The sequence below is a fragment of the Pomacea canaliculata genome, linkage group LG2 (genome assembly GCF_003073045.1).
Source record: "Pomacea canaliculata isolate SZHN2017 linkage group LG2, ASM307304v1, whole genome shotgun sequence".
NCBI classification, from domain to species: domain Eukaryota; kingdom Metazoa; phylum Mollusca; class Gastropoda; order Architaenioglossa; family Ampullariidae; genus Pomacea; species Pomacea canaliculata.
In genome coordinates this window covers 72,691-216,869 of record NC_037591.1, presented here as the reverse complement: position 1 = coordinate 216,869, position 144,179 = coordinate 72,691, and the positions used below count along the sequence as shown (strand labels likewise).

Below are 144,179 nucleotides of genomic sequence, written 5' to 3'. Positions count from 1 at the left end.
AACTATAGACTGATAAGTACTTTGTGCACGTGGCGCTGCCTGATGACGTGCCTCGTATGTGTACGAAGGTGAGTAAAGCCCTCGTCATCTGCCACGGTAGGTAATAAGCTGGTCACCATTGGTTACACACGAGTGTGGGCTGAAGGTTAGACACCAATGGTCGCAATGAGAGTCATTGCCATGGGCAACATTAAAACCTAAAGGACAAAGGTCTTGTTTCCAAGATTATAAAGGTGTGTGCACACCCCGAAGACGTCTTTGTACTCCTGGAGCCGCAGTTATACCGCAGTGGTGAGGTCGTCCTGGCATCAAGACACCAAGTAGCGGCCTCGTCAGCAGGGGGCGGGATTCTGTGACAATGTTACAACTTTGGAAACAAACTGCCTTTCTGCGAGTTCCCGCTTTGTCCCTGTAAAACGTCTTACTCTTGCTTCATAACTATGGCCCCAGCTGCTGGACTAAATGTTGGGGAGAGCGAGTCTCGAACCAGCAACCTTTGGTTCAACAGACACATGGACTAACCGCTAGGCCATGGTCCATGCTACTGTCTTTCCTCACACGGACATGCCATAGATGTCACCGAGAATGAGTTTCGGCACAAGACAAGTGGTGTGTGTGATATTTGATCATATCTCACATTGGTGTCCATCTGTCACCAGCTCCAGTCCTGCTGGCGCCGTGGTCAACGCCTATGACATGACACCAACAGACACAGGCCGCGACACTCACCATTATCAGACACCATACCTCACCATTATCAGACACCATACCTCATCATTATCAGACACCATATCACCATTATCAGACACCCATAACCTCATCATTATCAACACCCCATACCTCACCATTATCAGACACCATACCTCACTCAATTATCAGAACACCATACCTCCTCTCATTATCAGACACCATACCTCACCATTATCAGACACCATACCTCACCATTATCAGACACCATACCTCACCATTATCAGACACCATACCTCACCATTATCAGACACCATACCTCACCATTATCAGACACCATACCTCACCATTATCAGACACCATACCTCACCATTATCAGACACCATACCTCATCATTATCAGACACCATACCTCACCATACCCCACCACGACAGTGAGACCATCAGACACCGGACGTCGCCGCCCTGCTCACCCACGTGTCGCCAGCAGCCGGTGTGTGTTTCTCACAATCTTCTGCAGACTGAGAGGATTTGCTGCGACAATGTAATAGCGAAAACCTTGTCTAAATACTTGCTCTGACTCTCACCCTCACCACCCTCACCACCACAATCAAGATGTCCCCTCCTTCGCCTTTCTCAGGATGCGTGGATCACGTGACTGACTCAGCTCGCCAGCATCCACTCAGATTTTCTTGTAAAGCATGCTCCTCTACCCCCCCCCCCTCACCTCATATATACCCTCCTTCACCTCGGCATCTACGATCATTTGGTGACATCGGGTGGGTGTGTTTGCGAGTAGGTCCTCAGGTGTGTGTGTGCGCGCGCGCGTGCGCTAGTGTAACACCAGGCCACTTGAGGGGAGATGAGCAAAGTGAGCCTCCGCCCAGTCACGTGTCGCACCCCACCGACAGGCTGATGGACAAGCAGCCGGCACTAGGCCCCGCCCCTGTCACGTGTCTGCTGTCGACGCTGCACGGAGGGGATGCGGAGGCTGGAGGAGGGTCATTAGGGTCGCCTCGCGCCCGTGAAATAAAACCGTCAGCTTCATTGCCTTCCGTTTGTTAAGGCCGAAATCGCGGAAGATTTTTTTTTCTGATCAGTCCTGAGTCGGGTGGGGGGTTGGGGTGGGGTGGGGCTGGAGTCGTCTGCTGCGCCTTGCACACTCCACTCAGCGTCTCCAGTTCTGGCAACAATGGCGCGCTGGGCATCTTGTTTTGTCACCGGAAGTAGCCCTTGCCCTTCTCTTGTGTCAGGCTTGCTCCCGGCCTGGCGAGGGGCTGTTTGCGGGTCGGTGTTCACCAAATCAGTTTGCCGGAGGTTTTGGTCATGCGTAGAGCATCTGCGCTTTGGATGGAGCAATTTTGGCCATTCATCGGTACCGGAACTGACGTCGGCCCTACATGTGTTCTCCTGTGCCAATGGCGTCCAAGATGCGCCTCTTCGCTGCAATCAAACCTCATTAAAGCAGAGAAAGAGCAGCTTGGAGGCCGCCACGACGTCTGTGTGCCTGTGTGTCTGTGTGTCTGTGTCGGTGTGTCTGTGTGTCTGTGTGTGTTCCCTGCTTTCTGTCTCCGAGGCGTGGGTGTGGACGGTTGGTGGACGACAACGGTTGTTTCGCTTGCTTGCGTTCACCCACCTGTCAGTGACAGACTCGTGTGGCAGCTGACATCTGTGCTGCTGCACTTGGTGACCCTAAGGACATCTGCAAGACATCTTTGCTGAGATGCTGTTGACACTAAGACACAAAGCAGACCCTCTTGTACGCACCTTTCATCGGCGATACTGCCTTTGTTGTCCTCATCAAATCATCGAAGGTTTATCAAAGCTGTCTTGCCACAATGAAGATCACTCGACACAAAGTCCTCGACCTGGCAGCAACACAACCTTCTTACCACAAACTAACCCTCAGCATACCCCGTGTTCACCTGTGTTAACCCCGTGTTAGCACACCTGCAAGTGCTCACCAGCTTCGTGGTCAGTCAGCAAGCGTTTCGTCTCGTCCACTGCTAGATATTTGACATTTATATATACACATGTATAGCAAAATACATGTCAAAGGGCATTCATACAACAGAGTGAACACTAGAATATGTAAACAGTGAGACAGATATGTAGACAGACATACAGTTGCTGATGTACACGTGTACTACAGGCTACAAAGTCTGTTCTCTAGGTCTCCATCCCTTTCTTCTTGTCCAGCTCCTTGAACACAGCACAAGATGATTGTCAACACAATGGTTGTTAGTTTTGAGGAGAGAGACGGTTGTGTTTGAAGAAATGCTATTAAAGGAGGCGTAGTCAAGTGGACAGTCACAAGTAAACAAGTCAACAAGTTAATGGACAGTCACAAGTAAACAAGTCAACAAGTTAATGGACAGTCACAAGTAAACAAGTCAACAAGTTAATGGACACAAGTATAATTATCGCTCATTAGCTCTTGTGCAAAGCTCGTGTATGTAACATAGACATGAAAGGGTAACCCCATGTATGTGACAAACATTAAAGGGTAACCCCAGCACTCATCTAACATCGCTGAAAGTATAGCATGGAGTGTCACAAAAATATATCATGGTGTATTTTAAGACAAGAGAAACATTATATTAGTAGGTTATTTTAATGACACCTGGAATTTTCAAGAGGACAGTAAGTGACAAAATGGCGGTATTTCTAAAAATAGCACGCTGACTTTGAAGAGGGAAGACGGACCTCAGTAAACTTGGTCCCCACACCGTCGTCAAGAATTTGTACAAAACATTTCAAAATGGATTGTCGTCCTGTCCGTTACACAGAGCAAGCAAGTCTTGCACTTTCAGTAAAACCAAGAAGAGATTTTCTGCCAACAGCAGCGCCTACTGTCCAACACCAGGAGCTGTTACAACCAACCACGACTGTTGCTACAACTCTTAAAGAACAAACCGAGTTCAACAGTTTTCTTTATGATCGGGGTAAGTTCATTTTAAAATAATAATTCTCCACATCCAGGTTTCCAGGGCAACAGTCAGGGTCATTTCAGTCTACCTTGTAAATAATAATAATAATAATAATAATAATTATTATTACTGTTATTATTAATAGTATTAGTATTAGTATTATTTGCTGAGTGCAAACATTACAGCTAACCCTTCCACATGTATTATTGTTGATGAAATATAAAGACATCGAAATGTAAGTATGCGCTTGTCTAGGATAAGCTCCGGTAATGTTTGATGCTAGATGGTTAATTTTTAGTATTTGGTTTTTATATTTACAACTGACTGCTCATAATAACTGTTGTACAATCAAAACATAATAATAGAACATCATACAAATTTTATAATACTGATCTTTGTAAAAACTTATTACTTATTGATATTTTCCTTTTCCGGTTTTGAGGAAGCAAGAGGAAGGTTAAGGTAGGTGTTGTGCAGGGAATCAAGACTGAATCGTGTGTCAGACCCTGCATGGCTGGGTGCTGGCTGGCTGCATGGCTGGCTGTTTGGAGGTGTGATGGAAATGATGGAGGTTTGCCTATCAGGGGCTGCTACTCTGCCGGAAAGTCAGCCAATCTGCAGTTGCTATTCTGCTGGAAAAGTTGAATCTGCTGCAGCGAAATCAGGTTTAAAAATCCATTACCTCGTCGGTAAAATGCCGAGAAATCCACTTGCAATGCGGATGGCCTGGCCACCTAGCGTCCAGCCAGCAGGCCCGCCACTCAGCCAGTCGATGATTACAAACATGTCCTCCCCGAGCTGGTGCACGTCACGAGCGTGAGAAGTGATCAGGGGACAACTACAAGGAAAACAGGGTCAGGGGGCAGGTAAAGTGGGGTTAGGAGGTCAGCCGTGAAGCCACTCTCTCCCAGCGGCCACGAACTTAAAGCATCGAAGCTGAAACACAAACAAACAACCGGCGCCACCGCCATGACCTCTGGTCGTCACGTGATCTCGTACACGCTGGCGTACACAAAGTCGCTGGCATCATCACTACCTTCACGTCATCGTGACGCTGCCTTCGTTAAAAAGTCACAGACTGCCGTCCAGCCTGACATCACACACCGACGTCACAGACCATCCGCTTGACGTCACAAAACGAAAGACCAGTCTGACGTCATGACCGACGACAACGTCCGGAATGTGTCACTGCCCTCGGAGACACACTGGACTGCCATGTCACTGCCTCCAAGCAGAAAAGGCCGTGATGTTGCCCTCTGACACACTGGACGGCATTGATGTCACTGCCCTTGACACACTAAAGCTTAGTCATGTCGTCACTGCCCAGACACGATAAGACTTGGTCATGACGTCACTGCTCCAGACACGATAAGACGTGCTCATGACGTCACTGCCCAGACACGATAAGACTTGGTGATGACGTCACTGCTCCAGACACGATAAGACGTGGTCGTGGCCATGACGTCACTGCCCTAGACACGATAAGACGTGGTCGTGGCCATGACGTCACTGCCCTAGACACGATAAGACGGGCTCGTGGCCATGACGTCACCTCGCCGTGCTTGTTGTCGCTGAGGACGATGGGCTGTCGGAGCCAGAGTCAAACACGAGCGGCTTTAGGGGCCTTAGGGGATTAATCACGTGACAAATCGCCCCCGCACCGCCTGACCCACGCTGACGACATTGTTGCTGACACACACGAGGACTGACGAGGGGCCACCACAGCCACAGGACGACTGATGCACGTGCAGATGGCAGCAGCAGCATCAGGAGCAGGAGCGCAGGTGAAGGCGACACAGTGATACAGCACGTGCCAAGGGTGGGTGGGGAGGAGAGTAAAGGTTGCAAGTCCTGGAGCTCCTGTCCTCTTCAGTTACATAGGTCTCAGGATACAGCTGACGTGCGTCTCCTCCCTGTCGTAACGTCAACAACCACCTGTCATTCACCTGTGTAGGAGCCACAGCACGAGACAAGCAGTAGACGCCTTTAGCTCTCCTACCTTCCTGTCTTCACCTTCAAGTTGAGCAACAACTTGTCCTCCCTTCATCGCCTTCCTGTCAAAGTCTCGTCAGACAACACTTTCATCGAGATTTGTCACAATAATCTTTCCCTCCTTACTGCAGGGTGACGACACATCGATGTGAGTAGACGTGCGCACGTGGTGCTCTGTTGGAATGTTACTATCGTGTGCGGACGTTTCACCGACGGCGTTTCGGAGTCGGACGTTTCGCCGCATTATGTCAGAGAGAGAGAGAGAGCTTATTTACTTCTCAAAGAATGAAAGTAACTACTAGATTACACAATAATTCTTTATTTCAAACAAATTTTACACACAGACTTCACAGACAGTTCACTTTGATTGTCACAGATTATGCGCAATAGCTTTGAGAAAAAACATTGATACAATGGCGAGAAATGTGTGAGCTAACGGTTCACATGAGGAGGAGGATAGTGAGAGAGAGTTCACTGATACATGATACAATGGCGAGAGAAATGTGTGAGCTAAACGGTTCACATGAGGAGGGATAGTGAGAGAGAGTTCACTGATACATTGATTACAATGGCGAGAGAAATGTGTGAGCTAACGGTTCACATGAGGAGGGATAGTGAGAGAGAGTTCACTGATACATTGATACAATGGCGAGAGAAATGTGTGAACTAAGGGGCGTCACACACTTGACTTCGGCTAAAGGTCCCGCGTGAAATGCCGAAATGAAACGTCCGTGTACCGTTACTATAACATCTGCGATACAACATGCTACTATGATATCTCCGATACATGTTACTGTAGCATCGATACAACTACATGCTACTATGATATCACCGATACATGTTACTGTAGCATCGATACAACAAGAAGTTACTATGATATCTCCGATACAACAAGTTACTATATCTCCGATACAACATGCCGCCATAACATCGATGCAATAACACGTCACAAGAACGTCTCTGAGACTGACAGCTGTAGACAGCTGTAGAGACTGAGAAATGTAGCCAGTGTAGTGAGCTGTTGACCGAACACCACTCTACGTCATGACACGTGCACACACGTGTTTCTAGTCACGTTGAGCCACACCAGGTCAGAGAAGCTAAGTGTGAGGTCCGCGCAGCTGAAGGCAAATGTTTTGTGGACAACGCGCAGGTGTCGACACGTGTTGTCACAGCTGTACGTCTGTCTATTGTGTGATAAAGGTGTGTGCACACACTTTCTGACAAGTGTCAGACATGTTCATCCTCTCTCTCACTCTCTCTCTCACTGTCTCTCTCTCCTCTCACACACAGAGCGACAATGTGAACTCGTGGACTGTAGTGCGAGACTGACTGTGGGAGGGGCACTCACTGGTTACAAGAGTTTCTCATACTGTCGGACTGTTGGACTGTCGAACTGTCAGACTGCCGGACGGTCGAACTGTTGTAGTCGGACTATCGGTCTATAGTAGTGTCGGACTGTCCTGCTGTCGATCACTTGGATGACAAAGTTGTTTGTCGGTGTCAGGTGGGGAAGGGATGTAAGCTGGGGTAGGGATGGGGTGGGTGGGATAAAGTGCTCGGCGTCGTGTGTTGAAGTCACGTGCTCGGGGATCGGAGGCTGTACTCAGGGATGGTGGCAGCTTCGCTACAGGCTCTCGCACAATCCCGTGACCTCTCACTCTTCGCCTGCCCACTAGATCCTGGGCTGGCCACTGATGTTTTTCTCCCGCGTCTTGAGGCGCACGACTCGGCGGCACGTCACGCCCTATGGCCTCCCTAAAGTCCGCCTCGAGCGGCCCGCCCCCTGGCTGATGGACTGCAGAGCTCGGGATTATGAGATGTTGGTCGTCATCGCCGCCACCACCGACACCAGTGGCGCCCAACCTTTAGTCGCCTCAGGGCCGCACTGGACTTGATTGAACATCTCGCGGGCCACAACATGGCGGGCTTGTAAGGTCGTGACGTTAACAGTGTTGTGTCTGTTAAAATGAGCGCGCCGCATGTGGCCCGCGGGCCGTAGATTGGGCACCCCTCACTTAGAATAACCTCACTTCTCGCACGTCATCATTTCCAGACCTGTCACTGCTGGCACGTCACCATCAATACTTCTAGACACGTCACTCCTCATACGTCACCATCAATAATTCTAGACCCCTCACTGCTTGCACGTCACCATCAATACTTTTAGACCCCTCACTGCTTGCACGTCACCATCAATACTTTTAGACCCCTCACTGCTTGCACGTCACCATCAATACTTTTAGACCCCTCACTGCTTGCACGTCACCATCAATACTTTTAGACCCCTCACTGCTTGCACGTCACCATCAATACTTTTAGACCCCTCACTGCTCGCACTCACCACTTTTCTCTCCGCCATGTTTGCCAGATGTCACCGCCCTTCGCACATCGTCACCTGCTCCAGTGTGAGTAGTGCGTGAGTGACGAATGCTGTGAGTAGTGCGTGAGTGAGGAATTCTTGTCATCTCGACAGTGCGGCATAACAGAACGTCACCACCAGCGTGCGTACGTCGGTCCCTTGATGAGGAGGTCAGTACACAGTATTGTCTCTATGAACTCATTTGTCATGTAGCTTCGCCGTCTCTACACAATAATGTGCTAAACATTATTACAAAGTAATAATACATATTATTATTATTATTAGTATTATTATTATTAGTAGTATTAATTATTATTAGTTTTTATTATTCAGCACAAATGTATCACCATTGCACAGCACCAGCCGCAAACAAAGCACGTGACGTACATACACAGGCTGTGAGTTCACATCGTACCACCCAAGGTACGTATTGCACGCGCGCACGCACGGCGGAAATGACTAGCCTGCCCCAAACCGCAGTATCCGACATTCACTGTCGTCATGGTGATGGTCTTTGTTTCCTGCACACCAACCTATCTGTGTCACATTTAGTACAAACAAGGTCACCACAGAAAGGTCTCTCCACGTGAAGAGGTCACTACATGAACTCAGTGACTGGCTGCCACACCACACAGCGACCGACAACCACGTGTGACAGATGACTGCAGTCCACAGCGTGCAGGTAGAGGATAAAGGGAAGGAACCCTCCATGCTTGCCTGATCCACGAAGAGTGAAGTGATAGACATGACACTGGCAGATGTGACATGTGACACCGCACGTGTTATGGTGGGTGAGACAATAGAGATCAGGGTGACAGAGGAGAGTGAGATCATGTCTGCCAGACCAAACTGTGACATGTGACACCACACGTGTCTTGAAGAGTGAGGTTGCCCTGATGGATGTTTTCTGGGGGGCTAGGTTTTGCTACCCGTCTTCTCTTCTTTTCCTTGGTCGGGTACCTGTTCCACACCTGAGTAACCTGCATGAGCTGCCATGCGCTGAGTAGTACAGGTAAAGGTCATTGCACAGCACATGGCAGACGCCGACACTTGCTGATGAAAGAGGTCGCCACCATACTGTGTACAAAGATATGTGTACAAAGCCCTGTGTGCGAATCCCTGTGTACCTAACCCTAACCCTAACCCTAACCCTAACACTAACCCTAACCCTAACCCTAACCCTAACCCTAACCCTAACCCCAACCCTGTACAAAGCCCTGTGTGCGAAGCCCTGTGTACCTAACCCTAACCCTAACCCTAACCCTAACCCCTAACCTGACGCCGACACTTGCTGATGAAAGAGGTCGCCACCATACTGTGTACAAAGATATGTGTACAAAGCCCTGTGTGCGAATCCCTGTGTACCTAACCTAACCTAACCTAACCTAAACCCTAACCTAACTAACCTAACCTAACCTAACCTGTACAAAGCCTGTGTGCGAAGCCCTGTGACCTAACCCTAACCTAACCCTAACCTGCACAAAGATATGTGTACAAAGCCCTGTGTGCGAAGCCCTGTGTACCTAACCCTAACCCTAACCTAACGTCCTAACCCTGAACTAACCTAACCCTGACGCGGCACTTGCTGATGAAGATGATGTCGCCACCATACTGTGTAACAAGATATGTGTACAAAGCCCTGTGTGCGAATCCCTGTGTACTAACCCTAACCTCAACCTAACCCTAACCTGTACAAAGATATGTGTACAAAGCCCTGTGTGCGAAGCCCTGTGTACTTAACCCTAACCCTAACCCTAACCTAACCTAACCCTGTACAAAGATATGTGTAACAAAGCCTGTGTGCGAAGCCCTGTGCCTAACCCTAACCTAAACCCTAACTAAACCTAACTAACCCTGACGCGGACACTTGCTGATGAAAGATGTGCCACCATACTGTGTACCAAGATATGTGTACAAAGCCTGTGTGCGACTCCCTGTGTACTAACCTAACCCTAACCGCTAACCCTGTACAAGATATGGTGTACAAAGCTGTGTGCGAAGCCTGTGTACCTACCCTAACCTAACCTACACCTAACCTAACCTACCCTAACCCTAACCTAACCCCTAACCCTAAACCTGACGCGGCCTTGCTGATGAAAGAATGGTGCACCCATACTGTGTACAAAGATATGTGTATAAAGCCCTGTGTGCGTATTGTGTACTAACCTCTAACCTAACCCTAACCCTAACCCCTACCCTAACCTAAGTATAACCCTACTTACCCTAACCCTACCTAACCCTGAACCTAACCCTAAACTCTACCCTAACCCTAAACCCTAACCTAGGAACCTGCACATACGGGTGTAAAAGATATGTGTACAAAAGCCGCTAATGGCGGCCCTGTGTAGTAACCCTAACCCTAACCTAAGCCCTGTGTAACCTAAACTAACCCTAACCCTAACCTAACGCTAACGCCTAACCTAACCCTAACCTAACAATAACGCCTAACCTAACTAACCTAACCTACTAGGAACTAACCCTAACCAAACCTAACCTAACCTAACAACCTAACTACAAACCATACTGTGTAACAAGATATGTGTACAAAGCCTGTGTGCGAGGCCCTGTGTACCTAAAACCCCTAAGAACCTTAAACGCTGTAACCTACCCTAACCTAACCCTACTGACGCGGACACTTGCTGATGAGATGTCGCCACCATACTGTGTAAAAGATATGTGTTACAAACCCCCTGTTGCGAATCCCTGTGTACCTAACCTAACTAACCTAACCCTAACCCTCCCTGTGTACCTAACCTACCTAACCCTAACCCTACCCTAACCTAACCCCTAACTACCTCAACCCTAACCCTAACCTAACTGCCACCATACTGTGTACAAAGATATGTGTAAAACACAAGCTATGTGGCGAAGCCTGTGTACATAACCCTAACCTAACCCTAACCCTAAGCCCGTGTACCTAACCCTACTAACCCTAACCTAAACCTAACCCTAACCTAACCCTAACGCTAACCCTAACCTAACATAACCCTAACCTAACCCTACCTAACTGCCTAACCCTAACCTAACGCTGTACCCCTTGTGCGAATCCTGTGTCTAACCTACCTAAGCCTCCCTACCCTAAACTGACCTACGGAACCAAACCGATATGTGTAAAGAGTGATTGTAGCAAAGCCACTGCCTGTGCTGTGTGGTGTGCACCGTGTAGCCTGAAACCTAACACCCTAAACCCTAACCACTAACACTACCCTAACACTAGCTACCCTAACCTATACCCCAACCCTACCCTAAGCCTTGAGTTAAGCGTAAGCTACTGTAGCTAACCTACCACCACTAACCCTAACCCATAAACCCTAAACCTATAACCTGACAGCCGACACTCTGCTGATGAGCAGAGGAATACTGTGTACAAGATATGTGTACAAGCCTGTGGTTGCGAAGACCTGTCCTAAAAACCCACCCTAACAAACTAACCGTAACCTAGCCTAACTAACCTAATCTACCTAACCAAAACTTGTGTGGGCGAATCCCTGTAAATACTAACCCTACCTAACCCTAACCCACCACATGTACAAAATATGTGTTAAAGCCCTGCTTGTGCGAAGCCTTGTTGAACTCTACCCTACCCTCCATAACCTGGCCTAGCCCTAAGCCTAACCGCTAACTACCCTAAATGAACAGACTTGTGATGAAGACGCACCGATACACTGTGTACAAAGATATGGTAAAGCTCGTGATTCCCTTGTATCCCGAATCCTAACCTGTGTACACCCTAAACCTAATACTAACCTGAACCCTAACCCTACCCTAACCCTCCCTAACGCTGAACATATCGTGTACAAGAGCCCTGTGTAGCCTTTGGAATGGGCTGTGTATAACCCTACCCCACATATACCCTAACTGTGTGTAATAACACTTACCGGCTAACTAACCTAACCCTAACACCTAACCCTACCCTAACCCTGTAACCTAAACCCTGTAAGCTGCTACCCTAACCCTAACCTGTTAACCTAACTAACCTAACCCTGCGCAACCCTAACCCTAACCTAATCCTAACCCTAACCCTAACCTAACCACTACCTAACCTAAATAACCCTAACCCTAACCCCTAACCCTAACACCATACTGTGTACGGCCATAACCAAAGCCCCGCTAAACCCAACCATAATACACTAACTAAAAATTAACCCTAACCCTAACCCAACCCTAACCCTAACCCTAACCCCTAACCCTAAAACTAACCCTAAACCCTAACCCTGACGCGGACACTTGCTGTGAAAGATGTCGCCACCATACTGTGTACAAAGATATGTGTACAAAGCCCTGTGTGCGAATCCCTGTGTACCTAACCCTAACCCTAACCCTAACCCTAACCCTAACCCTAACCCTAACCCTAACCCTAACCTAACCCTGTGTAACCTAACCCTAACCCTAACCCTAACCTAACCCTAACCCTAACCCTAACCCTAACCCTAACCCAACCTAAACCCTAACCCTAACCCTAACCCTAACCCTAACCCTAACCCTAACCCTGCCACCATACTGTGTACAAAGATATGTGTACAAAGCCCTATGTGCGAAGCCCTGTGTACCTAACCCTAACCCTAACCCTAACCCTAAGCCCTGTGTACCTAACCCTAACCCTAACCCTAACCTAACGCTAACCCTAACCCTAACCCTAACCTAAACCTAACGCTAACCCTAACCCTAACCATAACCCTAACCCTAACCTAACCCTAACCCTAACCCTAACCCTAACCCTAACCCTAACCCTGCCACCATACTGTGTACAAAGATATGTGTACAAAGCCCTGTGTGCGAAGCCCTGTGTACCTAACCCTAACCCTAACCCTAACCCAACCCTAACCCTAACCCTAACCCTAACCCTAACCCTAACCCTATGTCGAAGCCCTGTGACCCTAACCCTAACCCAACCCTAACCCTAACCCTAACCCTAACCCTAACCCTAACCGCTAACCCTAACCCTAACCCTAACCCTATGTGCGATCCCTGTGTAACCTAACCCTAACCCTAACCCTAACCCTAACCCTAACGCTAACCCTAACCCTAACCCTAACCCTAACCCTAACCCTAACCTAACCTAACCCTAACCCTAACCCTAACCTAAACCCTAACGCTAACCCTAACCCTAACCCTAACCCCCTAACCCTAACCCTAACCCTAACCCTAACCCTGCCACCATACTGTGTACAAAGATATGTGTACAAAGCCCTGTCTGCGAAGCCCTGTGTACCTAACCCTAACCCTAACCCTAACCCTAACCCTGACTGTGTACAAAGATATGTGTACAAAGCCCTGTGTGCGAAGCCCTGTGTACCTAACATTGACCTTAACCCTAACCTAACCCTAACCCTAACCTAACCCGACCCTAACCCTAACCCAACCCTAACCTAACCTAACCCTAACCCTAACCTAACCCTAACCCTAACCCTAACCTAACCCTAACCCTAACCTAACCCTGCCACCATACTGTGTACAAAGAATATGTGTACAAAGCCCTGTGTGCGAAGCCCTGTGTACCTAACCCTAACCCTAACCCTAACCCTAACCTGACCCTAACCCTAACCCTAACCAAACCCTAACCCTAACCCTAACCATAATCCTGACCCTAACCCTAACCCTAACCTAACCCTAACCCTAACCCCTAACCCTAACCCTAACCTGACCCTAACCCTAACCAAACCCTAACCCTAACCCTAACCATAATCCTGACCCTAACCCTAACCCTAACCTAACCCTAACCCTAACCCTCTGTGGGGTCTGTGGAGGGCAGGTCCAGGGAGGATCTTTACCTGACCTATGTATTGTCTTGACCTTCTCAGTTGGCTTTAGCGGGTCTGGACTCTGCGCGAGCAATTGGCTTGGCAGTAAAAATTCCAGAGTATGAATGTAAATGAACTTTTTGAAAGTTCTGTAATGAAGAGAAAAGCTTCACAAATACTTGACTTGTCGCACAGCGCCGCACCACAGCCGGCGGTTGATGTCGCCAGCTCCTCCGTCTGTTGATTGTCGCGGGCGCAGATGACGGAGTCTGATTGCAGGGACACCGTCGTTGTCATCGTCTGTCTTTTTCCTTTTCCTCGCCTTCACGACGAGTGGCTGCTTGTTATCAGTTTTCTCTCCAGTCTCCCTGCTCGCTCGCCTTTCTCCATTTCCTTTTTGCCCTTGTGTACGTTCATTCATTCCTTCTCCCTCTCACAAAAGGTCTTCAGCCCACTGTGTGGGGGCCAGTGACGCACCTCGGTGTGGCCCCGAGATAATTCTAGAAGATGGTTTCAATAAACTTTGTGAGTTCGTCTTTCTTGAGCAGCTTAATGAACTGCCGTCTGTAGACATGAGTTTATCAGTGAGTTCCTCCTCCATGAGCTGGGTGCTCACTAAACTGTCTTCACTGACGTGTCTACAGGCCCGCAGTCAGCAGCAGTCTGTCTGCCCCTGCACCGCTAGTTGTCCTCCACTGCAGCCTCTACAGCCTCTACACCAGTGGTGTCTGGTGGTGTTGTCATGTGTATGTGTGTATGTGTGTGTGTATATGTATGTATGTGTGTATATATGTGTATGTGTGTGTATGTGTGTGTATATGTGAATGTGTGTATGTGTGTATGTATCTATGTGTGAGTATGTGTATATGTGTGTATGTGTGTGTATGTGTGAATGTGTGTATGTATGTGTGTATGTATGTGTGAATGTGTGTATGTGTGTATGTGTCTATGTGTCTATGTGTGAATGTGTGTATGTGTGTGTGTGTGTGTGTATGTGTGTATGTGTGTTGTGTATGTGTATGTGTGTATGTGTGTATGTATGTGTGTGTGAATGTATGTGTATGTGTGTATGTGTGTATGTATGTGTGTATGTGTAATTGTATGTGTGTATGTGTGTATGTGTATGTGTGGTGTGTATGGTGATGTGTGTAGTGTATGTGTGTGTATGTGTGTATGTGTGTGTATATGTGTGTATGTGTGTGTGAATGTGAATGTGTGAATGTGTGTATGTGTGTATTGTGTGTATATGTGTATGTATGTGTGTGTGTTGTATATGTATGTGAATGTGAATGTTGTATGTGTGTATGTGTGTATGTGTGTGTACTGTGAATGTGTGTATGTGTGTGTGTATGTGTGTATGTGTGTGTATATATATGTGTGTATATGTGTGTATGTGTGTATATGTATGTGTGTGTATGTGTGTTATATATGTGAATGTGTGTATGTATATGTATGTGTGTGTGTTGTATTGTGTATGTATATATATGTGTGTATTTGTGTATATGTGTATGTGTGTGTACGTGTGTATGCTTTTGTATGTATGTGTGAATGTGTGAATGTGTGAATGTGTGTATGTGTGTATGTGTGTATGTGTGTATGTGTATATATATATGTGTACTTGTGTATGTGTGAATGTGTGTATATGCATTTGTGTATGTGTGTATATGTATGTGTAAATGTGAGTATGTGACTATGTGTGTATGTGTGTGTACGTGTGTATGCTTTTGTGTGTATGTGTGAATGTGTGTATGTGTGTATGTGTGTATGTATGTGTGAATGTGTGTGTATATATGTGTGTATGTGTGTATGTGTGTATGTGTGTATGTGAGTATGTGTATATGTGTGTATGTGTGTGTATATCCCAGATAGCATGAAAACATTTTAAAAACGTTTTAAAAACGTTTACATGGTTGTAATAAGGTTTACGTTTTAGATAAAACGTTTTAAAAACATTTTAAAAACATTTACCAAAAAAACATTTTTAAGTAAAACATTTTTAAAACATTTTTAAAATGTTTGAAAATAAACATTTAAAACAAAAATGTTAAATAAATGTTTATAAACGTTTACAATGTTAACCTTTATGGCTGCGCCGTCATGACGTAATTTTTAAAAGACGTCACTATTTGATTCGAGGGCATTCGCTTCTCCTATGGAATTTTAGAGCCAGTCCACGGTGTAGATACTGAAAATCCTCACCAAAAAGCTTTTTTAAAGACTTTGTTATATTGTCTTATGATTAGGTTTGATAGTTTAAAGTCATTGCAGTTTTTAAAACATCAATGCTACGTAACTAAATATTTGCTATTCTTCTTGTGGATGCACGTACTCCCATGATTCCACGCGGCGCGACATTTTCTCTGTGATGTACTGTATGTTGAAAACCAAGGTTGTAATCTTTTCTCTTTGTTTACCATACACGTACTGCAGTTCTTAATTATAAAACGCTATATACCGTGTTCTAGTACAACACACATTTAATGTCTGCTTATTGGGTGTGATGTGTCAAAGTTTACTTTCTGAATTGAGCGCTCGTACATAATCTAATATTCTAATACGTTAAGGCAACTGATAGTTCACATCATGTCGTCCTACTGGACGAAGCGGAGAAAAGTTAATAAAACTTGTAGAAGCAGAGTTGGCAGAACTGAAAGAAGAAAGTCAGATGTATTCAATACACACTGATACAAACATTCACGATCCACTGTCGTAGAGAAGGTGCTCACAGTTTTAGATCTACAGAGTCAAATTAATAACAGTTCGAACCAGCAGACACCAGAACTCTCATCGATAACATCACGCCAGCAATATTTACCGACTAAATACAATTTGGATGAAAATAATGATATGATGATTTGTGAAATCTAATTTTAGTGAATTTGAAGATTATATTGATGATCAGTTTGATTCAGCGATATCTTCAGACAGCGACAGTGAAACAGATACAGATTTGGCCACACAGTTGCATATTGGGTCGCAACATTTAACATTTCCAACATTTCACTTTCAGTACTTCTTGCCTTGTTGCGACAAAAGCACCTGTAATAACTGCTTGCTTGAATTCATTGCTAAACCGTTATCTATGCTGAAATGTACCACTGGTATTGTGTAATCATTTCTCATTATGGTGTAAATTTGTGTTACATGTTCTTAAAATTTACTTAAGGATGATAGAGTTTTTAATAACATTAAATAACGTTACATTATAACATTGCATGCCCACAGAAGCAAACTGCAGTCAATACAATAATATCTCAGCTGAACAAATTCATGCTATCCTCCCTGTATTTACCATAGTTCCTTGAGTATAACAGTGTATAAAAATTTATGCAGTCATAATCTCTGACGGAAATATGACAGATGAAGTCAAACGTCCAACACTCCCATAAAGACACACAGTTAGCCTCCCTGGTAAGAGTTCATAGAGGATTGATTTATTTTTCAGCACGCGAAACGGTTAGCATACTGGCCACCAAGTGAGCTGACAAAACACCTTAAGGAGGGAGCTCTGCCAGATAGACATACCTGGACTCTTCAAGCTGTTTGCATTTGGGTTCAAAGGTACTTTTATACTTTTTTACTCATTGTCATATATATGTATATTATAGAGATTAGATGTTTGATGACTTCGTCAGCCTGGTTAATATTTTTGTGGTCAGTCTCTTGATAAAGTTTACAAGTATTGTTCATATTTATTTTGTAAAAGGTTTTAAGGTAGTGTTAGGGTCTTTAGTCCACGCAGACCTTGCTTAGGTTTATTGTGGTTACAGACTGGAACATACAGCCACATGACCATTAACATCTCAGCGAACAGACAGTTAACTGATTTTGTCATGTGAAATTCATATTGTGTGGTAAAGCATTGCATGCCATTATTCTCGATGTTTATTATAACTTCACAAATTAATAACCCTTTCAGATGAGTATTTGGTTGCCAGACGAAAAGTGGATAACAGCCAGTATACATCAAACTTGGATACAACAGATGCTGACAGCACTAAAGGTTTGAAAAGATCGGAAGAGGAAGAGAAACAAGTAGTCACATTGTGTCTTGTTTGAGTATAGAATGACAAGGATTAGGGAATCCTTAGGTTTGGAGAACAACTTACAAGATCAGTACAGATTTCAGTATTGCAGTTCATTTCAATTTTTCATGAGGTAATATTGATATTATGATAGGTATAGCCTAGGAATTATTTATTATTTTATTTCTTAAATCTTTTACTCCAGAAATTCTTAAATTTCATAATTGTCATTTCACTGCACACTTATTAATAGGTATGCTTGTTAATTAGGTTAGGGCTAGAGAGCCCAGACGAGGAGGAAGAAGACGACTTTAGATGGAAATCAGTGCATCCAGCAGTGCCAGCAGGACCATTGCCAGACTCATTGCAAACCACAAGTGGGAAAACAAGCGTTTATGCCCACAGGTAAATGCACTAACCACCAGAATATTGCACCACGACGTGAGCACCCCAGTGACCAACGTAGTGACTCTCAGCAAGGAGTACAAGAGGGACAGACCTCACAACTGCAGCAGTAAAAGGCAGGTACCCAGAGAGTGTCTAATGAAGGTAATTCAGGACAATTTTATATTATGGGTTACTTTCTTGCTTTTTGTTTTGCCTATTTAATTTTGTTGTGAATTCCTTCACAATCTCAAGTTGAACATAGTGTTGGTTATACAAGTTTCTTACTGCCTCCCAAATCACCGTTGATTGGCTTCATTCACCTATAAAAGTTAATTGTCCACTTTTGCTCACAGTGCTATGTTCATACTGTTGCAGCATTTGCCTGGCTCATTCTGAAACAAGACAGAGAATTGAAATTGATGCTACAGGAAGTCAAAGATATGGTGATTCATTCACTGATAAGCAAAGACCAGCCTGCTCCAGCAAAGGATGCCTGAATGTTGCCAGAAGATTTGATCCTTCTGATTAGAACACAGCAAGAGCTGTTGGAACTGGATGGACGCCTTGATGATGATTCCTTTCATGAATTACTCGTACGTAAAGCAGATGTCATTGTTAAAGCCATGATTGAAATGATAATCTGTAATAATTTAGGGGAATTTTAAAGCATAGCTTGACATTTTTGAAAAACTTATGTTTTTATAGGGAATTCATTTGAGAATGATCAGATCTTGTCAATCTATCATACATATATAGTGTGGAACACAAATAAGTCAAATTTTAAATCCAGTTTCAAAGGGTTTCAGCCTCATAAACTTTATGGTTATTGGGGAAGGAAACATTAAATGTCAGCTTTTTGTGAAAGTTTCAGTTTATAATTTTTGTATGGCCCTTGAATTGTAAATAATTAAAGCCATGTATATTTTCACTACACCCTTTCTTGTTTATGATGTGTGGCATACTTTTTGACAGATATGTTTCTTGTCTTCTAATTGATTTGCAAGTCAAAAGCCTCTCCTGTGTGGGTAGAACGAATGCAAAGGATTGTGCGAAAAGAATCATGCGGCGACTCCTGACCGACAAGGTTGCTCGGAACTATAACTGGAAAGGACAAAAGGAAGAGATGTGTGCTTTCAAGGGACTGAATGATCTACATGATCTACAGTAAGTGATGATGTATAAATGTTAGTGTATATTATTATTAAAGGTATAGATATATGATATATTGTCTACACATACTTTGACAAAAAAGAGAAGTGCAGATCTAAGTGCTTATTTTTGTATAACATGAATTGACATTTTTCATTGCTAGCTCTACAGTTGAAAATTATCTGTAGCTCTTGTCAGTATTAATTGTGCTTCTATGGGTGAAACTAGCGTAAAAACGGAAAGACATGGGGGAACAAGCATAAGCACCATAAAACTGAAACAATATGTATAGTGTGAGACTTCTTTAGTCCATCTTTAATCTATAAACCTGTAGCGCTTCTTTAATCTACAAATCCCATTTTTGCTATCTGCAGAAGCTATACGGAAGAACCGTGGGTGTATGGAGGCTTCCGATAAAGTTAGTGCAGGAGCCATCACAGAGTGGAGACCAATGCTTCAGCAGACAGTGCTGTTCTACCTGTCCGTCGTCCTTCCCGCCCGAGCTGCCATCCGTATCAGAGAGCGACGACTCCTCTCCCAGCGACAGAGAAGTCTAGAGATATACACGTAATGTCTACGATGACTGCAATGCCACCTACAGCCGCCGAATGCCAGTACTGGTCACATAGCCATTCGCTTCCAACGGCAACAGCAGGCAGTCCTGACAGTCCTTTGTCCCTGGCTCTCCTCCACGCTCAAGAGCTGTCTCCCACATATAACACTTCTGTGCTTTTGCCTCCTTTTACTCCTCTACACTGGCATGTATGCCTAACTTTGCTGCATAAGGAACATCAGGCTTATCACCAAGCCACTCTTGACCCTAATTGGGACGCTTGCTGATATTTAGCAACAATGTCTCATATTTGAGATATCTAATAATTACATATAAGAAGGTTTTAGTATGTTAAAATGAAGGCATAAGGATCTGATAGTGTTCTAAGTGCATTTTTCGTAAAGCCGCTTTACCAGACATACATGAACTTTTAATTGTTCAGCCTTATTTTACGGTATGGAAATTCTCATATTATTAATTAATTGGAATGATATGTCCCTTGTAGAAGGGTAGAGATGATAATGTGCATGTTGTTATCTACAACAGGGTAACTGTACTTTTTGGTGTATTTTGTACATCATCCAATTGTATTTACAATTCACTGTTTTTTGTAAATCTAAAGGTCTATAAGTTTAGTTTTAGTTTAATTATTCCTTGGCACTCTGCACAGAGCACAGTGCCGCACCATCTCACCTTTAAGTATTTGAAATTGAAATATTTAAAAGTATTAATTTAAGAAAAAAATCCTATGCATTGATTTGTCGGTGTTTAATTAATTTATAGTCTTTTTTCTCTTTTTTGAGTATCATTTATTCATTTTTATCACAAATGGTCACCATTTTGTACTTGCTATTGTATAATGTAAATGTCTCCTGGGTTTATTGCCAACGACACGAAATATGTTTTAATTACAACAAATGTAAATCTTCTCTGTACGTCATTTATGCCATGTTTGAAGTGAAACTGTGAAAAGTATGTGTGAACTGTGAAACATTTACATTAGGTTTCAAAAACATTTTTAAAACGTTTAAAACATGTGTCCTTCGAAACATTTAAATTAGGTTTAAAAAACATTTTAAAAACGTTTTTAAAACATTTACATACGAATATTTATTAAATGTTTTTAAAATGTTTTACAGAAAAATGTTTATAAAACGTTTTAAAAATATTTTTAAAATGTTTTACAAATGTTTGCAGAAAACGTTTTTAAAACATTACTTTGATGTGCATGATAAACATTTTTAAAACGTTTTCTGCAAACCTTTTTAAAATGTTTTATGTAAACATTTTAAAACGTTTTTAAAACGTTTTTAAAACGTTTGCATGCTATCTGGGATATATATGTATATGTGTGAATGTGTGAATTGGTGTATGTTTTTGTATGTATGTGTGAATGTGTGTATGTGTGTATGTGTGTATATGTGTGAATGTGTATATCTGTGTATGTGTATATGTGTGTATGTGTGTATAAGTGTATATGTGTGTATGTATATGTATATGTATGTGTATATGTGTGTGTATGTGTGTATGTGTACAGCTACTGTAGGAAAGGACTGGCGATGGCGAAGCTGATGTGATTGTAGAGAAGCCGCTCATCTAGAGACAAACAGCCCACAAGATGGCCGCCCTTGTCTGTCAAGAGGGTGCTGTCGAGTGACGTCCCTTGCCGGCGGACAGGTGATTACCGCAGGGCCAGCGGACACCTTCAGTGGCGGCGACAACCGCAGCGGCTTCTGTAAAAACCTCGGCACACAGTCCTAATGGCCGGCCCTTGACAACAGCAAAACTCACCCAGCAACTACTCAAACCACTTTTGTGGATTTCCCGCGCTTCTAGGCATCGGCGCAAAGACGGAGTGGAGGGCCAGGGCTGTAGAGTGCTTTCCCTTGGCAGCTTCACCTGACTCCTCCCTCTAACCTCCCTGTAACCCTCCCTCTAACCCTTGTCTGGCAGTCTGTCAGCTGTCAGCACGGACAGGAGAATGATGCTGGCTACTGGAGAGACTTGTCCACCCACTCGCCACTTCCTGCACCTCCACTAAGCCTCTCCCTCCCACACACACACAACCTCTATTCCTCCTCCTCCAGCCTCGCTCTCAACTTGCCAACCGCCACAAGCTCTCTCCTCCCTCCTCTTGCCCTATCAACTGTTTGAAGGCGAGATCAATAACATCATGTAAGCCTGTAACTGTCACACCAGGCACTCCCGGCATCAACCAATCGCAACGCTGGATCCTGAGGTTGGCGCCGGACCTGCGCGAGATAAATAGTGTCCGTTGCAGCATCTTCATCTCTCCGCCACACTCCGGCCACCCGTCAACCTCAAGGCTGACTTTGTAAAACTCGACATCTTGAATGTTGAGACTTTGTCCTCTCGCCTTCTTCTCACTAAACGTCACATTGTTCAACACGTCACATTAACCACCTTTGTCTCACTTGTGATCGCAGATTCTTCCAGAAGAAGTGGGAGCGGACACCTTGTTTGTGACCGGAACCTTGTCCCTCGTGCGCCAGTACCTCTCTGACGTCACCATGGTCTGCACGTGCCCCCGCCGCCTGCTGCTCACCCTGCTGCTCCTGGCCACCTGTGCGGCCTCCAGCATCAAAGGCACCGACAGTCAGCTGACACACTCGCTGATGCAGCGCTCCGCACCTGAAGAGGTGAGCCACTCACTTATCATCGCGTAGATAAAAACAAGAGGCTCGGTGTTAGTGCGAGGGTGTGCAGCCTGACACCTGGCGCTGCTCACCTGGGGTCTAGACGATGTGTAACAGAGGAACCTGGGGTCTAGACGATATGTAACAGAGGAACCTGGGGTCTAGACGATATGTAACAGAGGAACCTGGGGTCTAGACGATATGTAACAGGGAGGTAGTCAGGGGAACCTGGTGTCAACGGTTTGCTAGAGCCGACAGCCTGGTGACGTAGAGAAAGTCACGTGCTATCATGTCACATAATTAGCACAGTATGGGGAGACAATCCAGTATTTAACCACCAAGCCAGTTACATTGTAGTGTTTGCGGCAAACTCACCAGGTATAGCCACCAGTCTACAGTGTCGGCATAGCAGCGACTAGTAGTCTAGTCTACAGTGTCGGTATAGCAATGTCTAGTCTAGTCTACAGTGTCGGCATAACAACGACTAATAGTCTACAGTGTCAGTATAGCAGCGACTAGTAGTCTAGTCTACAGTGTCGGCATAGCAGCGACTAATAGTCTAGTCTACAGTGTCAGTACAGCAATGTCTAGTCTAGTCTAGTCTACAGTGTCGGCATAGCAGCGACTAATAGTCTAGTCTACAGTGTCAGTACAGCAATGTCTAGTCTAGTCTAGTCTACAGTGTCAGTATAGCAGCGACTAGTAGTCTAGTCTACAGTGTCAGTACAGCAATGTCTAGTCTAGTCTAGTCTACAGTGTCAGTATAGCAGCGACTAGTAGTCTAGTCTACAGTGTCGGCATAGCAGCGACTAATAGTCTAGTCTACAGTGTCAGTACAGCAATGTCTAACAGTGTCAGTATAGCAGCGACTAGTAGTCTAGTCTACAGTGTCAGTACAGCAATGTCTAGTCTAGTCTAGTCTACAGTGTCAGTATAGCAGCGACTAGTAGTCTAGTCTACAGTGTCGGCATAGCAGCGACTAATAGTCTAGTCTACAGTGTCAGTACAGCAATGTCTAGTCTAGTCTAGTCTACAGTGTCAGTATAGCAGCGACTAGTAGTCTAGTCTACAGTGTCAGTACAGCAATGTCTAGTCTAGTCTAGTCTACAGTGTCAGTATAGCAGCGACTAGTAGTCTAGTCTACAGTGTCGGCATAGCAGCGACTAGTAGTCTAGTCTACAGTGTCAGTACAGCAATGTCTAGTCTAGTCTAGTCTAGTCTACAGTGTCAGTATAGCAGCGACTAGTAGTCTAGTCTACAGTGTCGGCATAGCAGCGACTAGTAGTCTAGTCTACAGTGTCAGTACAGCAATGTCTAGTCTAGTCTAGTCTACAGTGTCAGTATAGCAGCGACTAGTAGTCTAGTCTACAGTGTCGGCATAGCAGCGACTAGTAGTCTAGTCTACAGTGTCGGTATAGCAGCGACTAGTAGTCTAGTCTACAGTGTCAGTACAGCAATGTCTAGTCTAGTCTACAGTGTCGGTATAACAACGACTAATAGTCTACAGTGCCGGCATAGCAGCGACTAGTAGTCATGTCTACAATGTCAGGGTCAGGGTTAGGATTAGTCTACAGTGTCAGCGGATGACAGTCACATGTCAGTCACACACTCAGGTGCAGCAGCCGTTGTTGCTGATGTTCAAGTAATATACCCCCCCCCCCCCGCCCTCTACCGTTCAAAAAGTTTTCTTGTCAGTTGTCAGTCGGTACCAATGGTGTTACACACAGCGTGACACCTGTGAGGACCTCGGGCATGTTTGTGTCACAACTATCCACTAGCCTCACTTTGGACTGGATGAAGTTAGAGATACAGTTAGTGTGACATGTCAATATGTTGTGACATGCGTACATGAGCCACTTGTCAGATTCATGGCAAAGTTCAGTCTGAGACACAATTTAATATTTTTTTATAAAACAGACGATTGGACAACAAGAAAAAATGTCGCTGGTCCTGCTCGTGGACGTCGCCGATGTAATCTACTAATATATTTCTTGGACGGTTTTCCAAAATATTTGATTTCTGCCATAGGGACATACTTGTCTCAGGCTATTTGTGGACAGCAGCGATTTGAGGTGAAGATTGTTGCCATCGTTACTCATCCGTACACTGAGTGTGTCACACAGACTAAAATGACTGGCGTAGGAATCTGACCTCCATGACAGGATGAAACAGTTTGTGACCCTCCGCACGCTAGAGAGTCTGCTAGTCTGTATCGGCCCTGATGGTAATGAAGGTAAGTGGTCCACCATTCCCATGTCTTCAACATTGCTGTCAATGCTCCACCTTCTGTCTTCAGGCGATGTCCAGAGAGCGGATCATAGCCAATCGCGTGCTGGCACGCGTCCTCGACATGACCTTTGACATGTTTCGCGACCTGGGTGCCAGCGAGGACGAGCTGAAGGAGCTCCACCACAAGCGCAACAGGATTCAGACCTGTTATTTTCAGGCCATCTCCTGCTACTAACAGCATCCCGACTGCTAGGTTAGGAGCCTGTTCCTGCTGCTCACCACAGAGATACACAGACATATATAGACACACATATATAGACATACATAGACACGCAGAGACAGACAGGGGAGGGCTTTGGTCACCTGTAAACATTCAGCTGGAAAGGCCATCTGCTGTGCGACTGACAGAAATTTCAATGGTTCATGGGAAGCCACACTTCCAAGAAGTCGGACTCCCTGAAATTATTTGCATTTCTTCACAATAAAAATGTTTTGTTCCACCAGAGTTTTATTCAATTAAAACAATCTTGACGCGCGTGTCCTGCAGCAAGAGGGAAGAAAGTGAATGAGGGGAGAGATGCGAGTATGATGAGGATAATGAGGCAGTTACCACGTGACGCACACTGCATGCTAACCACAACCCCCGGGGCCCAACTCAATTCTCCTCGAGGGCCCTTCACACGGCCTCCGGCAGGCTGGCGGCGGCCACGCGGAATTGCGCGGCACGACGTCAACAACTGCGGACAGCCAGGGCCGACAACTCCCGACAAATAGCGACGACAACTCCCGACAGCCAAGAGCAAGGAAATGTAGTGCCAGGAGTTTGGGGGGGGGGGAGAGAAATAATTTGATTTTGTGACCATGTTAGTGAAGTGCACGTGTGCATAAGTCAACATGCGACCTGCTGGCTGACGGTGGCTGACAGGTCGCCTGCTCAAATTATCTCCCTCTTCTGGCCTCTTCATTTGCACACTACGACAGTACAACAATACAGTCTACATAAATGTCTTCACACTACTGGACAACAACACAGTACAAAGCTGTACACGTTACAGCAATGACTTAGTACAGCGGCACAACAGTACAGCACATGCCCACACACACATCAGACATGCACACACACATCACACACACATACCACTCACACATCACACACACATGCCCACACACACATCACACACACATCACACACACATCACACACACACATCACACACACATCACACATGCCCACACACATCAGACATGCACACACACATCACACACATCACACACACATCACACACACATCACACATGCCCACACACACATGCCCACACACACATACCACACACACATGCCCACTCACACATGCTCACACACACTTGGCCACACACATATCACACATGCCTACACACACATCACACACACATCACACACACACACACATATCACACATGCCCACACACACTCACACACACATCACACATGCCCACACACACATGCCCACACACACATCACACACACACATATCACACACACATGCCCACACACACTTGGCCACACAGATATCACACATGCCCATACACATGCCCACACACACATGCCCACACACACATGCCCACACACACATGCCCACACACACATGCCCACACATGCCCACACATACACGCACAATCAAACACGTAGACACACACATATATCTACACACAGACAATCCAACACATGTACAGCGTGTCCTCACTTGACCAGCAGAATAAGGTCTGTGGGCCAGTGTGTGGACAGTGAGTTGTGACCACAGAATGTGGCGTAGACATGAGTTTGTTGTCATGTTGAGGGCTCAGTGGAGACAGCACACCCGAGACTCACTGGTGTTGCCGTGCACACAGGACACGAGGCTTTACACTTCAGTGAACATCGCGTGCAGCGACCACAGCTAAAGGATCCACAGACCATGGCAGTGTTCTTACCTGGACATGTTGCTGACCCCAGTCAGAGGTCAAGGAACAACACACAGCCACTGACATTTGAACTTGTACCAGCGTCCTGACACTTGCCCTCTAACGATTATCTTGACACAGTTTGAGACAAAGTGATCAGTGAAGAGCAAACGCAATACATTATATAGATATACAAACTGACACAACCATACACACAATTTCTCTTGACAGTGTGTACAAGAATGAAAACACCAAACTAAGTGAGACAAAGACCTGTCACCAGGTGCTCAGTCATGTCACTATGTGGCTTGACCTCAGCCAGGTCACATGATGTTGTCATGATCAACTGACTGCTGAGTGACGTCTTGTTACTGGCAACACACAGCCCTTGACTGACAACAGCCAATAGCACAGACTGACACTTGCACACTGACACTCACAGCCAGTAGCACAGACTGACACACACACTGACACACACACTGACACACACACACTGATACTCACATAGCCAGTAGTGCAGACTGACACTCACACACTGACACTCACACACTGACACTCACTGACACTCATACAGACACTCACACACTGACACACACTGACACTCACACAGCCAGTAGCACAGACTGACACTCACACACTGACATGCTCTGCTGAGTCAATCTTTTTACACTCATCCGCACTGGTATCAAATGAAACGTGTGTATGTACATGTCGGTGTAGAGAGATGTGTGTATGTGATGTACATGTATGTGTAGAGAGATGTGTGTATGTGATGTACATGTAGAGAGATGTGTGTATGTGATGTACATGTATGTGTAGAGAGATGTGTGTATGTGATGTACATGTACATGTAGAGAGATGTGTGTATGTGATGTACATGTATGTGTAGAGAGATGTGTGTATGTGATGTACATGTACATGTAGAGAGATGTGTGTATGTGATGTACATGTAGAGAGATGTGTGTATGTGATGTACATGTATGTGTAGAGAGATGTGTGTATGTGATGTACATGTACATGTAGAGAGATGTGTGTATGTGATGTACATGTAGAGAGATGTGTGTATGTGATGTACATGTATGTGTAGAGAGATGTGTGTATGTGATGTACATGTAGAGAGATGTGCTCATTGATGAACATATGTGTGAACACCTTTGTAACGGGGCTTCTCTACATTCACACAAACCGTTTTTAAATACCTGCAGGCATCAACAGGGCGAGAACTCTCATTACAGTTTGTGTACAACTCGCTCTTTATACCTGTGTGTGTGTTGCTGTTGTTGTTGTTGTTGTACTCAGCCCGTCATTATCAATATTTGTGAAGTCTGTCTGTATGTATGTGTGTGTATATGTGTTGTTGTTGTTGTACTCAGCCCGTCATAATCAATATTTGTGAAGTCTGTAAGTGTATATGTGTGTTGTTGTTGTACTCAGCCCGTCATTATCAATATCTGTGAAGTCTGTATGTGTGTGTGTGTATGTGTGTGTGTTGTTGTCGTACTCAGCCCGTCATTATCAATATTTGTGAAGTCTTTATGTATATATATATATGTGTTGTTGTCGTACTCAGCCCCTCATAATCAATATTTGTGAAGTCTGTATATATATATATGTGTTGTTGTCGTACTCAGCCCCTCATAATCAATATTTGTGAAGTCCGTATATATATATATGTGTTGTTGTTGTACTTAGCCCGTCATAATCAATATTTGTGAAGTCTGTATGTGTATATATGTGTTGTTGTTGTACTCAGCCCGTCATTATCAATATCTGTGAAGTCAATATCTGTAAGCAAGCCGCCAGTGACACGTACACACGCCATGTGTGACCACCGATGTATGGATTAAACTTTCTCCAGAGCTGGAGGTGTGGGCAACAGCTGGGGTGGGTCCGGCCTGAGAGGTGAGTGGTTGGCTAGTGACAGCTTCACTCGGCCGCCTGCACTCGCACCAACAAGATGGCAACTTGCTGCCTCCTGCTCTTGTGCTTCCTTCTCTGCAATGTCGCTCCTGTTATTCTCGATGACAGCGTCAACGCCGGTGATGAGTCACTGGACCTCACCTTGGACAGCAGCAGCTTCCACCGGCGCCGCCCCCAGACCAGGCGTGGAGGGCAGATGAGGATTCAGGCCAAGCTTCCGACGAGGATGCAGGTGAGGAGGATACAGGTGCAGCGACAGAGGACGTCACAGGAGTGAGAGAAGTGGTCAGACAGGACGAGAAGCAGCTGCACATCGTACAGCTCCGCACTGACGTCAACAGGAGCCGCGTGTACGAGGGCGACTTCCATCATCCATTCCACATCCCAGACATCGCCGACGACGGTAAGCCGGTTGTCAGCTGGTCACTACACCCTTCATGTCGGCAACACGAGTTGCTTCCCTTAAATACATGTCGAGAGAGAGAAAGAGAGAGAGGATGTTGGAGTGATGACGAGTGATGACAGCTTAACTGTCGAGAGTAAGTTGACGAATGGATTGTGTCAGCGAGGTCCAACAGCGCATGTCATCATACACATGGCACAGTCGTGACAGCAGCACGTGACCTCTATGACGATGTGTCATGAAAACTGCAAGTTACACGCTGGTCACAGGGCCACGTCATCGTGTTACCTTTGTCGTGGCCCCGCCCTCAGTCTGCTCGCCCTGCATGTGTAATAGCAGCCAGTGACTAGCGCCACCTTGTGTCAATGACACTCGTGGTGTCAGTACGTGGCATGACAAGCTCCACCATGTGTCACGTGCACGTGTCACCTGTATTGACCATCTCTGACGGGTACATGAAGGCTTGCTCGGCCTCTAGTGCTGTAGGTCGTTGTTGTTTTGTTGTTGTTGTTGTTGTTGTGTTTGGAATTCTAACGTTATTTATTTTGATTCCAATCGTCCCCAATATTGAGATTTCTGCGTTACGAGTCGATCATCGATAGTATTTGTTTTATAATCTTTGTGTTCACAGTCTCTATGAGCGTGTTTACAGTCACAGTCTGTGTTCACAGTCTCTATGAGCTTGTTTATATAGTCTGTGTGTTCACAGTCTCTATGTGCGTGTTTACATAGTCAGTGTTCACAGTCTCTATGTGCTTGTTTACATAGTCAGTGTTCACAGTCTCTATGTGCTTGTTTACATAGTCTGTGTTCACAGTCTCTATGTGCTTGTTTACATAGTCAGTGTTCACAGTCTCTATGTGCTTGTTTACAGTCACAGTCTGTGTTCACAGTCTCTATGTGCTTGTTTATATAGTCTGTGTGTTCACAGTCTCTATGAGCTTGTTTACAGTCATAGTCTGTGTTCACAGTCCCTATGAGCTTGTTTACAGTCATAGTCAGTGTTCACAGTCCCTATGAGCTTGTTTACAGTCACAGTCTGTGTTTACAGTCTCTATGTGCTTGTTTACAGTCATAGTCAGTGTTCACAGTCTCTATGTGTTTACAGTCATAGTCTGTGTTTACAGTCTCTATGTGTTTACAGTCATAGTCTGTGTTTACAGTCTCTATGTGCTTACAGTCACAGTCTGTGTTTACAGTCTCTATGTGCTTGTTTACAGTCATAGTCAGTGTTCACAGTCTCTATGTGTTTACAGTCATAGTCTGTGTTTACAGTCTCTATGTGTTTACAGTCATAGTCTGTGTTTACAGTCTCTATGTGTTTACAGTCATAGTCTGTGTTTACAGTCTCTATGTGTTTATAGTCATAGTCAGTGTTCACAGTCTCTATGTGCTTGTTTATATAGTCTGTGTGTTCACAGTCTCTATGTGTTTACAGTCATAGTCAGTGTTCACAGTCTCTATGTGTTTACAGTCATAGTCTGTGTTTACAGTCTCTATGTGTTTACAGTCATAGTCAGTGTTCACAGTCTCTATGTGTTTACAGTCATAGTCTGTGTTTACAGTCTCTATGTGTTTACAGTCATAGTCTGTGTTTACAGTCTCTATGTGTTTACAGTCATAGTCTGTGTTTACAGTCTCTATGTGTTTACAGTCACAGTCTGTGTTTACAGTCTCTATGTGCGTGTTTACAGTCATAGTCTGTGTTCACAGTCTCTATGTGCTTGTTTATATAGTCTGTGTTCACAGTCTCTATGTGTTTACAGTCACAGTCTGTGTTTACAGTCTCTATGTGTTTACAGTCATAGTCTGTGTTCACAGTCTCTATGTGTTTACAGTCATAGTCAGTGTTCACAGTCTCTATGAGCGTGTTTACAGTCACAGTCTGTGTTTACAGCTTCTGTGCGTTCAGTTAGGTTACAGTCTCGGTCTGTGTGTATAGTTTGGATGTGTGAGCAGTCCTAGCATGTGTGTGTGTGTAAAGTTTGTCCGTGTGTCTGTGTGTTTACTAGTTCACTACACCTACCGACGTTTCCGCAAGATGAAGCTGGTGGAGCAAGGTCGGTACTGGATGGGAACCAACGACCCGCGCTCACAGACCGGCGAGTTTCCGGTGCGCGAGGTGCACGTGCGCAGCTTTTACCTGGATGTCTTCCCCGTCATCAATGCTTTCTACTGGTGAGACCGCAGCGCCCCCCACAGTGGCGGCAGCCCTCACACGCTATCACTAGTCGCATTCCAGTCGCTAGTAGCATGCTAGTCACATGCTAGTCACAGGCTAGTCACTAGTCACATGCTAGTCACATGCTAGTCACAGGCTAGTCACTAGTCACATGCTAGTCACAGGCTAGTCACTAGTCACATGCTAGTCACATGCTAGTCACAGGCTAGTCACAGGCTAGTCACAAGTCACATGCTGGTACCTAGTCGTATTCCAGTCTCTAGTGACTGTAGTCACATGCTAGTCACAGGCTAGTCACTAGTCACATGCTAGTCACATTCTAGTCATATTCTAGTCACTAGTCACATGCTGGTTACTAGTCGCATTTCAGTCGCTAGTAGCATGCTAGTCACATTCTAGTCACTAGTCACATGCTGGTTACTAGTCGCATTTCAGTCGCTAGTAGCATGCTAGTCACATTCTAGTCACTAGTCACATGCTGGTTACTAGTCGCATTCAAGTCTCTAGTGACTGTAGTCACATGCTAGTCACATGCTAGTCGCTAGTCACATGCTAGTCACATGCTAGTGGCAGTGAAGCTCAATTCACACCGCGCTTTTCCCTAAAAGTCAATAAGTCACAAAGGCAGTGAAAGTCTCGCATTTCCGCTGAGACACTTGTGAGTAGCTTTGTATAAAACCTTCTCTCTGACACAGAGGTCACAAGCTGTTCTAACAAACAAAAGTCTGCACCCGATATTTTTGCTTCTTGTAAACATGTCTGTCACATTGCAGTGTTGTTGTGCTCGTGACACCCGTACTTCACACCTTGAACACGGGCCTTAGCGCATGCGTGCACATGATCTTGTGTATGCGTGTGCGTATATATATATATATCCTTGTAGCATGTGTGCATGTAGAAAGAAATATATCGGTGCACTTTCAGGGCATTCCGCGCTAAGAAGAAGTTCGTCCGGAGTGAGGCGGAGGTGAAGGGGTGGAGCTGGGTGCAGGAATCCTTTGTGTCTAACGCCACCCGCGCCGCCTACAGCACAGAGGGACCCACGGGCTGGCTGGCCGTCAAGAAGGCTCGCTGGGACAGGGTGAGTGGCTGACTGGGACAGGGTGAGTGGCTGACTGGGACAGGGTGCGTGACTGGGATAGGGTGGGACAGGATGAGTGACTGACTGGGACAGGGTGAGTGGCTGAGACAGGGTGCGTGACTGGGATAGGGTGGGACATGATGAGTGGCTGACTGGGACAGGGTGAGTGACTGGGACAGGGTGGGACAGGGTGAGTGGCCGAGTGACTGGGATAGAGTGGGACAGGGTGAGTTGCTCAGACAGGGTGAGTGGCTGAGACAGAATGACTGGGACAGGGTGGGACAGTGGCTAGCTGGGACTGGGTGAGTGGAGAAGTATCATAGTGTGTGTCCGTGATGGCGGCACGGTGTCAGACCAAGAGCGAGGTGACAAGAGGTGACGTCACGACTCAACTGTGACTAGCACTTGACGGCAAATATCAGGATACAGTCAGTATGACATTAATGTTTTCAGTAAACAATAGGACACAATATGACAGCAACAGGTTTACAGCAAATAATTTGCTCACGGACTGGTGACAGGGCCTGCAAGTGGAGTGAATGTTGTGAAGATGTGACCAGGGCCGGCGTTAGGCTGTGTTGCGCCCTAGGCGAAAGAAAAAATTCTGCGCCCCCCCCCCCCCCACCTCACAAAAAGTGAACCATGTTATATCATTTGTTTTGCAATTTATTTAGTCCTGGTCATGAAATTGATGCTTAAAACCTCACTTTTCTTGTTTTTTGTTGTGCAAAACGAGTTATCAGTTCCTTCAGATTGAGTGCATTTGCCAAGTCATGCTCAATAGACATGGTGGTCAGCCCAGTCAGTCTCTCTTGCAACATTGTTGATCTCGTATAGTTTTTAATTAATTTTAATTTTGGGAAACTTCGTTCTGCACTGGCAACAGAAATTGGAAGGGTCAATAAAATTCTGAGAGACACTACAACATTCGGCACAATATCAAATAGCTTATGTTGGATTATGAATGTTAAGACTTCTTTGGGGTTCATGTTAGGCTTGGGAAGTCTTCTAGCCACAACCTGAAATTCAGAACAGAGTTCCTCCACGTCAGTGTCTTTGCTGTCTGTGTGCATTAGTGCCTTTTCCAAGACGTCGCAAGATAGTAGAATGTCCTTCCTTGGTTTTTCAGAAATGCTTTGGATATCATAAAGAAATCCAAATAATGCACTGTGCTCCTGATTCTGTTTAAATCTGTCTTCAATGGACGCAGTTCAAACAAGAAAGCTAGGCTGAAAATATCACCAGTAATTGATTGCGGCGGTCTGTCTCAGAACTCAACACGATTGTGATGTGCTAAAGACCTCAAGACTGTCACGGACCCGTTTGTGCAATGAACAGCTTTTGCAAAAAGTGACACCACGCTATCGCAACCACGTATGCATCCACACAATCAAAATAAGCACTATAAGAAATAAGGAAATGAAATTAATGTAAAGAAAGACATAAAATCGTGTTAATAAAATATATACAGCTATGTCACAGTGTATAAAATTCATGCGCGAACTTATCTGTACAAACTCTCATGAGTGGCTGTAGGACAGTAGCACTGTTCAGTCTTGCACGGCTAAATGCAGTTCACAACCTTTACTGACTCAGCTGTGGAGGATGATAGCTCCAAGCACCGCCGAACAGACGATTACAAAGTCAATTCAAACAGCAGCACGAGATGTCTGCAGCGCTCAGAAAAGGTTTTCACATCGTCCTGTGGGTTTTAAGTTCAAAGTTACAACCTCTTCCCCAGTCTCTGGGCTGTCCAGCCCTGGTTAATGTGATCTGACTTTCTTTTACAGTGGTAGAGATTTATCTCTACCCTTCTCCACCACCCACTTAGGTCCTTTCAATCTCACGACTGCTCTCATCTCTCTTCTTGAACACTCTCACGGACAACCTATAAAACAAGCACAAGTAACATGCGCACATAGAGACACCTTTGTCCAGTCTTCTAGTCTGATCCGACTGGTCATGTAACTGTGACAGATTTATCGCTACCTGTGGGCCTGTCCACTATAGCACACTCCATCGGCAAGTGCTTTACAATGGTTCTCTTCTTTCTCTCATTACAGAGATGAACTAAACAAGTAAAACCGAACTGTCATACATGTTATGCTGGCTTAAAAATAGTAAAAGTGGTTTTCTACAAGATATTAACCAGAAAAAATTACGCCCAACGATGAGGCATTAGACCCCACAGGAAGTGTCAAAGAATGGCTTACTAAAATTAAATCTTTTTCGAGAATTTGCTGCAGATTTGAAATTAATAACTTATAAGTAAGAACTACTTTTTTTCAGAAAGGTACGTCTGTTTTTTCAATTGCAGGCGTGCATCAAAACACACATGGATGCTTGCAGCCTCCCAAATCAGACGTACACTTATGAGTAGGGATTTCAAACACTAAAAAAAATCGTGTAAAAGGTTTATGGAGTCGTGGTACTACAACTGATGGAGACAAGAAATGTGTAGCACCTTGCTCTGGTCTTATTTTGCTGTGTGGTCTAAAACTCAAGCTATCACAGCTTCCAGCATCAGACCACCCTGATAGCAGCTACTTTGTTCCCCATCCAAGTCACACCACAGTCACACCTCAACAGGTGGGCGGGGGAGCAAGGTCTGTCAAGAGAGAGTCTTCTGGACGCTAACAATGCAAAGTTGTAAATCATTGGTGTCAGCTCCCCAAACACAGCCCAGTGATCAACACTGCTGGTGTCCAGCATAGGGTTAGGTGAAAACAAGAGAAGTATATAGACTGTAGGTCTTAGTACGCATTATCTCTTAAATAACCAATTTCAAATATTCTGTCATATGGAGCATAACAACAAGCTAGCCATTCAAACTGTAGAAAACGAATGCACTCTTAGATAATAAAAATAAACATTACAATTTGACAACTAAATTAAACGTAATACCAAACGAAAAGAAATTAAATAATTAATAAGAAAGATTAAATATTCACGACCATGAGTCACACAGTAAGTACAAGACTATAGGTCATCAGTGTCAGTAAATAGATATGATATAAACTTCAAATGGCTCTACCTTGATGTTTGTCTGCGAAAGACTTTAATACTCTTATTAACTAAGAACGCGTTCGTGACATTAGGTAAGTTCCTTCGGGTTAAAAGTTCGTAAGTGTAAACAATATTGAGCATAAAACAGTTGTCATAACCACAGAGAAACTCGCGTAGCAAACACAAGTCCGTGTTGTTGTCACTGAATGTAGCTGCAGTGTTTTCCAATGCATAAGTGTGGAACCTCTTCAATAGTAAGATAGAGAAAGAAAGGTGGAGCTTGGTAATAGTGGAATGCGGTCCACTTCCACCGTAGGGTCTGCACTGACCAGGCCCCATCCACCAACCCGCCCCTCGTGCTGTCTATTCTCCGCCCTCTTCTTCCCCGCTGGTTAGCTGGTCACTTCAAGTGCGCCCTGTAATAATGGGTTTTCCTATACTACATCACTACATGAACTGAGAAACTCGGTGGTGAAGTCAACCTACAAGCCGAGGAAAAGGTGCCTTCCACCAACGCCGCCCCTCTCAACTCCCTTCCCCGCCCCTCTGCCGCCCTCTACTTGCCTGCCGGTTAGCTGTGGTCACTGCAGGTGCGCCCTGGGATAATGCGATAGTGGGGTTTTCCTGTCATACATGTACTGAGAAACTAGCGTGGTGGTCAGTCTACAAGCAGAGGAAAAGTGTCCTCCTAATATCATTTTGTGAAAATGACATTTTCACCTAAAATTATTCATTAAAAAAAAAACAGCAGGCCATTTTTTCCGCCCCCCTCGGTCGCTGCGCCCTAGGCGATTGCCTAGTTCGCCTAATAGGTAGAACCGGGCCTGGATGTGACAGCACCACGTGGACAGCCGAGCCGCACGTGCTGAGGGAGTTTCGGTGAAAGTATGAGTGTCAGCCTTTCTCACAGCTTACTGTCTTGTTTAGTTTACTGTTTACACCATGCTTGTTTGACTGTCTACTAATGGACGTGGTCTTGTAGCCGGAAGGTCCTGACAGTGACCTGGAGGACAGGTGGACTCACCCTGTGGTTCACCTGAGCTGGCACGACGCCAAGCGCTACTGTGAGTTTCACGGCAAACGCCTGCCCTCCGAGCAAGAGTGGGAGTTCGCTGCCAGGTCTGGCCTCGTAGGTGAGTAGATAGATGCTTCATTACTGTAACTAACCTGCTAGGTCACTCACAGGTATGGACAGGTATTGACATTGTCACTATACCTGTATAGTATACCTGGTCACTCACAGGTATGGACAGGTATTGACATTGTCACTATACCTGTATAGTATACCTGGTCACTCACAGGTATGGACAGGTATTGACATTATCACTATACCTGTATAGTATACCTGGTCACTCACAGGTACAGGCCTATCGCCATAGCTGGGTGCTTGATGTTGACAGTTACCCACTAGGTCCGATCTGGTGCAAGTATATTGTTGAAGACCAGAAGTACATTGGTGTAGACAGGAAGTACATTGATGTATGCATGAAGCAGTACATTGATTACATTGACAGTACATATACACCGGAAGTATACTGATGAAGACCGGAAGTACATTGGTGTAGACAAGAACAAGCTTGTAGCTCGCCGCCATACCTGGATGATGAGCTGGATGGAGAGACCGCTGCACGCTGTGCACATCCGGCAAAGGTAGGCAGGGAAACAAACTGGTTAGATGTTGGCACGTGCTGGTCACAGCCAGGTCACGCAGGTCAACTACAGGTGAGATCGCGTGTGACAAAGGATTGCTACTCACAGTCGTGTCTAAGTCGATACAAGCGGTTGGCACAGGACATCCACACAAAGATGGCTGCTGGTCAACCAGCCAGAGGAAAGGTAGATTTTGTGCCTCCTGTGGTCACGACTGTGACAAGATGTGACGGTCACTGTCGTGCTTCACACCACTTCACATGAGCCCCGCTAAGCATTGTGTGTCCTCTCACTGCGCCCTCTCTCGTCTTGTCTGGCGGGCCACTCACATCCAGCCAGGCCTGAGTTCGGTGTCGGCGGACTCTGGTGTCTGCTTCCGGCGCGTGGTCATGATGTTCGTCTGTGTGTAGACTGCTAGCAGTCGTGATGTCAACTTGTTCACACAACTTTCTTTGCCTTTTTCGTTGTAGCCGAAGAGTATCCATGGGGAGATAACTGGGAGCGTATGCGGGCCAACACCTGGCAGGTGATTCTACTCACTGTCTAAAGTAACGGAAAGTAATTTAGAACAACAATCCATAAACAAACATGAAACGTGTCTGACATGAGAGACGAAAGTATGCAATGGTTCATAAATTAAACTGACAAAGGACGTAATGACGTAGTGACGTAGTGAAGTCATATTTCATGTGTGAGAGAAGGTGTCTGTGGGCACTCACCTCCCCTGACTGTACGCGTGCAGGGTAAGTGGCCCACTGGCAACAATGAAGCAGACGGCTACAAAGGGACATCACCAGCAGACGCCTACCGGCCACAGAACATGTACGGTGAGTGGTGAGTATAAGGTGAGGGTAACGTAGTGTAATGACTTGCTGTACTAACATGTACGGTGAGTGGTGAGTATAAGGTAAGGGTAACGTAGTGTAATGACTTGCTGTACTAACATGTACGGTGAGTGGTGAGTAGAGGGTGAGGGTAATGTAGTGTAGTGACTTGCTGTACTAACATGTACAGTGAGAAGTTAGTAGAGAGTGAGGGAAATGTAGTGTAATCCTTCTATACTAACATGTACGGTGAGTGTGTGAGTAGAGAGTGAGGGTAATGTAGTGTAATGACTTGCTGTACTAACATTACAATGAGAAGAGAGTAGAGAGAGTGAGGTAATGTAGTGTAATCCTTCTGTACTAACATGTACGGTGAGTGGTGAGTAGAGAGTGAGGGTAATGTAGTGTAATGACTTGCTGTACTAACATTACAATGAGAAGAGAGTAGAGAGAGTGAGGGTAATGTAATGTAATCCTTTCTGTACTAACATGTACGGTAGTAGAGAGGGAAGGTAATGTAATGACTTGCAGTACTAACATACACGGTGAGTAGAGAGTAGAGAGCGAGGGTAATGTAGTGTAATGACTTGCTGTACTAACATGTACGGTGAGTGGTGAGTATAAGGTGAAGGTAACGTAGTGTAATGACTTGCTGTACTAACATGTACGGTGAGTGGTGAGTATAAGGTAAGGGTAACGTAGTGTAATGACTTGCTGTACTAACATGTACGGTGAGTGGTGAGTAGAGGGTGAGGGTAACGTAGTGTAATGACTTGCTGTACTAACATGTACGGTGAGTGGTGAGTATAAGGTAAGGGTAACGTAGTGTAATGACTTGCTGTACTAACATGTACGGTGAGTGGTGAGTAGAGGGTGAGGGTAATGTAGTGTAGTGACTTGCTGTACTAACATGTACAGTGAGAAGTTAGTAGAGAGTGAGGGAAATGTAGTGTAATCCTTCTATACTAACATGTACGGTGAGTGGTGAGTAGAGAGTGAGGGTAATGTAGTGTAATGACTTGCTGTACTAACATTACAATGAGAAGAGAGTAGAGAGAGTGAGGGTAATGTAGTGTAATCCTTCTGTACTAACATGTACGGTGAGTGGTGAGTAGAGAGTGAGGGTAATGTAGTGTAATGACTTGCTGTACTAACATTACAATGAGAAGAGAGTAGAGAGAGTGAGGGTAATGTAGTGTAATCCTTCTGTACTAACATGTACGGTGAGTGGTGAGTAGAGAGTGAGGGTAATGTAGTGTAATGACTTGCTGTACTAACATTACAATGAGAAGAGAGTAGAGAGAGTGAGGGTAATGTAGTGTAATCCTTCTGTACTAACATGTACGGTGAGTGGTGAGTAGAGAGTGAGGGTAATGTAGTGTAATGACTTGCTGTACTAACATTACAATGAGAAGAGAGTAGAGAGAGTGAGGGTAATGTAATGTAATCCTTTCTGTACTAACATGTACGGTAGTAGAGAGGGAAGGTAATGTAATGACTTGCAGTACTAACATACACGGTGAGTAGAGAGTAGAGAGCGAGGGTAATGTAGTGTAATGACTTGCTGTACTAACATTTACGATGAGTGGTGAGTAGAGAGCGAGGGTAATGTAGTGTAATGACTTGCTGTACTAACATGTACGATGAGTAGAGAGCGAGGGTAATGTAGTGTAATGACTTGCTGTACTAACATGTACGATGAGTGGTGAGTAGAGAGCGAGGGTAATGTAGTGTAATGACTTGCTGTACTAACATGTACGATGAGTGGTGAGTAGAGAGAGAGGGTAATGTAGTGTAATGACTTGCTGTCAGGACGTAGCAAAAGTGATTGACACTTGTGATGAGAACGTTTTACGTCCTGGGAGATGATTTTTACATTATATTGTGATGACAGGTGCTTACCTGCTGCTACGTTATGTCATGTTACAATGTCATGACACGGTTTATGACCTTTTTATTATCATGTGGATATGTCAGTAGGTGATGACAGGGCTTATGGCATGTAGGGATGTCATGACAGGATCTATTATCACAATGCTTTCCACGTCTCGTCAAGTTATATTGAGTTATCATTGATATTATCATAAGTATCATAAGGCGGTATGACATGATGTGCTTGGCTGTTTGATGACATGTCACGGTGATGTCATGGCAGGCTTTTACGACATGGTGGGTAACGTGTGGGAGTGGTGTCAGTCTCGCTACTACGAGCGCCTGGTCAGTCGAGACCTTCAGGTGCACATGCACGTGCTGAGGGGCGGCTCCTACGTCGACAGCGTCGACGGTGACGTCAACCTTCCTGTCCGCAACGGTCAAAGGTCAGCACTGAGGTCAGCTGTCTGATTGATGTCAGCTGCTGTAGGGAGTCTGTTTCTTATAGCTGGTCTTTAATACAAATCTAACACTAGACTCCAACTGATTGTTGTCCCCCCTTTCCACACCAGGTGGCCGGACATTTGGCAGTGTGAGTGGCTCTGCTAGCACATAGGTGTTTAGACAGACTTGCTAACGTTCTTGCAGCTGACTTCAGGACAGACTGATGCCTAGAATAGGTGGAGGGGAGGACAGCTGCATGTTTCCCAGACTTCTGGACAGACACCACGCTACTGTCGACAATGGGTTGTGGCAGAGACAAAGACTGAACATAAACACGAGTAACAGCAATTGAAACACGAAAGCCGCTAGACACAAAGTACATGTTGTGGTCATGCTTGTGTGTGCAGGATGGGGCAGACTCCGGACTACACGGCGGGCAATGTTGGCTTCCGGTGTGCGCGCAGTGCGCCGGATATAGAGGTGGTGCGCAGAAACAAGCCACCGGCAGCCAACGTGGAAAAGAGTAAGATCCCCAAAATCTACCGCAAACCCAAGGCCACCCACACACAGAGCAAACAACAGAAGGACGAGTTGTGAGGCTGGCTGACCCCGGTGACATCAGCTGTCACTCGCTCTGTGCCATTCATCAGTTGTCAGTTGTCTTCTTTTAGTTTTACTTTGTGTGTGCGCGGCGTCTACTCGGAGTTTAGGGAAGAGCCAAGTAGTGTATGAAAGCCTTTACTGTCACTGGTGTGTGAAAGCCTTTACTGTCACTGGTGTATGAAAGCCTTTACTGTCACTGGTGTGTGAAAGCCTTTACTGTCACTGGTGTGTGAAAGCCTTTACTGTCACTAGTCATTGAAAGCCTTTACTGTCACTGGCGTGTGAAAGCCTTTACTGTCACTAGTCATTGAAAGCCTTTACTGTCACTGGCGTGTGAAAGCCTTTACTGTCACTGGTCATTGAAAGCCTTTACTGTCACTGGTGTATGAAAGCCTGTACTGTCACTGGTGTGTGAAAGCCTTTACTGTCACTGGTGTGTGAAAGCCTTTACTGTCACTGGTGTGTGAAAGCCTTTACTGTCACTGGTGTGTGAAAGCCTTTACTGTCACTGGCGTGTGAAAGCCTTTACTGTCACTAGTCATTGAAAGCCTTTACTGTCACTGGCGTGTGAAAGCCTTTACTGTCACTGGTCATTGAAAGCCTTTACTGTCACTGGTGTATGAAAGCCTGTACTGTCACTGGTGTATAAAAGCCTTTACTGTCACTGGTGTATGAAAGCCTTTACTGCAGGGGTCTCAAACTCATATTAACATGTGGGCCGCAGTGGAAAGTAACAGCCAGTCAGCGGGCCGCACCACGAAAAGAAAATGTTTTTTTCATTAAATTTTACGAACACTACTGTCACTGCAGTTAAATGCTAAAATAAAGTTTTTATAATTATTAATTACATTTAGTGTAGTTTATTACATGCACAGGCAGTTTAGTTTATTAAAATAAGTTGACGTTGTCTCTGTCACTAATAACGGGGGTAATTTTCACTGCGGGAGTTAATCACCAAGCACAACATACATATACACCGCGGACGTGGCCGAGGGCCGCACAAAAATGTTTCGCGGGCCGATTCGGCCCGCGGGCCGCGTGTTTGAGACCCCTGCTTTACTGTCACTGGTGTGTGAAAGCCTTTACTGTCACTGGTGTGTGAAAGCCTGTACTGTCACTGGTGTATGAAAGCCTTTACTGTCACTGGTGTGTGAAAGCCTTTACTGTCACTGGCGTGTGAAAGCCTTTACTGTCACTGGTGTGTGAAAGCCTGTACTGTCACTGGTGTATGAAAGCCTTTACTGTCACTGGTGTGTGAAAGCCTTTACTGTCACTGGCGTGTGAAAGCCTTTACTGTCACTGGTGTGTGAAAGCCTGTACTGTCACTGGTGTATGAAAGCCTTTACTGTCACTGGCGTGTGAAAGCCTTTACTGTCACTGGCGTGTGAAAGCCTTTACTGTCACTGGTGTATGAAAGCCTTTACTGTCACTGGCGTGTGAAAGCCTTTACTGTCACTGGTGTGTGAAAGCTTTTACTGTCACTGGTGTATGAAAGCCTTTACTGTCACTGGTGTATGAAAGCCTTTACTGTCACTGGCGTGTGAAAGCCTTTACTGTCACTGGCGTGTGAAAGCCTTTACTGTCACTGGTGTATGAAAGCCTTTACTGTCACTGGCGTGTGAAAGCCTTTACTGTCACTGGTGTGTGAAAGCCTGTACTGTCACTGGTGTGTGAAAGCTTTTACTGTCACTGGTGTATGAAAGCCTTTACTGTCACTGGTGTATGAAAGCCTTTACTGTCACTGGCATGTGAAAGCCTTTACTGTCACTGGCGTGTGAAAGCCTTTACTGTCACTGGCGTATGAAAGCCTTTACTGTCACTTGTGTATGAAAGCCGTTACTGTCGCTGTTGTATGAAAGCCGTTTTTAACCAAAACACATGACTTGATTACTTTACCTCTCATGGGCAGCAGAGAGTGTTGTCAGCATGAGCCTCAACCATGGTACTTATTAGCCAAATTAGGTCTAGATATATTTTGATATAATCTGATGAATTTTTACTTATCAGCATTGTTCCATATATATTTTGATATGATCTGATGATCTCTTACTGAGTAGGGTATGCCAGACATATTCTAATCTCACAGAATCAATTCACGATTTTTCAAATATGCTGTTAATATGAGGGCTATTATTATCTGTTGCCTTTGTCTGTTAACATGATGACTGTTAGTATCTGTTGCTTTTTTTATTGACATCAGCTGTTTATGTAGAGGTAACCTACTTTGAATGTTAAATTAATGTCAAAGTTAATGTACAAAACAAGTATCAAATTTTATGTACTAGACAAATGTTAAAGCTCATGTACAAAACAAGTGTCAAAGCTCATGTAGTAAACAATTACTTATAAAATCAAGGTTGGCAACTTGTGAGTGTACTAGTGTGGTCTTATGGAACATATCAGCATTACAACAGACCTTCGAGTGGCTTCAACAAGAAGCTGTCAGGGCAATGTTTTTTCAGCATGTCATATCATATCATGTCAGGTTTCTCTAAACCTTACAGGTAGTTTGACTGAACAAAGTCAGTGGATCTTCATGTTAGGTCAGTATAATTTCGCTGCCACTGGACTTGTAGGACTCAACATAATCAGTTGGCCTGCATATGGTCAGAGGAAAGACTAAACACAGCTGGTGTGTCTAGGATGACATGGACAAACCTGACAGCATAGCCTCAAAAGCTTTTACACACTCATCTCATTCCACGCAAATACCGGCTGCCCTACAACTTCCAGGCCGATACCCGACTTCCAAAAGATTTAAACGTCCTCAGAAATAGCGGCACAAGTGAGATGGTAACAAATCAGGAGGGGCGGTTTTTCAAAGGGTAGACTATATACCCGAATTAGCAATATACAGCAAATCACTGTTTACACTTTGTAATAGGGGTGGAAACAACTTCCTAAACATTTGTTGTAATTTTGTTAAACAGGATATCACCAGAAGCAGAAGGCGATGGCGTCATCACACCACTTACCTGCCCATTCCTTGATAAGGCTAGGTAGGTGTCACATGGGAGAGCACTCTTGACAGACGTCTCTGTGTGCCAGGCACAGTTCTATCCCTTTGTTCGTAAACTACGCAGTTTCGCACCGCTGAATAGTTGTACAACAGGACTGGGGAACCTTTCTTCATTCGAGGACCATTTTAATATTTATAACATCATTGGTAGAGCATACAAAATTATCTGCATAAAGATGAGGTGGTAGTATTTGGTGAAGCTGTAGTTTCTCTACAATGTTTCTCTACAATGTGCACAACCCAGCCTGCCTGGCTGTCCTCTGTCACCACAATCCGCCCTTTCATGATTAGGTGAGCAAAAAATGTGCTCTGATCTTATGAAAAGCACAGAGAAAAAATTGTTCGGAGAATGTTAGAAATATGTTTATAATTAGAAAGGTCCTAGAGGAGACAGGGTATAATTATAGTAACCTAACATTTTGTTTTAATGCACAATTTTCTATTTGTGGTTGAGCAGTGAAAGTACAGCAACAACACCACCAACACAAAATGACTATATAGTACACGTACACACATCCTGATGGAGGAGTTCATGGCATTTACAAAATGTCTATATACACGTGCTACACACGCAGACATGCATGTGCATGCACAAATAAATTCATGTCCAAACATCCAATTCATGTCATGTGTATTGTATTCGTGTTCAAATATGTAATAACGGTTTCTGTGTTTTGCATCATCATTGCTGTCGTCGTTGACGACGTCGTCATTATCATTATTTGATTTAAAGGAGGACAGCTATGGTGGTTCTGTTCATTACTTTGTGATAATTTGTCTTCTTCTCACCCTGAATGTTTCTGTCGGTAACCCTCTGAGTTTAATGGGCGTAAGAGGGGTGAGACGAAAGAACTGACCTACTTGTTGACTGGGTACTTGACCCCGATCTATTATTGATGAGTGCACGTTATACCGACAGGTCGGGTGTTAGTCACGGGTGGTTGAGCTAGGATGTAGTTGACTGAGTTGAGGTCAACTGTGATGGTGGCACCAGATGGCGCGTGACGGTGTGTGTGTGGAGGGGCGAGGGGGGCTGGGCACAGATAATGTAGAGGACCATGAAGAGAGTGAGATGTCTGAAAGTTAGATCGAGGTTTCTTCACAAAAATATTTATCGCTTAGTTTTGAGCCGAACTGCCGAAGAATGGGGGTAGGGTATGACATCATAAAAATCAGACGTTATTCGCTAAGAATACAAGAAAAGAAAACATTCACGCCAACATTTATACATATATGTGTATAAAGATATTTGATAGAATGTGAAGAAGACAGTCGTCGTCTACTGACGATACCTATCTGTCATTTGGCTGTGAAGGTAACGAGATTTTGCACGTGTTGAGAGCATATGTGCCTAACATGGCGGCTCCTGTGCATGCACCCAGTTGATTAGCAGACAAGGTACTGGATGCACATTGGTTCTTGAAGAAAGAGAAACAAACTGACGGAAATTTTGCTTATTCGTCTGATCATTATCCTGAGGGTTAAAATTCCTGTGGCTTTTCCATGGACTATGGAAAGGGAGGGAAATAGTCTTGTGTACAGGGTTACAGGAGTAGTCATGGACAACACTGGCACAATGTGAGGGACTGCAGTCTGCTATGGAATATGTCAACTCAGTGAAATGTTTTTGAGCACTATGATGTTAAAAGGGTCAAGTCAGTGTTTCTAAAACCCAAATTTTTCTCCTCTTGTCAAAAGCCACAATATTCCTCCAACTTTATTCCCCTTCCCCCCCCCCCCCAACATTAAAAACTGAACACTTCTGGATCCTTCCTTCTAACGGCGCCTTTAAAACCCTCGCCATAAAGATGGTGGACATGCGAGTCAACTATGACCCCGAGTGTCCACATAAAGAATGTCAATAGTCACGTGACCACGTGATGTGTACGTCGCCATAGAGTATGGACGTTGTCACCTTAAACACTCAATTCACGGACTCACTTGTTTTATTTCTCTCTTCTACAATTTCGTTTTTCTCAGCAAAACAAAGCAGACATTTTTTTTTACTATTGTCTATATTTTATTTTCATCACTCGATCCTTATTTCACTTTAATTGTCACTAAAGAGTAGTAACAGAAACATGTCCGCTGATTGAAAAGCCGCTTACGTCACAACGGACACATAACGTCAACATAACGTCCCTTAATTACGTCTTAGAGAAGGACAATATGGTGCCACACGCTTCTAGTGCTCACGTGAGGAAGACGTGGTCTGGCCAGACTAGTCGGCAGTGCCTGTGATGTCCACCCCGCCTATTGTCCGGGTAGTCATTGCAGACCACTGGCGGCTAGCAGTCCGCACCGCGTGTACTCCTACCTTCCCGCGGGTACTCCTACCTTCCATCGTGTACTCCCACCTTCCCTCGTGTACTCCTACCTTTCATCGTGTACTCCTACCTTCCCGCGGGTACTCCTACCTTCCATCGTGTACTCCCACCTTCCCTCGTGTACTCCTACCTTCCCGCGGATACTCCTACCTTCCATCGTGTACTCCTACCTTCCCGCGGATACTCCTACCTTCCATCGTGTACTTCCACCTTCCCGCGGGTACTCCTACCTTCCCTCACACGGACGATACCACTCGCTTCACGCAGGGAAGCTATCGGCGAGAGTGGCTTCCCTTGGCAACTCTTCTCCTCGTCAAACTACATTTAGCACGTCGAAGCATGGCCCTCCAGAAAGAAGACCCAAACAACCCTATTGTTTTCTTCGATATCGCCATTGGAAACACAGTAAGTAACAGCTAATATTTTCAAGTGGGTAAGCATCTTTTGTAAGTTCTTGAAGTTGTTTGATGATATTAATTTTGTTTGCTTTTCTTTGACTAGGCCTTCAGCAACTAAGTAGAGGTTTATAAACCGTAAAATTACCATTAGAATTAATGAACTACTGAATTTATCTGAAGTATTTGTATTATACTACAGTATTAAGTCTTCGGAGTAAAGAATTGTGAAATCTTGAGTTACCTGCCACTAAGTGATACATTTTCATGCTATTCCTATGATGTCTTTTCCTAGGAGGTTGGGAGGATTAAGTTTGAACTATTTGCAAATGATGTACCCAAAACAGCAGAAAATTTCAGGTGAGTAACTACATTGTAATTATGACTGGATTAAGTGGCCATGAATAAATTCAACCATTAACTGGTTTGACCAACTATTTGAGTTGTAGAAAAAAGCTCAGATTTCTTTGTCTATAGTTTTGTAGCCGGACTAAAGGCTAAAACCACGCGGTCCCTACCTTAGCGCCAAATCAGCCCGTTCCTCTTTGGTGTTCCAAGGAAGAGGACGGAAGTTCCCAAGTAGAATTTTTCACTAAAAATTCCAGCTCTCGTTTGTCGGGTGCGTTGTCTATAATCTTTACCTCGTGTTGTGTGTGTGTTCCTATCCACTATACACCTGCACTCACCGACCTCGGAGTCCACAAAAGACCCTGCTTTACTTGCTCAGACTAAAGTCTCTTTTCTTCGTGCATCAATTCCACGGACTTTCCCATGTGTTCTCTCTGCTGCTGTGTCACGACTACACGGATGACACAAATCTCTCTCACGCATGTGACACACTCGCGTTCATTCACACTGACTTGTTCACACAGGTAAATTGGTTCAAAGACATATTTATTTACATAATGTACACATACAACTACTGGATCTATTCTAACCTACCTACCAATTAAAACCTAGCATCTAACTCCCTTGGGTGGGGAAAGAGGCTGAGTGATGCGAGCTGCTCTACCAGCGGACCAAAATGCCTTGCGGCAAAATGGTACTTCTTGCTTGCTCAGTCCCAAAGTTCCTGCTTCCCATAAACTGATGCAAGCTCGCATCACGCGCTGACGAAGCATGAGGTGGAAGGAACAAGCACTGTCAGCAGTACATGCTGCCCTGAACAAAGGCTCCCACTACACTTTTTTTTTTTAATCACGAGTGAGTTTTGGAGTAACTGCTAATGCATTACAGAAAGAATCTCATTGAGTGCAATTCTTGTTCAGCACTGGAGAAGTGATTAGTGCATCAGCATGAGCAACTCAGCTGGGACATAGTTGACACCAGGTGGTATTCCTACCTTCAGATTGCATACTGCTCTTTCAGCTTCTTCCCATAGGACTGTTAGTTCTGCAGGTTCACAGATTCTAGTTTGGTCTCTTTGAAGGATGTTAAAGGCCAAACTATCACTGTCTAGCAGGAAAGAATGATTTGATCCAGCAGGAGGACATGAGGGTACTTGTCTGATCAGGTAGAAGCAAGTTAAGAATACTTAATAAGGTTGCCAGCAATGAGTGTGCTCCTCACTTTCCACACTTGGGTTGGACTATTCTTTCCCTCCACAAGCTAAACGGTTTTGATCTTTAATGTCTTGTCTTCAGCTTATTGCAGCCTTCATGAGTACAACAGTACTTTCTGTTAGAAGCTGACCATAGCTGTCTTTGAATGCTAAGGTCTTGTGATGATCAGTTTTGATAGGGGTCCTTAGTAGATGGTCAGCCTACTGTATCCCCATGCCATTCCCTCCTCTATCATCTAGCAGTCCGGTGGCGCAACGGTTAGCGCCTGTCACCAATACAGTGAAGGTTGGCTACCCGGAGTTCATTTCTTGTCTCGGGCATGCTGTTCTTTCTGCACGTGGCATCTATTTACAGGTCTGGCTGCCTTGCCGTAATATAGCCTCAGTTGCTGGCACGGCGTAAAACACCAATCCCCCCCTCCCTCTATCATCTGGCACAGCCACTCAATCCAGTTCTCCCTAGCTGCCTTCATCCCTTTCCTGGTGTCATAATTCACTGTTTTGTGTTAGGAAACTGCTTTTGGGTTTGCTTTTCCTCTTTTTCTTCGTTTTACTGTCACATCTTTTTCACATCAGCTTATTCTCACTTGCAGATGACGAGTTTGCTTCTTATAGCTGGACTAATCAGTTTTACATGGTTAAACACTGTGACTGGACCATGCAGCACTAAGAGATTCTATAACTAGTCAGCCCTTTGTCTTTTTCCAGGAGAGAGGATGGAAGTTCCTATGGAAAATTTCCACAAAAATTCTGGCTCTCACTTTTTAATATGCCATTTAATTCTGGCTCTCACTCATTGAATATACCATTCAATCAAAAAGTCAAATGCCTCACACTGCTCTCTTCCTCATTGAATACCACCCACACTTAGTCAACCTTGGAGTCCAGACTTAGTAGTATTCTAAAAGTGTGCTTTCTGTGGTGTGTCATTCAGTCCTGAATCAGTTAACTAATCCATCTCATCTACATAATTCACAACTGTCTTGTTCTAGATTTGAATGTACACTGAGCATCACAAAATTTATTTGCTAAAAAATGTAGTGTGTATTTCATTCAGGTAAACTGGGTCAAATGTATGATATCATGCATCATGAACACAGAGATATGTAAATTTTAAAGTCTGTTTATAGAAAAAGAGTCACTTAATAAACCTAAAACAATACTTTTATGCTAGACTTTATCATACCTTACCTAGCATTAGTCTAAATCTCCTATCTTCAACATAAAACTTAAATACAAACATCATAAACCTTTCAGTCAACTTTGCAACTTCGTATATCGAACAGTTTTAAGAGGGATAGGGGACTATTATTGAGTGTGACAATAGAGCTTCTATCCTACAGAACCACAAGTCTTCACATCAACACTCTTTTTAAATCCTTTTCTCTCACCCATGGGAATTAAATGCAAATGTGGAGTAGTATCTGACTATGGGTATGATGCTATGTGCCAAAACACGCTTGGGTGGCGAAGTTCCAAGTATCTTTGATCTATTTACTTTGCATCTATCATAAAACAAATCACAAAAAGAAGAGTAATTTAGTTGTTGTTGTTGTTGGATGTTCAGAACGCAATAACAAAGATATGTAATGTGTTGGAAAGTGAGGGAAATACTCTCAATCACAGCAGCCGAGTCAGTTTGGAGTATCTAGTATTATGCTGATGACTTATTACTCGCTGTGAGTTCTGTTTCTAATTTACACATTTTGACAAATTTGTTTTTAGACAGTTTTGCACAGGAGAATGTCGGAGGGATGGTTTACCAGTTGGTTTTAAAGGATCAACATTTCACAGGTGAGACAAGCTTTAAAAGACTAGTGGCATGCATCATTATTTTTTAAACCATTGCAAAGTGCTACTTCCTTGAACCTGGGTGATCGCCTGCACTTGTGGTCTGGAGGCCTGCAAACATCACCATGCTCTGAGATCAAAATTGGAGGGATTGGGGGAGCGGGGAGTCAATATTGTCTTTTGATTTGCATATCCAAAATATGGTATGCAAGGCAAATCAAATGATTGGACTAATTATTTGTTAAGATTGTACAAGGTACTTGTGAATCCTTAGATTTGATGTTCATTTTATAAAGGAATGCATACAAAGAGGTGCTACTAAATTGCTAGTAGAATGTAGGAAATGTCTTAGTCTGATAAAATGAAATATTTAAAGCTTCATTCTATATGGAAGGAAAATCAGGGGAGACCAATATTTAAGATATTTCATGGATGCAACAACATTGATGTGTGCATTTTTCTCATCAACACATCATTACTAGAAGAAAAAGTTTTTATCAAACATTCTACTACTAAATCTAAATTTTATTAGCCATAAAGAGTTGCTGCTGATTGGAACTTGCTTCCAGCTAACATTAAATGTGCACCAAATTTGAATAGCTTCAAGAACTCTTTAGGCTTCATTCTGAAATATTTACTAATCCATCTCATCTACATAATTCACAACTGTCGTTTTAAATGCAAAATTTATATAGTGCGTACTCATACACTCGTAAGGAGCATGTTTTTGGCACTTAAGAACAAGAATTAGGCATGGGCAATATATTAGGGACAGAAGATCAATCAGCACATTAACGACAGAAAGATAAACAGCAAAATTGATGACAAATTCAAAAAACATAAAGAGAATCCAATTAACAAGGACTGAGAGCATCATTATTTTGCAAAAGGAAGACAAGCAGGGAAATAGCAGTAAGTGGGAAAGGGAGTTGGGGGAAGGGTATGAAAAAGGGCTAGCATTGTGTGGACTGTAATGCTTACAGAGGAGGTGCATTTTCAGTACAGGTTTAAAGGATTCAATAGTGGGTCTATCTATCTATTCCTCTTTGTGCATCAGGTTGCACATAAGGCCTCAACCAGAGTCCGCCACTGATGTTGATCGGCTGAAACCCGCTCTAAGTGACCCCATGTCCAGCCCTTTCCTTTCATCTCCCTTTCCACGGTTCATCTCCAAGTTTCCTTTGGGCGGCCTCGTTTTCTTCGGCCGTCTGGAGTCCATCGTAGGGTGACTCTGGAGAGGTCTGCTGTCTGCTGGCGGAGCACATGTCCAATCCATCGACAACGCTGAACCTGCATGGTGATGGACTCGGTTTCAGTTCTCAAAAGCCTGGGTCCATAAGGCTTCCTTCCATTCCAGCATTTCCTTTTCAGTTTTCTTGTTGAGGAGTTGTGCCACTCCTTCAGAGTGCTGACCATTTGATCTTCCTGAGAACAAGATGGTATATCCTGACGCTAGTCTCCTCTTTCCTGTGCCGGTCCATCTGACCTCACTAACTCCCAGGATGTCCAAGTTGTAGTTGTCAAACTCCTTGACATCCTGCCAGTCTGGTACAAGTTTTGAAATTTCAGCACACCGATCTGTGCTGAATTCACTGGTTTTAGTTTCGGTAATGGTCTTTTTTTGACATGGTGGGGTTGTTAGCCCCACCACAACCTATTTTACCTCTAGGTGAGGTGTCCACCTTAGTCGCCTCTTACGACATGCCTGACTGGATGGCAGGGACCCTATTCTTACAATGCTTGCTATGCAAGCATACCCTGGGGTCCCAAAGGTGTCAATAGTGGGTAGGTGATGGATATGGAAAGGGAGAGATTTCCATTGTTTTGCTGCACAATAACAAAAATTCCTGTGGCCATATGTTGTTCTGGTGACAGGAATAGATAGGAGATGGCGGTCAGACGAGGAGCAGAGATGCCTCGCCTGGACATAAGAAAAGTTCTGAGAAATAGTCAGGGCAGGAGCCAGCAAAGAAATTAAAAAACACAGTTTGTACTGAATGCAAGAATGGATGGGTAGCCGGTGTGGAAAACTAAGGAGAGGGGTGGTTGTCCCGTTCTTTAGCTCTAAGCATAAGACGTGCATCAGAGTTCTGTACTTTCCGGAGTTTGTAAAGAAGGTATAGAGAGCAGTCAGCAAGCAAGGAGGTGCAGTAATCAAGTCTGGATAGAACAAACCCACAGAGAAGAGTGTTGGTAGCACACATAGACAGAATGTGGTGGATGGCGCTGATCTTACAGAACTAATGGGCAGACTGACAGACAGGCTGTGAGGTCTAGGCGAATGATAGCCAGTCCTCTTACTACTACCGCAAAAATTGTGACATCATGCCTGATTAACTGTGTTTCCATCTCTCCCATTGGCTGAACCTTTGGCAACATAAACATATCGATGAACTATCTTGAGATCTGAGTTGTTGACTGCTTTCTGTGCACGGTCATGGTTAATATTTGCATTAAGACAAGACACTGCAACTTTCAAATAAATCCTTTAGGGTCAGTGGAAGCATTAAAGTGCAACATAAATCTTGTCATAGTTGGTACTCCTGGGTAGAATTTTTGCTAATGTATTGTGATTATTTACGTACTGAATTATTGATAGTTGTTGAATGTGCCTATATTGCTGTATGTTTCCAGGGTCATTAAAGACTTCATGGTGCAGGGCGGTGACTTTGTAAACGTAAGTATTAAAATATTCATCTGTCTTGCTGTGGACATGTTTGTCTGTACCCAGACCTACTCACAGACTTTGAACGAGAGCATATCTTGCATTCTTTATAGCACAGGTGTTGGAACATGTTGTAGAGGTCATGTCTATACATTATTCTAAGTCTGTGGTGAAGATTGGGTGATGTAAGCTTTGTCAACAAGAGCCTTTTCTATGATTATTAATAGACCAACTGCAGCAATGTTTGTGATTTGCTTTGATAAGACCATTTGTGCAGTGGTTGTGATTTCTTAAGCTAGTAGAATATCAGGACTGCTGTTGTTTTACTTGTTTAGCTTCTAGGATTATGGAACTGCTGCAGTCTTTTTAACTTGCTTTTCAGGGGGATGGCACTGGCCTGACAAGTATCTATGGTGGCAGAGCATTTGCTGATGAAAACTTCAAGCGGAAACATACAGGACCTGGAATCTTAAGCATGGTAGATGGTTCTGCTTTCTGATCCTCCTTACTTTTGAAATGTCCCCTCTCACCTGTCACCAGTAGACTGGCTATGAAGCTGCTGTCGCTAGTTTTTCCCCATCCATCCTTAAGGCTGCTGAGAAAGGGGCTCCTTTCCACTGTTCGCTAAGTATAATTATGTACAAAGACTAGGCTTTTGGAGGGGTGATCATTTTGCTTACTTCACAATAGTTTCTGCTGCTTTAGTGCCTTTGACTTGCCAACTTGGGAGTGATCTATTTTCAGTACCTGTGACAGAATTAAAACTTGATGTCACTGTTATAAAGTGAAGGAAGTAGACTGTTTGGTGAAAACTGTTGTAAAAGTCAGTGTTGCCATTTTTTTCAGGCCAATAGTGGTAAAGATACCAATGGCTGCCAATTTTTTATCACCTGTGCCAAGTGTGACTTTTTGGATGGCAAGCATGTGGTCTTTGGTAAGCTGCTTTTGCTGTACTGAGCCTAGGAGTAGGCGGCACAAGTTTTTAGAGTTCGATTAAATGATTTGTATGTCAAGTGGTTCATAAGGTCAGTTAAGAGACAACAAGTGCCTAAAAGCACCAGACATGAAACTTTTACTCACTTTATCAACCTGATGCAGTGCTGTGCAGAATAGTGCATGTTTAAGGTTTATTTAAAAACTAGGAGCAGCTGATAATTGGGTAGTGTAAATCTTTTGGAAATATTGACAGGTCTTGGTTTTCCATTTTGTTATAAATTGTTTACATTAGAATTATTTCTGTGGTTAGGTCGTGTCATTGATGGGCTTCTGGTGCTTCGAAAAATTGAAAATGTGCCAACAGGACCTAACAACAAACCGAAGATTGCCATTGTTATTGCACAATGTGGAGAGATGTGACGGAGGGCCTTTTAAACTGTTGTCTTCCATCGTCTTTTCACTACACTCGCAGATCTTTGCAGCATTTTTGACAAAATTGTGTATAATTTTAGGTAGTGACCATCTCTTGTGCCACAATCAGGCTGCTAGAGCTGACATGGCAATCTGCACATCGTGTCTGCTGCCATCTGAAGTCTGCTTCTGTTTATTAGGATGACTGTTTCCTGAAGGGAGGCCAAAGTACAGAGGACCAATTGAGGAAACTGTGACAAATTTCAAAGCTCTTAGCAAGAGGTGTATATCAATGCATACACGTGTGTGAGTTGATAAAATGAACAGTTGACATCTTTCTCGTGCTTTTATCATATTATCATTTTTACATGTACCTCATTGTGTATGTGGCCAAACCTTACTGAAAGGCAGGCAATGCTGTGGGGCAATAGCATAAGCATCAAACCATGCGTTTGATTAAAGTGTTGAAAAACAAGAGCTACCTGTTTGCCTCTGGGTTGACAACTGGTCATAGTGAAGATTGCCTAATAAGAGCCTTTGAGAATGAAAATTGCGTTCAAATTGTCATGTTTACTCACATCTGGCGACATCAATTATTTACATGTATTCAAGGAATGCCCATCACCATTTTATATTTTCAATCATTTATTCCAACAAAAAATAACAACAGGTGTGAAAATGAGGAGAGAACAAAGCAATGAAGTTTATAAGGTGAAATAAATATAACAGTACAAACCCCCTGATCAGTCCAACACCACGCAAAATAATCACATCCAACCAAATTACAGCCTCCTCTTTTGCACCATTCCTGTCTGGTGACATGGTTATTACAGAGATTTGCATTAAAAGTGCGAGGACTTGCAATCTGAATGATGCACTGCACATAATCCACCACCCATTCCCAGTACTTTTCAGTCAAGCAACATACTTTATTCCATAGAAATCTATTTAGTAAAATGACATAAAGCTACAGACATCTTCGACGAGTGCTGAGAAATTATTGGCTCAAAGACAGGACCGCCTAGGGGTGAAAGACTGTTGCCTCTCTCCCTTCATTGGCGATGGGTTCAAGCTCTCAGACCACTAAAATGCATACAAGGAGATTTCTATGAGAAACAAAAGTAAACAAGATATTCATAAGCTTCTCATATTTCCTGATCAAAGGTTTTGTGAACTGAGGAAAGAGATTTAAGATGTCACCCCACAATCTGTGAAACACCCCAAAAATGCCCCCTATGATCCTTTAGTACTGCCAAACCAAAACTAATGCAGTGACAACACTTCAGAATTGATTGATGTTTGGGTATAACAAGCATTCCACAGATACTAGGATGACTTTCCAGGTAGACATGAACTTCCTTTCACCTGTCCAACATGTCCAACACCTCACTTTTCCTTACTCATTACTTGTCCACTGACCATTTTCTCAGCTCCACAGAAAACTCCAGTGCCGAAATCACACTTTTCTTCTGCTGTCTTCTTGATTTCTGCCATGCTTCTTTGTGCCAGCTTTGTCAGATATCTGTCAAAGGTCAGGCCACAGCTGATTTGTTTGCAGAATGCCTTGGGAAGAAGTCACACCTTCAGCCATCAGACGCCACCTCCCGGTAGGCAAACAAGCCTTTAAGCAGTAGACTGGCATGCAGATTCTGAGGGTCAGGGGGCACGTTGTAGGCTCCATTCTCACCCATGTACACATGACTTTTAGGCTAAAGAAATATATTTGATATCCTTGCTGCATAAATTTAGAAAGGAAGAGAAAAATCAATATTTTTTGGCCTAGGCAAAAATACATGGTTAGCATTGGTTAACATAGAAATAGTCAGCATTCTGCTAAGTAGCTGCAAAAAGGTCAAAAGTTAGACATCTATGCTGAATGACACCCTCTACCTAACATACTAGAATATGAAACTCCCATCGGTATTATCAATACCTGGGCAAGGGAGGACAAACCTGGCTGCTGTAAGGGCTGGAAATCTGACATGGACCCAACTCATAAGACAAAAATTCTGTCATGACAGACCACAAGTGCAGACTCCATGCGTGCATCAAGAGGTACCACAAGTCAGCTGAGACAGGTGTTCATGACCCACCAAATTGCCAGCCTTGTGGAGTTCATTACTAGAATAAAAGGCTCACAGAGTCGTAAAGGTCTGCATAGCACATACACAGACGAGCAAAAAGTTTATTTTTCTTTTCTTAGAAGCAACAAGTCTTCCAAAGGATGAATAAATGTCAAAAGTAGGTGGCCACAAAATCACACCATAGAGAGTCAAGAGGGAAGCAAAGGTATCTACATAGGACTGCAGCCAAAACTAACAACTATAAACTGTTGGCATGGCATTACATAAGAAAACATGCCAAAGATAAAAAAGAATCATCCACTTTTATCTTTCTCAGCAAGCAGAAAGTGTAAATCTTAACAAAGCCACACAAATGAAGAGTTTTGTAAACAAGTCCTAAATTGTTGGTTATGAAAGCAACAGGTGAAGTGACATAGATGCCATCCTGCTCAAAGAGGTGACTGGTGCTGCACATGGCAGACAACAGTAGAAGAAATGCACAGTGGACATCAACACATTACCATAAAAAAACTGGTAAAATAGCTTAGATGTTACCTTTGTAACTGAGAGCTCTTGCTTACCTGACCTATATAACACCTTTTGCTGCTAGGCACAGTAAGCGAGTCAGCTTTGGATCTTTTAAGAGAAACTGCAGCATAATATCTCCTATGATCACGTCATGTAATGTCCACGAAGAACAGTACTGTATCGATTCGCAATTCAGGCGAATCTAATTAGATTCCTATTGTTTTTAATTCCCTTTGATGTCAGGGGAGGGCAGTCGCACGCGCGGTCTTTTACGTCATGTATGAAGTTGACGTTAGTGAGCTTGACACAGCGTAACTAGGGCGACGGTAGTCAATGGAGGGAGAAGCCATGCCGACCCTGCAACATTGTACTTACGATTGGTCGGCACAGTCTCCAAGAAAGGCTGTGAAGAGGTCGTCCTAGTTACCTGGTCGCGAAGGACCTGATTGGTCAGGAGTAGGAAAAGAACCAGTTAAGTTAGGGGATTGAACGTTTCTCGGGACAGACGAGACCGAGCAGTGAGTGAGACAAGAGCTCTGAAGAAAATTAACATTACGTTAACGGCCTTCAACGTTATCTACAACGTTCATCTGTGAGAGATCATCGCTTGTATTCTGAGGTGTATGGATTCAATGCGAGTGTATCGACTTCACCCATACAAGTGATATGGCATTGGCCACCGTGGATTACTTCTGAAGGATTACAGATTCGTTAACGATCATCGGCGTTGATCTGCAACGTATAACCGTATAAGGTGTAGCCCAGACATCACTTCGTATTCTATGGTGTGGTGTAGGTATTGATTCCATTGAAATATATCAGCTTCGCCGATACAAGTGATGTGGCTTACAAACTTACAAGACTTACAAACTTCGTGATATAACTCGTTGGATTTAATCTGCTGGTCCAGTCGGTCATCTCGCCAGCCCGTCATAGGAGAGGGTTGGGCGGTGAGGGAGTAGTGCTATTTTACTTTGTTTCATTCACATTTTGTCACTATTTAATTTCCTAAACATTAAATGTGTTAATTGTTGGCCGGACCTTTTTGCTGAAAAAGGTGGAAGAGTGCGGCAAGCGTGGTTTACATGCAGATGTTTACACGCGCTCACAGACACATTTAAACACTCCTTCTCAAAAATGTTACAAGTACACATAGTTAGGATACAGGTTAAAGAGAACTTGACATGGTCACAAATAAAACTGCATCCTTATCTTTGTTTCTTTAGTACAGTACCTTCAGGATTTTATTTCCTTTGGTCACTCATTGAAAAAGGATACGGAAATCGTAAAACCCAGATCCCAGCAGGGGGCAGCTCAAAGGGCTCAGAAGAACCTGTATGGAATGTGGGGCATGGTGGAGGTGCAGGTCGAACAAATGGCTGAAGCAGAATTCGAACTGGTGCATCAGGGGTCACAGCATAGGCACGCATGAGTTGGGCCAGGTATCCCTTGCCTGCCCGACAGTGACAAGGTGTATACAGTGGCATGTCCACATTCAACAGTCGATGAGCTGTGTCCTGCAAGCCAAGAGAAACATAAGCCGTCATTGGAGAAATAGAAAAAGTTGATCAGAATTTGCACATAACCCAACCAACTTTACAGTGACTGGAGCTACAGCTATGCAGCTAAATGAACAAAGTTAATTACATAACATCATCTAAAATCTGATACACAAGATTTTACATGTGTCATGCCATTTATTATGTATAAATTTAAAAAGCAAATTTTCCACGGCATAGGCTTCGCCAAATGAAGTTCTTCGTATGTCCTGAAACAGCGGGAGAAAGTTTCACATAAAAAAAACACAAAGCATTCACATGCTGAGCGTGCTGCATTTCACAAATATGTCAGACATCTTTCACACACCATGGCAGTGCCATATATTCCACACACCCTGACAGTGCAGGATTTCACAATCATATTTTACAGACCTTGACAGTGCAGCTGCCCAGCACTTTGATCACCTTGTCTGGAGCACTGCAGAAGAAGCGGTGACCACGTGGGCATTCATACTCCAGGCCAATGTAGGCACGAACAGTGTTTTCACCAGCCTCTGATGGCCCTGACAACAGTGTCAACAAATGCAAAAGGGGGAGCATATGCTAATCTCTGTATTAAAGGAGCAGCTAATGGCGACTGCACGTGGTAGTGCAGAGCCCTCACTACTGACTGTATATGGTACTGGGTAGTCTCACTGCTAACTATACATGACATTAGGAAATCTCACTACTGACTATGCTTTTGCCTCAATACTGATAGCATACGGTATTACAAGGTACAGCTAAGCACCGCTAACTGTACATGCTAGCAGACTACTGCAGTCTGCAGACTGTACAAAGGTAATAAGATCCTACTGCTGATTGTAGAAGGGTAGTGTGGGGCCTCGGTGGCAACAAAGATACTGTAGACCTATTGTACATGAAAGAATCCACCACTATTGACTGTACAAAGGCACTACAGAGCACCCACTAACTGTACAAAGATACCACAGAACATCCACTAAGTATACAAAGGTACTATAGCATATACACTAACTGTAAAGGTACCTCAGAGCACCCACTGTGTACAAAGGTACTACTGAGCACCTACTAATTGCACATACACAACAAAGCGCCAAATGTACAAAAGTACTTCATAATACCCACTAAGTGTACAAAAGTACTATGGAGCATCCATGTATTACAGAGCATCGACTAACTGCAAAAAGGTACTGCAGAGCCCCCATTAACTGTACAAGGGTACCATTCAGGTACTAATTGTACAAAGATACCAAAATGGACAACACTTTTACAAGTTTCCATTCAGTCTAAGAAGTTTTCACAAACTAGTTGTTTGCTGCCTTCACTTTTTCATGGTGACATCAAGCACTACACACAAAACACCCACCAAAGGCACAAAGGTACTACAGAACACACACTAACCGCACAAATGTATTATGGAACATTCACTAAGTGTACAAAGGTACTACAAACCCTCCACTTACTGTACAAAGGTATTCAGAGTCTCCCACAAAGGTACTATGGAGCACCCACTAACTCTACTAATGTACTGCCAAGCCTCCACTAACTGTACAAAGGTGCTGAAGAATTCCTACTAACTGCTCAAAGATACTGTGGAGCCTAGACTATTGGGATGTACCTTTCTGGATGCGACGGATGTTTCTGCCACGCTTGCTGGTTGTTTCCCCTAGTGCTGGCCAGCGATCTCGCTGGGTGCAAAGAGGAATGTCCCATGGAAGAAGGAAGTGACTGCCTGGTAAAAAGCCTGGGAGGTCCAGACCTATGGACACAATCGGCACAAGCAAGTAGCCTGCTGGCACAAATACAAATCATAAGGTAAACATGATGAGCATGCAGATTCTACAGTGTTTGATGGATTGTCAGAGGCTGGAGACAGTATAAACATAAGACTCTATATACCGTGTTTGATGAAGTGTCAGAGGGTGGAGATGGTTGTACACACAATTTCTAATTTTAATATTGCACATTGTTTTTTATCTTGGTTTTTTTAATTTGCACACATAATAAAATGGTTGTTATGATATTGTTACTACAAACACTGGATCTTCACAGGGCTGTTGTTTATCACCCCTTTAGTGTATCATACACACAGACAGCTGCAGAAGTACTGAAGAAAACAGCTTGTTTTAGGTAAATGGTGTCAGGCAGGGATTTAGCTTTTTTTGTGATCAGCAAATTGTCAGAAAGGCATCCTGCATTTTTCCATGCCAGAACATGCACTAGCAGGAGAATTTGTTTTAGTGAGCTCAGGAGAATGCCTGTATGCAAAAGTAACAGGCACTTTAAATTATTTGTTTCCTCACCAGTCCAGCTGCTAAACCAGAGATGAATTGTCAATTGTGCGTGCGTGTTTGATAGTGTAGGTGTTAGTCTTAAGAATGGTCTAGATGTAAGATTCCATGAGTTCTTAAATTCTCTATGATGCAAAAACTTATCTTTTCCTCATCTCTATCTTGTAGCTAGCACTTGTTTTGTTTTTGTTCTTGTTTTTTGTCTATTTTTGTAACTGAGCACATGAGTACAACTGCCCACAGGGATTATTAATTTTGACATTGTCATTAGAATATTTGACTCTGAGACTAGAGATGAGCCCACTAGTCAGTTGGATATGGCAGCATACTTTCCCCACTTGACCTTACTGTTGAAATAGTACCTGTCCTCCTCCCTAGAGGGAGAAGGAAGGAATAACAGCAAAAAGAGGTTGCCACTGCCTTCACAAAAAAGTCTGGCCTCAAGACATCATGGTCTCAAACACCAATGAAACAAAACATTACAGGCCTGTTGTTTTATGTACTGTTAACAGAAAAATATAAAATAAATTACTTATTCCCTCACAATTTTGAATCACACGTAATCTTCAATAATGCCACGTCTTGAGTTGATCTAATTGGTAGATGTGGAGAAGGTGATAGAGCACATCTTCCAATGATCTGCTTTGCAGAGGATGATGATGACAATAAAACATGTCCTAAGATGATCTGCATGTTGAAGTGTTACTATTTACTTACTTTTGAAAGGTTTGCTTATTAAGCCTTCATATAACCAAGCATACTGATCTGAGCACTAACCCTGCATGGAGTTGTAGCAGTCAGCAGTGTCCAGACAACACAGTGCCCATGAGGGGAACTTTGGAAGAAGGCCTGGTGGCGAAGCAGTATGAATCATGCTGGCCAGGTATTCTGTTGTGGAGTGCTGGCATACGCTCACGTTAGTGACAGTAGGTACTGGATACATTACACAATAATAATGAATTAATGCTACATTTCTATGCTAAATGCTGGACAAGTTAACTCATTTATTACTGAAGGAAAACAAAGGCATTAAACCCTAGAGTGCCAGTGGTGGCACAACAATATGTTGTATTAAAATACATAAACCTACAAATGTACAATAAAGACAATCATAATCAACACACTACTTTAAAGAGCATTTCTTAAACATATAAATGATTTAATTTGCAAGCAATATATTTTTTGTTTTCCTTAATAAATGCAAATGAAAGACAAAAACTGAATGGAGCAGAGAGCTTCTATCATAAAAATAGGTCACAAGGCAGAAAATTAACAAACAAATTATTTACAATATACACAAACATGAGGATGATAATGATGACAACAAAGCATGTCCTAAAATGATCTGCATGAAGATGCTGAAGTGTTACTATTTACTCCCTTTTGAAAGGTTGGCTTATTAAGCAAGTACCAAAGTACCAAACAGTAAATACTTTATTAGAAGATTTGTTAGAATTCAAATATTACTATTACAGTGTTATTTTTATTGTACTACAAATCTTTGTCAAATCTGTAACAGGTAGCAATCTCAAAAAGGCTCCAACTAATTCATGTCTATTTTCTTGCTTAAACAATAACAAAATACTTGAGTTGGTGCCTAGTTTAGGTCTTCAAAGAAAGTAATTTTTAGAAAAATAATCCTTGAAGAAGTCAAAAGTTTCTTCCCTTATTTAATAATCTGTACACAGTGTGATGTATTTAGTGAACTACCCAGTTTGAATTACAATGTGCAAAACAGAAGCTGTGCATATCAAAATATTCACAAGTGAAAAGATGCAAAAACATGAAACATTAATATAGAGTTAATACTGCATTCATACATGCCCACACACTTTGTATATGGCACAGAGTTGCTGTTGGCTTAGGCTGTTATTTAGTATAATGTAACCATTGATCACAAAATAATAATGAACTCTGTAATAGCAAGATGGATGTTGGAAACATGGATCCTGCATATAAAAATTTTTAAAAAGCCCCTCTCTCTTAAATAATGTCTGCAGTCAACATCACCACTGTTTTCACTATATTTTGCCTCAAAATGGTGGCTAAGATTTCTAAAAGTTTGCCAACCTTCCTCTAACTCTCCATCACTATCATGAACAGCATCTTCATGCATCTGGTCACCATCCACAGTTTTCTCCCCTCCTTGTACATGCTCTGCTCCCAGATTTGTTTCCCTTCCATGAGCATTTTCATCATCTTCATTTGCCTCCCTCGCAAGCAGCTGATCTGCATTCCCGCTTGCTTCTCCTCCCTTGTCTGTAACAAAGAGTGGGTACTCTCACCATGTCAAGCAAGTGTTGTCTGTCGCAAATAGGAGTGGTTACTTTCAGTATATTCAAGCAAGTGCTGTTTGTAAAGGCATTTAGTTCCCATTTAATTTTTTCCACTAATAACCACACCTGAGTTAAACACAAGATCCAATCTCAGAACTGACAGCTCTCTGGCACTGCCAGAAAGTGACAGCCCTGAGAGGCTTTTATTTTCAGCTGTGTGTCAGAAATATTTTTGACAATCTTCTTTGAAAACAAATGCACACAGATATTAAATACATGTACTGCAATAGTCTTATATAGAGCAGTATCACTCATAATGAAATGTGCTGAGATTTATACCTTAGACTACCATATGTAAGTTGAGGCTATAACTGTATAACACTATCAGACTACTGTTAACATACAGGTAAGATGTCTAAATTAATCAACAGCAAAAGCAAATCAAACTCAAAACAAGCACCAGACAACAACAAAGAGCTCTACGAACAGATACTGAAAGTTGCCGGCTCCTCTAGTAGATAAGAAAAGTTACATATACATCTCCATTAGATAATAACAATTTTACAAACTCCTGTAGTAGATAACAAGCACCTACACTAGACAATGACAACAGGCTCCTCTAGTAATTAACACATACACCTGTACTAGACAATGACAACAGATTTCTCTAGTAATTAACATATACCTTGCACTAGATAATGACAACAGAAACTCACTCTGCTTACCCACTTGTTCCTCCTGATGTCCTGCCGTCTCAGTCCCCACATCAGCTGCTACCTGTGAATGGCCTTGTGAGAGCTCAGGATCATGGCAGCTACCTTGAGCATAGAGATCACTTCCTGCAGACTGACCTGCAATTCATGGAGGGAGGAAAAACAAAGTTTCAGTAACAAGCTGCATACAGTGTGCATGCAGTCTATCAATTTCCACTCCAAAAAATTTTCAGTTACAAATAAGCTTTTATCAAGAAACAATTCTTGACAGAAAAATTCAAGATAAAATTCTGCCCAAAGCAAATGTTTGTATGCATTCATGAATGTGCCCAATTACTTGTTCAAGCTACTCATTTTCACCATCATCACAAGGCCACACACCCAGACCTGCTACACAGGGTTCACTAGGGTGATATCAAACAGAATTCTAGACGTTCTAAATCCCTTCACATTCTCCATAAGTACTTTCATCTTGACCTCAACCAGCAACACGACCCTGACACATTTCTGATATGTGTGCGATGATGATCTGCACAAAAGCTCTTAAGCAAATATGCACTCCAGAGTTCAGCATTTGATTTATTGCTCCATGTTGATCAAATGGACTCTCCCTACATGCCAATATTCTAACCAACAATCCATTTACTCAAAATGTTGACATCAACCAAGTCACTCAAACTTTGGGCTAGACTAGCAGCCGACCTTCCAGCCACCAAGCCACTCACCTAGACTAAGTGCCAGACTAAGAGCTGACATCCCAGCCACCAAGTCGGTTTTCATCCCTCCTGTACTGGCTGCTGCCTCAGCAACATCCTCTGTGTGACAACTTGTCTTGTTGTCTGTCGCAGTCCTGAAGGCAGTTGCAGCTGCAGTGGCCTCACAGGTGCTTGGACGGAAGACTGGCATGTCAATGTGTTTTAATGTGCCACAACATCCTGCCTCCAGCGTCATGTAGAAGTCATAATTTGCACTCTGCAACAAACATCATTTTCTACTTTATAACTTTTAATTCTAAATTAAAGGATTACTGTGAAACAAAAGTCTGAAAACTTCTATTCATCTGGTCATTCCTTCTCTGTGAACGCAAACGCTTGTGGTCCTTGTGGTCGTTACATCTTTCTGTTGATCCCTGATGACCTTGACTAAATTCTTCACCCCCACTTCTGTACTGTTGTCCATTTCTATCTTCATCAAGAAAGATTCAACTGATATCAGTCTGATTTCCTGCTTTGCTAGTAGCAAACAGCAACTGGGTGATTGAAGTGGAAGTCTAGTTCATAAAAACTATTGCTGCCACTGAACTGATATGCAAAGTGCAGAAACCTGTCATTAAGGGCACATAATCTAACTGTATAGTCATAATAGTGTAAGAGGGGGACCTACCACATAGCTCACACTCGTGTTCACTCTGTAATTAACACTCAAACACCTAGCTTTAGGTTGTTGAAACCTCTTTATTACAATGATCACTTGCTGGCCACCTGAAGGATTTAGCTTAACACAGAACATAGGTCTGAGCACAGACTTTGTCCTTAGTCAAATGGGCTGCTGGTTGGTGATGACTCATCGCCTTCTTCTCTCAGACTGCTCTTTCTTTCCTCCCTCAACCTCTCATCCTCCCTTTTTATATCCTCCAGTAGGGGTAATGTGCCATGGGTACCCGGCCGTACAGGGGCAGCGCTGGATGTGCTACTGTGTCCACCTGGGGTGCGGGTGGGTGTCAGGGCTGGGTGCCACCCCTTCCTTCTCTCATGGCCACCCTCTGTCCCCCTCCGGACCCAAAACAAAACAGCGCTACTTGTCCGCGCTACCAACCAATTGGCCTTCAGCTGGCATCTCAGCCAGCCTCTACCACAATAGTAAGAATAATAACTGAATTTGTAAAGCACCGTTGTTCCACGTAAAGGCCATGTTCTGTGAAAAACAAATGAAACATAAACACCGGCATACAGATGACAAAAGCAAACAAAAACAAAGTGCATGAAGAAAGGGATATTGAGCTACTGAGGAGTGGGCAGAAGAGTTCAGTAGACTATGCAACGTTTTTTTGAGAAGAGTGTTTAATGTGTCTGTGAGCGCGTGTAAACATCTGCATGTAAACCACGCTCGCCGCACTCTTCTCACCTTTTTCAGCGAAAAGGTCCGGCCAACGATTAACACATTTAATGTTTAAGAAATTAATTAGTGAAGAAATGTGGATGAAACAAAATAAAAGAACACTACTCCCTCACCACCAACCCTCTCTTACGGTTAACAGACGGGCTGGCGAGATGACTGACTGGACCAGCAGGTTAATCCAATGAATTATTTCACGAAGTTCGTGAGGCTAAGGTGATTAAAGCCACATCACTCGTATCGGCGAAGATGTTATATTCCGATGGAATTAATTGCTACACTACAACTCGGAATACAAATGATAACATCCCGCTGAAGAACGTTGGATATACGTTGAAGGCAGTAATCACAATGTTTACTCTCTACAGAGCTCTTTCCTCTCTCGCTGCTCGGTCTCGACTGTCCCGAGAAACGTAAGACCTACTAAGTTAACTGGTCATTTTCTTCCTCCTGACCAATCAGGCACCCTTAGCCACCAGGTAACTAGGACGACCTCTTAACAGTCTTTCTTGGAGACTGTGCCAACCAATCATAAGTACTACATGGCTTCTCCCTCCATTGACTACCGTCGCCCTAGTTACGCTGTGCTAAGCTCGCTTACGTCACTTCATACATGACTTAAAGAATGAGAGCTGACGCGGCTCCGCGGGACTGCCCTCCCCTGACATCAAGGAGAATTAAAACAAACAAAATCTAAATAGATTCGCCTGAATCACGAATCGTTACATACTACATCAGGTGTTTGTGACAGAAGAGATCAATGGACTACATTCAGTGTTTCTGAAATAGGTGAGGCCAGACTTCAAAGCTTCAAATGCAGACATGTTATGAGCACAAGCTACATAGAACCTCCATGTGGCCACAAAGCTCTATACAGTATCTTCCAGTGGTCACAAAGACATACACAGTATCTGCATCTGGTCACAAAGATATGCATAGCTTCAAATCAAGTATTCCAACAAATCTGTCCTTTTACTGGTCTACATGAAATTCAAGACATTGCTTACACCGATCCTTGCTTTGCAAAGATCATCTTCAAAGCAATGCTGAAAGGAAGAGAGTGAGCATAAATAATGACAAGAACACTGAGACATTGTTTTTGAAACCAGCATCCATGATTCTTATATTTGTGGGTTTTTCCTTTTAGTAATAGCACTTTGAGCCTGCCTTTAATGGTGGTGAGAAGCGCTATACAAATCAACTATATTATTACTATATATTACTTTCGGCACTGCACTCAGTGGCAAAAGGATCTGCTGCAATATGGCAGATAAGTGGCAATTTCCCCGAGAGGAATTAATAAAAACTATTTGTATTTGTAATTTTAAGCACAGTATCTGCATGTGATCACAAAGATATAAACAGTGTTTTTTTATATGGTCACAAAGCGTTGTTGCCTTTAATGTTGTCTTGACTGAAGAATCATCTTTGTCTTACCCTGTGATCAAAGGGATCATCTTTGTCAGCCTGTTGTCGTCCACAGTTGCATGCTGCACGTGTCTTGAGCTGACTGGAATGACCCATGACTGGAAGGTCTGCTGTCTCCACAGTGACTGGGTCACTAAGTGCACGATGCCGCTGCAAAATGTTTGATATCTGACTTCTTCAAACTGTGAGCAAGTATCCTGACATTTGACTTCAAACTGTGTGCAAGTATCCTGTTTTGCCATGTGTTCACAGGAAGTGAGATAACTGTTTGCCACATTCATGTGTTATCTATACTGTACACATCAGTAAACAAACCAACTGGATGCTTAATTTATCTGATGGGAAATAATTCATCGCAAAATAATTCCTGAAAAGGCCCAGGATTCTTGCACTGCGTGATGTATAAGGCAGTGTGGCAGTTCATTAAAAAACATGCATGAATCACTCCATCTACAGAAGACAATCTTTGACAATCTAAGACAATCTAACCTTAATCCTAACCCTAACAGTGCGCATCGGAAAGACTGAGTTAACAAAACAGCTTCAAAAAAAAATTTTTAACATTTTCACCTAGCTACCTTCCAGGTAGCCTCTTTAGACATCCATGATATATAAATGTGCCAGAAGCTGCCACTCCACAACAAGACAAACCATCAAAGCAGCTCAAGTCAGTCCACAGGATAAAGTTCCAAAATAGTTCACTCAGTCTACAAGATAAACTAAAATTATGTCACCTGGTTTGTGCACAGGTTGCCAGAGAGGCTGTAGGCTTCACACTGTTGATGTCCAGCCCGCCAAAATGCACTGCACACTTCTTCTAGCTGTGCTAAATATTTATTGTAGGCAGGGCCACGTGCAAACTGGGAAAAGACCCGCTTGGCTTGGGCAAGCTGCAAGAACCATCAATATAATCAGAACAGTACGTGGAACCAAACAAATGTAAGCAGTGTGAAGTTACAGTGAATGTAAGTAACAGAATGTGTGGCACCATAGGGAATACAAATAACAGTAGGTGGAACTGTGGTGATTGAAAGCAACAGTGTGAGGCACAGAAAGAAATACAAATGTGTGGAACTATAGTGAGTATAAGCGACAGTGCATGGAACTATAGTAAATACGAGAAACAGTGTGTCGAACTGTAGTGATTACAAGCAAACACTCTGAGTAGGAATACAATGAAAGCAAACAAGACTGTGAATGAAAATACTCATCTAAAAGTAGAAAGACAACAGCAGCAATAAAACCATTAAATATGAACAAGTGACTTCCCATTTGTAAACAGTAAATATAAATGTGACTTCCTGTCTATAAAGAACAAATATAAACATGTAGCTTCCTGTCTGTATAAATAGTAAATATGAATACATGACTTTCTGTCAACAGTAAATATGAACATGTGGCTTTCTGCCTATAAACAGTAAATTTTAGCATGTGATTTTTTGTCTGTAGACAGAAGATATAAACAAGATGTAACTTCCTGACAATAACTCCTACCACTGCCACTCACCCGTGATAGGTGGAGGGAAGTGGTGTAAAACGGAGGCAAGTCTTGTTGGTATGTAGTCTCTGCCATTGGCATAACCTTACTACATCGACTGGAAAAGAGACAAGACTTCAGTCACAGCATGGGCCTCCTTTCATTCATATAACATTGCACTGGCTGATTATGAATTATAGTCTGAGTTTTGTAAGATATTCAACATCCACTTGATTTGATAAATGCTAAAGTTTTATGCACAAACGCTAAAATTTAAGGGTAGAAGCCAATGTTTGCATTCAGCCAAATGCCAAAATACAAAGCTATCAACTGCATTATCCATGCTATAAATAAACTATAACAAGCTATACAAGTAAAACTGTCTCTGCCATGAAGATTATGAAAAAGTTTCACTGCCTTGTCCTTTAAATCATCAGCATGTATGTTACACACATCTGGCCTGAGGATACAGCCCAGTGTGATGATGTGCAGTTATGTTCTGTTTCTCATGTTATCAGGGCCAGTGCGGTGATGTATATTTATGTTCTCTCAAGTTCAATGAGCTCATGAGTACTGGTGTCATGAGTTCCATATGTCATCGAGATTTACTGAGCAATCATAATCAATATGCATGTCACAGGGGGAGGGAGACAGTTTTATGACAAACAAGGAACTAGAACTAAACCACAGCAAAGCAGCCAGCTCTGCAAATGGGGACAGGAAAAAACTGTGTGCCCAAGGTGAGATCTGAACATAGATGACCAATTTTCATTGGACTGGTGACAAAGTATTTCACTGCTGACACAGGTCAGAAACTTCTAGGATGAATCTAACATGAACCTCTCTTACACCCCATCCTTCAAAGTTGTCATGTCTAAACTGAAATATTTAAGGTAAGCAAAGGTGTATATATATATAGAGAGAGAGTATATATAGCAACTAACACTTTTAAGTTACCTTTCAGAAAATCTTAGATCTGTGTCAAGTAGAGACTGGAGAGTATTGAGAGCTGTCTGGGCTCTGCCTTCTGGTGTTGCTTCAAAGAGAAATCTGTAGATGTGCTGTGAAACTTCAAACCACACTGCCGCAGACGGTAGCTGTCATTTATAAACATGCACACACACACATATTTTATCAGTCCTAGGTCATAGGCACAAATGTCTCTTTCAAAGGTAATCAGTGATTGGTGGCACAGTGGCTAAAGCGCCTTTCACCACAACAGCAAAAATCAGGTGTTGCAGGTTCATATCTTGACTTTGACATACCTTTCTCTGGATGTGACACCTGTTTACTGGGCTGACCATCAGTAGTTTTCTCTGTATGCTACAGTTTCCCTACCTTGTGCACGTGTTTGCCTACATGTTTATATGCGAAGGTGAATTTGATGCCTACTCAATAATGGTCTGTGTTCATATGCAACACCTTTACATAAAAGGCTTTGAGCCCAGCTTTGGTACTGATGAAAGGCGTTTGTCAGGGACAATGTGCTTCCATGTTTTTCAGAATATTTTAACCATTTTGTGACTTACAGAGCGCAAGTGTATGTTGAATGTATGGGAGAATGGATGAAAACATTATATGGGAAAGGTTTAACTGTGACAGAGAGTTTATGGTGAACCTGGTTCAACAGTAGGTTTTGGCGGGAAGGAAATAGGAAATTTACTCAGGCCCGGAATACCAAGGGAAGAATGCATGCCTGAGTCACGACATGTAAATCTCCCTAGAGATTTGTACAGAGTAGACCAAGGTAGTGTCCATCGATGCTGGATGCGGCGCAGTACTAACCTGTTTTTGAAGATTGGACTATGGTGTGATTCAGTGGTTCTCAAAGTGTGGTCCGCGGACCACTAGTGGTCCGTGGGCATAAGTCAGGTGGTCCGCGGCTGACAGTCGTCATATGTCAGCAAAGTGATGTTTAAAGTGATGCATTCCTTGCATTAACATTTTAATTACAAAGAACGAGGTACACGTAGTTTTATGTCAACTGATTACTAGACTACTGTCACAAACAGACATTTAGTTTTGAATTGTAATGAAACAAATGCGGTAATTTAAATTTGAAATTCATAGTACAGAGTGATTTTTAGGCCTTGGTGTCCGCCATATTTTTTAACTTAAGTAAAGTGGTCCGCAGTCTGAAATACTTTGAGAACCACTGGTGTGATTGATCGGAAACAGAAGAGAAAATACTGGGCTTCCAATGGAAGAAGAAAGAACAGTGGATCAGAGAAGAGACAGGAAGAAGACAGACAAGAGAAAGTCAGCCAAACAAAAATCAACAGCACTAGATCCGAACGCCTGAAGGAACAACACAGACAAAGATATACAAAAATAAACAAAGAGGTAAAGAAGATGACAAAAGCCGACAAAAGAGACTGCACCGAGAAACTGGCAGATGAAACTGAAATAGCAGCAAGGAAAAATGACGTGAAGACACTGTACAAGATAAACAAACAGCTAAACAATGGGTTTAAGAACAGTGATGTGCCAGTGAAAGACATGAACAGTAATGTTGTTGAGGGAGAGGCAGGAAAACTACAGCTGGAGGGACCATGCTGAGTCAGTTCTGAACAGACCAGATCCCCCTCATCTTGCAGACATCCAGCCAGCAGTTATAGACCTTGACATCTGCACAGACCCGCCAAGCCTGGAAGAAGTGACAGCAGCAGTCAAGACAATGAAGAGCGGCAAAGCACCAGGGGCAGATGGAATAACAGCAGAGATGTTGAAAACAGATGTGAACGTGACAGCTCCCAAGCTGACTGAAATCTTCAGGCAAATTTGGGAATCAGGGCAGGTCCCGGATGCGTGGAAGACAGGGCTCATCTTCAAGTTACCAAAGAAAGGAGATCTTGGAGACTGCAATAATTGGAGGGGCATAACACTTCTTTTCCTCACCAGCATGGTCTTCAGCAAGAATGTTTTGTCAAGACTGACGGCAACTCTTGAGAAAGACCTCCGACCACAGCAAGCAGGTAATTCAGGGATAGTACTTTGTGAACAGATATGTTTTCAGAGAGCGTGTGAATGTAGCCTCAGAGTCCCACTGCTTAGCAGCACAGAGGGAGACGTCCATTGTCCGTATGTGACTTTGTGGGAGGGAGGGATAAAATGCTGATGAGGAACGACAATTTCGGGCTGGGGTGTGGACAGAAAAGATTTGTAGGGCAGCGTATTGGCTAAGGTCAGTCAATGGCTCTACACGAACTCTGAGTCTTAGGCCCCTGTTGGTTTTGCCCTGTGAGTGGTAATTGACCTTGGTACCCTAGTCAGATGGGTGCAGAACTGCAACAGCATGGCCAATGTATTACTACACTTGTCCTCTCTCATACCAGCATCTTACCATCACACACCTCAAATCTGGCTGCCACAGGATTGCGTCCCACATTGTCATCAAATCCCTTTGTGAATGCCATTTCTATGTGTTGCCAGAGAAATTCTTTGAAGCTGTTCTCTTGTCGTGATGTTTGAAGAGGGGAGCGAAGTCTGTCAGAAGAGGAATTACCTGGCCTTGTTATCAGGTAACTCTTGCTGCGAGGTAGCTCTGTTTAGCAGCAGAAACATTGTATGAACCTCTCTTCCCACACCTACCATTGATATGACAATGATACATATATAGCAATATAAATAACTTTCAATGTTTGTTCTTTATTGTCTCTACCACTTTTAGTACCTCATCTGCAGCAAAAAACATTAAACTATCACAAATATTGCAGAAAGATGTACCATGTGTATATCAGAATATCAAATCTATAATATCTTCCTCATTCAACATATTAAGTATGTATCCATTAATTTAAGTACAATTTTAACATGTACGTATTGCCATTGGACTTTCCCACTAGAAAGAAAATTTCATCAAACCTTACATCCTGACAGAAAAAAAACCTGGACAAATGTACACAAATCTCATAAAAATGATGGCATCCAACACTTCTTCAATGATCTGCAGCTGTAAAGTACACAACACACCCAACATTTCTTCAATGATATCATATAGTTGTAAAGTAAATAACACACCCTGAACCTACCAAAGCCACTGCTGCTTCTCATTTGGGTGAGGATGAAGGACACGGGATCTGTTGGGTCATTTTTACGGCAATGGATGTAGACAAACTCTTGGTTGGCGGGTATTGCAAAAAGAGAGTTGTTGCTGGACATAAAAGAAGGGCCATGTTGAGTAAAGAAAGCTTTCAAATCGTTACCATGTGCACAAAATCTTTTTCCCCATACAGCTTGCCGGTAGTTGTGGTCTTATTTATAGACAATCAGTTGTAGCACAAGCACCTCAATGGTTTTAAATTTTGGTTTTTTGCATACCTTTCTACTCATCTGTCGGCAAATCACTGTAATGCGAATGCGCATGATGAAGCATGAGCTAATTCTCTCTTCTTTTCAGCATAATGAGGATGAGCTCATTCTCTCATCTCTTCCGCATGATGACCTAATTCCCTCATCTCTTTAGCATAATGAAATGACAATGTGACTGACAGCTGGTGCTGATGATACCTCATGCTGATGACAGCTCACCTTGACAACAAAATTTTGTTGATGACCTCTACGTTCATAGATTCCTACCATGAGCTAGAGACAACTTCAACATGACTACCGTATTCTGAAGATGACCTCTACCTTATGTTGGTGATGACTCTAGATTTTCGAAGGATGCGGTAGATCTGATCTTCCAAGTTGTGCTGCAGCCGCTTGATAGGTGACAGTTTCTATAGCAGAACAAACATGGCTATTTTACATAACTATTTGTTTTCCTGAAAAAAAATGTCAATACTTTAAAAGCTTTTAAAATTTCAATCCCTATAAAAAGTTTTCCGACCAAAATTAACATCCATTACAACATTCAAACATCTAAGACCTCCTAAGACCATGAAAAAAATTAAAATGCATACTAATAACTTAAAAATCCTGACAGCAAAACTAGGAGGATTCTGCATGGTAAACAAAACCTTTGTCTTTATTGTGTAATGAGAGATAATACAGTTTTCCTGCTTCTGAAGAATTCCAACAATCATATTATTAAGAATGAGCATCAAAAAATGTTGCCCCTTGAGCTCAGAAAGGTCAGGGGTCCTCAAGGGTCCTTGTGTAGACACTCACCTGAGACCGAACTTTGCTGCCTGCTGCTGGAAGGTCTTCATCAGTGTTCATTGCAAAAGTGGATGTTTGAAAGACAAAGAGAACTCTTGGGGAGCACAGACGCCCTGTTGATGTCCAATCCTTAGATACTGGCAGAACTTGCATCATCTCACACAGTGGTGTTTGCAGTTTCAGCCTGTAATAATTCTGCTTTCTATCAGTTCCACTCATGTCTTCCTTCAACTTAGTACAAGCAGTATATCAGTTATACAGTAGCACATTGGAAATCTTTGTTCTACACGTCAATATCTGCCTTCACCACTAAGAAGTTGTAAATAATGATGGTTGGATTTTACTTTCTCAGCCTGTTTTGCCCCCTCCTTTTTTGCCAGCCACTTAGCAATACATGTCTCATAATACCACTGATACAAAGAGCTCCAGATTTTTATATAGAATACCTATCCTCTGCTTCCAGTCTAGAACCAATGGTCATGGCTCTGCATGTCTCATACAGTGTGTAGTTCAAGAGGAAAATATGCTAAATAAAGAACAGCAAAAATAATGCCCAATAAAGGATAACAAAAAACACAAATTCAAGCACTTAAAGATTTTCAAGTACTTTTAATGCTTATAAGTTAGCAGGCAAATGAATTTACAGAAAACGTTTGAGAACCACCCTATCTAGCGCAATGTGACAACAAAAAGGTCTACTAACTGCTTAAAACCCTCACCAAGATAGGTCAATACAAGACTTCAGTTATCAAAAACAGCAGTAGCTACCTTCTCACACAAAAAACAGCTGTACTAAATCCACGAATTGAATGCTGCACAGATCTGTACAACTTCCAGCTGAAGATGGACCCTAGTATTTTCGAAAGCAACCTGACACTAGAACCATTGAGTTTGCAAGTCTACAAGTCCTATGAGAAGAGGTGCAGAGAGTGATATGCAGCCTGAAAAGTCAGCTGGCATTAGCAGCATCCCTGCTCAACTGTTCAAGCAGGGAGGGGATGAAACAATAAAGGCCTTCTCTGCTCTGTGCCAAAGAGTCAGGGAATGCAAAAACTATCCAACTAATGGATGCAATCATGAGTCCTATTCTATTCCACAGAGAGAAAAGAGTAAACTACTGAAAATACTGACAAACTGCTAGCAGAAGACGAGGCTGGCTTCAGGCCAGGCAGGAGCACAGCTGAGCAGATCTTCAACTGTCACATTCTGATAGAAAAACATCTACAGCACCAGATGAATGTCTCCTGTAACTTCATCAACTTTAAAAAGGTATTTGACACAGTCTGGGGTAAGGGACTGTGACGTGGTGTGAACATTCAGAACTAAAAAGGGCCTTATTCAAGTCCTTGATGTTTGTTTGTTTCTTTTTAATGCCGTCCCAACAACTAAGGCTATATCACGGCAAACAAAAGTAATCTTAACTTTAAAAGTTTAGGGAAAAAACCTTCCAAGTAATACAACCATAACATTCTTTAAAAAAGTCAACACAAGAAGTAATCAATATGTAAAAGATTGGGTAAAGCGTAAAAGACCTTGAAGCGCTATACATGAGCTCAGTAAGTAAAGCACTACTTGATAACCAAATGGGAGATTTCTTTCATACAGCAGTAGGCATTCATCAATATGGTTGTCTATTACCCTGCGAGAAACCCCTCATGACATCTGCACCATAATTTCTATCAGTGGGAGGCACATAACCAGCCTATCTTTTACGGACAATTTTGATCTTATGGCAGACACCAACAGCAAACAGCAAGACGTTACCAATAGACCAACAGACAGTTAAAACGGACAGAACAGAATGTCAACCAGCACTGACAAGAGGAGTCAGCAGATACCTGCATCATGATCGCAACAGCAACAACAATGGAATGGCAAAGGCCAGGCTAGAGAGGATATGGTGCAGCAACACCACCAGGTTTGCTACCAAGTACACTGTCAGTGTCTCTCAACATTTCCATCCTTCTGTATAGATGTGAAACATGGACTCTGATACAGAGAGAATCCAAGTATTCAAGAACAAGCATGTGAGGATGCTGCTCCAGATCTCATGTAGGGAACACAAAACCAATGACTTTGTATGGATCTTGGTCAGCACCCTCATAGGACATCAGGAACCTCTTCTCACAACAGTTAACACAAGCTGGTCACATTCAAGCATATGACCCAGCATGACATTCTGTTTAAAATCATTCTTCAGGGTACCTTGGAGAGAGGTCATGACTGAGGTGGACAGAGAAAAAGTGCTTTGAACAAGTTGTTCAGGACCTCATCACCACCACCCAAAACAAGTCAAGAATGGATTATGTTAAACTTCAAAGAGATGAAAACTATGCACTTCTCACCTGATAGCATCCAGGATGCGAAAGAGTTTGATATTGGACACATCAAAAGTGCTGCCTGGATGAACCAACTGCAAAACAAAAGGCTGAAGATAACAGAAATATAAAGAAAAAATACTTTGATAACAGTTGATATGCTTTATACAACATTGTCACAACCATACCCTCTAACATGCATGCTCTTTTACAATACAAAACATAAAGAACAGGGCTTTCCACCTGGCACAACACACAAATATATCTAAATTCTTAGAGTCACTCTGGCACATACATAAATATAGTCACAAATATTTATCCCAATACTCAGCACAATCTTAGTAACTTGTTAAATGTTCATGAATAAAGAGTCAAGCCTCAGGGCAATTTCAGTCTGTTATCTCAGATTACCTCCCCATTCTTGCATTCTATGCTTCTCCTCTTGAAAGACCAATTTTGTGAAAAAAATTCCATTCCTTGGGACTGGACGTTAAAAAAAAAAAAATTTAAATACTCTTATATAAAACTCATAGCTTTCTCTTCTGTAAGTCCCTAATAGACCAGAAGCTGTGGTCTCTGGATGAGGCTACAAGTGCTCTTTTGTTGTGTCTGCCTACCCACACTACAAGTATGCGGCTACCCCAGGGTAGCAGTCTTGTGTCTCTCTTCTAACATGTCAAGCACGTCTCTATCTCTTTAGTCGCGGCCTGATATCTATCACTAGCTCCTTGCAGCACAGCTCTGGTATGTCTACTCAGTTCTGGGCTCAGACACGCTCTGTTGGCTCTTGTGCTTCAGTCTATGTCTTGACAGATGGCTGGGTGTTGTCACAGTATGATGAATACTCATCTAGCGATCTGGCTCTCTGACTGACTGCATGCTGCATTCTATTTACACATGCTTCTGCCTTCTTGACACCTAAGTAAGTATTGTGTGGAAAGCATGGGATGCTCAGAAACTTTAAGAGAAATCATACACCTGTTTATTTTTTACGCTGACCAGCACTCTGACAGTGCGAGACACATGGGGATTTGAACAGAAATTGTGCGCAATTCTGCATGTCTGGGTTACTTTAGTAGAGTGACAAATATATCATATTTTCTGAGTGCCAGCTATACACCATGCAACGTGATACATACCATGACAGACATCAAATACTTTGATAATAGATATGTGTATACAACATCAAAACACTTTGATATTAGACAGCTAATGTGTTTTATGACATCCGCACAGCTCTTTGCTAGTTTTCAGTACAGGTGTCCAAGTCTCCTGACTAACATCATCACGTCTAATTCTAGCCACTTTTTTGTTCACCTCATTCTGTCATCCTAATAATTTCTAATACTGCACATTAGACTGCTGTCCTAATAATATCTAATAGATATGCTTCAAAAACAAATTCTTGTATGATACAATAACACATTCTTTCAAGTAACATAACCTCATTAGCCTTTCTAGTACCTACTCCAAGGTTCAAATGTACCGAAGGCAGTGAGTGAGCTTTGTGCTAAATAAATTTATCACCCAAGTCTGAATATCTTCCTTTTATACTCTAGTACAAGCCTTTATTTTTCTCTCCAATGAGTTCTGCTTCACTCACAAGAGACTTGCTAACCCTAATCCTTTTTGATGATCTACTGTTTGTTTACCCAGTCTTTTTAATTACTTCTTTCACTTTTCTAGAAGATTATTAGTTTGATGATAACATTCTCTTGCTGTCATAGTCTTATCAGTAAAGTCACTTAACAACATCCAAAATACCAGAAACTATGAAATGCCATTCCTAGAATCTTCCCTGTGGTGCAGGAAAGTTAAAAATAACTCACCAGTAGAATGTGAGAGACTGAAAACAGCAGCAGAAGCATTTTGGTGAAGCGAAAGTCACTGTGTTGCCAGTAGGTGTAAAATTCCTGTCATCACATTATCATGTTAATAAGACATTCCTATTCTGAACTCCAGATTTACAGAGCATTAATGTCAAAATTCTGTATTCAGGTTACAGCTCCAGTGCTTGATATCAGACTACTACGTCAAACTTCAACATTCATGTCACACTTTTTGCACTTGAATATCAATTAGTGCCAATCACATGAAAATGTAACTAGCACTCTAGTATCACAACCTATTACCTATTGTTAGTAAAATTTTCCATCTTTACATCGTAAAAAAATATTTAAATGAGGTTGTTCTAGTTAATGAGGACTTGTAAATAGTAATAAACATGTTTTAAAGCATTCAACTTTCTTTCATGGCAAGAGAATGAAAGAGGAGGCTCACCTGCTTTGAGATAGCTTTAGCCATTTGATGGCAGCGACGCAGTAACTGAGGTGTGTCCATGTGAGACAGAAGGTGAAGGTACAGCACCTGTGTGTCACTATCATAGTAACACTCCAGCTCCTTCTGAAAATAAATACCAGGATGACAAGCATGAGAATAAAAACGCGGGGAGTTAGCAGCAAAATGTTCGTATGGTCACTAGGGAAAAAGTATGAGGGTAAAGAAAGAGGCAGTAAATAAAGGTTATACCTTGTAACTTATGGTTTTGTATTTAATTTTAATTTAATACAACAGCAATTATTGCAAGTTAAAAAAATTTCTTCAAATGTCCACGTGAACACAAAATAATTTTTTGCTGTTAATATTGTAGACTATACCACTGTCTCAGTTCACTGATCATGTCAGTATAAATAGACACATGGTTTGCGACAACATGCAAATCAGTTTATTTTGTAGAAATATTTAAGAAAGGTCCAAATTCCAGTGTCAGTCAGCAGTCTTTTCAAATGGATAAGATAGCTGTCCATTACCCGTCATCTCATTTGTCACTGTTATCTGGATAGGGCAATTCTTGCCAAAGGGAAAAAAAGTGTGTCATATATGTCAGTGGTCACTAGAAAGCTTACCTCATCAACATCTCCAAGCACACTCTCAAATCCCTGGTGAAAACAATTTTTTTTAAAAATAATTCACATCATTAATCTTCATACAAAGGAATATCTGCAACATATCCATTGCAACACAGTTCACTCTGATCAAAATATTTTTTGAATAATTCTCATTAATAATACTACTACTAATAATAATAGGATTTATATAGTTCATTTCCCCACAAGGAGGTGAGCTTGATGTGCTTCACATGTACCAGTTAGCAATATAAGAACATAAAGGAAAGGAAACAGAAGCATGGGAGAAAAAGGACAACAGGATGGACGAGTTATAGTAGGCGTTTCTTAAAGAGATATGTCCTAAGTCCAGGTCGGAAGCCATGTTACGACTCTTATGTGGGGAGACACAGAGGCAGGTCATTCTAAATACAGAGGCTAGAGAAGGAGAAAGTGCAACAGCCGGATGTCTCAAGTCTTGATATTTGGAATAGAGAGAAAACTGACTGATCTGCGAGGCTGGTATAGCAACACCAGCTCAGACAGACAGATTGGGGCAAGACCATGAACAACACGATAGCAAAGCATTGTGATCTTGAATTTGATGGAAGCCTAAACTGGGTTGGTGGAGATTGCGCCTACGCCTAAGTGGTATTGCATGTTCGGTCTTCTGCTTACAGAATACAATGAGGGCAGCATTGGTCTGAGCTCTCTGGAGCTTGCCAAGTAGGTGGCCAGGAAAATCTATAAACAGAGTTACAGTAGTCGAGCCTGGACAACACAAATGCTGACATAAACTGCTTGGCAACAGAGATATGTCTGATGCAGCTGATCCTGTGAAGTTTGAGACAGATTTGAAAACTGAGTTTACATGATTCTCAAATGAGAAAATAACTCCAAGATTTCTGAGCCAGATGTCAGGAGCTAAGTATCGTTGGTGTACATGTGATACTGAAAGCCAAAGTGGCTGGTCACAGCGCAAAGTGGATGGACGTAGGCAGTAAACAGGAGAGGCCTGACTACTGAAATCTGAGGCACTCCATGAAGCACAGCAGATTCTGATGTAGAGCAGTGGACACTAACAGACTGGGCTCATAGTCATATGCACAGTATGAAATTGTGCTGTTCTCTCCACATTACAGATTTTTTCCAGACTCAAAGTGTCAAAATTGTCAAAACTTTTCCAAATCTGAAAAACCGTCTCCCACTTTATCCAAAACTTGTTCAGGCTTTTGAAAACTGTAGAATCCTGCATCTTAGTTATCAGGGCTTCTGCAAAGGCTAAATTTTTGGGGTCCCAGGGACCCCTTCTTCAGATTTTTAAGGGGTCCCAGGCTAACTCTAAGGGGTCCCTTTACAATGTGAAGAAAAAAATCAACAAATCAACATACTTTGTTCAACTGCCTATCAGGCACACAAAGCACTGTAATGTCTAGTCAGAAACGGCGAGATTTCTGTGCCATGACGTCTGTGCAAGCATCTGTGATGAGCTTATGCTCACTGTACTTGGGGTGCTCACTTTCTTTCCATTTCTGAGACGCTGTCAACATCTTGGAAACAGGTTAATGGAACTCTTCCCGGTAAGGGAAAAAACTCAGTGCAAGCTAAGTAACTCTCACCTTGTAGCAGACGACAACAATAGATTGGGCTACGATGTCAGACACTACACTTACCCAACTTTGTATCTGTTCTTCGTCCAAATTTGAAGGGGTCCCCTGGGACCCCATTGACGAAAATTGAAGGGGTCCTCCCAACTTTTAATGCGTATTGTACACAATTTTTTGAGTAAACAGAAGCCCTGGTTATTAAAATGTGAATACCTATGAATACTTCTTCAGTCTTCATCTTCAGTCATGGTTTCTGTCATCACTGACATGGTCATCCTTAATTTTACTGAGAGCGGTCCGGTGGCGCAACGGTTAGCGCCTGTCACCAATACAGTGAAGGCTGGCTGCCCTGAGTTCATTTCTCATCTCGTGCATGCTGTTCTTTCTCTGCACGTGGCATATGTTTACAGGGCTGGCTGCCTTGCCATAATATAGCCTTAGTTGCTGGCACGGCGTAAAACACCAATTCCCCATCCCCCCTTAATTTTACTGTCAAGAGGACAGACAGTTCAATTGCCATATTTTTCCCTGGCCATTGTGTGCACAGTGGGTGACAGACGGCAAATGTGTGTGACAGAGGACTCAGGCTGAGTGTCCCCCTTTAGTATTATCTCTGTATTTTGTATCTAATCTCCCAATTAGAGTTACTCATCTGTGCTTAGCCCTTATCAGGACTCTCTAGGTCGTTTAGCTACGTGTTCTTGCCACAGCCTGTTGTCCCAGGCAGTTGTCAGGGAGTAGGTCGTTTTCTTTTGTACCTGCTCAGCGTATAGTTGTGCCAGTGTGGTGCTGGGCTGTGCGGGTGCCCATTAGTTTGCTTAGTTCAATCTGCTGGGTTGTTCAGTTGTTTATGTTGTTTTTTAGGGCGGGTCCTCTCTTCTATTTTTTTTACTTTTGGCTTGGTCGGCCACATCTAGTCACCATCAATAAACATATATTTTGAACTGTCCATATGTGTGTGTGTGTTTATTTGATCACAGAGGCTTCATTTCTCATGTCAGGAGTGTGAGTGCCTGTCGAACGTGTGTGACTGAGAGTGATGTGACAGCGAATCCCGCAGCGCCGGACTGCATAATGCAACACCCCTCTTACAACATTCAAGTGGTATAAGCTGGTGTGTTTAGCCATATGATCCAGCACAACAATCTATCAAAGGCTATCCTTCAAGGTACTTTGGAGGGTGGTGAAAGCTATGGTGGAAAGAGAAAGAACTGGATTATAAACATGAAGGTGTGGATTGGTTGTCCAATCAGGACCAGCCCACTATTGCCCAAGACATTGCAAGATGTGACGTTTATCCATGTATTCCCCCTAACGATCAGTACCAGTCATAGGATGAACGAATGAACGATAAATGAATGGGTTTGATGTGCACAAAATTAAATTCTCTGAGTCCACTGATAATAGTTGTCAGACTCCTGTTAAATTTCTTATAATCTTAATATACTTTTCTTACACTGTTATTGTCTATGGAAGCATATCTTTAGCCTATGGCAAAGAAAGAGCAAAATGGCAATAATGTTTACAAAGAAAGAATATGCTTAATATTGCCAAAAAATTCTTCTTTCTCATTTAAATCTGTACCTGAAAAATATCACGATCAACAACATGGTTTAACATAGATGCTTTGGATGAAAATAGAGTCAGGCGTGTTTGTCCAACGACTGCTACAACACAAACTTTGGCTCCACTTGCTGTAAAGGATCTGAAATAACAGACACATTTCAAAACATTGAACTCAGTCAAATTTTAATAGCTTCAAAGAATCTCTGGATAACATTCTTTAAGTTATACATCTATTTTCCAGGTTTGATGGATAGTAAAATATTTATTTGAAAGATGCAGATAATGCTAAAGTGACTTTTAAGAGAACATTAAATAATTCATGAAATCTAGGCAATAACAGCCAGTCCCTACTACTACTATGTAAACTGCAAGGGAGATTTTGTGTATGCTAAAACAAAATACTGATGCTTAAGTCATCAATCTAAACATTTCTATTTCACCAACAGAGATAATAGCTATAAAGCCAGCAATAAAAATAAGGTGGTAAGAGGAACATTGCATTTGATGCCTATTGTGCTCATGCAACTTCACACATATAAGCACCTTGAGTTTGCCTTTGTTGGTGGGATATGGCATCATAAATAAACATTTATTAGTATTATTTGCACATGTGGAAACAGCGTTTTACATGCCATTAGAATACAGTGAAAACATACAAGCTAAAGGAGAAATAAGACACCTCTTAGTAAAATATAAACTGGCATTGAATATAAATAGCTGTCTTGACCCACAATGCAAGGCATACTATACAGTGGAACCTCAGTTAACAACCACAATCCATTCTGGAAAGTTGGTCGGTGTCCGAAATGTTCGGTATCCAAAACAATTTTCCCCATAAGAAATAAGGGAAGTAGATTTAATTGGTTCCCAGCCCCTGTTGACTCGCTAATATTTGAAAGTTACAGGCTATATTAGTATATAGGTATTTTTTAATAAGAACAGTTATAATACAATAAAAATGGAGTTAAATAAACATAAAAACATTAACGAAAGCATTTAAGCATAAGAAAACTTGCCGTTTTCACGGCATGGATGGATGGAAGTATGGGGAGGAAAGGGTGGAATTACTGCTTGGATTCCTCCTCCATGAGCACATGTGACATTGTAAAATCGAGAGAGACTTCCCTTTTCTTTGAGGTTGAAGGAAAAAACTTGTCCAGTGTCTGTTGCTTCTGCCTTTTTTGTAACACTTTTGGGTAATATGACATCACATTATCATCGAACATGTTTAGGCTCCTATTGCCTATCGCACTGTTAGGGAAAGACTTTTCTACACACAATTGCAATTCCCCCCACTTCGCACACATTTCTTTAATCACAAAAATCACAACATAAGAAGGATGCGCACAGATAAAGATAACAAATGATCGATCGTAACTGTGTCTTGAGCGTGAATGATGCTTGGATCAATGGATGATATGCTGGTCGGTCACGTGGCTGTTCGGTATTCGAGTTTTGTTTGGCATTCAGTGCAAATTTTAAATGAAATTTTTGATCGTTATCCAAAATGTTTACTATTGGAGGCATTCGCTAGCTGAGGTTCCACTGTACTGTCATTAGTAGCATTGACGGTGACAGGCCATTGTAATTCGATATACTCCTTCTTCTTCTTGTTCCTAATCATCCCTAGTGGAGCATAGGGCCATAAATTCTATATACATATAAAGAAAAAGGGATAAACTAGAGGATAACATTAACATATCTCTCCAAAATAGTAAAGAATTAACACAATAACATAAACATTGCCATAAATGAAATGATAATACTGCTAGCTTAACTAGAAAACTTAATTTAAAATATTTTTTAAAAGGACAAAACCATAGTACATGTCAGCTTTCTTCATTTATCTAAAACTAGAACAAAACATAAGATAGAATTACTTAATATATAAGCAAGTAAAATTTAAGAACTAAAAAAGTATGCAATGACTACAAAGAGGGTGATATAGCATTCAAATTCTAAATTTATAAAAACAGACAATATTAAAGGGTAAACGCTATAACTATAGGTCTATTTAAGTAATGAACAGTGTAGATAAATATAGTACCAAAACCTAAATAGAAGTCTAGAATACAGGAATTGAGCAACCAGTAAACTTGACAGGACTCAAGGACCATGTGATCAAAGAATTGAAAGAGAGCACCAACAACAGTAACCAAAACCTGCGGCGTCACTACCCTAACCCTCTTCCCTCATCTCCCCTTCCATTTCCCCATCCCCACAGTAAGAAATCGCCTTTAGGCGAAGCAATTTTCCTTTCCAAACACAATTACAACAACTTGATCAACACGCACCCAGCAATGACTTCTTTCACATTAAAACTCTATTATCCGAGAAAGTTTGCAAGGTATGATTATGTACACCCTAGCTTAGTGCGTCAGAATAATTAGCACGAGATTAAATAGCACAAGAAAACAAACTTTACTGACTGAACATCGAAGTTTTCTACGAAGTGGAAGAGACTGTTGGCGGTGACGGACGACATGGCGGCCATGTTTGCAGGGGACGTCACTCTCGACACTTGGCTGTCAGGCCGACGTCCACACAAACAACTACTTCACCAACGGCCACAGATTTCTCGCAGATATCACTTGATGACAAATAACATTCTTTTTCCTATGTTCTAGAAAGTAAGTGGACTGTAGGAGAAACGGTGCTCCTAAAGACTAGCTGGTACTCGCACTGTCGAAAGTGCTTGTGACTGTGGTTGACGACTGTCCTCACCGCTCGCTGCTTTGTCCTCAGTAATTTAGTCCTTAGACAAGGTTTTTATTTCGTCCAATTTTGGGAGTTAGCAGAATACATGAGAGAAACTATTATCACGAGGAATCCAATTTAAGAACTGTAGCACTAGTCAGGAATACAGTAGAATGTCCTATTACGTCGACTGCACCTGCAGCGTCCTATAAGTAATTGACCCACTCACGTGAAACGAAATTTACAGCGTCCACTAATACTTTGAAATTATGAAAATCATCATTATTTATTATTAATATTTCTGTAATATTTCTAGTTTTCTTTTCATATTGCAAGGGCAGAATTTATCACATAACAATAGCTGCATACTAAAGAGACATCTTTCGGTGGAGCAAGGAATACATGTAGATACACTTTTCGTTTACACTAGTGAAGTGCATGTACACATTCATTTTTGTTGATTCTGCTGTGTATTTTAAATAGCATCATATTGATTGGGTATGTATTTAAGGACACCTAGGTATAGTAATGTGCTAATTGTCTGGATCGTTTTGAGTTCATATACTATTATATTTGTTATATTGTGTCTTTCTAATTTGTGTGTGTGTGTGTCAGCATTTACAGGCATCCATATATTCAATTAACATCGACAGCAGTCTCAGGGGGTAGCGGAATTAGGACAGGCATGATAATTTGTGGACCCACCTCAGCAGTTTGCATGTCTTGTTTTTTCATCTAGCGCAAGAGCTAACCTGGAATCATAATGGCTGAACGCTCAACTGTCAGTATTGAGAAGAAATCATTGCAGCGACTGGCCTTTGTTGTTCCGTTAGTCTCAGCGTTTCTGTACCTATCATATCAGATGTTGTTTGGACCTTGCACCATCAGTTTACAAGGACTGAAGGTAAATAAAGGTAACTGACTGAGATCTGCATGGTAATCCTAACTGGCTCAAGGATAACTGCTTTCTCTCATTTGTTGTACTTGCCCGTTGATTTTTGTGAAGTTTTGTGTCTAATGCTCATCAGCACATCTGTTACAATATTTAGTTGATGTGTCTGAGCCACTTTTCATCTTTTTCTGTGCCATTTTATTTCAACTGTCACATCTGCAGCATCTTGCCATTACTTAAATTTTAGATCTCAGCATCGGCTGTGTCGACTACCTTCTGATTACCTTCCTGCAGCTGCTTTACAAAGATTTAATGTCGAGCTGTCACAGCAAGCTTTGCACACAGTACAGGCCAGTCTACAACGGCTGACATCATGCATCTTCAGGAAGTTCAGCTTACAGTGACCGTTAGCATGTTGCTCTCACAAGAGTTGTATTGATGGAATGATATTTCTATCTGCTGATGTTAGGCCACTGCACTGAAGAGCTTCCATACAAATGTTATAATATTTTTCAGATATTTCAGATGCAGAACTTTATTGACTTATCGAAGATTCCATGTAATGGCAAGGCTGCTCACCACATTTGTTCAGCGTGCCTATTTGTATTTAGCCTTCCATATCTTCCTTTTATTATTACTGGTCAGTGCAGAGAGTGTGACCTATCTTGGTCGTGATGCTGTGCATTACAAGGGCACAAATTAAATTAATCACATGATGGCAGGTTTCCTTATATTCATGTTGTGTAAATAATATATAATAATAATATATATGCTGTCTTTAGTATTAAGGAACACTTTATGTGCTTTCTCTTAATGATACTGTACTCATGCTGTCTTAGTCATAATAAAGCCATAATCTGAAACATTGTTGCTTAAATGACTTATCTCATTATAAACATAATGTCCAGGGCAGCTGATGGTTTATTGGAAACTCTGCAGCTTCTTGTCATATAGTTTATATGTCCAATACAATGACATAAAACTGCAAGTCAAGGAAGCTACAGACTAAATAAGTACATGAAGATCTAAGGAGCATATAAATGCAAAACTTGCAGGGAATAAAAGATATTTTAATAATAAGGGAGCGATATCGAGGTATATAGAGATATTGTTAGTAGTGATGTAGGATCATAAGAAGTATTTTGTGTGCAGCAATGCCATAAAGCACATTGTACAATGCTGTTTTTATTGTATAATGCTGATTTCTGCTGTTAATTTTCTAGAAATAAAGTTTCTGTTTTTGGTACAGGGTTGCTGGTGACTTGTGTTAGTAGGTAAATGTGACATAAATGTTTCCATTTATCTGCAGGTAACAGGTGACCTTGATTTCCGTTTCACTTCACCAGATGGTAAACCACTGCTGTCTGGTCACTTTGATTTTGGCCACCCACGTCCAGACAGCATGGACTACGGGCAGACAATTATTGATCGTATGGACTATTGTTCATCAGAATATGAGTACAATACAGGTGAGTGGTCTGAAAATATTGTCTAGCCAGTGATGGCAAAGATCACAGTATTGAGTCCTAGAGTTATTAAATACAGTTGCAAAGATAATGGTGTGAATTCCTGTGTTGTCAGTGGTTGTGCTAAAAAAAATGTCAAAGAGTATTTAAGAGATTTAGTAGGCAGAATTATTTGCATTATATATATAAATTCAAATGAACACATAAAATATTACACACATATATCATGCACAAATAGACACATAAGCATGGAAGCACAAATGCTGATTGATGCTAAATTCCTTTTTTTGTCTTCTATTATTTGTCTGCAGAATTGTTTCTCCTCTCTGCTTGTCTTAAGCTCTGAGAGCATGCTCTTTCATGAGCATTATTATGCACAAGGATCTGGTGAAATTTTGTTTTTAAAAATTCTATTTTTTTTTTTTTTTTTTTGCACCCTCATGTTTTGATGGCTTATATAGAAAATATTTGATGAACTATGTTTTATCAAACAGAACTACTGGGCATAAAAGTTATATATATATACCATTCATATTATTATTTAAGATTTCATTGATTCATTTATCCCTTGACTGGTACCAGCAGATAATCAGTTCATTTCGTTGGGGGAACGAGGGATAGATAACAGAACTGAATAGATGCAGTGGCTGACAAAGCTTGCCGCTAAAGCCAGTGGCTGTTGCGGTTCTAAACTAAAGCCAGTGGCTGACAAGGCTTAACACAGCTAGCTTTGCATAGTAGTAAGTTCTTTCTGCACATTATGGCCAGTCTATTCTTTTATGTTGGCCAGTCTATTCTTTTATGTTAGCCAGTCAATTTTTTTTTCTTTGTCTGCCTTGACATCAGCTACCTTCCAAGGTAACCAGAAGGATGGTCTCAGAGTTTCATGCCAGGTAACATGGCTAAACAAGACTAGTTTGCATCGTTCATTGTTGCCAGGAGGGGTTCTCTGTAGCCTACGCTTTGGGAGCGGCAACCGACAGGGCCTGCCACTCTTGCCTATTTTGAGAAAAGTGAGCAGGTCCTGTATAGGATGATAAGTCCAGTCTTTAAAGTTTGTAAGCCAGTTCTTCCTTTGGCCACTGCAGCATCATCTACCTTCCAAGGTGTCTTGAAGGATAGTCTTTGACAAGGTGTCTTGCTGAGTCACATGGCCAAAGAAGACCTACTTATGTGACCTGACTGTTGCAAGAATAGGTTCCTGATGTCCTACGAGTGCAGTCATTTTGTTTCATACAAAGTCATTGATTCCATTCTCTCTGTATGATATCTGGAGCTGCCTTCTCAGGCACTTGTTCTTAAAAGCCTGAATTCTCCTTTCCGTTTCAGGGAGCAAAGTCCACGCGTCACATCCGTAGAGCAGGATCGGCTCTACCAGGGATTAGTACAGCTTGTACTTGGTAGTAAACCTGATCTTATGGCTATGCCAGATCCTATCTAGTCTAGCCATTGCTGCTGTTGTTGTCACGATCCTGATGCAGATATCTGGCATGGAGCTTCCGTCCTCAGAGAGGGTGGCTCCCAAGTCTTTGAAGCTGCTGAACTCTCTGAGCTGTACTCCATTCATTTCATATATTCTCTGCTTTGCTGCTGCCATAGATCATAACTTTGCTCTTTTCAGTGTTGGTCTCCATTCCATTATGTGTTTGAACTGTTCTGATTACATTATAAAATCATTTGTAGCTAATGTCACATTTTGCATTTGTTTCTATTCAGGTTGTATTGAAGAGACTCACAACCAGAGAATTCGCATCACCTATGAGAGAACAAGTGAGGGAGAGTGCTACAGTGTTGTTCGCGAAGGTCTGCGCTGTCCAACACAGGAGGTGAAAGACTGCTTTGACATGAGGGGAGCTCACTGGTATGGAGGCTTTCAATCCCACACACAGGTGAGCTTTCTAATTGTGATATCTATGAAAGAAAGAAAAGGATTAGAAACCTTCTGTACATAAAGTTTGGCCATTTCAGATAAAAGTAACCTTACTATTTCACTCATTTTAGACAAACTGTACATGTCCTCATAGTTTTAATAATAGTTAAAAAAAATGAAAAACAAAAAACAGCATTTGAGACCAGTGCTCAGAAAAGAAGCCTCCCAATTTCTCACCTGAAAAACAAGACCAATGGTTGTGCACACTGTCACCTCCTAAAGCCCCTTTTGACTACAGTAAAAAGCTTGGCTGGTTTGACAAAACACTCTATCTAGTCCCAATTAAACAACTATGTTTTTTATTTAATTCATTATGCAACTGTGTTTTTTATATTTAATTCATTGTAAAATTGTGTTTTTGAAAGGCACATTGCAAGCTATATTTTACTGTCATATTATATATCATTATTTAGGCTGTTCTTAATCCTATACACCCTATTGCATTCACTGCTGTGTTGACCAATCATTGAGCAGCATTCTCCTTCCCTCTTGTCTGATGTCTCTGTTGCCAGCCATGGCCACTTGACAAGTCTCAGCTAGCATCAGCTCCATACATTTCCACTGACCTAGGATCTCATGGCCTGGGCATCGGTGGTGTGTTGGAGCGCTTTTTCTTTAACTCTAATGGAGTTGGTATCTTTGTGGCGCACGAGGTGCCTCTCTTTGTGAGTTTGAATCCTCTGGGAGATCACCGTCTGTGCTTTTCTGCCAGGTGAGTTGATGGGTGTTTCTTTCAAGGCCAAGTGGTAGCCATATGTGCCGTCAGTAGCACTTGCTTTGTTGTCACTACATTGTCTGAACATGTGGGGAACATTTAATTTTCCCTGTGACAAGTGTGAGTTATGATCTGTAGTCCTTCAACAATATAATAACCTGTTTTCTTTTAAGAAAAAAAATCATGCATTGAAATTTCAGATTTTACTGCTTGGCAAACATTGTGAACTGTATCAGCCAGCCATTAAAGTATGTTTGTCGAGATGATGAAAATTTGGATTTTTTTCACTTTCATTATGAGTCTTCATGCTGTTCTCCTCATTTTGGTCCGCAGGTATGATGAAGGCTACTATAGAAATGGTGGAGTCTCTCTACCAGTGCTGAATTATACAATATGTCATGCTGCTAATGTTCGCAAAATCTACAACTACATGTCTCGTAGATTTATTTCCCATCCCCAAGACATCCCAGATTCGCATTTGTTTAGGCATCCTGTATGGTCTACTTGGGCCATGTTCAGCAAGAACATTACGCAGGAAAAAGTTCTCAGCTTTGCAGCCAACATTACCAGATTTAATTTTCCAGCATCACAGCTAGAAATTGATGATGAGTGGACTCATCAGTATGGTGATCTGGAGTTTGACGAGAACAAATTTCCAGATGCTGCAGCTATGGTTAGACAGCTGAACAAACTAAGCCTACGTGTTACACTATGGACACATCCTTTCCTGAATCTAGATTCAAAGGCATTTTTGGAGGCATCTCATGCACATTTTGTGATTGGGACCAGGGGAAGCCTTAATCCTGCATTAGTCAGGTGGTGGAATGGAAATATGGCAGGTCTTCTAGATGTGACTAACCCAGCAGCTGTTCAGTGGTACTTGAAACGTCTGGAGATACTAAGAAATAAGTGAGTACATTTTTATTTAATGTGAAATATAAATAAAAATGTAATTTATCATATGAGCTAAAATTGTAAAAATGTTAAACTGCAAAAGTCAACAATAATATTATATTATTCAATATTAGTTAAGTTAGTAATAATATGTGATTAAAACAGATTCGCAGATATCAGAATGCTGTTGCACACAAATGGCATGCCTCGTCTGTCATTAGATCATTTTATTTTCTGTACTTCCAACTCAGTGTTGTCAGAATGCTGTTAACACAGACGTCATTCCTCATCTGTCAATAGATCATATCAAAGCATTCTTCTCACTGACCTTTATGAATTGCTTTTCATTTGAGTACATTTGAGGGAATGCTTTTACCAGTCTATGATTTTCACCTAACATTATTTTTCATTACATTTTTCCCCTGGGTTCAGGTACAACATAAGTTCCTTCAAATTTGATGCAGGAGAGGCCTTTTTTGTACCTGAGGCCTACCAGACATTTCAACCAATGTTAAGTCCAAACACATACAGTCAAAGGTGGGCAGAGCTTGCATACCAAGCTGATCCCCATGTCCGACACCAGGTAAGATTTTTCCTTCATTAGTTGTCAGATGATGGTCCTCATTTTTTCTTGTTACTGTCACAGACTGCTTGCTGTCACTCTAAATAAATGGTAATCCTATTTTTATTTAACTCTTTGGAAGATTTGTTTATGAAAGTACATATTTCCTTTTCCTAATTTTTCGCTACAGTTTACCTTCAATTTAAGTTGAGAACATCTAGTTTGGAATACAAATTTTGAGAAAATGTGCTGTTTTTAATATCTGTAAATTGCCACATGTTCGTCTTGGTTTTAGCTCACTAAATTTATGACTGTGCAAAGTAGGGTTGGTTTCAGATACAAAGACAATGATTGACAGACAGATGGCAGCATCAGTATTTGCAAAAAGTTATTACTTTTAAGGGAAAAATCATCTTGACAACCTGAATAATTGTGCACTGAATTTAAAAAAAAGGACCTTGGTCCTGTTTTGCTGGGGTTTTTTTGTAAGACAAGGAAAGGATGGGGGCTTCTGTACTGCACTATTGTAGCATGAGAAATATAGCTGCTTGAATGCTTGCTTTTCCATTGAATTTCAAAAATAAGTGTCCTCACTGCGCTGGCAATAAAGCCAAATCTTCACACTGGGTGATAGAAAAACAAATGAAAATATTTTCTTTATTACTCATCCTAACCAAGGGTAAATGTTCCTACTGTCTTGTGGATGATTTTGGGAAAGATAAAGGCTAAGGGTTAACCCTACAGCAAATCAGGATGCTAACATCTCTGTGAAAGCGTTCCTTGATGAAAGTACTGACCAGGACCTCGTCTCCATATATTCACGACCAAGGCAACCCTTCAGTTGAGGGGCTATCACCTGTGGTCTTGCTTGGAGAAAAGTGTGCCATCAGGTGTGCAAGCCCAGAGACAGGACTATGCAGGAAGACTATCATGCAGGCAATGCAGGAAGACTATCATGCTGGATCAGTTGAGGCCTCGATCAACAGTGGCTGCACTCCTTTGCAGCTAACTCCAAAAAGCAAAAAATGCACTACTGGAGCAAGATTATCAGCAATTGCACTTAGAAAAGGAATCTCCATTGATGCTTGAGTCATCTGCATAGTACACCAATACAGCAAGATGAAAGAACTCACCCATGAGTTGAAACAATACAGATGGGACATCATGGGACCTGCAGAGGTCAGATGGACAGTCAATATCCTCCACAAAAGAGTCAAGGAAGATAACTTGGCACTCCCCAGACTGTGTTGTTTGATTCTTAACCAGACTAACTCATCCTATTGCCAAGTGGTTTTAAATCCAGCATCAACAAGGCGAAAACAAGAGCATAATCAGGTACAGGCATAGGCAGTGACTACAACCTTGTTTTTAACAACCCTGAAGTTGAAGGCTAAGTGCCACACATCCAACCGCTAAATTTGCCTTTGACTTGGAAAAGCTATGAAAATCTGAAAAGCTGGAAAATTTTACAGGCCCAAGTTGCAAGTGTATTCACCACCCTCCACATGATCGGCTGTGATGTAAACACCCTTGATACAAACATCAAGGAGGTGCTACTAGCAACAGCTGAAGAGGTGCTGGGGTGACAGAAGAAGAAGCAACCCAGACATTTCAGATTCCTGCGACCTAAGGATGGCCTTGAGAAAAGAGGGGGAAAGTAACCTCAAAGCAGCTGTCAACTTCAAGAATGTAAACATCAACATCAGGAAAAGAGATGAAGGCAGCAAAAGGAAACTAGAATAAGGAGCAATGCCATAAAGTAGATGAAGGGATGGCATGGAGTGACAACAAAATGGTCTGTCAGCTACTGAAGGCCCTCACCAAGTTGGGTCAGCAGAAAACTTTAGTCATTGAAATCAGTAATAGTAATATATACAAATTCCAACTGGAAACAGACCCCAACACCTTGCTAGCAACAGACTGCAAGCAACCCTGACAATCTCCTAGTTCTGAGGGAAGAGGTTGAGATAACCATATGCAGTCTAAAGTGAGGGAAAGCACCTGGAGTCAACAATGAGCTGCTCGAGCATGGCAGGGAAGAAGCTGTGAAGGCCTTCACCACTCTGTGTCAAAGAGGATTTGGAGAGCAAAGAGTGGCCCAGCAAATGGACACAATCACTTGTCATACCCTTTTCAAAGAAAGGCAACAGTAAACAGAGCCAAAACTATAAGTTTGATCAGCCACCCAAGCAAAGTCATGTTTAAGGTAATCAAAAATTGCCCTATTTCCTCTGCCTAGGATCTTCTAGTGGAAGTGCAAGTTAGCTTGAGAGCAGACATGATCACAGTTGAACAGATCTCCAACAGTCCCATCCCGATAGAGAAACGCCTACAACAACAGAGAGAGATTTACCACAACTTTATCAACTCTAAAAAGGTATTTGACTATATTTGGCATGACTGGTTGTGGCTACCGATGTGGAAATTCATTGAAAAGGGCCTTGTTCAAGCCATCAGAGCGTAGTAGAAAAGCTCAAGGAGTGCAGTACTACTCATCATTGACATGGGAGACTTCTTTCAGACAACAGTGGGTGTTGGTAGGGATACTCCATGTAGCCTGTGCAATGCAATATCTTCCAGGATAATATCATGCTAGAGACTCTTCATAACCACTGCAACTCTGTGTCCTGTGCACTTGTGTGGTAGATGTTGACCTCTGTGTCCATCAGCGGGAGGCTCCTGTGCAACCTAATGGCAGGCAGCCAGCTGCAGCTCCTCAGAAACATGATGACAGTGCAGCTGCATAGGGAATGGAGAGCAGCACTAACAAGGGCAGAGTCATAGTCAACACCACCACACCCAGTAAAGCAGAGATCTTTATGTATGGAATATAGCTCCAGGTCATTGCTTTAAGTACCTGGGTACCATGCTTTTCAAAGTTAACATTTGCACGGCAGACATTCACAGAAGGATCACAGCAGCAATGACCATACATGACAGAATGGGACAAAGCAACAACATGAGATTCGCCACCAAGTACAGGGTGTACAGAATATGACAACATGAGCAGCACTGCCTGGCCAGCTATCTGGGGATCAGCCAGTACCAGTCATGGGATAGATAATGATGATTTGTGACCATTCACATCATGGACTACAGAGTTGTGGGAGAGAACCAACAAAAAACCTACCAGCCAAGACATCAAGAAGCAGAAGTGGGGCTGGATCGGTCACACCTTGCGAAAGCCGGCCGACAATTTAATGAGACAAGCTCTGGGCTGAAACCTACTGGGGAGGCACAGGGTTGGGAGACCCAGACAGACATGGTGGAGATTGGTCCACAGCGAGGTAGGGAAGGTGGCATGACATGGTCCCACCTGGAAAGGGACGCCCAGAACCAGGTCCTATGGCGCGGTGTAGTTGCGGCCCTATGCTCCACTGGGGCCAATTAGGAACAAGAAGACTACAGACTTATTGTACAGATTCTTTATGTAACAAATTTAGTTATCACGCAGATGCTTTATGATGGCTTTAACACATTTTAGGTAATTAATTTTATGATTACATGACTGGAATTATTTCCCTTTATATTAATTCTTATATCACCTTATTAGTGAGAGACACAGATCTCTCTGCATTGTCACTTGGTTAATCTTCAGGAATGATTCTTTGTTTAGGAGGTGCGTGTAGGATGGGCATCTCAGTCATTGCCTATAATTGTGCGCATCTTTGATCGCCGATCAGCCTGGGAAGCACATGAAGGTGGACTGCAGACGGTGATTCCCGCAGTGTTAACAGCAGGTTTGGTTGGCTACCCCTTTATTCTTCCAGATATGATTGGAGGAAGCGGTGCCTACATGGATCAGACATTTGGTTTAGGAAAGCTTCCTGATCGAGAGCTATTTGTGCGCTGGTTGGAGCTAAATGCTCTGATGCCTACCATGCAGTTTTCTGTCCCACCTTGGTATTATGATGATGAAGTTGTCAATATTAGCAGACACTACATAGAACTGCACCAGGCCTATTCACAGACAATCCTGGAGTTAGCACAGGAGTCTGTCTTAACTGGCTACCCCATCATAAGGCCACTTTGGTGGGTGGCCCCTGAAGATGACGTGGCTCTCACCATTAGCTCACAATTTCTCTTAGGCAACAGTGTCTTAGTAGCTCCTGTCTTAGTTCGAGGAGCAAGGCGGCGAGATATTTATCTGCCAGAAGGCACATGGGAGGATAAGTTGAGAGGTGACATGATACAAGGACCTGTGTGGCTGCATGATTATGAAGTTCTTCTTGAAGAGCTACCACTTTTTGAGAAACACTGACAGTTTTAGTGACAATAATAAGATTAAGATGTTGGTAAAAAGGATATGGTAGTCTATCTCTCCCATCTTTACCCCATTCACCCAAAGATAAATACTAGTAACCAAGGCAAATAGCAGAAACTACTTTTGATGAAACATTCAGATTGACCTCCTTATGTTATTGTATTTATGGCAGTGTGATGATTTTTGCATTATTGTTATTTTTGTGGCAGTGTGATGGTGTTAAATACAAATTACCTGATGTTGCCGTACTCTTACCTGTGATAAAAATTAAAACTTTGCAATTGTGCCACATAGCATAATCTTAGCAGCCCAGCCCGTCCACTTGCCTTGCTGCATGGAATTGCCTATCTTGTTACAAGGCATTGCAGTGAACAGACCAGTACAAGGAATAAGGTTACTCGCTCTGTTCAAAATCTCTCTCTAAAAATAGTTTGCATCCAACTTATGCTTTCTCCACGCTTATTTCGACATTACTTGACCTATCAAAGAGCAAAAAAGACAACATGCAAGTAAGTAAAAATATAACTTTATAACTGTTTGTGAAATGTTGATAAATTTTGTGCATGTTATTTGTAGTGCGCACTACAAACTCCATGCACTTTAGTACTTACTACTTGGCTTGTTGCTGCTCTAGCGCATGCACTTATTAAACCAAGACCACAACTTTAACAATTTCACTCACAGATTATTAGCAACAGAAATAAAATTTGGCTTGGGTCAAGTGATTCACTTCAGCTATCAAAGTCTAGGGAAATCACGGCAAGGTAACAAAACTGGTTCTCTGAATGTCGGCAAATATGAATATGATATGAATGTACGTAATATGTACAGGTTGAATTATTATGGTGAGTTTTGTGGCATTCTTATGCATTCCGTTGTTACAGGTTCATGGGAGCTGATGGCTCCTTTGTCCCATTTTTGCCAAATAGTTACCCCTCGTCTTTGGAGAGATGGTGGGATAACTAAGTTTTTTTCTATACTGTACCATCAATTTCACATTTTGAACTGTTATTTTTAATGTTTCTTGGAGGTATGAATGTATGAAATGGACTTATGTGATATGTAATAACATACCATAGGACCATCATTCTACTTCTGTCATCTTTACCTCCCATGATAAATCAGGTAGCCAGCTGCTGTGTGGACAAGAAGCGTTTTCCACCCACAAGTGAACCAGTGACTTTCTACTCTGCAATTAAGTGTTGCCTTCCCAAAAGTTGTGTCACCAAATTTGAACAATATTTTGTGACAAGTTTGTTATCCGTTTCTGAAACAAGTTTTCCTTAACAAAGACAAATTAAAAGACTAAGATTAATGGTTGAGATACATGATCTCACATCCTGACTGCACTTGTGATTTTTAGTGCTAGATTTGTTTTTTACCTTTGACATACTGCACCAGAGGTATTTAGTACATAATGGTGCCCACTACACTTTAAGAGTGCTCTCAAAATAATTTGTTGATAAAAATACTTCAGCATCAGTGAAACCATATTTCAATGTTTATTTAAAAATTCCATGGAGTCAAAATGCCTGTTTATATCCTAGAGTATGACATGTATCTGTGTGTGCATTTATTGAGTTTTTCAGGTTTCAGGAAAGTTATGTACTTGTGTTAAAAGCACTTGTACCTCCTCTCCCCCCTAAAAAAAATCCCTCTTCCTTTGACAAAATCTGTTGTATGACTTTGTTATTGTAGGATGGAAACATTAACTGCTCATTATTTTGTGTAATCACCTTAAATTGTGAATTGTCAGTTCTAGTTGAAAGACAGAAAAGCCATTAATTGGTGGTCACCAATTTTACATTTGTGTTAAGTAACAGTTTGCAGTTATTGTTTGCATTTATCAGAAATTAGTTTATGACATTGAATTTGACAGGTATTTATGTATGATTCTGGATGAAATAAAAGCTATTGCCCAGTTTGTTGCTGTTTTACACTATGTCCACACGTTTTTTTTACAAACAACAAAACACCATCTGTGCCTGTGGGCTTCCAGGATCTTATGCTTCCTCCCTAAAGGGGATGTTTTTCTTTGTTCCTGTACTTTCTTGAATGGCGTTAGCAGAAACATATGAAATGTTCATAAACTAAATTCGGTTGTAATATGTCATTATGAAAAGACCGGTCTTAACTGCTCATTACACAAGCAATCTCCGTTGAAATTCTATTGATTTTTTCACATAACGCAAACTCATATACTTCTTCAGTTCCTGTCCTGGTGCTCAAACTGATCAATCTTCTAAGTGGTGCTTTACCAAACCAAGTTCACCAACAAAGATTAACTTTCTTCAGCCAGTCACATAGCCATCCAGAGAACCACATTCTCCTGACGTCTGATGAATCTATATGAAAGCCAGTTGGAGGTATGCATACAATTACTGAGAAGCAGATAGCCGAGTAGTTGGAAACAGGTGTCCAAACTGAGTGGCACAACAATCTTCCTCCAGTTGACCCAGCTGTTGGGAATGGCTATCTGACTCCATAAAGTGTTAGGACTGGACACCACCCTCACATAAAGCTGTCCCTGAAAACAATGAGGTCTCTAACACCTTATTTCCAACAACTTAAAAAGGTTCAGGGATGAACTTTACCTTTGACCTATACTGTTACTGCTTAGGCCTCAATATTACTCTGACAGATTGAGGTATGCCTTAAGGTTATTGCAAAAAATTGGCCAAGTCTTACTTTATGATGAAGCATTCTAATGCAGATCTGTGTAGGAATAGTGATAACTCTGATAGGAAACTAGTAATTATTCCCTCTTTTTCTTGGAAAGGAATTCTAGAACAAAATATGTATCTGCTCTCACATAAATCTGTAGATATACACATATATATTTGCTCACACAGAAAACTGTCTACATCTATATATATGTGTGTATCTCTGCTCACGCACAAATCTTTCTATATATTCTCAGAAAATCTGTCTGGGTCCATATCTCTTTATATACACATTTTCTCAACTCTATAGATCTATATTTCTTTGCATATCTCTGCTCACACAGAAGCCTCTTACACGTTACATCAGTGGGGCAAAGTTCAGCAACTCACCCATGAGTTAACGGTACCAGTGCGACATTGTGGGACTGGTGGAGGTCAGATGGACAGGATTTGTTGAAACAGCAGACGACGCCCACACTGGCTTTCAGGAAGCATGTTCCTCTAAAGATAATGAAGGAAGCCGTGCCTTGATTTTGCCAGCTATGGACAGCAATGAGATAACCCTGTGGTTATTGCAGGACTGGTGGTTTCCCTTTCTTTTGTAGATGTGGACTGTGTTGGAATCCTTAAGATGCTGGGGGACCATGCACTCATTCCACATGGACTGGAAGCGCTGGGTCATCCGCTGCAACAAGGCCACACTGCCCATTCTGTACACCTCAACAGGAATACCATCTGATCCTGGGTCCAGAAAGAGTTGAGGCAGAAACATTACCACTGTCTGGAGTAGATAATACAGTGTGTCCCACTCGGGGCTGACCCTTTAAAAATACGAGTTACTCTGCAACACATGTGCATGTAAGATCATACAACAAGGCTCAAAATATTCCTTATTTAATGCAGAATTAATTGAGTGTCGTGAAGAGGCGGTACAGTAGTGGTCGCGGCGTGGCGCAGACGAATGTCTAGCTCCGAGACTCTGTCCCTGCAGAATGGGGAAAGCAAGCATGAAGTATACCGCACCACAGAGTGTTGTTCATTGTGAAATGGGTCACCAGGTCAGTAACACAGTGTCAGAGAGAATATCGGAGGAAATTTGGAGTGAGAAGTCCACCTAGCTAGAACACCATCAAAAACTTGTCCAACGCGTTGGACATGACAGAAAGCCTGGTGGATTTCCATTCTGGAGGACAACCTCGGATGTCGGATGAGACTGTGCAAGATATTAAGGACTGTTAGGAAAATTCCCCCCAAAATCAATACGTCGCTTAATTAGCTCAAGAAAGCAGGTACTCAAAGTCTTCCTGTCAACAAGCCACCAAGAAAGGGAAAATCAAGCCATACCGCATGTGCGACATGTTTCAGAGGACTTTCGCAAATATGTACGATTATATTGCCTTGTGTGCAGACTTTGAAGGAGGACATTTTCAACACTTTTTTTTAAAGTGGACTTGTTTTGCATTAAATAACGTATGTTCGGTTTTTTACAGCTTGCCTTAACGTTAACACTTTCCCGAGTTATTCGAAATGTTCAAAGGTCAGCCCCGAGTGGGACACCCTGTATGTCTGTGGTCACTTTAATTAAAGTGAAAAGGTCTATATGCTGACTGAGTATGAGGTGGTGTTCTTGTAACAGGCCCAGAGCTGTGTCAAAACTACATTCTTCCGCTGCCAGTACATTAGGTGCTTACTTTGAAGACAAGATAAAGACCATAATAGACAGTTTCAGTGACTCGGTTGATACTGTGGAGCAAACCAGTGACTTGTTTTGTGGCACGCCCCTCTCTAACTTTCAGCCAGTGACAGAAGATGAACTTTTGAAATTAGTTCGGCGTTGTAGCCCAACCACGTCTGTGGATGATCCTATCCCCACTAGTGTTGTTCTCCAGCACCTTGACATTCTACTTCCTGTACTAGTTCGCATAGTCAATGCTAGCCTTTTCTCTGCCTCTGTACCCAGACAATTTAAAACAGCTGTGATCAAGCCTGTCTTAAAGAAGCACAACTTGGACCCGAGCTCGTGTAAAAACTATAGACCTGTGTCGAATCTGCCTTTTGTTTCGAAACTTGTGGAGCGTGTCGTTGCTCAGCAGTTGACATTCCACCTGGACCGCTACAGCTTATTGGATAAATTCCAGTCGGCGTACAGACCCAAGCACAGCTGTGAGACAGCCCTTCTGTCTATGAACGATCTTCTGTGCAGTGCGGATGCAGGAAAGTGACTCTTGTGTCCTCCTTGACCTGAGTGCGGCCTTCGATGTCATTGATCACACCACTCTACTAACTCGTCTCCAGATGGATGGGCATTGGTGGTCCGCTTGCAGTGGTTCCATTCCTACCTCATGATCGCACACAAAGGGTGATGGTCAATCAAGCTTCTTCAGTGACAGTTCACTGCTGTGCGGTGTCCCGCAGGGCTCTGTTTTGGGCCCGGTTCTATTTTCTATTTACACATCTCAGCTTGGTCCTCTCTTTGAGAAGCATAGTGTGAACCGTAAGATGTTTGCAGATGACACTGAACTCTATTTTTCATTTAGTACTGACAGTGAGTCGGTGCGTGAGGCAGTTTGTGCTGTAGAAGATGTGTTGCTTAGAGGTCAAGTCATGGATGCTGAGGAATAAACTCAGCTTAATGATGAGAAGACAGAGGCGATGCTATGTGGTTCCAAGCTAGCCTTAGTAAAGTCTCTCTAGACTGCATCCAAGTGGGTCAAGCTAGAATCCCCCTCTCAGCTCCGTACGGAACCTTGGCCTCTATGTCGACAATCTTCTAACTATGTCTGATCATGTCAGTTCTGTAGTCAAGGCATGTTATTTCCATATCCGCACACTTGGACGACTCCGACCCAGTCTTAATAAGAAGACTGCAAATGCAGTTGCTGTGTCCCTCATCGGTTCTACATTAGACTATGCCAACAGCTGCCTCTGGGGGATTTCAAAGAGCGAGTTGTCGAGGCTTCAGCGAGTACAAAATACGGCTGCGAGGATAGTTGCACGACAGAAACAAACTGACCATATTACTCCTGTACTACGTGACCTACATTGGCTTCCTGTGGAGAAGCGAATTGAGCATAAATTGTTAACCTTAACCTATGGCTGTCTTCGCGACCTTGCGCCTGTCTATCTCCAAGAACTCATTCGCCGTTACCAACCTCAGCGGAACCTTCGTTCAGCAGCACACTTCAGACTTGAACGACCGAGTGTTCAGTCAGGGAATGCTAATAAGAAGACTGCGGGTTTCAGATCCTTCTCCAATGTAGCCCCGCTTTTGTGGAACTCGCTTCCCCTCTCGACCAAGGAGTCTGCTAGTCATGCATCTTTCAAGAAAAATCTTAAGACTAACTTGTTTAAACTTATTTGAAGTTATCATTTTACCTACAGTTTGGTGGCTGCTGGGATCACCGCGCATTGAGCGCATCTTTGTGATGTGGATACTATTGCGTTATAAAACTACTTCTTCTTCATCATCATCATCATCATCATCAATCCTCCAATCAATCAATCAATCAATCAATCATCATCAATCATCATCAATCATCAATCAATCATTCATCAATCAATCCATCATCCATCAATCCATCATCATCATCATCATCATCATCATCATCATCATCACCACCATCCATCCATCCATCATCATCAATCATCATCCTCATCATCCTCATCATCCTCATCCTCCTCATCCTCCTCCTCCTCCTCATCCTCCTCATCCTCCTCCTCATCCATCCATCCAATCATCCATCATCCATCCATCCATCCATCATCAATCATCAATCATCATCATCATCATCATCATTCTTTATGATCTTAGAGAGAAAAGACAAGTTGCAAACTGGGCGGTAGTTGTTCAACACATTGACAATAAGCGTGGATTTCTTAAGTGGCCTCATCAGGGTATTTTTAAACAAAGATTGGAAAACACCTGATGAGAAGCTGACATTTACAATGTTTGTGATGGCAGGAAGTAAAATAGCTCACCACTCAAGAAGAAGGCTTGTGGGCATCGGGTTTAAGTTATTGGCTTGGCTTTCAGAAAAATCACCTTTATATCTGCCAGGTCGAAAGTTGGTCAGAGACCATCCGGAGAGAACATCACAAGGGATGCTTTCAGGCGCCGACATCGAGTCCACGGAAGATCAAATGACGGAAATCTTGTTAACAAAATAATCACAAAACACTTGCAGCAGCTGTGAAGCAGGATAGGCAGTAGCGGCACTGACTTGCTAATTCCAGTTATTCCATTACAGATGTAAAAAATCTTCTTGGGGGAGGTGCAAATAATTTACGATTACAAGTACAAGGGGCCCGGAGAGGTCGTCTGTCCCGTGGCCCGGGCTGTCTCTCGGCGGCCCTGGACTCGGATGATAGTGAGGGGAGGTGCGCGACGTTAGCGTCCCCAGGGCCGCCGAGAGCCAGCCCGGGCCACGGGACAGACGACCTCTCCGGGCCCCTTGTACTTGTAATCGTAAATTATTTTCCCAGTATATAATGTATGTTTACAATTCTACAGACTTGAAACTCAACTTCTGCATGTGTAATGCTTGGGTGTTCTGTCCTTAGACCTTTCTTTAAAAGAAAAAGAAAAGAAGAAGAAAAGAAAATCCACTGACCAAGGCCGGGCCCCCTTGACAGCCGCGGGCCCGGTACACCAGACCCCCCCTCTCGTCAGGCCTGAGCGTCCCTCTCGTACCGGTAGCCAGGTGTCCTATATATATATATGGTAGTATATGGAACAGTGTATATAAGGATGATGGAAGATGGCACGCATACACACGCACACAGGGCAGGTACAGGCTGGCGATGGGGGCAATTACTTGCCGGGTGACACCCCCGTGACCGAAGGAGAGAGGGGCGGGTCGACTAGCGACAGGACGTAGGTGCGCGGGTGTGTTTGGAGGGGGTAGAGCGTGAAGGTCGGGTGAAGAAGCGAGTGGTCAGAACGTGAGGAGACAGCGCAGAGGTGCGCGAGTGTGTTGTGTAGAGTTTCGCCATAGCCAGCACTATCGACTGGCATTGGAGTAAAACGGTTCAGAACCCACGAAAGTGTTTTGTTCTTGTGGAAAGACTGTGGGTGGTGGTGGGGGGGGGGGAGATCACCCGCATCTTACCCTGATACATATAAATATGTCTCACCTTGCCCTTGGTACATTCTACAGTGCACTGCTGGGCACCTACAGTGCACCTTTGCTGTATGTTGGGCCTGTAGCTCTTGCACTGTCTGCCGGCTCGAGTCTTTTGCATGCTAGGGCAGACCTAGATACTAGTGAGAGTTTGGTGGGAGATAGAGCAAATAGGTGTGAACTGCCCTAAGAAGGACAGGGAAGACTTCCCATACCAAAGGTTCTAACCTCTCCTGCCCGCCCCATACACATCAACTGGCATAGTACACCAGATCTACATTCTACCTGTCAACTGTTCTCTTTGTTACAAAATACAGTTTAAGCGTTAATTCCTGCAACTCCGTTGTTCCTTTCCCCTACCAATAATCTTGAGAAAATGCTCCTTCGTGACACTGTGACTGAGAGGGCACATCTACTTGTAATGACTTGTAATCTACTTGTAATGACCGTGCAGAAACATGCTTTCGATAAGGTCTCCATTGCTCGAAGAGTACTTCCAGCTCTTTCTGTGATCCCAATGGCCCCAGGATCTTGAAACCCCAAACCAGAATGCACGCTGTGTGCTTTCTATGCTCCACGACGCATTGTCAGCTGTCCCGAGACAGAAAGAGGTAAGTTATCACTCTTGTCAAGAGCGGGTGCATCAACTTGAGTACACGTCCGTGAGGGCATGGACGTGTATAGGTGGACTGATGGCTGTATGCCGAGACTCACTGTCGGCCTCTTGCGAGGGGATCTACATTCATGGTGAGGGTGTGTGCATGTGCTCAAACTGTCTGTGTTCTCAAACGGCCGCAATACTGAAAGTTCAGACTCTCTAAAACACACGAAACTGGAAGTGACGTAGTTGGCATGCAACCATGTAAACAGCTTCGATTCAGGAGTCCTCTACTATAGCAAGGTAAAACAGAAATTTGCTTACGTCTCTTGTTTTAAAGTTAATTTTTGAACGCATGTAACTTATAGATCATTACAAACCCAAGAATGGGATCGAATAATATAATATGACAACGATACACTTTGTATGATAACGATACTTGAAAAGTCTTGATTAACGGACGAACTTAATTGATGGACGTGTTTAGACTGTTCGGGTGTAGCAAGATAGGACCTCTCCTCAAGAATCGAACTCCCGCGAGGTATGCAGACGCTGGGTTTTCTAGTGTTGCTGAATGGATTAGCAGACATTTTCGTGGTATTTTTTTATCAAAACCAAAAATAAAGCGTGAGTTGTATGTGTTTAGCTTTTTTCATGTTATTTTTATTTAAATTTGACTTGTAGTTACTCCTTAGCAGACGATCAAACACCCACTCGCGCAGTGATATCAATGTAAAATAGTCTCACTATACATATCTCTTTGCAAGCTGTAATTATTTGAAACTAAAAGTTTTACGTGTTTCTCTACTGTTAACTTTAATTTTGTAGTATGCACAGACCATTGGTTCTCGCTGAGAGCTCGGTTCTGTCCTTACAACACCTTGATGGGAGTTTGATTCTTGAGGAGAGGTCCTATCAGTTCTTCTTTCAAATTTTACACGAAAGGAAACTTATGAATGATACAACACAATGATATATTATGACTCTAGATATTTACCGGCTGGGATATATCTGTTAGCTTCTTCAGGGAGGCTTCGATTATAAACTTTTTTAAAGTAGTGTTTAATGGAACGGTTTAACAAATAAACATTAAGGGAGAGCCTTTAATAATTTAGACATCTTGCAGGTCTTGTTCTCCGTGGAGACCGCAGTTCTTCATGTAAAGTGGGCAGAACATGTCTGGAAACCTTTCAGTCGTGGCTTTTGAAGGAGAACTCAATACAATAGTTAAAGAAGTAAGATACAGTTTATGATGTATTGAAGAGAGTTAAGAAATACAGATGTGCTTTATTTACATTACTAGAGTTCATCAAAACTTTCATAGTGTAGTTACAAAAGTTTGAAAAAGTTCAGAAGCAGAAAGGTTGAAATCTATGATCTCACCATCTGTTACCTTCACATCTTGCTGCACTTTGTGGCAGAGCAGATTTTCCCCATTATATACCCTTTATGTCACCACCCTTGCTTCTCACCTAACATTTGGACCACTGGTCAGGAGCTAATGAATTGTGATTATATTATGCTAAGTAAGGTCACAAATTGCTGCTTTAGAAGGTAAAAAAAAAAATATATATATATTTTGGTCATTCCTGACATCATATTGAAGTAAGTCAAACAGAGGTTAAGACTGTTGTGAATTCATAAAACTAGTTTAAATTGTGCTTGAATGTTAGATCTGGAAAATAATGGGGGTTTTTTTTGCTATTTTTTTGGAGAGGGAGAAGAGTTGGGGAGGAGGGCACCAGTGGGAGGAAGGGTAAATAATAATAAATAATGATAAAGTGAGAATTTATAGAGCACAATATCTCTGCCAAAGGTAGACTCTTTACACTGAACATGGTCAGAAAATAATCACAAAGATGTTGAGTGAAGAACAATGCAAAGACTCGCTGCATTCTGGTTGTAAGGGGCGATCACTATAGATTTAACATTAACAACTCCAGAGAATAAGGGTTAGTGACATCAGAGAATAGTGAGAAGAAATTGAGTAATCTTGATAATATTAAGGAATTTTATCTTATGAAACTGCAAAAGGGTGATCGCCACTTCAGTTTATTCGCTCCAACTCATTGTCGCTGCTGAAGTGAGTGAAACATGGTAGAGTAGAAATAGCCAATAGATCCAAACAATTTGCATTTCAAAATAACATTAGCTACAATCCAGCTGCAAAGCAGAAGAGGACGAAAATGTAACAGAAGTACATGTAAACATGAAGGTCCAATGCTTTTATCCAAATTGAAGCACAACCACAAAGCATAAACAAAATCAAGGAGAGACGACCCCCTCAGCCTGTTAGGCAAAGGGACAGTACTCTCAAAAATAATCAAATTGAAACTACTTGAGATGTAAATAATAATAATTAAAAAAAACTGCATCAGGTATAAATAACCATAGAGAAACTACTTCAGGCAAGATTTTCATCCCATACCCTTTCTGTTATTTGGCATAATGATTTTGGCAAGCATGTTCACTCGGGGATCTTAGCACCACTCATGATAGTAATTAATGCCACAATTTATCTCTGTGCTTTTTTGAGATATGTACATAATGATACACAATGATGCTGATTAGGTTTTATGTAGATATTTATCTGCTTGCTTTTGGGAAGTTTTAGATACATTATCTTGGATATATCCTTGCCAAATTCAGTTAGTCCTTTTGATTCCTCTGCAATTGGTCAGCACTGATTCCTAACCTTAATGTTACATTTAATTTGGTCAGTATTTGGACTTTGGAGGCTTTGACAGCACTCTGAATGCATTTGAAAAGGAATGCAAGGAAAAGAATAAGGCCATTGACATCCTTGACAAGAGGGCCCATGGAGATGAGAAGCTACTTGCTGTGCAGGTATTTAGAGGGATGTTTGGCTTCCTCCTTAGCTTATTTGAAAATGGCACCCACAGCTAACAAAAACAAAACCTTTAGTGTCTTCTTTATATTTTTCTGTTCCTTTTAATTTTTAGATTTTATCACATGCTTCTAATGAACCCCTTTCTCAAACTGCTTAATATCTTGTATTTAACCATTGCTATGTGTACACATTGGTGGTTTTTATTTATTTATTTTTTTTTTAGTAAGACATTACAATAACAATAACCAACTTTATTTGTCCCAATGGGCAATTTAAATGGGAGGTGTGCTCTGTTTTCAATATATATATATAGAAGTCATTACAATTACAGTGCAGTGGAATAGAGATATTAACATTAACAAGACCAATGGGAGATATGGGCAAGACATTCCTATGCACACCTACACATCACACACACGCACTGTTAATAGTTCATCTGTGATTGAGCAGCTGGACTGCTATGGCACAAAAGATTTCAGATGCCTATTGCTCTTCCATTCAGGCATGGCATAGCGCTTACCTGAACTTAATAATACAAATTCCCCCACTAGCACATGTTCAGGTATTGATAGAATGTGGGAAGCTTTCCTTACTAGGTCACAGAAGGAAGTCAAGTCCCTCTGTTTGATACCAATTATCTTGGAACAGATGTGAACAGTGCTATTCAAACTATTCCTATCATGGACAGATAGATTATACAAGATACAAGATACAAGACATCTTTATTGTCTATGGTCGCAAGAGACATAGAAATTTTTCTTTGTTGGGAGCTCCGAAAAAAACAAAAAACAAAAAAAAACAACCTATGAAATGAAACCAGCATACAAATGAAAAGGATAGCAGACTGTCATAACTTACTCACATAAGATAACTTACTTCTGCCTTGTTCACCTGTTTTTTTTTTTTTTTTTCGTGTGACAGTGACTTTGGGTCAGATTAATTTGATATTTATTTTTCTTGTACATTTCTTTATAGTTTTTGTGTATCTGTATGTTTCGGTGTGTATTTGCATGAGTATTTGTATGTGTCTGAATTGCTAGAACAAGAGTTGACATTTTACAAATACTGTTAGTAGTAGTATTTAATATTTCTGCCAACAGTATTAAGCCTATTTGAATAGATGTCTTAGAAAGAAAGCTGTTGACTGATTATGAATATTAGATATCAGTCATCATTAGCCTTCTGAAGTCTAACTTTTTATCAGGGGGTTGGGGGTGGCAAGGCACATAGAAGGCACTTCCCTGAAAAGGCTGGGTAATGGAGCTCTAGTAAACCTTCAACTGGCCCAGCAAGGTGAAAGTAGATCTTCAAGAAAACAGAAAATGGACATAGATTTACCAAGATGGAAGTAGATCTGGAACAGCACATGGGAAACAGAAATGAATGTGAGAAAAGATTAGCTCATGGGAAAGTCTATATATATGATGTCAGAGACAGCAACTACAATGGGAAGCAGCTTCTGAGCTTGTGCATAGAGTACTACCTGTTTCTTACCAACGCATTCTGTCAGTGCCACCATCAGCTGTACACACGATACATGTCAGCATGGCCAGTCAGCTGTATCCATGATACATGTGGAATGACCTCAACACAAAGTCGCTGATAGACTTTATTTTGGAAAGAATTGCAGTGAGATCCTGCATCAGTTTTAAGGGCCTAGGCATAGATCATAGACTTGTAGTCTTGTTTTATACCCTTGTCAAATGGAAGAGAAATAGAAAATGCCAGCACAGATCATAAACCTTTAGTCTTGTGTTATACCCCTGTCAAATGGACAGTTCAGGAAGTTCTAGCAGAAGGAGGTTAGGGAAAAGGTACAGGAAAACAGAAATGAGAACATTTTCAGGCAAAACAGAAAGTGTTGAAGAATGATGGACATTATTTAAAACATTAATTAATTTAAAACATTAATTAAATGCCTGAGAAGAAAAGAGTGGTAAGAGAAAAATAAGAAAAGGAACTTGAAAGATATATCAGTGGTGACTGATAATGCAAATGATGACTGAATAGCTGAATGTAAACGTAAGAGATGTCTCAATGGTGAATGAAAATGTGAAAAATGAGTGATGGAATGATAATGTGAAAGATGACTGAGTGGTGTATGATAATGTGAAAGAGGAAAGTTTTGAATATGGGTCAATTGCCAAAAGTATGAAGATTATGTAAACCACATGTTGACCAGATTATCTTGCTTACAGGCAGCAGAAGATCAGTTTGGGACTAAATATGGGGAAGAACTATCCACACTGTGCAGACTAAATATGGGGAAGAACTATCCACATTATGCAGACTAAATATGGGGAAGAACTATGGGGAAGAACTATCCACATTATGCAGACTAAATATGGGGAAGAACTATCCACATTATGCAGACTAAATATGGGGAAGAAATATCCACACTATGCAGACTAAATATGGGGAAGAACTATCCATCCCAGCGAATATTGCAGGTGTGTCAAAGCAGTGGCAACCCACTGTATGCAGAAAGGCAAGATTAATATTTTCATTCATAGAAGATCCATTTTAGCTTTGGAAGTCAAACCTTTTGAAAATATGACATGTAAAGTTTTGATTCTAGTTAGTAGATTTTTGTTCGTTTGTACAATTCTTCTAGAATCAGATGATGGAGTTTTTCCATGAGGGCAGAAGTGACTTCTTTTTCAACCTTTGGCAAGACCATCTTCCACAGGCATTACGGGACACAGATAGTGTGGCTCAGAAACTGGAGTTTTATTTGAACATATACTTTGCTGCCTATCCCATCAAATATAACCAGCCACAGGTAAGGACTGAAATAATTGCCAACCTAGTCAAGTATACATAAAACTGCTTCAGTAAAGATGTGTGAGACTGTTTTAATTATTTTAGCTAAAGGGGTGAATTGCTTCATTTCCAGTTATGGTAGAAAGCAGAATGTAATGTGCTTGCTTGCAGTCCCCAAAAGACTTACATAGACCGTAGAACAAAAAGGTGTTTGTGTGAAAACCAATGAGTGAGAGAGAAAAGTGAGGGATGAACAGCCATGGGGGGACAGAATGGATGAGAAATAGAGGCAAAACTTTTATACATGTATATGAGTGAATGGGTGAGAAAAAGTTACTTTTTAATATTTTATACTTTCAAATGCTTAGCACTTAGCAGCTATTTTACATATCCATCAAAAGTGAGTGGTACACAGAACACACTGTGTGCTGATAGATAATTGGGTACATTGAATTTTAAGAACTCCGTGAAAAGAAATCACACTTATTTCAAGACCATAAGAAGCACCATGAGATTCTAAGTGGCATTAATGTATAAAAGTTCTGTCTCTGTTTCTCACTCATTCACTCACAATTTGCTATGTGTTGAGTTTATCACCTCAGAGTTTAGAATCCTCCAGGTTCCAGATTGTATTCAGGCCTGTGGATGGGCTGGCAAATGAATCTTTTGACATGATTTGGGCATTTGTAGGTATAATTAGTATAGCCCTGTGCTTGTTCATCTTGATACCTGTGTTTATATTTGGAAAGTGGCAATCAAGCAGGCTAGAGGTGGTCATTGATCTCTCCTGGACTGGCAGCATTGGTTATCTGTTTCACATCGCTCGAAGTTTCTGCCAGGTGATGCTGCCCTAGGTCATGACAGACATGCAAGCAGTCAAGGAGGTAGCCTTCACCTGCAGATTTCCACACATAAAGCTTGCTCCTGTTTCCAACGACCGTTTGGCTGTTGTCATATCATAGATTTTATTACTTTTCTTGAATTTTATTACTTTTTCCAGACTCTGATTTCACAAATACACAGATTCTTTTTCGTGACCCATGAGGGAACATTGTACTTGTGCAGTACTTTCTAAGAAGTTCAACAGTTGACAGGAAACTCAGTGCCAATGTTAAAAAGCACAGTAATTTCACTCAGAGTTTGGTGTTAGTTTTTTTTTTACAACCTAGATCAGATCTGCTTCTTCACAGATGTTTTGGGATGACAGCCACCATGCTAGCCGGTTTCCATGGTATGACTTATTTTAAGTTGCTTGTACACACTGACACAAGTGGACTGAGTTTTCTCCACCACACTTTCAGCTTACTGACAATCATTGGCTTTGCTTCAGTGCATAGATTTTGGCCTCCCTTCACCATGTTTAAATCACTGGCTTAATAGATTGAAATGAAATCAGTTGACAATTTTGATGAACTGCAACATTAAGCAAGATATCCTGTGATTGCCAAGATGCAACTCGAGTGGCTAGTGTTCTAGCAGATAGATTCACTAAAAGGAAAGAAGGAAAAAGAGAAAGGGTGTGTTTGTTCAGTGTCCATGGCTCAAAAAACAACAAAAGTTAGTGGGGCCTTCCTGTAATTATTTTCTTTTAGGAATTGTTTTCCTGCTTTTGAATTGCAATTTTTATGATTGTCTTCAAGAATTATTATGCTGCTTGCAGAATGAGACAGAAGCAGCAATGTCCAAGTTCAAGAAATTTATTGAGACTCGGGGATCAAATCTCAGTCAGACAACAGAGTTCCTTCCATACTATGCCCTTCCCTTTGTTACCAACCCAAAGACACATCCCTCATATAGAGAAATCTTTGCTGTAAGTTTTCTAGTTTACGTATTTGTTTAAGCCCAAAGATACATCGCTCATTTTGAGGAATCTTAGCTGTAATGTTTCTAGTTTATTTGGTGTCGTTTATATCATTTAATTTGATTTTAAAAAAAAAAATCTGCAGATACTGCAACTTGTAGTTGTGATTTTAAACATGCGTGATTTATTGACTGATAACAATTTCAGTTTACATTCACCTTTTGCTCCACTTGTTTGTAGTTGGAGCAGTTGTATAGATGAATAAATGACTTGAACATAGCTAGTTCTGTGCACTTTTTCTAATATTTTAATGAATTGTGTCTGTAGGAGGGCTGGTCTAAAGATCTGGCAGTTAGAGTTGAGAAATTCCTGACACTGGCCCTGAAGTCTACCACGCAGCCTCGCTTGTTTGACCTTTATGTATCCTGAGTCTTTTGTTGTGTTGAAGAATGCTGGACAATATTTAAAACTACCTTATTAAATGCCTGAGAAGAAAATTGTGTGGATGGATTTCTGTGTGCTTGTGTGCTCATATAAGCGAAATGTGATTTCATCGACCTTTGTATACTTGAGGCTTCACACAACTTATAAAAGCTCAGAATTTATGATCAAACATTTTGTGAACATCATTTCCTTAATATACTCTTTAGCGTGGTACACAAACTGATTTCAAAGGTAAGCTTTCATTTTTTTTAAAAAAACCCACAAAAAACATGGAATACAAATCTTCTATTTCAGCATTTAATCTGCCATTTAGCAGTTTCTTAGATACTGTAACAAGAAAATAGGATGCAAAGATTCTAAGTGTGCATCATGATGATGAGGAGGAGGTGGTGGTGGGAGTAGTTGGTTCTTTTCAAGATAGAGATCATGGACTGTACCATAGATAGTGTAGTTTTATCTGAATGAAAAAATTGTGGATATTTATTAATGCAGCATGTGAATCTTTAATGTTATGGGAAATTGCAAACTTGTTTTTTACACAAAAGAATCATAACAATAAACAGATATATCTGTAGAGTAAAAGGGTTTCTAATGATAGAATAATCTTCCTTCCCAGGAAACCAGCAACAAATCTTATTGTTGCAGCAACAACTGAATGATGCAGAAAGAAAAACACTTACCTATATTCGCCGTCACAACAAAGTTCAGGTAGCTGCTTGTTATATGTATTATAGACATCATCACAGCAAAGTTCAGATAGGCTGTTGTAATATGCATTGCATACAACATCGCAATAATTTGCAGGAAGGTTGTTTACTGTAATATATAATACACCTGTCATCACAACAATTTTGGGCAGGCTGTTTGCTACAACACGTGACTGATGGTCCTGTGATGAACAGATGCTAGGCCAGTGCAGAACAAGATAGAGACACCTTTCCTGCTGTAGAATTTGATTACCTGACTTAATGACTGTAAACAGAAAAGTGATTGTTGCAGATGATATGTAGAGCTTTAATTTATTGCGGCTGCTGCAAATGACTTTCCTTGCAGGCAGACTATCATGGCCTGATAGGAATCACTGCTGACCTTGTTGATGCTCTAGAATCTACAGTTCAAGGCAAACCGGTATGAAAAACTGTTAAATAGATGTGGTTCTATGAGTTATATTATTTTGGTAGACTGTAGGTTGTAATCCTCAGTTGCCTTCCCTAGATCTTGAGTGGCATGATATTAGTCTTACTCTTTGTTAGAGTTGGTCATTACAACCAAGGGAAGAGGCTGTTTTCTCTCAGGTTTTTTTTTTTTTTTCTTTTTTGGTCTCAGACTGTCTTTTTCTTTGCACTGAACTTGGTGTTGATGTGTGTTTTGATGTACCTGCCACTGTGCATTGGGAATGTGGAGCCCCTTCTTCCTTGGTAGCTTTCTTTTATGAGGGGGAAAAACCTTACAATCCACATGAACCTGATGATAACATATTGCTTTTGTGGAATGTAGATTAGAATCAACTCTTAATTCTTGGACTGTGAAACAGAAGCACAAAAGTTGAATGGTCAATTTGGTTATCCATTGTTCTTACATTTGTTCTCTCCCTTGGTTATCCATTGTTCTTTCAGTCTTCAAGATGTTCCAACCTCATTTTCCTTTTTTTAAATCATAATCATAAATAGGATTACTTGTTTTACAAGCATGCAGAGTGTGACTTGAACTAGTGATCACACCCTTTTGTTACCATGAATTTTTCTATTTTGTTAGGTCTCTCAAATTGTATTCATTTTTTTTTTATTTAAACTAAATATTGCTATAATATGCAATATTATAATATAATGTGCCAGAAGGCTCTTAATCCATCATCCCTACTTGTGGTTCTGCCTCAACATTTCAAACTCTGCTGTTACTTTTTTCCCACAGGTTGCTGACAAAGTAAGTTTAAATGGAAATTTGGGAAATGTCCTAGTATTTAAATTGTCCCAAAATGCAGCAAACAGCACAAGTAAAGCTTCTTTGTTTCAAATCTTCAGTTTTTGCTTTGCTTTTTTGTTTTGTTTTATAGAACTAAATATAATCATATGATGAAGTCTGGGTAATCTACAGCACTCCAAGAAAATGTTGAGGTAGGAGCTCATGAAATATGCGAATGTAAAAACTAGGACATGGAAACTGTAGTAGACTTGTCTGCCTTAACCTGCAGTCTTTTCAATACCAGACACTAGGAAATCTCTGTGACTGCTGTTTCTGATCATGTAACCTTTTATCCTTTTGCTAGATAGTAAAGCTATATTTCTTTTACTGCTTTTTTCTTTTATTTTTTGTGACTATTTTACATTTTCACTAGGGTTGTTCCTGGCAAGACACATCAAGTATACATGTATTGCTACTTATTAAGTTTAGAATAGACCAATGGACTTGGACACTATATTGCCATTAACTGTGCAGGACATTTTTTGTGTTGGTGGAAGTGTTTGTTCAACAAATTCATCTGATATAGAAAAAGTTTTATACTCTACCTTTAAATTTACGAGACTTTCTTTGTGACTCTGAAATATGCATTTCTTTATTTGTGACTTTCCCTCCTTTCTGCATGCCCGTATGAATGTTTGTACCTTCTTTTCTGTTTCTCTCAAGTATACAGGTGTACAGGAAATGCTGCAGGAGCATAGAGCAATAGGCTATAACATCATGCTAGTCTTTCAAACAAACATGGTGCATGTATTTATGACTTGAATAATCATTCCACAGTATTACATTTTCCTTATTAATATCTAATCACCATACACAAGACACAAATACTCTGATGATACTGCTCTCCTAGACCTCTCAAACTCACACTCTACCTATGTTGATGCAGTAGATAAATTTAATAAATGGTGCAAAGAAAACTATCTTGATCTAAATGTAAAGAAAACAAAAGAGCTGGTGATTGATTTCAGATGCAAGAGCACTGTTATCCCTGACCTATTCATTGATGGTGCCAGGGTTGAACGGGTTGATCAGTACAAATATCTAGGAACTGTGATCGACGACAAACTCACTTTTAACACCAACACAGAGGTCATTCACAAGAAATGTCAATCTAGATTGTACTGTTTACAAAAACTCCGTTCCCTGAATGTCAACAAAAAGGTTTTAAGTTCTTTTTATAGATGTTTTCTTGAGTCTGTGTTGACATTTGGATTTTTATGTTGGTATGGAGGATTGAGGGCTAGTAATAGGAATGTGTTAGATAGAGTTGTGAGTGGGAGGGTGATTGGGGAGAAGCAGGAGTGTCTGAGTGAGTTGTATGAGAGGCGAGTAGTATGGAAAGCGAGAGTGATTGTGAAAGATAGTACACATGTTTTAGCACAGTATTATAATCTTCTTCCGTCCAAGAGACGTTATAATGTTCCAAGAGCTTGTAATGATTTGTGAGTGTGTGGGTGTGGGTGTGTGTTTTTGTGAATATAGTTTTAGTGATGTTTCTTATTTAGTTGGGTTATTTACATGGATTGTAGGTGTTTGTGTGAGATGATAGTTTATTGGTTTGAGTGGAATTAAGTTTTTATTCTAAGCCAGTTGTTTCACTAAGTCTTGCAATTTCTCCTTGTTGAGATAATAAAGTTGAATTGAATACACAAGACACAAGCATTTCTTTGACTAGCTGCATGAAGAGTATATCATGAATGCAGTGTCAAGCTTTAAGTGAGAAATGTAAGATAATGTGTAATGTTTCTCCTTATATCCTAGTTACATTCATTGCCAACTGGTGTTGCCATAGTGTATATTTATAGCCAGGTTACTAGTGTAGTGATGCATTGTACACATATAGCCACACAATGTATACATGTAGCCATGTTACTAGTATAGCCACACAGTATATGCATGTTTGTTCAGTGTTTGTTTACTTGTGTCATGTGTATTCTTTTGTGCAGTTATATGTACACAGGTTATTCACAAGGATTATATATATATAGAGAGAAATATACAGCTCACATGCAGACGGTAATTTTATTTGTAATTTTGGATAACCCTGTTTGCAACACTGCAGAGTTTTATGTTTTTCAATCCTACTTAAAATATTCAGCTATTTTACTACATATTTGTATTTTGATTCCTTTTGAGAGGTACTCAGAGCGTGTATATGTGTGTGTCTGTGTAGATCACACCAGAATATCTTCAGCAGCTGTGTACTCGCCTTTTTGCATCCCACATCAGCGCTTCTGTGGATCTGACTCGACCTGGGACAGCAGGTGAAGCCCTGAGAGCCTCTGTGGCGCCAAAAAGGTAGATAGCACAAGAGAGCAGCTTTCTTGTACAGCCCTGTATGCAGGATTTTACAGCTACTGAATGCAAAATTGTACAGCCCTGTTTGCAGTATTTTACAGCTTTATATGGACATTTTTAGAGCCCCTTATGCGAGGTTTTGTAACTACTTAAGCATTGGTGATTGTGTTAGTCTTGCATCGGTAAATATTTGTTATGCAGGTTAGCATAATTATGTGCATGTGTGAGAGGGTATAGGTGTGCATGGATTTTAAATGTTATATGGGTGTGTATGCATGTGTATATATATTATATTTTTATATATATATACTATGTTATGTTCACATATATAAATTATTTTGTGAGCAAAAGCAAAATTTCTGTCCTGAATTATGCCTGGTACAGACAAGGTCGATTGATTAGTTCCATTGGTCCATATATCACTGACAGTGTCAGGAGTAGATGAACATTCAGCTATCTGTCAACATTTGTCTTTTAGACAGAAAAATTATGGCTCAGTAACTGTACTTTTATTTCTGAGACTGTCTACTGATTGAAGTTGCTGTTTTGCAGATCAGGACAGCTGGATGCTGAGGCCCACATTAACCTCGACTATGCCAAGATCAAGGCTGACCTTCAGAGCGCAGATGACCGTAGGATAGCTCTCATTCTTCAGGCTCTGCGTTGGGTAAGTATAAGAGAGAAGGCTTTTTTCATGGTATCTGGAGGCTTTTACTGTCGACAGATAAAATATCTGCGTGTGCAAGCCAAAAAACTGACAACACAATTACGAAAACAATACAAATGAATACTATTAAATGGAGTAGACTTAACGCAAAATAAAACAGTTATACGCATATCTTTTAGTAGCAAATATTAACAGTGTGTCATATATATATATTCAAACACAAGATTCCATTCCTTAGACCAGTGGTTCTTAACCGGGGTTCGATCGAACCCTAGGGGTTCGGTGAGTCGGTCTCAGGGGTTCGGCGGAGCCTCCGCCACGGAGGTCAAGACACACCCGCAATTCGTGATGACACTAAAGAAGGGTTCGGTGAATGTGCATATGAAACTTGTGGGTTCGGTGCCTCAAACAAGGTTAAGAACCACTGCCTTGGACAAAAGTCATTTTTGCAATAAAATTTGCTTTTTTGCACAAACCAGATCGCAAGTGCCAGCAGGCAGTGATTTAAGATTCTGTAAGAACGGGCCTCCTGCTTTCAGACCTGCTGTCTGCTACTGTTCAGAAGCTCAGAGACCGTTCTACTGGATAATAAGTAATCTAACATAAACTGTTAAGGTCAGTCACATTAAACATAGAAGACATCGGGCAAATACCAGCCTGTATCCTTTACATTTCATTTGACTGATCCTCGTATATACTCGTCTCATCACGTGGTCCTACAGATCAAGGTACCAGGTGTTATGGTGAACAGATGGATATGTGATGTTGATTGGCAATGATGCATAAATCTCATGTGCCTATGTCGTCGTCAATGGCTCGTTCGTTCGTGGGTTGTAATCTATGATGGTAAACTCTCAGTCAACACAATCAACAGCGACAAAGCGCCAAACACAACAAGCTAGCGGCGACACACCCGTAACTGTCTCTCTAACACTCTCGCTCTGACTTCTCTGACTGGTGGGTGGTTAGTTTAGTAGAAAAGTGCTTCCACCTTGAGGGGATTTCGCATTATGGGCAGAGGGGGATTCAATTTGTGACACCAATACCTAGGCGTTATGAATTTTTTAAAAGTTTAATACTGCACAGCGCATCCCGCTATACCCTTAATCTTAACTAAAAGGGTAGTTCAACGGCTGGTAGGCATTGTAAAGGAAGGCCCTCAACCTACTATTATTGTAAAACACGCCAATGGTTTGGATCAAGGTCACCTGAGATCAAAGCAAGTTGAGATCAAAGTGAGGGCAGAAAGACATTGACACCTGCAGTACCCGTTAACCTCCTCTCCCTGTCTGTCTGATGACTGACCAAGCATTCATTCTCTTACCCTCTATTAACATTCTGCGCTTTGTTTTGTCCTAGACTGGTTTGTGACTCAGGGTATATCATAGTATTATACTGTATTATGCAAGATATACTGGAGGCCCTTTAGTGTGTCGCCTGTCCTACAAGATGGAAAATTGCCTGTCACAAGTAACTGATGATGGATAGAAAAACAAAAATCGTTTCAGTGGACATAGCAGAAACACTTGTGTTTGCCCTAGAGTTCTCACAGTATTGCCTCTCACTGGCCATTATCATTCTGCAGAACTTTCTAAACGGTCAGATTTTCATGAACTTTACCCCCATGACCCTACTTTTAGAAACACAAGGACTACAACTACTCTATCCTGGATTGCTGTACACCTGGGTACAGTGGGGTCACCAAGCAGTCAGGGCCTTTCACTCAGGAGCAATTTGGTTGGTGAAAGAGCTGTTGTAGGCTCTAAGCTCCTTGTAGCTGGATCATCTAGAAAGTTTAAAGAGAAAGAATTTACAATGAAAAGTTTCATTTCACTTGTAAATATTTTAGAGAGTATTTAAACATTCCTCTTGTCTGTGCATGTTGTAGTTGTAGATGTATCTTATGATGGGACAGAGCTGAACAAGGATATGCTACAGATGTACAGTTGTCTGGGGCTATGTTGGACATTTGTGACAAGTCATCCAATGGTGTGTTTTATAGCGACTGACACAGTCCAGTCCAGAAAGACGAGATAGGATCATTCGAGAGTATGTGCAGCATGATATCCTAGGCTGCTCAGCTACAGGCCCATACAGGGTAGGTGGCAGTGTAACTAGTGTAACTTGCAGTGTAACAAGTATTGTACCCAATGGCTGCAATGATTCTTTCATGGTATTTGACATAGGCTTTACATCTGTGCATGTTATCAGTGTAATGATGACAGACATTACTTGTATCATATTTACAAACATGTATAAGGTATATATATATATGATTATGAGTGATACTTGCTGTAGCTAGTGGTGCTAAGGTTTGTGCTCATGGGGTTTGCTATATGCAGTGTTAAATTATTGCTGCAGATATGCAAATTCACACAAAAGCTATTTCACTTTCACATATCTGTGTACTCTATGTATTTTTAAAAGAATTTTTCCCTTCTGTCTGTTTTTATGAACAAAGCACTAAAGCTCTATTTTGACTTCTTATCCAATATTTTCTCACTTGTTTTTCATCACCTAATATTGTGTGTGTGGGTTCATGGTTGGATGCCTGGTTGTATGCATACATATGCTTTTGTATGCGTGCATGCATTCAGGAGAGAATAATGCAGATGTTGAAGACAAGCAGTGAGGCAGTCAAGCAGTACCTGGCACGTCTCTACAACGCCCTGGCCTCCCTGTGTTATGGTATGTCTGCTACAAAGTCACTCCATCAGTAAATCTCTCACCTGTGTTGTATATACACTATACCACCAGTAAATCTCTCACCTGTGTTGTATATACACTTTACCACCAGTAAATCTCTCACCTGTATTGTATATACACTATACCACCAGTAAATCTCTCACCTGTATTGTATATACACTTTACCACCAGTAAATCTCTCACCTGTATTGTATATACACTTTACCACCAGTAAATCTCTCACCTGTATTGTATATACACTATACCACCAGTAAATCTCTCACCTGTATTGTATATACACTTTACCACCAGTAAATCTCTCAGGTTCCTGCTGTTGGTAACAGCACAGATAGGTCGTGAAGACAGCCATAAGTTAAGGTAAATCTTCTCACCAATGTAGTATATATGGTCACTTTACACCAGTAAATCTCTCACCTGTATTGTATATACACTATACCACCAGTAAATCTCTCACCTGTGTTGTATGGAAATACACTATACACAGTAGAAATCTCTCACCTGTATTGTATATACTTTACACCAGTAAATCTCTCACCTGTAGATTACACTATACCACCAATAAATCTCTCACCTGTGTTGTATATACACTTTACCACAGTAAATCTCTCACCTGTATTGTATATACACTTTACCACCAGTAAATCTCTCACAAGCTGTATTGTATATACACTTTACCACCAGTAATCTCTCACCTGTGTTGTATATACACTATACCACCAGTAAATCTCTCACAGCTGTGTTGTATATACACTATACACCATAAATCTCTCACGCTGTGTTGTATATACACTATACCACCAGTAAATCTCTCACCTGTGTTGTATATACACTATACCACCAGTAAATCTCTCACCTGTATTGTATATACACTATACCACCAGTAAATCTCTCACCTGTATTGTATATATACTTTACCACCAGTAAATCTCTCACCTGTATTGTATATACACTTTACCACCAGTAAATCTCTCACCTGTGTTGTATATACACTTTACCACCAGTAAATCTCTCACCTGTATTGTATATACACTATACCACCAGTAAATCTCTCACCTGTATTGTATATACACTATACCACCAGTAAATCTCTCACCTGTATTGTATATACACTTTACCACCAGTAAATCTCTCATCTAATCTGTATGTACGCTAAACCGTTAAGAAATCTCCCACCTATTTTGTATGTACACCATACCACCAGTAGAAAAAACATGACCTAAATATGTATCTACACCATAGCATCTGTAAATCTGTCTCACCTGTGGTGTTGTGGTATGTAAAACATTCCATCAGTAAATTTCTCTCACCTGTGTTGTGATAGGTACTACTACTATTACATCACTCCCCCAGTTTTGTCATTCAGAAAGTCTGTCTCACCTGTGTTATGATATATCTTGCTACTAGACTGTACCATGCGATAGTTGTTCCCATTTAACAGGTCTTTCTCATCCCTACTCTGGGTTTCTGTATGATGCTATCTTTTTCTGCTTGACTCAGCTTTTCCATAATTTTCCGTACTTGTGTCATTATACAATATTTTACAATACTACATAGTCAATGTTACCATGTTAGCTAGACTGCCAGTGTGATGACTGATGTTGGTGATTCATTGTCAAAGAAATTGTTATAGAATTTCAAATTACTAATAGCTTTAGGACTTGTTTTTAGTGGTGACATTTAAATTTTCTTTGTCTAAACTGTTTATTGGCGTCACAACAACACACATTTTGTCATGCATGCTCTTTCACTTCAAAACAAAAACATGAACAGATTTTGTCAGAGCTTTCCCACCCAGCACAACACACAGATAATATTTTCAATAACAAATACAGATTACAACTTTATATTCAGAGCAAGTAGTGGCACATATATACTCAAGATACTAATCACAACACTGGACACAAACTTAAAGGGATTGTAAAGGCAAAATAAAGCTGCTTTGAATCGCGTAAAGAGTTTGATCCACTTGAATCTTGTCTATTTTCGCGTCTGTTCATGTGGAAAAAGTTGAAGGCTTTGTAGCATGCTGTGTTTAAAAAGAAAAATTACATAGGACTCTTTCGTTTACTTAGACAAATTCTCGGTCTCCGTCACATGACCTTATGACATATGACCAAGACTGCTTACCAGGTGAAAGAGACAATTTTCTGTAATTTTTACAACTGTGCTTTGAAAAGTTCACTTTAAAACCTAAATAAACTAGCTAGACACCACCGATCACAACGTCAAATCTTCCTATCCGTCTCTGACTGACGTCACACCCAGACTCCTCTGCTTGACCGTCTCGGGAATCTATCGTAGTTACTCAGCGGAAGGACACAAAGGTCGATTTCACTGGATTTTTTTAATTTTTATAAACAGCGACAACCGACATAGTGCTAATAAATGGTAATTAACTGAGAAACGACTCCTTTATTTTTTCTGTAGTGCTCTCGTGCTCTGTAATTGTAACTAAATATATTTTTGAAACATTTGACCATTGCCACAGCCTTATCACAAGCCTTGAGTATCCCTTTAATACCCCCTATTAAAAGTTCATGATCATTGAGTCATGAGTCAGGGCAATTTAAGACTGTTGAATCTGATTATCCCCAAATGACCAGATGGTCTAATCTTGATTACCTATATTTTTTTATTTTGGTTCACTGTGGTTAGATTCATTTTCTGAAGTAATGGAAAACCACATGAATTAGAATTTTACATTGTCAGGTCGGGGCTACTTGGCCATGAACCCTGACCTGTTACCTGCTTTGATGGACATTCTTCGTGGTGGGGAACACCGTGACCTGGTAGCTCAGGAGATGGTGCTGGGTGCCTTGCAGAAACTCAGCCTAAGGTCAGTGATGTTGGTCAACTGTCCTTCGCTTTGTTGTGTTTGTATTTTGCGTGTGTTATTTTGATCTGGCGTGTGCGGACGTTTTGCCGCCGGACGTTTCGCCGCCGGACGTTTCGGAGTCGGACGTTTTGCCGACCGGCGTTTCGCCGCCGGACGTTTCGCCGCATTATGTCAGCGAGAGAGAGAGCTTACTTACTTCTCAAAGAATGAAAGTAACTACTAGATTACACAATAATTCTTTATTTCAAACAAATTTTACACACAGACTTCACAGACAGTTCACTTTGATTGTCACAGATTATGCGCAACAGCTTTGAGAAAAAACATTGATACAATGGCGAGAGAAATGTGTGAGCTAACGGTTCACATGAGGAGGGATAGCGAGAGAGAGTTCACTGATACATTGATAAAATGGCGAGAGAAATGTGTGAGCTAACGGTTCACATGAGGAGGGATAGTGAGAGAGAGAGTTCACTGATACATTGATACAATGGCGAGAGAAATGTGTGAGCTAAGGGGCGTCACACACTTGACTTCGGCTAAAGGTCCCGCTTGAAATGCCGAAACGTCCGGCGGTGAAACGTCCGACGGCGAAACGTCCTGCGGCGAAACGTCCGTGTACCTGATCTGGTATTTTACACTAGTGACAGATTTTAAGGCTGATGTTATAATAATGCAGGCCTGAGTACAGTACTCAAACAAGGCCTAAGCATAACATTGTATTGTAGATGTATAATATTCAGAATATGAGATCAGTTAAAAAAATTTTTATCTGTAGCACTTACCTGAGCACTAATCAAATGATGCAGTGTTGAGAGTGGTTTTAATATGCTGTGTTCTAGACGACAGCTGCAGTCAGCCATGATAGAGCGTGGTGTGGTGGAATGGCTGGTGGGAGTTTTGGAAGATAATGATGCCCTTTCAGACTATACCTTGGAGTACTCTGTTGCCCTGCTTATGAACCTTTGCCTTCGTACTGCAGGTGATCTTTGAATCTTAATATTGGCAACTTCAAGAGATTAAGCAATATTGCAGGTATTCCTAAATAGGTGTTTGTTCATGATTTGCTCATTGCACAGATTTTTGAGTAAAAGGCAATATTTCAGAATTTACTTTTAGTTATTCCTTTAAATAAATTTTTGTAAATGATAATAAATACCAAATCCCAAAGTCTACACTCTAATCTGGGGCTTAATTATGTGTGCGTGTGTGTGTGTGTGCACACTCTGATCGGGGGCTTAATTTAGGGAAGAAGAGATGTGCAGCCCATGCTCACCAGACCCTCCAGATTCTGAGTGATTTGCTGGGGCATGACAACCAGGAGGTATGTACCTTGTGAAGTGTTCCAAATTTAGGACATTATATTTCATGTGATATTTGAGCAAAGGGAAAGTGCAGGCATGAAATATTTTTAAAAAAATTCTAAATAATTAAATGTATTACATCTGCTGTCTTTGGAGTTAGAAGGTGAAAGATATGGAAAGAATCATGTCTACTGTGAGAAAAGCATTGTTTCTGCTTGCTTATCTTGCTGCAGATACGACCGTATGTCAATGGAGCTCTCTACAGCATTCTGGCCATCCCCTCCATTCGAGAGGAGGCCAAAGCAATGGTAAATATTCATTGACGTGCTTTGTACTTTCCCCAGAGCAGACTGACTTGCAGTTGCAATGTCACCAAGGTCACTAAGCTAAATATGGCCAGAGATGGGTTTTTCCCACAATAAATGCACAAGGACAGAAAATACATCAAAGGTTTTCCGGAAGGGTACACTTATTTCAAATGACTGAGCTAAGTCTAACACAAGGAAGTATTTTGCAAAATCTGGGTGAATAATGACCTTTTCTTGATATAACCCCAGTCTCTTAGCTATGTTAGGTAATGCTATCGAATTTTTTTTTAGTTTTTTTTTTGTGTGTGATGTTGATAAATTGCTTGTACATCTATTTCCTATGCAGGGCATGGAAGAGATTTTGCGATGCTTCATCAAAGATGATCAGCCAGATATGAACCGTCAGATAGAGTTTATCATCAAACAGCTCAACTCCAGTGAGTTTTTTCTGTAATCTGGACATTTTTCCAGTTTCTAGTTTGTCTTACAAGAAAGACTGTAGATTTACCAGTCCTCAAATCCCATTATGCTCCTTGGTGTGAAGGGCAGCAACAAAGATCTTCAGTGTTTTTCTGTCCTTGACCACTTTCTTCTGCTGTCTTATCTTATAGCTGTTTTATCTGTCCTTGGCTGATTTTGGTCCACTGCATCACATCTGGTTTAGGGTTTCATTTCTACCTCTGCTGTTGGATATCTTTCGGTGGCAGTAATATCAGACATAATTCCAGTCTCTGTGTCCTCTTTGCCAGAGAAAACTTTAGTCAGCAGTGACCACTGTGCTAACAATGTGACTTCAGCAAAGTAATCTTTTCTTTGTTAATTGTCTATAACAGATGAGAATGGAGAAGAATATGAATCAGATGACGAAGATGATGATGAAGAAGACGAAGTAAGTTTGTGATGTTATCTTTGCTTACAAGTGTTAGAGTTGGCCTTGAGGTGATTTTGTAGGCATTCTGAAATCGACCATTCCTTCTTATAAGAGCTCATTACAATTTTTACAAGACTGTTGCATTTTATGAGAGATAATTTTAATGATTGTGAGATTGCTCATTACGTATTGTAAAATATAATTCTATGATTGTGAGATTGATTTTTGCATGTTATAAAAGAAAATTTTGAAAGGACAGATTTCCTGCAGAAGATATGCTAAGAAGGCAATGGTGATTAAATGAGGAAGGTAATAGATGAGTACTGTAAGTAAACATAGTTAAGATGGTGAATCATTGCAGTCAGCTAATAATAAGTACTTTAAGTGAGCATAGTATAGATGTTGAATTAATAATAATAATAAGTGGGAATTTATAAATCGCAATATCTCAGCCAAAGGCAGACACACTGCGCTGAACAAGAACACAAAATAGTAACAAAGATGTAGAACAAGTTTAGAAAAAAGTAAGAAAGATGTAGAGCAAAATCACAAAATAGTAACAAAGATGTGAAATGAAGAACAGTGCGAGGACTTGATGTGTTCCGGCAGTAAAGGGCGATCATCGTAGATTTAATGGTAACGACTCCAGAGAATAAGGTTAGTGACATCAGGAGAATGCTGGGAAGATACTGAGTAATCTTGAGAATAAGAAGAAATGTTATCATATGAAACTGCAAAAGAGTGATTATCACTTCATTTTATTCAACGCAACTCATAGTCGCTTCCGAAGCGAGTAAAGCATGGTGGACTCCAGCCAGTAGATCCAAACATTTTGCATTTAAAATAACATTATATACAGTCCTGTTGCAAACCAAGAGAAAGAAAATGCAGAAGCACATGTAAACATGAAGGTCCAGCAGTTTTATCCAAAGCAAAACACGACCACAAAACATAAGCACAATCAAAGAGAACCAATCCCCTCAGCCTGTTAGGCGAAGGGACAAAACTCTCCAGTTAATGAGAATGTTACTAGCTGAGTACTGTAAGTAAACGTATCATAGATGGTGAATCATTGCAGGAAGATAGTAGGATTATTGTGAGCCTAATATAGATGGCGAGATCACTGTAAGGGCACCTAGTGTACATGGTGGGATCATTGTAAAGGAGCTGAGTATGATTGGATCATTGTGAGCCCAGCATAAATGGTGGGATTATTGTGAGGGCGCCTAGTATAGATGGTGGGATCGTTGTAAGTGAGCCTATTATGGTGGGATCATTGTGACTGACCTTAGTATAGATGGTGGGATCATTGTAAGTGAGCCTATTATGGTGGGATCATTGTCAGTGAGCCTAGTATAGATGGTGGGATCATTGTCAGTGAGCCTATTATGGTGGGATCATTGTCAGTGAGCCTAGTATAGATGGTGGGATCATTGTCAGTGAGCCTATTATGGTGGGATCATTGTGACTGACCTTAGTATAGATGGTGGGGTTATTGTAAGGGTGCCTAGTATATTTGGTAGGATCGTTGCAGGAAGACCAAGATGCTCTAGAAGCAGACCTGGACAAGGAAGAACTGCTGCGTGCACAGGCAGGTGAACTTGGTGGAGAGCTTCTCCTAACCACCCACTACCCACTAATAGCACCCCCAGACTCCTCAAAGGGCAAGAGAAAGGTGAGAGACAGATGACTGTAGTGTAGTCTGAGAGCTTACATATTCACAGTTCCCTTTGCACTTTTATTGTTGTTATATGACTGATCTCAGTTTTCTTTTGTAGTCTGTTGTGACCAGAATGTTTGAAGAGCAGATCAATGACTCTTGGATTACTTATTTCACTCATGGTTTGAAGAAAACTTCCTGGTGCTCAATGTCTCCAAAACTAAGGAAGTGGTCCTTGACAGAAGAAAATATCAACCTGTCCACACCCCCATAATTATTGATAATGAGGTAATAGAACAGGTGCAATGTTTTAGGTACCTCGGCACAGTGCTAGACAACAAACTGTCCTTTCAGGAAAACACCAGCGTTGTTTCCAGGAAAGCAAATCAGCGCCTGTTCCTTCTGAGGCAATTGCGGAATTTTGGTGTCAGTAGCCCTGTCCTCGAGTTAGTATATCGCAGCCTAATCGAGAGCATCATAACATTTAATATAACGATGTGGTTTGGCGTTCTCTCTGTCAAAGATAAAGCTTGTTTGACGAGGGTGGTCAAGAGTGCCAGTAAGATCATTGGTTCTCCACAAAGACCTTTAGGTGAGCTACACATCAGGGCGGTGAGGTTAAAAGCGGTCAGCATCATCACAGACCCTTCTCACCTACTACATTGCCATTTTCAACTGCTACCCTCCGGCCATAGATGGAAGCAGGTGGTCGCCAAGGTCATTTTTACCGACTGCAATAGCACTCTTGAACAGATCACACCAGAAACTACACGGGGAGGAAGACCCCGAAGGAAAAGCGAGGATCTAGAGGAGGGAACAGGAACAGAGTGCGGCGGAGAGGATGTCATCTCCCGCTGCCGCTGATTACCTTCACCAACGCCCGCTCCATTGATAACAAAATGACAGAACTCGGTATGCTGGTGAAATGCGACCGCGAATATCGCTGTAGCAGACTAATTTTTTTTTTTTAGCTCCCAACAAAGAAAAATTTCTATGTCGCTTGCGACCATAGACAATAAAGATGTCTTGTATCTTGTATCTTATGTACACTATCAGAATCTGTGGCCGGTGGCAGCCAATGTTGCCCCTGGGGTCAAAATGCTGTGCCCCCCACCTACCCTTGCCCCTCCTCACCTGCTAGAACAGTCAGGAAATTATAACACCTTCAGCTGTTCAAAAATTAATTTTAAACATTCTGGTCACCAAAGTGAGACTTAACATTTTACGTCTTTTGCATTTTGCTGTGCGAAGAAAGCATTCTTTCTTATCCACTGAAGATGTGAAAATGCTCAGTGGATATGGTAGTCAGCTAGTTTTTCTTCATCGTTGACCTCAGGTAATTTTTAATTCTTTCTGAACTGCCTTCACAACCTTATCTAGTTACACTCATTAGAGAAACCTTGTGCTGCACTGGTTACAGAAACAGGAACTGATAGGGACAGGAACATTCTGAGTGACTGTAACTTGTTGTATCATGTCACTCAGAACTCAAATGACATGCCATCTTATGGCTTGCTATGCCCTTACATATAGCCCCCATTCCCTTTTGCTGTGATAAAAGTAAACCTTTTGAAGTTTAGCTAAAGTGGACAATCAGAAGAATTAAATGACTTCAAAAGACTTTTTGGAACTAGTGGTTCATAAACAAAAGAGTTAACTCCTTAGTTCTGCAACATTGTGTTTTAAGGGAAAGCTTATATGGAATGAAAGGTGGTACACTGTATGCTATTAGAATTTGACTCTGCACAAAGTGGAATAGACATTGCGATGTCTGCTTTATTGTGGTTTTTGGTGATTTATTAAGAATGTTTGCAGGATTTTGGGTGTACTATGGCCTAGACTAGAGTTGAAGCTCAAGTCTGTGAAGTTATAAAACAGATGCTGTTCTGTAAAGTATAGTGTGGGAAACAGAAGAATTAAAAATTTCTCGCAGACAGCTCTTAGTGGTTTGCGTTAAATGCAGAGTGAAAGAACATTTATCACTTGTGCATAATCATGGCCAGCATACCAACAGCCAAATCAGACCAATCCCAATCTCTGTATGTAATATGGTTGAATACAGCTTGATATCCCAGTCTCTATATAAAATGTGGTTCAATACAGCTTGATATGTGTATATTCAGCCAGGGGATATTCATCAGGATCATCCCTTACAAAGACCAGTGACACCTGGTCAGCGCCGAGGTGCCTTTGATGTGAGAAGTGCTAACCCCTCCAGGTAAAGATATCACTTTGTCAGCATGTTGTCACATTGTTGTCAAATATGAGTCTCATCATTATTTTGTTTGACCAGACATATTAATGTGTTGATGGATAATGATGTGTATCTCTTGAGTGAAGGTGAGAGTCTTGTTGTCTTCAGGCCCAGTTCTGTAACAGACTTTCGTGCTTTGACACCAGGAACTGCACGGTCTGATGGAGTCACCAAAGAGATGGTCCGCCCACCAACACGCAGTGGTTCCAGACCAACATCTCAGGATTCTGCTAACAGTGAGCTTTATTCTTGTAGCATCAGGTTGTTGTTGTTTTTTTTTTTCTCTTTAGTTCTCACTGATTGGATGGCGATTTTTTTTCTTTGTCTGGATTTTCTGTGTGGTTTCATTTTGCTTACAATAAAATTTCCAACTCTGTTTTTATATTCCTACCATTGTAGATGCAATTAACCTTCAATAGAAGTTATTTTTGTTATTGATTTTATCTGTTTTAAAGTATATTTTTATAAAAGCAGGTGTTCTGAAATATGTGCATTTTATTAACTCTGACAGATCTGATAAAAAGCATATAGATAAAATATAAACAGTATACATATCATAATCATACGACAGTGTTCTGATTTAAAATACTGATAGTTTTTTTTTTGTTACAATGTCAGGGTTAGATTTAGATCATCTGTTTGTTTATTCCTGAGAAAACTTTTTTATTTTGATTTACTGTTAATGTTATTGTCATCATCCTCATCATCATGGTGAAAAGGTGAGTGGGTGGGCGGTGAGCAGGCATAAAGTACTTCTTGCTGATGGTAACATTGTTCATACTTTATGGCGGACAAGTGTGGTATTGAGTTGTATCCCAAGTAGCAGAAGAGTGTGCACATATGATGCTGTCTTATCACATTATCAGGATCAGACATGGTACTATATTATCAAAAGCAAATATGAAATGATACCAGGAGTAAGATTGATGCAATAATACCACGAGTTGGATCAATACCATATTATAAGGAGCAGGCATAATACCATAAAACCATAATCATAAGCAGATCTCATATTATAATATCAAGAGCAGACATGATACTGTTATGTCAAGAGCAGGCATGATTTTTATAAGCATTACTCATCAGCATCTTTCCATTCGAACTGCCCACATACTCATTTATGACATTATTTTATCAAGACTTGACTACTATTATTCACTCTTATTCAACTGCCCCTTCTATTTTGTCACCAATCCCCAACAGCCCCAGACTTTGCAGCATGACTTATACTTATTTTGTTGTCACTGATGCGGCATGGCTTGATTTTCCCTTTCTTGGTGGCTCGTTGACAGGTAGACTTTGAGTAACTGCTTTCTTGAGCTAATTAAGCGACGTATTGATTTTTTGGGGAATTTCACAGACGGTCCTTAACATCTTACACAGTCTCATCCGACATCTGAGGTTATCTTCCAGAATGCGAATCCACCAGGCTTTCCGTCACCTCCAACTTTTTGATGGTGTTCTTGTTAGGTGGAGTTTTCCCTCCAAATTTCCTCCGATATTCTCTCTGACACTGTGTTACTGACCCGGTGACCCAGTAGGTCTTCACAACGAATACTCTGCGGTGCGGTATACTTCATGCTTGCTTTTGCCACTCTTCAGGGACAGAGTCTCAGAGCTAGACAGCCACCTGCGACGCACTGCACTAGCCCTGGTGCTTTGCAGCCGCCTTAGTGGCCCCCCCCTCCACTATACCACCACTTTATGACAGTCAATTCTGCATTAACTTAGGAATATTTTGAGTCTTGTTGCATGATGTTACATGCACATGTGTTGCAGATTAATTTGCATTTTTAAAGGGTCAGCCCAGAGTGGGACACCTTGTATTATAAAGAGCAAAAATGACAATGTTAGCACGATCAGATATATATAATTAAGAGCAGATATGATACTGTATTATCAAGAGAGATACTATCCTGTTATCAGGAGCAGGTATGATTGAATGCTGTTTTATCAGGAGCACTGTCTGGTGTGAGACCATCAAGCCAACACAATGATCGGGCTGTCAGACCCTCCACAAGGGCCATGGAAAAAATGGGATCTGATGTCAAGTAAGTCTTCTTTTGCTTTTTTTAAGAAGATATTTGTGTAAAATTGCAATTAACATTAGATCTGCATTACTTTATTATCTTTGATGGTTATTTAGTATAAGTTAATCTTTGTTTTTCAGTCTTCTCCAAATACATTCTTGTAACGGAAAAAGCATTCTTAGTCTGTAGCACATTTGCCTCGATATGTTTCAGTATTGGCTTTCTATTTTTATATTTGGTATAAATTTGTAGCCTCAATGAATATAAGCAAGCATTTGGATCTAAACCACGAATTCCACGCACACCCGACACCAACGGTCCCAGCCGATCAGCAACTCGTGGCTCTTTGAAGGAGATGCTGCTCCAGCCACAGTACTCACAATCTGGCCCTCGTCCCAGTTCTGCAGGAAAATCAGGTGAGCCTTTGTCAGTTACATGAACAAATCAGTCAACGCATGTCATTCAGGTGAGCTTGTCAATCATGTGAACATTAACTTGTTGTCCAGGTGAGCTTGTGCCAGTCATGTGAATGTATCAGCCCACGTTATTCAAGTAAGTTTGTGTCAGTCAAGTGAACAAAACACATTATTCTGGTGAGCTTGTGTCAGTCATGTGGGCATTTGTTTTGTCTGGCATTTCTTGTTTAAGGGTGCTTACAATGTCTAACTTTATTTTTCTTTTAGGTCCTGCGAGTCCACACAAAAAGTCAACAACAAATAGCAGCAAACCTTAGATACCATGTGACAGAACTGTCATGTGGACTGCCCCTGTCCTGAGAGGATGAAAGGACCTCCATTGCTTGTTGGTTTGTGTTAAAGGACTAGTAGGATGATAATTGTCTTCTGATGCTTGGGGGAAACTCCATGCCAGATACTATTCCTCAAATCTGGGTGAATAGACTGACATTTGTTTTTCTGGAGATGCATGCCTACACACATGATGCGCAGAAAGAGGTCAAAATTATGTCACGTTTGTACACAGGTATGCCTAATCAACAAATATTCCAGTTTGCACATTGACTGAGGCCTTCAGAATGTACACATGTCCATGTACAATCCTGACATCTGTGCATGCTGATCTTTGTAGGTTAGTATCTCAAGAATGGAGGCTTAACTTTCACATTGATTGCACTGACTTTACCCAATCATGAGGAAAAAACTTTGCACTCCATTAGTCCTTTAACACTGGTAGCTCATTTTGGACTTCTCAGTTTTTCAAATTGCACATAAGTGATTCTTGTGAACTGTGCTGTTACTGGTTCTGAAGCATGACTCTGTGACATCTGACCCCATTGATTAATATATTGTGGTGTTTTGTTACTCTCTGTCATGGAGCCAGTGATGTTAATTAGACGGATATGAGTAGAGAGAACAAATAGAAATGAGGAACTGGTGGAGAGAGAACTTAAGCTCAGCACATAGACATTGACACACAGACTGACACACAGACACAAATGTTGACAGACGCAAACATTGACACAGACTAACATAGATACAGACGTTGCCATATATTCATTGACACAGAGGTGATGGATTAAGTTTGGCCTTACAGAGAATAAAGACAACACAGTTTCTGATTCTGGTTTGTCTTCAGTTCATTGAGCATGTAAAGTTTGAATGTTTTATGTTTGGTCATGAAAAATATCCCTCCATCGGCCCACAGTGCCAGAATTATTCTTATGGTAACAGTAACCTGCATTCTTGACTTCTAAACTCACTGCTATCATTCAACCATAACAAATCTGTCTGACATGTTTGGTGAACAACATTGCTGCATGAATGTGTTATAACGGTGTTATGCAAACATCCAAGAACTCACTTCATTTGCGTAATCATAACACTGGCTAACAAATGTTTACACAAGTCATGTTACTGATAGAAAATAAGTCATTTCTTATCAATTTTAATGTGCTCAACACAAATGTGACAATCAAATGCAAAATTGGCTCTAGTTTTGTTGTAATCTGCAATAATTATTGTGTACATCAAGAAATGCATGCTGATAGTAACTGACCTCTGGTTAACACCTGTAAACAGTCAAGTCATAGACTGTCTTAGATGTCTTTGCCTGTCTCTTGTTTGGGAGCATCTCTAGGGCGTGTCCAGCAGTAGTCAGGCAGCATGGTAGTGGGCAATTTTCCCTGCTATCTTTTTTCCATAGTTGCGATATCTTGATGAAAATGTTGGCCATGTTCATCACTCATGCCACAGTTGTCAGGAAAGAAATCCAGATGGGAATGAAGGAAGTGGATCTTTAGAGACATATTGCAGCCCAGTTTCTGATACTGCATCAGCCTGTCTTCTACCAAGTTCCTTGTAGTTTTTTGCCCTAACATTGCTGAGAAAGTTTGGAGACACTAGATGCTTGTTTCGCATCAAGTCGTTGAACTGGTCATCTTTGAAGAACTCTCGAATCTGAGGACCCACAAAAACTCTCTCTTTAATCTTTACCTCACTGAGTCGAGGGAATTTTTCAGGCAGGTATTGGAAAGCTGGCGAAATCTGGTCCATGGTTTTCCTAAAGTTCTTCATCAATCTTCTAGAAGATTCCATTGTTTGAGTCCTGAACCTAGCAATTCTGCCTTGTTTGGATAAGTCCAAATCACAAACGAGGTCATTTAGTTCTTCCTGTGTTATTCTATGATAAGGTAGATGGTGCACCACAGTGTAAGTCTGAGTCACTGAATGCTGACTGACCACGAGAAGAACAGGCTGGCTCACCCTCGTCCTCATCAGTGGAATCAAGAGAATATTCTGGTGAAGGTTCCGGAATATGAAGTCCCTCACCATGTGGAACTGGTCTCAATGCAGACAAAATGTTGGGGTAGACTATTCTTCACTTCTTTTGCTTCGTTATCCTGCCGGAAAGAGGAGGAACCAAGCAGAAGTAATAAGTCATTTGTGTGCTTGCTTTGTGTCTCCACACCATGGGGCCTGCAAACGGCATGGATGATCTGTTGCCATTCACCCACTGTGAAAGTTGTTACACATGTAATGCACCATATACACGGGGCCCAAGGCTTGTCTCGGTCGTCAGTCTTGTATCCAAAGTAAAGATGGTTTGCCTTCTTCACTTCAGAAGTGATGCTTTTCTTCTGGTTGGCAAATGTCACTTGCCCACAAATACACCAGACACTGTATTAACGCCTTTGCAGGTATTAGTGTTGTGTATTGTAACCAAACATAAACTAATAACAGTTGATGTAACAGTAGCTTAAACTGTCTCCCACGAAGTGTGAAATGCTTTCAATGCTTGACCTTTGTGACCGGGCTATATATATATATAGCACACTGTGAGGTCAGCTTACTTCAGCAGCCGCCTGCCAGTAGCACTGCACTAGTTCAGAAAATGACGGAATTAACTCTGGATGAGGTGTGCATGACGTATTATGCAATGTGACGTCATTGTAGGCTTATATAGGATGTCACAGTGCTACAGGGTACATACACAAGTCAAACATAGACAGTGACCTCATCAAACATATATATATATAGCATGTTGTCAAGTCCTACAGGATACATTCACATAGTGACCTCATCAAACATCTTATATATATAGCATGTCATGACAGTCCTACAGGATACATTCACATAGTGTTTGTTTGTTTTTTGGTGTTTTATGCCATGCCAGCAACTAAGGCTATATCATGGCAATAAAAAAGTTTTTAATGTTTAAAAGTTTCAGGGTAAATTTCCTCCAGTTATTTAACTTAAAATCAGACCACGATAATAAGTTAACTAGATGTTAAAGAAACAAATGTGGTGTAAAATGGGTGGTGGAGCCCAAAAAGGCCGCCAACAAAACCAGAAATTAAATGAGACTTAAATTTGTTGTAAAAGTCCTATCCTTTTTAAAAAACCACAAATAGCTGCCGATGGGATGGATCTAAATAAAACATATAATGAATTTACTGTATAAAATTGTTGACGAATGGTCTGAAGTTTTGGACAGTTTATGAGAAGGTGTACAACGTTAAGATGTCCTCCACACCAGGGGCAACCTGGTGGTTGTTCCCCTCGCAAGAGGTATCCCTGCGTGGCATATGTGTGTCCTGTCTTTAGTCTTGTTAGGACTACCTCCTCCCGCCTTGTGGTATGGCACAAAGGTGGGCGGTCAGAAAGACAGGGAAGAGTGGCGAATAATTTATTCTGACAGAGGGTGTTCCAGAGGTTTTGCCATAAAGTCAGTATGTAGGTTGTAAGTAAAGTTTTATAGTAAGTGCTGCATGGATTTTATGAATCTTGACCACAAGGGGGTGGTCAGATTCATTTGAAATAAGAGCTTGGAGAGCAGAAAGAGAGTCTGAGATTATCAGAAAGTTGTGCTCCGAAGAGCGGTGAGCATGCAGCAAGGCAAGTAAGATAGCATAAAGTTCTGCTGTAAAGATAGAACTTTCGTCTGCCAATCGGACTGAAGCAGCCCGTTGTGGTTGGCAGGATGGAACTGCTGCCGCAGCGACTGGGCCACCACTTGGGATTTTGGAGCCATCTGTAAAGATTGAACAGAATTGAGGATAATCAGAAATAAGTTTACGAAAGTGTTGAAGATAGATGGGGTCACTAGTGTCCCCTTTTTTGAAAGTTGTAAGATCAAAGCGAATCTCAGGAACAGGAAGAGTCCAAGGAGGAGTTGTTTGTGGAGGTAAAGGCTCTATCTGCTTGATATCTACTCCGGCAGCTTGGAGATGAGGTGCTACTCGGAGTGAAAGAGGCTTTTGCTCCTTGGTACGAATGGCATACAGGGCAGCACGCTGAGGTCTGAAGACAGCACGATACGCAGGATTCCCAGGATGGGATTTTAAGCGACAGGCATACGATAGCATGAGTTTCAAACGACGGAGAGAAAGTGGAGGCTCACCAGCTTCTGCGTACAAACTTTGTACAGGAGTGGTGCGAAAGGCACCCAGACAGATGCGGAGCCCTTGATGATGAATTGGATCAAGAATTTTAAGGTAGGCCTCTCGAGCAGAGCCATAGATAATGGATCCATAGTCTAGCTTTGAGCGGATCAGGGCACGGTAGAGACGTAGCAGAACCGTGCGATCCGCTCCCCAGCTGACATGGCCAACTACTCTAAGAATGTCCAAGGCTTTCTGACAAGATAGGCGTAGAGATTTGATATGAGGTAGAAAAGATAGTTTACGGTCAAAGATGACCCCAAGAAATTTAACCTCTGGACCACCTTGAGTATCGTGCCTTTGACAGTGATAGAAGGGTTTGGAAACATACCTCTCAGTTTGCAAAAGTGGATGCATACTGACTTCGTAGGAGAGAAATTGAAGCCGTTTTCTGTCACCCACTTTTGTACTGCATTTACACACAGCTGAAGCCGGCGTTCGAGGCATGGAAGGGAGCGGCCTCGTATGCAGATAGCAAAGTCATCTACATACAAAGAGGCCTCTAAACCTGGACAGACTGATTTCAAGATTGAGTCGATTTTGATGTTGAAAAGAGTTGGAGAAAGAATGCTGCCCTGAGGGACGCCCATTTCCTGTTCCTGAGGATCAGACAGTATAGACCCTACTCTGACTTGAAAATGGCGGTTTGAAAGAAAATTCTCAATGAAGAGTGGCATACGACCCCGGAAGCCCAGGGCATGGAGGTCTAACAGAATACCCTGCTTCCAGGTAGTGTAGTATGCCCTCTCTAAATAAAAAAAACACCCCTAGAACATGTTCTTTGCCGACAAAAGCGTCCCTGACAAAGGTTTCAAAACGGACCAAATGGTCCAGGGTGCTGCGGCGTTTTCTGAAGCCACACTGCAGGTTGTAGAGGAGACTCTGAGATTCGAGGTACCAGGTAAGGCGAGCATTTACCATACGTTCTAGAGTTTTACATAGACAACTAGTGAGAGCGATAGGGCGGTAAGAATTTGGATCAGAGGTATTCTTACCAGGTTTTGGGATGGGTATAACTACTGCCTCTCTCCACGAGGGGGGGAAACAGCCGGATACCCAAATAAAGTTGAAGATATCTAGAAGGAGAAGGAGAGAAGTCTGTGGGAGATGTGTTAGTAGCTGATAGGAAATATTGTCAGGACCCGGTGCAGAATCCTTGCACTTTTGAAGGGCCTGTTGTAGTTCACAAAGAGAAAAAGGTAGGTTGTACTTTTCGGAGTTGTCTGAAGAAAAGTCACAACCCAAAGATTCTTGTACAGATTTTAAGCGTTGAAAATCTGAAGAGTAGTGTGAAGAGGAGGAATTATGAGCAAAGGTGGATGCTAAGGAATTTGCGACATCTTGTACCTCTGTGAGAATAGAGTCTCCAACCCAGAGAGCTTAGATGTAGAGAGGGTTCACTCGTGACGCGGGAAAACTCGTCGGTTAGAGTTATCTTTCGTAACGTGATGCTACGAAACAACTGACACAAGACGATCGTCTGAGGCAAGGTGGACAATTTTGTTCTGCAATTAACTGTCACAACGCCAGATTTAAATCAACCTCAAAAGAAAAACGTTTCCACAGTTTCCCAAAGGACGAAGAGAGATAAGCTACAAATTTATTCTCAAATTACGATCCATAAGTGTACTGTAGTTGAGAGCAGTCTACTACAACACGTTTGCTCGATTTCTATGATTATTAAAACGACTTTACTGATTATACTGTGAAACTATGTGATGAATTCTCACTTATCTGATTACAAACCTATTTAAATTTGTTATAGTATTTTCATTTAAGGCATTCGCCACTGGGGTGAGGTGTTATAAAAAGATTTGTTATTAATATATTGAAAAAATCATTACAACAGGTGCAAAATATGGATGAACTTTACGAGAAGGAAAGATTTTGACCATCTTACACCATCTGATGTATATGGAAAAGGATACTGTCTTTGCTCGGATCATTTCGAGGAAAGTCAGTACAACTGTCAAACCCCCAAAAAAGTCTTGTCTGGAATGCAGTCCCCACAATTTTCGCCATTCCAAATCCACCATTCAAGGTTGATAACTTATGATTATTAGATAATGATATATTCCAATATATATTACTAAGCCACATTTTACCATCATGGGCCTTTCTTTCTGTCATATTTTATTTTTTAATTAACATTTATCATGAGAGATCACTCTAACTGGCACATAAGGCTAATGATGATCATAGCTTGCATCTGGGCATAAAGAGTTTCTCTGTGACACTTTGCAATTGTTGGACACTGTTGAAACACCCTCATCCAATGCACTACCTTGTCTGACAGGGTGGAAGATGACTGTGCAGGCTCTGCTTGAGCTTTTTGATGAGCTTCAGACAAATCATGGTATTTCATTACTTCTTACAGAAAAACTGAATCAAGACTGCTTAGAAGACTTTTTTTTCTTGCTTTCAGGGAAAAGGGGAGCATCTACATAATCCCACCGCAGAACAGTTTAGATTATTCTTCCGTCAGATCATGATTGAGAACCTGTTTCATCACAGTAGTGGAACTAATTGCCAGAAGGACAATGACAGCTCTTTATTGACTCTGACATCTGTGACCACTGACAAACAACAGGACATAATGATATGTAATGTAGATATTGACGAGAATGACTATGACCATGACATCGATTGTTTAAATGACAAAGACATTATTGATAAAGTAAATATCACTTTCAATAATTTTGATGATAACTGTAGTGACCCTCTAACTATTTTCTCCATACAACCACCACCAAAAAAACAAAAATTCTGAGTGAGACAGTCAAGATATTAGAGTGTACATGTTGTAAAAATATTGACCAGTTACTTCCTGGGAAAAAAGTTAAATCTCAGTTGATTCGACTTCTGTGGGAAGAGCTAAAAAGCATTGACCTCTGTTGTCCACTTGGTGAGTGTGATCTGAAAGGAAGTGTGATTAATATATTTATCAATGTTCGCCTTCATTTTTCTTTGAAAGATAGCTCTGTGTCCTTTTTTGAAAAAGTAGCAAAAAGAAATAAAAAAATGTTGAAGTTACATCATTTGTAGCTTTTAAGCTAAAGTAATTTAAAATTATTATAGAAAAGTGTGAAAGAAAATGTTATAAATCTTCATTTAAAGTACATGTGAGAATGATCCCTTTTGAGTATCTGCTTGCTGTATATTTCATAGTAAGCATAGCTGTTATCTTTCAATTGTCAACCAATGTTATTACAACAAGGGATATGAATGTATATAAATATATACATTATTATTAATACTAGTATTATGATTTGTTATTAATTATGATTATTATGATTTGTGTGAGAATTTATTGCCCATGCTTGTATGTAAACAGAAATCTATATGTCTCAGTAGATGTGAGCAAGTCTTCTGAATGTGGCTTGTTTATATTCATGTGTAATTCTGTTTTTAACTGCTTTTCTCATATTAATAAATTCTCATAAATTAGATTTTTATGGATTTTAAATAAATGCAAATTTGTGCTCATGGATGTGCTGTTTGAATTTATAAAAGTTATCCTTTTTAAATATAGTCAGCTGTCATACATGTATTAAAACTCTCCCAAACTACCCTCATCTAAGCAATTCCCATGAATAAAAGACACAAAAATCTGTTCTTAGATGAAGGTCATTTGATATCGCAAACACCTAGACATTTACTCCAAAGATAAACACTGCTAGCGACGACTTTGTTTAGTAGTGGTTGATAGTAGCAACTGCGGCGTAGCATCATTCGAAGGGACGCAACTCCGTCACTACTTTTCTTAACAAGTAAGGACAAAGAAGGAGTGCACCCTCTCTACATCTAAGCTCTCTGTCCAACCCGCAGATGGCCTATTGACTCAGCCTGAAATCTTCCCTTTATCTTCCTTATGGCCGCCCACACCGCTTGAGAAGTGGTACGGGAGGATAATGAGGACACAAATCTCTGCCACGCAAGTTTCCTTGACTGTTTAAAAATATAACGGGTATGAGCTCGGGTACGTTTAAAATTTATTACATTTTCAGGAGTGGGTTGACGGAAGGCAAGACGCTGGGCTTTTTTCCGCTCGCGCTGAGCTACCCTACACTCCTCTGTAAACCAAGGCACCCTTGGTCGGTTATTACGGTGCCTTAGTACCGGAATCGTTTCTGATGCAATTTTATTTAAACTTGCAGTGAAAACTTTAGCAGGGTGTAACATCGGGTCTTTTCTAATGTCTTCAATCTCAAAATTAAAAATAGGATTTCTGGTAAGGTGGGTGGAGCAGAGGATCTGATATGCAGGCCAGTCTGCCTTAGTTAAATTCCACCCGCCTTTGTGAAGGTTATCGTCCCGCTCCAGACCATTTGTAAAATGTAAAACAAGGGAAAAATGATCGCTGCCACACAGGTCATCATGTACAGCCCAGTTAAAATCTAATAAAAGTGTGGCTGACCACTGACAAATCAGTTGCTGACTCTGTGCTGTTGTGTGGACGGCAAAAGGTGTTTGAACCGTCATTCAGAAACAGAGATCATTTTCCATAAAAAATGATCCCAACAACTCTCCTCTGGTGTCAGTCGAGGCCCCGCCCCACATGGATTCACATAGTGACCTCATCGAACATCATCATCATATATATATATAGCATGTCATCACAGTCCTACAGGATACATTCACATAGTGACCTCATCAAACATCTTATATATATATAGCATGTTGTCACAGTCCTACAGGATACATTCACATAGTGACCTCATCAAACATCTTATATATATATAGCATGTCGTCACAGTCCTACAAGATACATTCACAGGTCAAACATAGACAGTGACCTCATCAGACATCTTATATATATATTTAGCATGTCACAGTCCTACAGGATACATTCACATAGTGACCTCATCAAACATCTTATTACGAAAGCAGTCCGTAAACTTGGCAGAATTTTTTTAACTTAAAAACTTTGTAGAAAAACTAAGAAGCTCCGATCTTCGTCAAACTAGCCAGCTTTGGCTACAACATGGAACTTGTACTGGGCAACAACGACTGCCAGAAGGAGACAAAAATGTGTCCTGACGACTCGTGGACAGCACGAAGTTCAAGCACTCGCAGTCCTGATGACAGTCGAGGAGAGAAGCAACAACTTTCTGACACAAGTTACAAACCTCTGAGCTCAAAATTCCAAGTGCAATGAAGCCAAAGCAAGTCTGTTGGTAATCTTTGCCCTGCCTCGCACCAGTCGTATGGAGATCCACTGTGGAGGATGGGGTTGCCGTGGAGTATTAGAGGTAATGTTAGGGTGCAGGCGTCTCATTGTTAGTCATCCTGAGCACGCGTTTATCAGGACTAACGCTCAGACACTGAATATCTTACCAGTCGGTGTAGAGTAGCCTAATTACCGCGCAGAACCAGTGTTCGATTCCCGCCTGGCTGAGACAGTGAAGTTTTCTTCCCTCTGTGTGTTCCTCCCGCTTTCCCCCAAACACACCCCACCCCAACAACAACAACTCTTGCTTTAACGCATAACTCTTGTTGACGAGTGCAGCACACAGTAAATAAATATTGTCATAACCATGAAAAATTTACATGACTGGTACTTACATCTGAACAAGAAAAGTAGCGATGGAAATTTATTTGTAAGGATCTGCGTGCGTGCGTGTTCGCTTGCTAGACAACAGGTAACTTTGCATTAATGCCCAGAACAGGCAGGAGTCTGGGTGGCGACTCACATTCTAGGCACGACAAAGTTGTCCCGCTGGTCGTGAATCATTTCCCCCTTGCCTGTCCACCCTACCCCACTTAGCAGACTCCCCGTCGCGTGACTCCTGGCGTCGGTGACGTCACCCATCCGGAAATATAGGAACTGTCAGGACAGCCATGTTGCTGAAATGTGCTGGGTGCCTACCCACCTTGGTCTTGCACTCACCCGAGCTCGGGCCCCGAGCTTAGCAAGGAATAATATACTGAAAGTATTACACCCTGTAAGTTGATTTTGTTTGCAATAAAGGTATTTATCGTCTCAGACGTAACAAACTGACTTTTAAGCTAACTTTAAAAAATCTTGTTGAATAAATAACAGTAAATCCTTGTTACATGTTACGGGAAAGTTGATGATGTTGTTGTCACGTCACGATTAAGCGAGAGAATTCTGACAGTCTGGACATAATATATTAAAAAATAATGTAGGATGACCAGAAAGGTGATGATGATAAAAACGACGATGGGGTTAGGACTGTCATGCTTGTCATTCAGAGGTTAGCAATACAACATTACCTCGAGTCCTACACCTTTCACGGAAAGGTTTTACATATCATCGCTCATTCACTCGCTCACTTGTTTGCTCTTCTGCGCTAGAAGAGATAATTATTGCCAACAATTATTATTATTCGGTTTTCTGAGGTAATTATGTGTGTGATCAAATAATTTTGTTACATAATGTAAAAAAAAAGGATGACTATTTAAATGGTCACTGCAACAATGTTAATGTTCTTCCTGAAAACTGTAGGTGAGACACAGCTTACTCATTCTTACAATTACAGTCACACGCAGAGTTTGAAGATTTGTAAAATTATAAATAAATGACAGTGGAACGACATTTTGTTGAACAGTTTTGAATTTTCATAAATGCTCGACGAGGCCAAACGACGGTTTTATTGCCAGGAATACATTTTAGGTTTGAAATTATCAAAATGTGCAACTCCTTTTAAAAAAAGAATTACTCCAAGGAAGCAGATATTGTGACTAGGATAAGCCTGTGAGCCGCGGCTTGTCACCTCGGCCTTTGTACATCTACTTGGCATTTGGGTGTTGTTTTCTCTCTACCACCACAAGACATGTTCGTCCCCACAACTTCTTTACTCTGTGCTTCTAGTGAGACTTCAATCTTTTACCAAAGTGGTCGTTTAGTCTGAATACAGTTCATCTAACAAATAATGAACTTTTTGTTAAAGTTAGTAAATATTTATCGCTGGTAATGGACAAGTTCGTTCTTGACCATTCTATTTATTTTGGTTTTGTTTGTTTGTTTTTTTTTTTTAAATGTCTGTGCTTATGCACCTGTGTGTGTTTCGGCAGGAGAGGAGTTTTTCGATTTGCAAGAGGTAAAATGCTTTTACTAGCTTCGTGCTGGGGGTGTCCACCACACCTCAATAATGTACATTGTGGGCAATTATCATATTGCTTCTCGCTCTGATTTATGGGTAGACAGACGCAAGAGCCAGGGGACGAAATCCTAAAACAAGGGAGACAATTTACGAGCAGCATCGCCAGTCTCCTGTTTCGTCTCCATTCGGACTAGTTTTACCTTGCCCTCCAGTTAATTTGCTGAATGTTTTTCAAGCGTGATCAAGTGCGTTTTGTCGTCTGGGCGACCAACAATCTGGATGGCATTTCGCGATCTTATCCGTGGGTCTGTCCGTCTGACTGTCTGGCTGTCTATCCACCTTGCTCTGGCACCTGACAACACGAGTGAGGTGTTTCTTGACAAAACCTTGCGGGAAGGAGTGTTCTTTCCGGAGTATTGTCGGAGAACAAAAATCTTCAGCTACTTACCTGGACTGGCAACTGCCATCATGTGCAAATCTTGAAAACCATGAATGGATCAGATGTTGTCTAATACCTTGAGAGGTACACCGCTTACAACCAACGCCTAGCAACCATCTAAACCGCTGACATTTTTAAAGTATTTCTAGATGACTAGTTTGCGATTAGCTGGACACATTGCACCTGTCTGCGATTGTTCCTTTTGCCCAAAAAAAAATACAGGAACCCTATCTGATCCCTTGATTGAGCAGTTGGCTACAGGGCCGTCGTCTCGCAATGAATTATAGATGGAGTCTGCTAGTGACACTGATACTGCTTACAGGCATGGTATGTCACTGAGGGGCACAGCAGTTGAATACTTCTTTTCATATCTTTTTCATGCTTTTACAACTGCCTCTGAAAATATTTTTTAAATAGTTAAAAGCGATCTGTTCCTATAAATTTCATATTTGTGTCACACCACTAATTTTTGCTTGAATATTCACAGCTAACAGATGATAATCCGTGACCTCGACAGACCTGAGCAATCAAAGAGGTTCTACATGAAATGTTTCTTTGGAAAAAGAGCTCAGCGCCGCCTGTCTTGTCACAACAACAACAACAACAACAACAACAACAACAACTACTACTACTACTACTACTACTGTCGCTAAGGACACAGCAAGCTGATGTTCTCTTCAATGATCTTCACTTCATTGTTTGATCAATCGTCTGCTCTAAGTTATAAATGTTGTTACGGATTCGTTCCATGTTCAACGTGGGACGTTCTTGATGTTGCAGGACATTGTGATAGCAGTGAGAGAGTGAGCAGACTATACTGTACCCAGGTGGAAGCAGGATGCTGGCTGCAGTCTGTGACAAGATGGAAAACCTCATTGTCACTGACTGCTAAACTGTCCAACAAAACGTAGGAGGCAAAGTCTTGTACCTGCTCCTGAGGTTGGAGTATAGAGGGAAAGTCAGTGACAGAACATTTTCTCGCAGTCCCTTACTTGTAGTCCTGCTTCATAAAGTAGGTCTCAGTGTACACACATGACGTCATTATAATAACAACAGGCGTTAAAATGTCGAGTTTGCAATAAGATGGAATATGGAAAATGGTCTGCGTACATTTTTTTAATTGTTTTTCATATCAGGCTGGAACTTTTCTCTCCCCCTCTCTTTCTCTGATCCTCTCAAGCATGCACGAAGACATTTTTGTTTTCTACATACACACGCTATATCAATACATGAATACCATTCGATGTTTTTTTCCTTATTGCTATTAGTGTTGTTTTTATTATTCACATGCATCACACATAAAGCACACGCACGCACACACACACGCTAACGCTGAATGAAGCACGCGCGGGCCGTTGCCCAATGTCTTGCTATATTTAGCCCGCGACATATTGAGTGATGACTTTCAGATGGATGTAATCGTGTTAATCTTTGAGTCATCGTGCTTGTAATGACAACAAATCATTCCCCACATCTGACACTACTTCACGCCAAACAAAAGTCTGGCACCGCATCCCTGGACATTACTCAGCAGCACAACATGGCCTCCTCAGGCAGACGGAGTGGACGACGGAATCGCAGCCCCGGATGTAATCAGTTTTGTTCCAAACG

At 41.7% G+C, this 144,179-nt stretch overlaps 5 protein-coding genes and 1 long non-coding RNA gene across 12 annotated transcripts; 4 read left to right on the top strand and 2 right to left on the bottom strand.

Moving 5' to 3' along the window:
- The first annotated feature begins 28,510 nt into the window (after positions 1-28,510).
- LOC112558263 (sulfatase-modifying factor 2-like) lies at positions 28,511-40,866 on the top strand. The gene is made up of 8 exons (XM_025228619.1): positions 28,511-28,952; positions 30,965-31,130; positions 32,059-32,215; positions 36,204-36,354; positions 37,342-37,397; positions 37,614-37,698; positions 39,851-40,013; positions 40,419-40,866. Exons 2-8 carry the CDS (start codon positions 30,994-30,996, stop codon positions 40,606-40,608), a joined length of 939 nt encoding a protein of 312 aa, XP_025084404.1. The 5' UTR covers positions 28,511-28,952; positions 30,965-30,993; the 3' UTR covers positions 40,609-40,866.
- Positions 40,867-46,211: 5,345 nt separating this feature from the next.
- LOC112558262 (peptidyl-prolyl cis-trans isomerase H-like) lies at positions 46,212-54,196 on the top strand. Its single transcript, XM_025228618.1, has 7 exons — positions 46,212-46,365; positions 46,651-46,715; positions 49,642-49,710; positions 52,342-52,384; positions 52,755-52,850; positions 53,219-53,306; positions 53,619-54,196. The coding sequence occupies exons 1-7, from the start codon at positions 46,300-46,302 to the stop codon at positions 53,726-53,728; spliced, it is 537 nt and encodes a 178-aa protein (XP_025084403.1). The 5' UTR covers positions 46,212-46,299; the 3' UTR covers positions 53,729-54,196.
- A 150-nt stretch (positions 54,197-54,346) lies between these two features.
- Positions 54,347-84,187, bottom strand: LOC112558259 (protein smg8-like). Of its 2 annotated transcripts, none has more exons than XM_025228610.1 (22): positions 84,039-84,187; positions 81,628-81,748; positions 78,458-78,490; positions 77,832-77,954; positions 77,381-77,464; positions 75,579-75,646; positions 73,243-73,417; positions 72,763-72,851; positions 72,162-72,283; positions 71,484-71,674; positions 69,088-69,227; positions 68,161-68,248; positions 67,388-67,543; positions 66,663-66,803; positions 63,836-64,082; positions 63,114-63,248; positions 62,192-62,380; positions 60,899-61,054; positions 59,449-59,589; positions 58,242-58,372; positions 57,589-57,827; positions 54,347-55,420 (listed from the first exon to the last, which is right to left on the bottom strand). In XM_025228610.1, the coding sequence occupies exons 1-22, from the start codon at positions 84,101-84,103 to the stop codon at positions 55,303-55,305; spliced, it is 2,952 nt and encodes a 983-aa protein (XP_025084395.1). In that variant the 5' UTR covers positions 84,104-84,187; the 3' UTR covers positions 54,347-55,302. The 2 variants fall into 2 exon arrangements, with proteins under 2 accessions (XP_025084395.1, XP_025084396.1); XM_025228611.1 differs by having other exon boundaries at positions 63,123-63,248.
- On the top strand, positions 84,117-96,953 carry LOC112558261 (myogenesis-regulating glycosidase-like). Of its 3 annotated transcripts, none has more exons than XM_025228614.1 (8): positions 84,117-84,239; positions 85,046-85,210; positions 86,508-86,667; positions 88,381-88,553; positions 89,107-89,306; positions 89,643-90,218; positions 90,636-90,786; positions 94,382-96,953. In XM_025228614.1, the coding sequence occupies exons 2-8, from the start codon at positions 85,070-85,072 to the stop codon at positions 95,024-95,026; spliced, it is 2,046 nt and encodes a 681-aa protein (XP_025084399.1). In that variant the 5' UTR covers positions 84,117-84,239; positions 85,046-85,069; the 3' UTR covers positions 95,027-96,953. The 3 variants fall into 3 exon arrangements, with proteins under 3 accessions (XP_025084399.1, XP_025084401.1, XP_025084402.1); XM_025228616.1 differs by lacking the exon at positions 84,117-84,239 and adding an exon at positions 84,249-84,374; XM_025228617.1 differs by lacking the exon at positions 84,117-84,239 and having other exon boundaries at positions 85,088-85,220.
- A 145-nt stretch (positions 96,954-97,098) lies between these two features.
- Positions 97,099-102,552, bottom strand: LOC112558264. Of its 3 annotated transcripts, XR_003098116.1 has the most exons (4): positions 102,303-102,552; positions 101,671-101,843; positions 98,083-98,377; positions 97,099-97,556 (listed from the first exon to the last, which is right to left on the bottom strand). It is a non-coding gene; the product is annotated as an uncharacterized LOC112558264 (long non-coding RNA). The 3 variants fall into 3 exon arrangements; XR_003098117.1 differs by lacking the exon at positions 101,671-101,843 and having other exon boundaries at positions 98,083-98,433; positions 102,303-102,548; XR_003098115.1 differs by lacking the exon at positions 101,671-101,843 and having other exon boundaries at positions 102,303-102,543.
- A 707-nt stretch (positions 102,553-103,259) lies between these two features.
- LOC112558260 (lisH domain-containing protein ARMC9-like) lies at positions 103,260-131,741 on the top strand. Of its 2 annotated transcripts, XM_025228612.1 has the most exons (26): positions 103,260-103,713; positions 104,537-104,645; positions 106,132-106,257; positions 108,876-109,043; positions 110,685-110,834; positions 111,153-111,245; positions 111,476-111,500; positions 111,886-111,977; positions 112,323-112,397; positions 113,181-113,192; positions 115,405-115,529; positions 116,082-116,196; positions 118,199-118,294; positions 118,794-118,884; positions 121,612-121,738; positions 122,581-122,720; positions 122,986-123,062; positions 123,276-123,350; positions 123,697-123,787; positions 124,184-124,239; positions 125,756-125,896; positions 128,005-128,099; positions 128,244-128,371; positions 130,093-130,186; positions 130,418-130,581; positions 130,849-131,741. In XM_025228612.1, the coding sequence occupies exons 2-26, from the start codon at positions 104,586-104,588 to the stop codon at positions 130,896-130,898; spliced, it is 2,466 nt and encodes an 821-aa protein (XP_025084397.1). In that variant the 5' UTR covers positions 103,260-103,713; positions 104,537-104,585; the 3' UTR covers positions 130,899-131,741. The 2 variants fall into 2 exon arrangements, with proteins under 2 accessions (XP_025084397.1, XP_025084398.1); XM_025228613.1 differs by lacking the exon at positions 113,181-113,192 and having other exon boundaries at positions 103,262-103,713.
- Positions 131,742-144,179: the final 12,438 nt, after the last annotated feature.

Excerpts from the sequence above, each read along its gene's own strand:
- LOC112558263 (XM_025228619.1), top strand. The coding sequence starts at position 30,994 with ATGAAGCTGGTGGAGCAAGGTCGGTACTGGATGGGAACCAACGACCCG. Across the intron at positions 31,131-32,058 it reads GTCATCAATGCTTTCTACTG|GGCATTCCGCGCTAAGAAGA; the intron begins GTGAGACCGCAG and ends GTGCACTTTCAG. Across the intron at positions 36,355-37,341 it reads TGCCAGGTCTGGCCTCGTAG|CCGAAGAGTATCCATGGGGA; the intron begins GTGAGTAGATAG and ends TTTTCGTTGTAG.
- LOC112558262 (XM_025228618.1), top strand. The coding sequence starts at position 46,300 with ATGGCCCTCCAGAAAGAAGACCCAAACAACCCTATTGTTTTCTTCGAT. Across the intron at positions 52,851-53,218 it reads GACCTGGAATCTTAAGCATG|GCCAATAGTGGTAAAGATAC; the intron begins GTAGATGGTTCT and ends CATTTTTTTCAG. Across the intron at positions 53,307-53,618 it reads TGGCAAGCATGTGGTCTTTG|GTCGTGTCATTGATGGGCTT; the intron begins GTAAGCTGCTTT and ends TTCTGTGGTTAG.
- LOC112558259 (XM_025228610.1), bottom strand. The coding sequence starts at position 84,103 with ATGGCCGCCATGTCGTCCGTCACCGCCAACAGTCTCTTCCACTTCGTA. Across the intron at positions 81,749-84,038 it reads GTAGAAAACTTCGATGTTCA|ATCCTTTACAGCAAGTGGAG; the intron begins GTCAGTAAAGTT and ends CTGTTATTTCAG. Across the intron at positions 69,228-71,483 it reads CTGTGGCAGCCAGATTTGAG|CTACCGTCTGCGGCAGTGTG; the intron begins GTGTGTGATGGT and ends TATAAATGACAG.
- LOC112558261 (XM_025228614.1), top strand. The coding sequence starts at position 85,070 with ATGGCTGAACGCTCAACTGTCAGTATTGAGAAGAAATCATTGCAGCGA. Across the intron at positions 85,211-86,507 it reads TCAGTTTACAAGGACTGAAG|GTAACAGGTGACCTTGATTT; the intron begins GTAAATAAAGGT and ends ATTTATCTGCAG. Across the intron at positions 90,787-94,381 it reads ATCCCCATGTCCGACACCAG|GAGGTGCGTGTAGGATGGGC; the intron begins GTAAGATTTTTC and ends TTCTTTGTTTAG.
- LOC112558260 (XM_025228612.1), top strand. The coding sequence starts at position 104,586 with ATGTCTGGAAACCTTTCAGTCGTGGCTTTTGAAGGAGAACTCAATACA. Across the intron at positions 116,197-118,198 it reads TTCTTCAGGCTCTGCGTTGG|CGACTGACACAGTCCAGTCC; the intron begins GTAAGTATAAGA and ends TGTGTTTTATAG. Across the intron at positions 125,897-128,004 it reads CCTCAAAGGGCAAGAGAAAG|CCAGGGGATATTCATCAGGA; the intron begins GTGAGAGACAGA and ends GTGTATATTCAG.